At 40.1% G+C, this 121,896-nt stretch overlaps 2 protein-coding genes and 2 long non-coding RNA genes across 8 annotated transcripts; 1 reads left to right on the top strand and 3 right to left on the bottom strand.

The window, feature by feature from the left end:
• Nucleotides 1-212: 212 nt before the first annotated feature.
• urm1 (ubiquitin related modifier 1) lies at nt 213-14,062 on the bottom strand. The gene is made up of 5 exons (XM_034708887.1): nt 13,963-14,062; nt 10,736-10,806; nt 3,701-3,782; nt 1,716-1,764; nt 213-1,000 (listed from the first exon to the last, which is right to left on the bottom strand). Exons 1-5 carry the CDS (start codon nt 13,995-13,997, stop codon nt 932-934), a joined length of 306 nt encoding a protein of 101 aa, XP_034564778.1. The 5' UTR covers nt 13,998-14,062; the 3' UTR covers nt 213-931.
• Nucleotides 14,063-17,367: 3,305 nt separating this feature from the next.
• LOC117831630 lies at nt 17,368-18,466 on the bottom strand. The gene is made up of 3 exons (XR_004635040.1): nt 18,351-18,466; nt 18,155-18,255; nt 17,368-17,885 (listed from the first exon to the last, which is right to left on the bottom strand). It is a non-coding gene; the product is annotated as an uncharacterized LOC117831630 (long non-coding RNA).
• A 2,038-nt stretch (nt 18,467-20,504) lies between these two features.
• Nucleotides 20,505-90,212, bottom strand: sh2d3ca (SH2 domain containing 3Ca). Of its 5 annotated transcripts, none has more exons than XM_034709715.1 (17): nt 90,115-90,212; nt 89,279-89,540; nt 87,531-87,824; nt 86,909-87,422; nt 80,950-80,989; nt 38,032-38,160; nt 33,452-33,601; nt 31,582-31,859; nt 31,402-31,485; nt 30,569-30,696; nt 30,112-30,484; nt 26,139-26,268; nt 25,902-26,017; nt 25,346-25,517; nt 25,137-25,248; nt 24,833-25,039; nt 20,505-23,414 (listed from the first exon to the last, which is right to left on the bottom strand). In XM_034709715.1, the coding sequence occupies exons 1-17, from the start codon at nt 90,145-90,147 to the stop codon at nt 23,239-23,241; spliced, it is 3,198 nt and encodes a 1,065-aa protein (XP_034565606.1). In that variant the 5' UTR covers nt 90,148-90,212; the 3' UTR covers nt 20,505-23,238. The 5 variants fall into 5 exon arrangements, with proteins under 5 accessions (XP_034565606.1, XP_034565607.1, XP_034565608.1 ...); XM_034709716.1 differs by having other exon boundaries at nt 86,909-87,419; XM_034709717.1 differs by lacking the exon at nt 31,402-31,485.
• A 9,664-nt stretch (nt 90,213-99,876) lies between these two features.
• On the top strand, nt 99,877-101,868 carry LOC117830750. Its single transcript, XR_004634832.1, has 2 exons — nt 99,877-100,658; nt 100,955-101,868. It is a non-coding gene; the product is annotated as an uncharacterized LOC117830750 (long non-coding RNA).
• The last annotated feature ends 20,028 nt before the right edge of the window (nt 101,869-121,896 follow it).

The following is a 121,896-nucleotide window of genomic DNA, read 5'->3' as shown; positions in this document are numbered from 1 at the left end:
TAATAACTGAATAAACTGATAGAAATGGTGGACAAAAAGAATGAAAAACTATTTAAAAAAACACAATTTAGGAAAGATAACAGAAGCATCAAAATGATTCATTCAAAAAATGTTTTTGTATTTTTTTATATCACAAGGCACAAAAACAGCTGAGAAAGTCAATTTGTATTCCGAAGCAGTAAATACACACTATCATAGTTTGTAAACTGATGCACAGATTATTAGTTCTTTAATTAGTGGTTAACTTCAATGTACACGTGAAGCAGCCACAACTGTCTGCTGGATAATGAATTGATAATGAAAGACTTCATCCCAGTAGTAATCCTTAAAAATATGTCTCTAAAGGGGAAGGTGTTATATTTGAAAAATACAACACTTATGACGTATAATGTCCGTATTACTGCTTATAACCATGAAAGAGTGTGTTTTCAACAATTTGTTTGTATAAAAAGCTAACTATGAAGGGTGTCAACTTTTTATCAATTATTTTTATGATCTAAGGTAGGTCCTCAGATAAGGTTATATTCACCTCACCAGTCATGGTGGAATAGCAAATGCAGAAGATTAAGATTAAGATTAAGGTTTACACACCAAATGTGGGTATTAACACACACACACACACACCTGTGAGGTGACCAGTACAACCAGAGCTTTGCGTGTTTGCCTTTTAAACATGTCCACTATCATTTACATAAAAAATGTCAGTATATTCACAAAAGTCCACAGAATTCCTGTCTCTTCGTTTTCCCATTTTTCTTGGTAACCATCTCTGAATTTCCACTCATTCCTGTGGACCAACATCAATCACCGCAGATGTCACGGTGCAGGCAGTGTCCAATAGGGTGACTCATTGTTGAGATGTGGGGGGATAAAGAGGAAGAGGATGTGAAGAGAAAGGCTTTACAGAGATGTTTGTTTTCCTCAATTCATTTTATCCTCCATGAAGGGTAGAAATAAATACCACGTTGTCTTGGTCTTGTAGCTGGTAATCCAGCTCCCCCTGAGGTTAAGAAAACACACAAAGCATTCAATATTCAAACACCTCTACAAGTCAGAGGAGAAAAATACTCCTGTGTTCCCAACGTAGTCCAATCAATGACAAACTTTTCATTTCATTTACATCCCGTGTTACGTCCTGTAATTGAATCAATGGATTCAAATTGAAGCGTTCAGACTGTGTGTGCATGTAAATATGTGTTCAGATATATGAGGCCCCAAGGACAAACTTGTTCTGCAGCTGTGTTCACATTACATGAAACATGAAGTGACTCAAGAGAAAATGAACAATCTCAGTGGCTAACCTTCACACTCACATGGTCTTCCTCCTCCTGATGAACACAGGCATTTTTATATAGCTATCTAAATTTATGCATAAAGACATAGTGCAGCTATATGGATGATCCCCCATCATTTAGCTCTATAATGGTACACCCTGAGAACTGACAACATGGGTTAAAATAGCGTAAAATAAAAATAATGCATGTGTTGACAGGCTGCTGGAAACAACACACACACCACACACACACACACACACACACACACACACACACACACACACACCACACACACACACACACACACACACACACACACACACACACACACACACACACACACACACACACACACACACACACACACACACACACACACACACACCACACACACAGACACCACACACAATCTGACAGTGAACGTGGCTCCCAGTTGCTCACCATTAGCTCCCAGTCTGCATCATTGATAAGCACCAGAATCCCAGGTCTCCTGAGGGAAAGCACACGGCTATGGGTCAGACACATTTCCCAAAGGTACACTGGCACAAAGGCACAAAGACACAAAAAGACGTGTGTAAAAGATACAGGTAGAGGAGGAAAGCCTCATAGATATAGTGGAAAAAAACACAACAAAACACTTGAATGGGATACTGAAAATATTCATAAGATTAATACATAATCAAGTCAAAAATAGGCTTTAAAGCTGCATTAACAAATTAAAACTACACAAGTTAAAGCACTAAAACAATTAATAAAAACCCTAATTTGCAACAGAAGAAAATGAAAACTTTTGCTTGAGTTTTAAAATATCCTCTTTTAATATATCCTGTGCAATTGCAGCATATTTTGAGTACATCACTACATTCATTTGTGCTAATTATTACCAATTATCTGTTAATTCTTTTTGGGGAATTAATTTGCAGTCACAGGTTATTTTTCACAAACAAACCCTTATAAACAGTTAAATTAAAAAGATGAAGTTTGCTTATAACAATGACTGATAATTGAAAAATATCACCAGAAACATGTAGAGCTTACACAACTACAGCTGAAAACATGTTTGTTTTTTTACAGTTTCTTTTTCAATTATAAAAGGGTGTTTTCATTTTAATTTCAACACCCTTATATAATTAAATCCAGACAACCAGTGTTACTTTAAACCAACACTGCTGTGCATATGATATAAATCCATGCAGTTCATGTAAATGTCTGTGTGCGAGCGTGTGTGTCATTTGAGTTATGTTCATGTCATAATTAACAGGGTCATAATCAAGCACTATTAGGGTATTCTTATTGCTCACTGCTGCTTAGAATATACACTTTAATTTTCTCTTTCTAGAAATATGCATGAAGTGCTTTTATAACTATCACAATATCCAAAACACTTCTCAGCTAAAGAGGATTAAAAGTAAAGATAGCTCTCTGTTCTATAAACAGACATATGTGACCGAGGTAAGAGAGTATAAAGAGTGGTGTAAAGGGTCACTACAAAATAACGGTGGCCCAAAAATAACACAGAGGAAAAGCCTCCCTAAAATCCCCTTACCTTAGAAAGGGATTCTAGGGAAAGAGGGGGAGGGTTACAACAGCACCTATGGGTGCAGCCATGTTAACACATCTTGGTGTTTTTTTCCCTGAAAGCCCAGAGTGAACTGTAAAGGTATAATGTGAATAGCGTTACGGATACTGCTGTCCCCTCATGCTGCTCCTCACCACCTTGTGGATGCTCTCTGACGTCAGTGAGATGGGGCAGTATGAGAGGAACCTGTGATAACAAGTGTATTTGTGCACAAGCAGCATAAACACACAAAAAACGGAGATTGTAGACTAATCAAAGACATATCTCATTCTTTCATTTTTTTTCAGATATGGGGAAACACTTTGATGAGGGTTTGCTCCAAAAACAGTGTGTGCTCTGAACACACATCTAATCTACAAGGTTTATAGGTAGTCCAGCTTTTTCTCCATTCATTGGTTTAGGGTGGAGCTATAAATAGTCCTGCACAAAGGCAGCAGTAAAAGTCAGCCAGTCCTATAAGACTGCTGTGAGAGCTGGACACACACACGCAAGCACACAAATATACACGTGTGTGTGGAAAATACACAAGCACACTTGCACACAGGTAATCATCTTACTGAAACCCATAACCTGGAGGCATGGCAGGCTTTTTTTCTTCCAGCATTTCAGCAGTTTTAAGCTGCAGGAGAAATGCTCCAGAAGCTTCTCCACTACTTCACTTCTTTTGTCGCGTTTTGAATAAAGATAAATGTTCTATCAAGGCTTCTAAAAAAAAAGAAAATCTACCCTTTTCATTTTTACAGTAGAAATTTTGATCAAGTGTCGTGTGGCGTAAAACAAAATCCTGCAGGTTGTATAGCTGTAGACAGATCAAGTGTGTGTCAAGTGCACACACACACACACTCACACAGAGTCACCCTGGACAAGAGGCTCCGGCCGTTCCTTCAGGAGGTTCCGTTGGATCCAGACCAGCAGGTGCTTCACATCCCCTGATGAACAGACAGACAGACACACACAAACACACACACACACCCACACACAAAACCCATACAGGGGGCAGACAACAGAGGTCAGAGGTCAGGGTTGAGGGTCAAGGTGCACCCGTTCCAGCCCTCCGGTCGATGTGACGCGACTGAGGCACCAGGCGGGACAAGCTGCGTATATGATATATATATATAGGTGTGTGTGTGTGTGTGTGTGTGTGTTGTGCATGTATATTTATGAGTGATGTGTATGTTGGGGGGGAGGAGAGAACACTGGAATGGGGGGGAAGGGTTGTGTGAAGTCATGGCAAAAAGACGCATTGTTCACCTTGGATAGAAAGAAATAAACGTTTGTATAAACCAAAAACAGAAAATAGACCGTCTGCGGCTTAATGTCATTTTTTGAGGGGTTTAAATGACAGCAAAAAATTAGTGAGAATTTTTCCAAAAGCTCTATTTTTGAAAAATCATAAACACAGTTTTTGCAACATAATACTTTTACAAGGGTTTAATAAGCACATAAATAAATATCAACATTTTAGAGTTATAGACCTTCCTTGTTTAAACACGGCCTAATCTGAGCATATGCTTAAATTTTTCTACCAGTCCTGACCTCTGGAACCATCAAATTGACCTCGTCTCAACAATAGGTCGAGCGTCTCTCCGACGCGGCTGACAGAAGCCACAAAGGCGACGGCAAAGAGAGGTTTTTCGGATAATCCCCACTAAACAACCAATAATGAATATATTAGAGTTATGGGCAGCTGTTAGCGTTAAGATTCACGGTGTGAGAGCTAGAGGATCTGTGCATTTTGTCTGAGTGTGTGTCCTTACCAATGTATGGTGTATGTTGCCCATAAATAAAGGGGAAATAGAAAAATAACATGGACACAGGAGCAACCAAAGAGCACCGATCTTGTAATTTCTTGTGACCATTTCCTGGGTGTGTGCCGAAGTGTGCAGAGTGTGTACGATCACAGCTGTCCACTTAATGTACAGAAGCACGATGGCTCGCGAGAACACATGAGAGCATGAGTGCAATCACTGTAAGCGAGATCACCACAAACACAAACACACACGACACACGACCTTTAAATGAACAGTAACAGCCTCCTTGACCATTTGCACAGAAATGAAGGAAATAAAAAAGATGAAGAATTTGTAGTGTACGAAGAGGTAAGGAGAAGGAGAGAGAATATGTAGTCAAAGGACACAGACATGGAGAGCAGCAGCAGCAGATGGAGCTAGATACAGAGGGTGAGAGGACGACGGTTGAGTCTCCTGAGCCAGGTGTAAGGAGAGCTGAGAAGGGGCAGGTAGACGTGGTAACACACGGGGGCTGAAGAGTTCAGATGGATGAAAAGCAGAGCTCACATCACCCTAGAGCGGTCTCAAATCTCTGAGGTTTGACATGAAATACATGAGGAAACACGCAGCATAAATACAGAGGAGACTAAGCACGGTCTTGCTTTACTTGTCAGTCATTCATACTGTGTTATTCTAAGATTTCTGGGACATTAATGAGCATTAAATCCTTGAAAAATTCAATAGATCACCCAACTTTTAAAAGGATTTGAAACCAATCTATCAGAAAAGGTCTAATTTTCTCATCAGCTTTGGTTAAAGGTTAAATTTATCATCCGTAAAAAAAAAAATCACAAAAATACCCATTATTAATAACACATAATTTTTAGAAAACATATCCAAAAAGGTTTATAAATATAATTAAGACGCCTGTTCTTGCAGCATTTTGCATTCAAAAAATATTCTGCAGACACCTTGCTCACTGTGGCGATGATATGTGATGTGTGCCTAAAAGTGTGTGACAGTGTGTGTGTCCGCACATGCCTGTGTGTGAGTGGCGTTCAGGTTAATTGCAGCGCTGTCGGCCAGCTCAGTAGTATAATGATAGTGCTGCTTTTCTACGGTTCCAGGCCTCCATATAAAAAGAAAAACACCTCCCTCTGCAACACACAACACACACACACATGGAGGAGAGTACCAGGCAGTGAATATTGACCTCTGTGGGGCTAAAAACAGAACTAATCACTCCAGCAGTCATAACTCCTTCTTTGTGGTCACTCCTTTCTCTCTCTCTTCTTGACTATCGGTAATTTTTCTCCACCATTACCCCCTTATTCGCTCTTTCATCTGCTCGCCCATTTACTTTTCATTTGCTCTCTCTCCCGCTCCCTCTCACACGCACTCTTTAACTCTCTCATAAAACCTGCTCTCCTCCCCTCTCTCTTGTTCCTGTCTTTTTTCTCAACACACACAAGCAAACATGTTCAAAGTTACCAAAAAAAGGCAGTCGTAGCTCGATACGCAGGTCGATAATGATTCCAACTTTCGTCCGTTAGATTTTTATAACAGAAATAGTCATCAGGTGCTGTCCTTTTAATGGCTTTCTTGTAAAGGTTACACACGGGTCTTTAAACCAGACAGGCTTGTACAAATGTAGTGTATAAAAATATGGAGGACAATGTGAAGACATTAGGAGGCGGAGAGGTGAAAAGAAAGAAGGTGTTTGACGGCGCAACCATTCCAGGTAGAACGGGAAGAAAATGAAGGAGGAAAAGAGAGGGAAAATGCGTCACACGCCCCCAGAGCATCTTGGGATATCTGCGTAGCATGGGTGGGAAAGATGCATGGAGGGAGGGCGGGAAAAAGGCGCCATTTTGACGCCAATTCAAAACCTGCTTTTCTTTTGTGTGTGCAGTTTTTCCGCCCTTTCTTTTTCTGTCTTGTGCGATTATGACGGTCATGTGTGTGCATGTGTGGGTGTGTGTGGGGGGGGTGAGCGATCCATCTTTCTGTTGATACGTGGGCAGAAAGTGTGTGATCCTTAGGACCAGGGGGGTGAGAGATAGAGAGTTAGATGGAAAGGGGGAGAAAGAGAGAGAGAGGGGAGGTGGGGGTGGGGTCTTTCAGTCGAGGGTCATCAATCACCGACTGGGGTCAAAGAGAAATACGGAGGATTCAGAAGCAATTATATCTGCCTCCACTGCACCCCGTCTGTATTCACACACACTCATCAAAGGCACACTGATGTGTGAGGCGAAATTAGGTTGAGGGGGATCAGCGGACACACAACCAACCAGGCCGGTTTCATGATCACTGCGGGGAAAAACAACCAGGAAAAATGTCAAAATATCTGAAAGCCTGCAATGTTAGAAGTCTGAACCTTATCTTCTGTGTAGAAAGTTTGGCTACTTTCAGTGTTGTGAATGCAAATAACACAAACACATACAAGAACTCACAACAACACACCACAAACACACGAGCACACAGAGGTCTGCTGGAGCAGCAAGGTCATATCTGGCTGACATTCTCTGTTCTGGTCAACTTTTGTCTTTTTGTTGTCAGGGTAACACCAGCGCCGTGATGAACACCCTTTGTTTAGTCAAATACCAAAGACACATAAATATCTCGTTATTCATAACACACGTACACACACACACACGCACACAGAAAATCACACACTCATATATATGAAACCATGAGACATACCATCTACTCGACGGCTACTTGAAGCCTTAACTTTTCCTTTCCTCGTTTCCTGGGTCCTGACAGGGAAATAAAATCAGTGTTTTTTCCCCCTGACTCCTTCATGCTGAGTTAGTGACCCTTGTAGGAAGGAACCCGAATCCTTCAGCAAAACAAAATCTAATCAATGTGGATCCCGAGGTGTGCAGTGAAGTTTTTACGAACTGAAAAATGAGCAGCTGGAATGACCAAACTAAACACGACTTCAAGCTCCAACGTCTTACTGCTCTTCTGTGACACATGGAAAAAACAGTCTTCACGTTTCAGCCACTTTAATAACAAACATTCAAATATAAATGATCAACATAAATGGGAGTTGGCAACATTTACAAGCAAAGGAGGCACGGTTCAGAAACAGAGCCGACAGCTACATAGATGTTGGAGTGGAGGGTGAGAGAGCAGAGGAACAAGAGATGGAGAAAAGGGAGAGTGATGGAGGGATAATAGTTTTGAAGAGGAGTTTATGGCTGAGAAAGCAAAAGTGAAACTTGGATTTTTTTCTAAAAGGCATTAAAAAGTTATGGTTGAAGGGGTTATTAATAGGGTTTGCATTAACATTAATTTGTATCCTTGTAGCTTTGAGATAGTTTGCATTTAGAAAATCTAGAATTTTAACTGTGTTTTAACTAGAGGTTGGAGAATCAGGTCAGCTCACAATATGATACGGTGCTTTAGGGCATGAAATAATACGATACAATATGATACAATACAGTATGATACGATAGGGTATGATACAATACAAAAGCACACCATAGGTTGGTTACAATCATAGACTGTATACAATATGGACGTAGTATCCGTGACGTCACCCATCTGTTCCTAAGAGCTGTTTTGAAGCAAATCGACGGCAGCAGCCATATTGGTAATGCGGAACTCAACTAGGCAGAGTGTGACGTAGTGTGAGTCTCTTAGCCAATGGCTGTGTGTTCCCGACCGGGAGTCACGTCAGTCATGTCCTTATTTGGGCAAAACTCATAATCTTAATATCTTCTTAACCGTCATGTTAGAAAAAAAATCACCCCCCGTACAGTCTGTGCCATTAGAGAGATTAGCGTTGTAGGGCCAAGCTGTTTTTTGAACCAGGCTGTAAACATGTTTATTAATGCTGCAAAGATCGTCTTTTTCCCATTCATGTCTATGTGGTTTCCCGTGTTTCTGCAGCCAGCCTCAAGCGGATTTTCGATGTATTGCAGTTTATAACACTTCCGCATTGGCTTCATCGTTTGAGACCGGAGTTTGCCGCTTGGTTACAATACAAAATGTTGCACCCGATACGATATGATTCCCCCTCCGATCTGTCTAAAGTCATCCATGCTTTTATTTTTTCTGGTCTTGATTATTGTAATGCCCTTTTAACAGGTATCAGTCAGAGCTCCATCCACAGACTCAAACTAGTTCAAAATGCAGCCGCTCGGATGTTAACAGGCACATCAAAATATCAACACATCACTCCTGTCCTCGCTAGCTTACATTGGCTGCCATTTTTTTATTGTGTCAACTTTAAGATCTTATTGATTACTTTTAAAGTTTTAAATGGACAGGCCCCAGACTATTTAAGAGACATTTTAACCACCTATGTGCCTGAACGGCCCCTAAGGTCTTTGGATGCAGCTCTGCAGGTTGTGCCAAGATCCCACCTTAAAACAAAAGGTGACCGGACCTTTTCAATCAGAGCTCCAAGTTTGTGGAACTCCCTGTCACTGACAATTAGACAGTCCACAACCTTAACTGCTTTTAAATCCTCACTAAAAACATTATTACATAAGAAGGCATTTCTCCATCCCTAATCCTTGAACTTGCTCTGCATTCAGATGTCTTGTTTTGCTTCTGTCTTTTTTCTCCCTCCTGTTTGCACCGTTTTTTATGTTTTGTAATTCTCTGCTTTTTTGTTGTGAAGCACTTTGTAACCTTGTCAAGAAAAGTGCTATATAAATAAAGTTTATTATTAATATTATACGATACGATACGGTACGGTACAAAACAGTGCGATATAATACAGTATGGTACAGTACAACACGATGCGTTACGTATGGTACAGTACAGTAAAATATGGTAAGGTACAATACGATGCAATGCAATGCTTTACATTGGCCATGAAAAAGGTAATATCCCAGTATTTTGAAGGAATCACAAATCAATCAACTGTAAGATAATCATATAACGACACATCACAATAACTTAATGACTCAAGACTTCGAAATGCTCTAAAAAGCCACAGCATGAAATTGATGTCATCAGTGCTACCATGGGGAGTCATGAAGCAGCGACATGGTGGGTCAAACGGGAAAGACTATCTGTTAAGAGCACAGTATGATTTCGATACTTGGTGCCAGTGATCCAATAACTGTATCTTATGAGCCAGGACAAGTATATAATGTTATATCAACATTCTTTCCCATCTTTAATTTTTGCATTGTTGTGTTATATCCAGAAGGACCACCAGGGATCTTGGGCCCAATGAAAAATAACACACTTGCCTCCATAATGTCACTACTGCAAGTGTTCTAATACTTTTTAGGGCTCACAGAATCATCATAACTCGTCTCCCCTGGGCCTGTCAGCTCCTAAACACCGCACCCCCAGTTTTACCAGCAGCTTTAAATCAAATCTGTTGTTTTAAAAAAAAATACTTTCTTTAAGGTTTTTAAACATTTTTGTGTATTTGTATTTTAAGTGGGGAATAAAAAAAGGCTGTTTCATGGAGCAACACTTTTTTCTATAAAACTGCAGTACTACTATGACCTCTTCACTAAAGGGACCCATATCTGAAACACAAATAAGAGATCTTTTTGGCTCTTAAGATCTATGAAGATATTCACTGAAACATTTATTTTGTTTAAATATATGAGACCGCAAAATTTGAATCCTTGTGGTCTATCCTTCCCACTCCCATTGCTTACCATCCACAGATACAACATTCTTTATGTGCATAATATGTATACATTTCTAGAGTTAGAACAGATGGTGCATTCATGTGCTAGTGAATGAAGTGCTGATTAAACACATCACACGAACAGGCAGTCTCATCACAAAGTAAAACCTGAAAACAAATTAAATGCTAAGGTTGATTTGGTGAGAATGATTTTAACATTAAATGAAAAAGTTTTCCAAAAAACTGTTTTCATTTGCTAGCTCAGAAATTTTGGCTGTCCCAGCATCCTGCCATGACGGCATGCTGTCCTATACCAGTTATGTGATTTGTAATAGATTCACCAGGGTGATCCTTAAAGTGACTATTCAACAAAAACACTCTATATGATTATTTATTAACTAAGATTAAGATTACAACTGAGATTATTACTTTTTCGTCTTCTATAAAATAACAACGAGATGAAGCTCCTTGACATTGTTACCCCAGTCACACATCAAATCCACAGTGTAACAGGACTTTACTGTAGAATGACAATACTCACAGGGTTCTGATTGGATGGGTAGAGTCACATGATGTTTCTTCACACCATCAAACAGAAGCTCTGCTCCACCACTGGGAGAAAAAAGAGTCAGAAAGAAAGAATCAATCAAATGTGTGTAATTTTTATATCATTTAGATCCTTGATTTAACATCCTTGACTTCTGATGCCCTAACATTTGGAAGTCTGCTATAAGGACAGGAAGAGTTGAGAAGACAGGGAATTAAATATACCGATTGAGGTGTTACAAACAAAAAAAGGAAAGTGTTTTATAAATCTTGTTTGTCTCGGTCTGGAAATGAAGCAGGACACACTGGCAGGAGGTTTTGACTGACAGCAGTCCACAGTGCTCAGGTACATAAGTTGAGGACAGTTTATGAGAACCAAACTGCTTTGGCAGATAAGTGGAAACAGTTTTGATGATTCTGGGACAGGCCAAGGAATCAGACTGACAGTCATTACTCAAGTCCCTGAATGATGAATATCACACTGTCACAACATTTTTCATATTTTCCACCAAAACATAATTTAATAGCACTGAGGGCAAAATCCCTCTGAATAAATGTCATGCTGACAAGAGTATGTCCTGAAATATAAAATCATCTAAATTGTGACATGGTATACATATTTGTTAACTAGTGGAGGTTTACACTATTACAGTTATTCCTTTCTAGCTCTGCTTGTATTTAGTCATACGGTATATCAGGGGTTCCCAAACTTTTCAGCAACTTTTCATTTTTTCAGCATTTCTTTGCGCACCACAAGTTACAAATTATATATAAGTAATACAAAACCAACAAAGAGAAGAAAAAATAATAAAATACAAACATAATGATGATAGTAAAAGAATTATAATTAACATTACAAACATAATAATGATAATAAAGGAATAATCATAATTAACATTACAAACAAAAAGGAAGATATACATAAGAAAACAAGGTAAACAAACAAAAATAAATGATAATAAATATTTTTAAGTAACTTCCAAAAAAAAAAAACACTCTTGAAGACATCTCATGACCCCCCATTGGTGTCTCGTGACCCCCAAGGGGGTCCCAACCCACACTTTGGGAACCCCTGCGGTATATGAGCTGCCTTATGATAATAATGTATTCTTCATCACTGTTGCTCAGTATGGAAGCTGTACATGGACATTAATACACACATTATATTTACTCAATTTTCTCATAACAAGTACCAGACATTTACTCAAGAGGTTTCATGTTATTTAGCTTGAACAAAGCTTGTTTTCTTGTAAACACCAGGTACATTTCTCCTGAACTTGGAAAACAAATCAAAAGAAAACCTGGTCACTATGAGAGGTCAGATCATGACATGCCATGCTGCCTTTGTCGACACTGATGAGGATAGTTAAGCCTATTTCTGTGTTTGTTTTGGAACTCTGGGACACAATATATTATCATCTACAGTTCATGAGATCTAAAGAGTTTGAATCAATTTGTTTGACAACTATTTCTTCCCTCTAAAATTAGTAAACGGCTCATTTTGCAGGCCAGTAATTTCCTATTTTTCCTGAGGGTATTTCCTGAAAAGAACAACAGTTAATTATGTGTTATACAAGTAATTGTTTGGATAAATATGACTTGATGAATACAAAAGGACTAAAATACAGGTAATGTTTGATAGTGTCCTTGCCGTCACCCTATTTTAATAAGTGCACAGCAGGTCTGCAGATATGCAGAAAACGATAGACTGACTACTCCTATGAATTACAATAAGGAATGAATGACATTAAAAATGTTGGATATAAAGTGTGCAAAAACTGTATCTTAAGGCACATTTTTACTTCCTAATCTTGTATTACATATGCTGAATTGAAAATGTAATCTTTATATTGTTGAGGGGTTTTAACTTGAGACATGTTTGGTTGCTATCTAAAATCAGGTCAAGTCTTGAGGGAAACATGTCCTAAAGTAGGTCACTTTTACAGCAGCCAATTCCTAGTTAGGTCTCAGTGCTGTGATAGCAGTCAGTTTTGTTTCTCAGTCCAAGCTCTATGGTTTGAACGGCAAGGCTTTTGTGGCTTTTTTGGTTTGGTTATGTTAATAAAAATAATTCAGCAACAGCTCAGACATCTTAGCATGACAGGCTTTGCTCGTCTGGCTGAGCTGCAGGAGAGAACAGGAGCAGCAGACTGACTGGGAATGTGGTGCTCGCTGTGCATGTGATGGAGGAGTTTAAGGTAACAGCTCAGTTTGAAGTAGGGTTGCCAACTGTCCCCTATTAGCCGGGACATCCCGTATATTGGGATAAATTGGTTTGTTTCATACGGGACCTCAATTGTCCTGTATATTGACTATTAACTCTTGTAAATAGAGCAGACTGCACTCTACAGATCCTAGATCAGATAAAACAGCAGTGGCAGATCATATGCCAATCACACCACCTGTCCTCCAATCACAGAGGATTTTCTCTGATGGCCATTAAATGGTCAGACTCAAGAAACAGATGCAGCACAGAGCTGATTAAAAATGAACTTCAAATATCTGTAAACTGTGACTTGTCATGTAAGGACTTCTCCCTGTCTGTGCAACATACTGCTTGAGTCAGTCAAGAGCAGCAACAAGTATCCATGGAAAAAGTACATTTGGTGAGTCATACTCCTCTTTTGCATTTCATTTTTCTTCTGCCTGTTTTTTATGTAAAAAGCCAAATTGTGGTTCCTTTGAGGTTCATCCATATGAGGTTACATAATGATACTGTAAGGATTAAAGGGAATATACACACTTTCTGCATTTCCAGTTGAATCAAAATATGAATATACGCTGAATTCACACATCATGCTCACACCACCATGGCACCGTGCACCAAAGTTAGCAACCCTAGTTTGAAGTGTTTCACAGGCTGCACTCCTGCACAGTCAGCCCATTAGAGTGGAGTCAGATCCGTTTTGGCTGTCATATATGTGTTGCATGACGGAGGAAATAAGTATTTTCCACCCATAGCTCACACAACCCCCCACTCTCCCTATCCAGTCATACAGAGAACGCGACCACAATACGTGATGGTTCATATTTCACAAACAAACTCAGTCCTCACTGTGAGTGAGCTCTCCGGTGATTTTGAAGCCTTTTTCTGAATAACCGGAAGACAAAGTTAGAAAACTAACAACGTAAGCGGTCGAACAACATTACGTCCCCCCACAACTACTGACAGATCAAGCAATGAGGCTGAAAAAATTGATTTAATGCATTAAATTCGCCTACCCAAACTCCAAGTGAATGTTTATGGGCGCTGCCATGTTGTCGGCACATGCAGGAAGTAAAGGAGGGGTAAGGCGGAAGTGACGTATTTGGATACGTTTTGAAGATTTGACAAAATATGATACAATCCCCTTTTTAAAAAAAAAAAGCATTCATTGTCAAAAAAAATCAGTCTTTTATACGGAAGAGGATGAGGGCTACTGAATAAAATAAATTAAGGTCCAATATATATTTTTTAAATTATTATTCTGAGAAAAAAAGTCAGAATTTGGACTTTTTGCTCAGAATTCTGCCTTTGATGTAAGGAGTTCTGACTTTAATCCACTGAAAACAAACACAAAAAAACGTCCAATATATTTTTATTATTATTATTATTAATATTATGAGAAAAAAGTCAGAATTCTGACTTTAATCTCAGTATTTTGACTTTTTTCTCAGAACAATAATCATAAAAAATATATTGGACCTTAATCTTTGATAATTTATGATGTATTCTACCTCTTTTCTTTCTTTCTTTCTTTCTTTCTTTCTTTCTAAACTCACTCAGGATGCATTGAGGAATTATTAAGATCTGATCATACCAAGGCAACATTCTTAGGTTGTCTGATACTGATTTGTCCACAGTTAAAATGACAACCTCTGTTGTTTGAGAATAAATCAGAAGCTGAAATGCAAAATAACGGAATTTCCTCTAGTATAAACTATAGGAAGGCTCCAAAAGCCTATGACTCCCATTTAGGCTCCACATTAAAAACTACCCAATGAATATTTTGTTCTCTTAAGCTATTTTTTCTTTTAATAACAGCTGCATGGAGGGAGAATTTTTATATTTTATACCTTTTTTTATATGTATCAAACTTGGAATAATTCATAATAACAGGCATGGTAACAGGTGAATACTGTTGGCTGTCTACTGGACATTAGTACAGCCAGTTTAGTCACTGAGGTTGACCTCTTGGCTGTGTTTGTGTCATTTGTGCCTTTGCTTAAGATTCAGGGTTGTTATTAGCTTGTCCCAATATATTCTTTCTTTCTTTCTTTCTTTCTTTCTTTCTTTCTTTCTTTCTTTCTTTCTTTCTTTCTTTCTTTTTGTACATGTATTCCCCATGCAAGTAGTAAAACAATCATTTGCTAGCTTAAATGAATCAAGTTCAGTATTGTGATAATCAGTCTAGAATTAATATTAGTCCAAAATAAAAATCAAACAAAAATGTTCACAGTACTACAAAATATAGTCTCCTATAGAAGGTTAGGGTCATGCTATTTATAATAAAAGCCATGATAATGTGAAGTTTCAATTATATTTTAGCAATTTCTTTCCTCAACTTTTGTTGCTGGGGAGCTTTTAAACAACATCACTTTAAAGGTAATATTTTCTTCTGATGTTCAAATCTGAATTTTAAGTGATGGATGCATTATTTTATTTTTTCATTTCCAACTTTTGTACTTGAACATTTAATCATTGTGGACTTTTGTTCTTTGGGAGTTTTTTTCTTAACAAATATAAAGTATGGTTTTATTAACATTATTTAAAGGCAGGGCAGGAGACAATTAAACACAAAGAGTCAAATCAAAGTATTTTTAGCACTCTGATTTGAGTACTTAGAAAGGAAGAGCCAGTGGGGCATCTGTGGCTCAGAGGTATAGTTCATTGTCTCACAATCAGAGGGTTGATGTTTTGATCGCAGCTCTTACAGCCTATATGATTATTGGGCAAGACACTGAATCCCAAATTGTTCCCGATGGCAAAGCAAGCAGTGTGAATGCGTATGAATGAGTTCTGTTAATATTGACGGGCTCTTTATGTAGCAGCCTCTTCCATCAGTCTAAATGACTGTGGTGTGAAAATGCTTTGAATTGCGTGGTCAGACTAGAAAAAGTTCTTCACATGTACAGTCCATTTACCATTTGCAAAGAAACAAACAAAAGCGAGATTGTACAAATTCATTAAAAAACACAAAAGTAAAGAAATGAACAGCTGTTGTAGGGAAACCAAAAAGTTAAAGTAAGAGAAATAAATAATCAGGGGATAAAAGGAAAGTTTGAGGGCTTCTGAAAGTAGAAAGTGAGGAATGTCTTTCAAGGTTTTCTCTTGTAAGTTTGATGTAAGGGCACAGTTAGCAGTTAGATATTTTGTACAGTAGTACACAGACATTTATGAACAATCAACTCTATTATGTAGGTAGCTGGGAACTGAAGTGATGCATTCAATTCTGGTGATTTTGTGAGACACAGGATGCAACATGGTGAATGAGGAGTGCTTAAATTGTAGTTTAAGGACTGGAATGACCATTTTAATCTGGACTTGAGCTTGTTTTCTTACGTTTGGATTGATGGCAATGCTTTTATAAACATCTTAGGTATTATGGCGCCAGCGTTGTATAAGATACTCTTGTTTGGAAACTGCAAGGACTTATGGAGGTCACCCATTTATGAACTTGTGAGTCCTTTTTCTTTATTTCAGTAAGTCATTATAGTGGAGAGTCATTTGAAGCATCTCTCATGGCCTGTGCATGTGCAGATCTGCATGTATGTGCACTGTGCATGTCAATATGAGAGTGTGCATGGGCATTGCATGCGTGTGTGAATGCACATCTGTCTCTCTTGATCCCTCTCTCCCTCCTTATATACATCCTCAATCATACTGGTGACAGTTCCAGTCCCAGTACACAGGCTCTGGGAGGGTGCGCTGGGGGTAGGAGGGGGTTGGTCAAAGGTTTGAATTGCAAATCCGAGCCTTCTGTTGGCGTCCAAGCCTTAGCGGGCCCTTCCCTGCCTTCATTCATGTGTTAATGAGGAGTCAGTGCAGGGGCAGATAGACGGATCGACCAGGGGCCTGGCGGGGGCGAGGGAGAGGAGGAGTGAGGCGTGGGTGAGAAGGAGTGAGGCGGGAAAACGACAAAGTCCTCTGATGGCGGAGGCCGCAGTGGAGGCTTTGATGAAGACGTTTGCGTTTGGAGTATAGAGAATATCCTAAAACATTCCTGGGGCGAGCTCAGAGGGAGGTAAAGGGGGACAGAAGGTGGGGGTGTGGGTGGGATTGTTATGGCTGTACATTTCATGAGTGATCCAGGAATGATCACACCATCACTGGGTGTCACGTCATGTTTGCTAAGCTGGGTTGAGGTTCATGTAAAGCTGTGCTTGGTACGCCTTGCCTCTTTTGTTTGGACTTGTGCTTTCTTTATGTCTGTAAGCAGTAAACATGAAATCAGCATTTATATGGTTTAGTTTAGAGAACACAAATATTTGCAATACATGAATTTGACAAGATTTTCATCCATTTTGCAGACGTAAACAACATTTCATCATCAACTGAGACCCTTCCAGATACTTTAATATTTTATGCATGCATCTATAAGAACATCCTCTTAAAAGAAGAAACCAGCTCACGTAACCTTTTGGAAAAATTCTGTTTTTATGGCAATTTCCCCACCGTAGACTGGACTTACCACAAACCTGATAATACCTGATTCATGAGGTCAAACATTCTCTTTTCAGTAGAGGTAAAGGAAGACTTTTTCATGACAAATATGAAAACAAGCATGTTTTTTATAGTTTCTTGTTGGCTTTCTCCGACAATCATCCTACCCAAACATCAGCCCTCCTCACCATGACTTTTCCTTCCAGGAGATGGGTGTGATAACCAACATTTCTCGTAAAAAGTCCCAATAAAAAGCCAAATTACAATCCAAAGTGAGTTTGAATCTCCCCCTCCCCCCTGATATCTGCCCATAGATTGATGTCAAAAGTCAATGCTACGCTGCCAGGCACCAGCTATAAAGCAGCCGGGGTCACACATGATCAGATGACAATGACCAACACAATGGATTAGCTGTAAAAAGGACTGGGGGGAGAGATTAGGGGTGAATTGATGACGCTTGGCGGCCTGGTTGGCTGGCTGGCCGGCCTGGGAGATCCTGGGTCTGTTTCAATAAGGAACATAAAGAGGTGAAATTAACATGTACCATGATACCAAGCAGAGAGAATCCTCTTAGAGATTACACCCATAACATGTTACGCCTATGGAACTGTATGGGAAAGGGAGACAAAGAGTGGAGGGAATGATCATTTTCCATTGTCGCAGACTACAGGGCATCCTATTCTCTGCCATAATGTCATATTTTAATTTGTCCTTTTCTGTTCTGACTCATGTAACTCTTCTACTTTTAGTTTTTCACAGAAAATTTCTCACCTGAAATAAACTGGACCTCCTCCCTCATTTCATTTCACAGCTGCCAGGCCGCACTGCTGCGTCCTTCATGAGGGGGTAAGCAGCAAGTATTCCTGCAACATCTGTGTTGGGTGCACATAAACACATACACACATGTTGACTAAAGCACACATTGATACAAAAACACACATGTGCACACGTACAAAAACAAACTCACAATGCATGGATCTGCACACACTCACACACACACACACACACACTCTCCATCTGTCTTTGTCTCCCTCCCACTGCCATCACCATGGGCCTGTCTGTAAAAAAAACGTGTGATGCATCAACAACACGCATGCTCAGTGTACGTCCAACGATGCCTTTTCACTCAAAGTTAAAATACCTATCAGACTGACATGCACTTTCAACACTAATAGCGTGTATAAAGTAGCATAAGTGTCCAGAACAGAGCTTGAGCCAAGAAATGAGTGGACTAAAAAGGACATGTTGTCCTCCTGTGGAGTGAGCATTAACACTCAGGAAGTAGAGCAATGCCAGCCACCTAAACTGGACCAAGGACCAGGATGTTTATCTCTGCAGCTGAGCGCTTACTGTGAACTATATAACAGATAAGGTCGACTTGGGTTTGACAGTGAAATGATGCCACCTACTGGTGGTTAATATGCATTGCAAACAAGATGGACTGCAGAATGAACCACTTGCAACTACTACATTTGAGAAGTCGTTGTAAAGTATCTTCATCATTAGTCTCTAATCAGTGTTTCTTATGGGTTTAGATGTCTTAGGAGAAGTCTGGTTATCGATCAATATTATTTCTATTGCACCTTTTATACAACCAATTGCAATTAAAAGTGATTTGCAGTGTCTGATAACAAGTAAAAGCTAAATAATAACAAAACATGGGACATATGAATACACAATTGAATTAAGAAGAATAGATTAATGCACACCAATAGAAATGAAAAATATGTAATGAAACAATAAAAGGAAAATAGAAAAAAAAGTTTAAAAAATCAGAAATAACAATAAAACCTAGTTAAGATCATGAAAAAGTAAAAATAAGAGTTTGAGATAACTTCAAGCACTAAAGTAACGATAAATGTAGAAGTTAAATAATCAAAGTTATTTTTGATTTAGTCTTTTTTTCCCCTTTTATACTCGTGCTTACTTAAATTAGTAATTTTTGTATTAACTAATCTCAAATAGTTACAATAATAGGCTGGCACAACCATGTGTTGATAAGTTTGACACTTTTTAATTTTGCTTCTCATGATCAGGAGATTTATATAAAGACTGATCATTCTGTCATTTTTTATGACAGCTTTGGTAATGCAGTTTTTTCTCCAGTAGCACTTGTTTCATTTTTATGTGCCAAAAAGTACAATAAAGTAAGACTAAAAAAGTATAACACATGATAATGCAGCAGGATGATGACTAATGACCAGAACAACAATAACAGAAAAGACAAAGGACTGCAGATACAAACAAAACCAAAATAGAAATAAAAATTTAAAATACAAAAAACGACTACAAGAATTTGTATAGATTAAAGCTCCTGTGAGGGATATTCAGTCTGTGTTGATTTTAGCCTCCAATGATGAAAAAGTAGTATGCCTTATTTTTGACTTATCTTCTATTGCACATACAGTACATACTTAAGTAGTGTTTTCTGACAAAACCTCTTCCTCCTTTATATCTTAACCATAATGAGTGTCACTCGTCAATAATCTTATCTATGGTAAATGTAATTCTAGAATATTTTGTAAGTGTGCTCTAAATAATCTCGTCTTTCAGGCTGACACTTACCCCGAGGCAGCGGCAATGTGCATTAAAAGTCACCATGTAGAAATATGAATCTTGTCAGTTATGGTTGCATTTAGTTTTCTATGTCATAAAGATCACTTTATCACATTACTATCAACTTCAATATCTTTCATAACCAGCCAAAAAAACACACAGCTTTAGGTGAGCGAGTCATCAAGAGAAAATACTTTTGTATTTAAGAATTAAACAATAATGAAATTATAAAGTGTTTGCTACATATTAGGATGGAACTTTGGATTTTGGATTGAACTTATCCTCAGGTGGCACTCACAGATGGTTATGCAGTTTGTGTGACTGACTCTAATTGAAATAGTCTTTGTTAAGTTTTTTTTTTAAACTGAGGTCTATAATAAGTTGTTTTATTGTGGATTAGGACATTTCCATTGTGTTTAATGATTTAAAGGAAACTGACCAGTCATTTTCTAAACTGAATCTAATCATTTAATCAACCTTATTAGTAGATATGTTACATTTGCTCAGCGCCACACATTGCACCATTATATTTAGAGCTTTGTTATTCATGGAAAAACTCAAACTCTTTGACACAAGCAATCATTTTATTTGAAAAAAGTGAATTTTCTATGTACAGTACGTAAAAAAACATGAGATCAGTCCTAAAACATTTCTTATCTTTTTGCTTCTTAAGTTCATCTCATACAGCCCTGTTGTAAAAAACAGGAGAGTCCGTACATGGTCAGAGCATTCCTGTACAGCATTCAACAGCGAACAAATAAAAACATCACATTGTCTTCATCATCATCATCATTATCATCATCATCATCATCTTCAGCATCATCAGCAACATCATCACTTTTTCACCTTCAGTGTTACCAAATACAAAACCTAAACCTGTAGGTTTCAATTCTGATAACACAATATCAAACATTGGTCTCAAAACACACAATAAACATGATTATTTTCTCCTGTGTGTATTCCTTCCTGTTAAATTGTATTACAATTAATGATTCAGTGTTTTTTGCTGACTTGAGATCGCCCCCTGTTGGATCCCAATGGGAACTGGCACTCATTATCTGTACAGCTGACTGGATATGGTTTCAGTTACAAAGAGAGGCGTCCATTTAAGGATCTCTGGTATACTACTCTAAGGTATGTGATATTGTTAGAATTATTTCTGTTTGATTGTTATCTGAAATGACTTTCATTCATAGTTAGATTATGCCTTTTGGATTGGCTTCGGAAGACCATGGGATAGTCTTTCAAAATAGGGTGATGTAGGGGTACAACTTTGAAAAACTGTGACATTTTGAATGTTTTTGTTCCTTAGGGTTCTCAGCCATTGGCTGACATGATTGCATATCTATGAGAGTTGGCTCCAGCCTTCTCAGGCCCACATGCTGCAAACACAGCAAAGATTGAACACCGATCAGTTGACCAAAATGTAATCCCATAGCAATAGCTCTATTGCTGCAACACAAAATAAAAAAAGAAACAAACATACAACCAAAAGACATTCTCTGCAGCAGGAATGTGGTCAACATTTCCTTACATGGCTCAGTTTGGGAACTGCTTTTTCTCATTTACTGAAAGTAAGTTGAAAAATACAGATTTCTTTGTTTTCAGTGTCATTTAAGTCAACACAGACATGACTGTATTATCTGCATACATTGTTATATTTGAATAACAATAAACACTAAGTTGATATTAACTGTCTGACTGTATACAAAGATTGATGACATTACAGCTCTCCACAAGTGAAGCCAAAACATTTAGAGCTCCCCCTATTGACTGGCTGCAGCATAGGTCATGAAGCCTGCTTCCTCCCTGATAACAGATGGTACATGGGTCAAACTTTAAAATCAAATTTAACGTCAAGGATTTTTTTTCTGAAACAGTTTCTGTTATCATGGTTAGTTCCAATCATGCTGAACTAGAACCAAATTTGTATTTTCCAATAATTGTTTAGTAAGATATTTCTCCCATAGGAGTAACTGAACTTGACTCTGTAGGCTGTGCCAACCTGGGGCATCTTTGCCATTTAATTGGTAAGTTCTATGAGTGTATTGGTTAGCAGAAGGGGTGCTGACTTTGGCTTACACTGTGCACAATAGCAGAGCTCATCACAGGTGTATTTTGGCATCACTTTTTTACAATGGAAGGTGGAGACACGTCGTCCATTTTTATATATCATTAGGATATAACTCATCTGCATACAGCGATATTCTGAAATGAGGCTGAAGCAACATTTCACTTGGTAGGACATGTAGAACCACATGCATTAACCGCATACTTAGTAATGCAAATTTACAACCAAAGCTGTAGACATACCACAGCATGTTCATAATGTTTTTGTACTAAGTGAAACATTGCTTTAACTTAATTTAAAGAGTACACATCCCATTTAAAGTTATAGTGCCGTTTTAAGATAAATTTAGTGCACAAGACACACAATATCAAATATATTCATCAAACAGCAACACCAGAGGGTTTCTTTGTCCTCTTTATGTTTTTAATGACATACAAAGCCCTCATATTTAAGTTGCTGCATTAGTATGGCAAATGTTTCATTTCTGATACATTTATTAATGCATGCTTGATACATTTTTAATGGGATTCAATGGGGCTGCTTGATACATATTTAATGAGCTTTTATGAACATGGCTCCCACAGAATGAGCACTGACACATTCTCTGGAATTTGGTGAAGCAATGTCCGAGATGTTTAGAAATTCTTCCAATCATTGTGACCAAAAAATAAATAATCATGAAACATCAATTACGCACACTAATGAAGGAATGTAAACACATACACACATTCAGTCACACAGACAAAACATCTTTATATGAGCTATGCAGGTTATTGTTATCATTTCTGCTACAGTGTGTGACAGCAGTTGTTTGCAACAAGAGGGTGTCTGTTTTATTGGTGCAGAGCCAAGCTCTGCAGCTCTGTTTGGCCCTCGGGACACACCGTACACATGTTCCTGTTTGTTCCAAACAGAGGAAGCTGGTCGTCCATCTCTCCCATCCTTTTTTTTTTTCCACTTAGCTTGTCTCATTTAAATATTTAAGCGCTAAGTGAGGAAGTCCACATGGAGGAACAGAAGGAGGAGTCCACACTGAGTGCAACATGTGCTCTAAATGAGACCCTCTTCTTTGTTGTCCTATTGCTCACTGCAGACGCTCTGTTAGCTGCCTCTTTATTCTCTCTCGTCCTCCTCAGTTTGGACTCTTCCACATCATCCTTCCCGATGCAAAACAAGACCATACCACAATAAGTGGCAAGTGCAGAATACGGGGATGTCCTGGCAGGTGCTATAGCTCGCTTTGGCGCACAGGAGGCTCTAGCTTATGTGACAGGGCGGTGAGGACCTTATCAAACTTCTCGTAGCGCTCCGATTGGCTGCCCTCGGAGCCCCGGCTGCCCCACAGAAGACGCATCTGAAACTCAGTCTGGAAGATCTCATGTATTTCTGCTCGCTCCTGGAAACCTGGAGGAGATAGGAGAGAGGAGAGGACTTAAACTTTTTGTTGTAACAATGACTAATGAAAATAAATCGATCCATAACTGGGTAATAAAATATAACAAGACCACTGACAAACTCACTCCACTATAGCTGATTCATTCCATTTTTAATAAATGACTGGTTGGAGCATATCTGAACATTTTCTTAAGAGCTCAAAAATGTTATGTTTATTTTACTCAGTATCTAAGTAGCTACACCTTAGATTGGTTTATGAAGCATACTGTTACAGAAATGGAAGCAGAAAAAATAACCTTTGAAAGACACAAATAAGGATAAAAGAGGAAGTAAATGTAGCCGCAATTTAGAGAATATTTAAAGTGATGCAACTGAAGTGATTCGATTAATGCAGGATCACTGATGATATCACTTCTTTTTATCATTGTATAGCAGACCATGTGGCATGTGGCTCCATTAGTGATTAGATGAAGACCGAGAGAAGGGGTTCAAAGCTCTCGTAGGCGATCTTTAAGGCAGGATTCTTTTTCACTGTCCCCAAGGTAAAGAAAGCCATCAGTTCCTAAATATCATCAATCTGTTACTCATTGCATCAAGGCTGCAATTACATAAACCTGTACTTAGGTTTTCAATCCATTAAATTCAGCCCGGGAGATCCATTAAATAATCAAAACCTGCTAACCTTAACCTCTAGATTTACTGAGGATGGATTTTAAAATAAAATAAAGACCATGAGATGATATAATTTAACAGCTGTATCAAGTAAGCATTTTAACTTTGTCTCAGTGCTGCAGATGAAGGGAGCAGACTGAGCAGGTCAGTCTAATCGATGGTGAGATATAACAGAAAACAGAGACGTGAGCTGAAAGGTATCGACACTCAGTTCAATAAAGCAGTAATGGGCTCTGGGAACCATTGGGGAGGTATTAGAGATCAATACAGTTAACATAGTATGCACACACACACGCTCTTGCAAATGATCATTACATAACATTACAGCTCTGATGTCATGATAACACCTATTCTATCTGTATTAATGAGTATGATAGTAGTACAGGGGTTGTGTGTGAATGTATTTTTTTGTGATACACAAGGCTCGAAGGAGGTGAATTTTCTTTCTAAATTAGAGTTTTCAGTTATGCTAGAACTGTATTACCAACATTCTTCTGATTCATTGTTGACAAAACATGACAACATGACAACTTTTGATTTTAGAGGAAAAGCTAGAGGACCATTTCAGTGGGCTCATAAATGTCTGCTACTATCATGGAAATCATTCAGCAGCTGTTCAACTTTTTTGGTTAGTACAGAGGTAGTGGTCCAAAGCCCGACCAACCAACAGACCAACATGGCCAAACATAAAACAATGATTGTTAAAGACACAGCTAAGACTTGAGTTCATGTTTCTAAAGACTCCTCAAACTTACCCTGCAGTTTGGTCTCCGTGTTGTTTCTATAAATCGCCCCGTGATGTGCGATGGTCCGAGCGGCCTCTAGGTGGTACATTACAACGTCGACTCCCACCTCTGCACTCTCCCAGGGCTCCAGTGTTTCCCCGAGAGCCATGCCCCGCTCCAAGAGGGACAGGACGGGAATGATGTGAGGGAAGGAGGTGTTGGACAGGACACTAGACTCTGCAAAAGAAAGAAGGTTTGAGTTACGAAAACTTGCACATCTTTTTTTTTTAAAACATAAGCAAACACATTTCAACCACAAAAACTAGGATCCCACCTTTGCCATCGTTCATGTTCTTCATAAAAGGTTTGAGTTTTTTCTCGTATAGGATAGCGCCCTCTGTGTGTCTCTGACGTAATGTCACCCACGTCTGCTCCAGGCGGGATATCTAAGATAATGAACAAATCAAAAACAGATTTCATTAAAAAGCGAATCATTGAAACGTAACATTTTGTGCTAATGATGATTCCTTTCATCTGTCGTACCTGAGGCAGCTCCAGGGCTCTCATCACAGCAGCAAATCCAAACATGTTGCCCAGGCTGCTTTTCAACTCAGCTGCCAGCTGGATGGTTTTGTGGAGCAGAGCTGCCCTTTCCTCGGTGCTCCCTGTGCAGCCCAGCAGGTCCACAGCCATCATGATCGACATGGTGTAGAATCTGAGAGAAGACATAGCACTATTTAATTAAGTGTGTTTGATAAAAGCACATTTCTGTCACTGCCAGGGAAGAAGAGATAGTAACGTCAAAATTCTTGAGACTTAAATTAAATATATATATTATTTCAAGTACTTTTCTTCATGCATGATACGTTTGTCATGATTAAAGCTTTAATGCACAGCTTCATGCCTCTTATTCATCCAATTTAGGTTTAGTGGGATGATAAAGAAGGGTAGAAAAAGGATGAGATTAGTATAGAGGGGAGAACTAAAGAGAGAAGAGAACAGATGGAGATAAAGATAAGAGAGCACAGATAATCAATAGCTCATGAAGGATTCAGTGAGGGATGTATAAAGGCAGACAGGAGGAAATGCATGTTTGTACCTCTCCAGCAGGTCAAGTCTTAGCTGGTGTCCGTGTGGTAGTGTCAGCAACTCCAACCCTGAGGACACTCCCATCATCCTTTGCATCTCTGAGGTCACGCCTAATATTCTAGCCACCTGTTAAAGAATTGAGAACAACAATTAGACATACAGGTACATACGCCATGTGTGTCCCTACATGGAAGCCTGTGGGGTAAATATGTAGTGTGTGTGTGTGTGTGTGAGTGTTTGTATGTACCCTGCAGTCCACCACGGTGATGTGTCTAGCGGCTGTTCTTGCATCCACCTCCGCCAGCAGCTCTTTGACTCTCTTCAGCACGGACATCTCCAGAGGTTTGTTCTCAGCCGGCATTAGACGAGACTCGTACCTGCACAAGAGAGATTACAATGCATTAAAAAAGATTGAACCAGGACACCACAGAAGAACAGGCTGTGAGTATGAGAAAGGAGAAACCTCTTACACTAGTGTTCCTTTTTTAAAATACAGAACATCAACATTTAAAAAAAAAAAGGCTCCTCTTAGTGCGATAAAGGTAAAATATGATCAAGTTCAGTAAGCGGCTCAAAGTACTTTCTGATGAATTATGCATTTAGCAGTGCCTGTTCATAAAAACTTCTTTTAGATATTATTTCTGTAGCTCTGTGATAGACTGACGAGTTGCTTGTCAAGTGACAGCCCGTGGCCTGACTGTGATAAGTGGTAAAAAGATAATGAATGTAGGTAGATTTATATCAAATAACCAAAACAACCTAAGAGCTTATTTCAAGACATTAAACATTTTTACTCACATATTTTTCTTATAGCTGTTTTTATTCACTCCTATGACTTTAATGAGTGACTGAAAGGCGCTTTTCCTGTCCTTTCAAAATAAAAGCCTATTTTTAAATCAAAGCAGGAAATATATTCACATAGGCCAAGGCAGTGATGAAGGTTCAATCAAAGCATAACTAAAAACATTTGTATGAGTGGACATCTTATTTCCAAAGTTAGATGACACACACATGAAATGTATTTTCTGTGCATAAGATACTTTTCTTATAACTGCAATAAAGGTGTCTGTAATAGATCTCAGGTGTGTTGGAGCCAACAGTTAATGTTTATGCCTCCTTCATCATATCAAATGAGAAAGTATACAACTGATACATGAGGAAGCTGTAATTTTGTGTGCTCAAGACAGTAACAGTAACAAAATAAAATGACCCCCAGCAGGACTTCACTGCTCGGGACTCATTTGCCTATCAATAATTAACACTCTCACTGTAGTTATTCTTCTCTAAAAGCAAGGGAACTAGTTGCATAGGAATGGCAGAGAAGCATAACTGGTTATTGTCAATCATGACATCAATTTCCAGAGCTCCTATCTCCAACACTCTTATTTATTGTGCAGCATATGCAAAGGAGTGCCAAGCATTTGGAGGAGTTGGCCTTGATATGTATTTGTTATGGATACTTAGAAATCTAAGTTTCTCAGAAGTTACCAACCTAGCTTTTAGCATCCAATGACAACATATGTTAACCTTCAAATTGCTTTCACAATAAATGGAGCGCCGCCTGCAAGCTAGTTCAGGCAGACAACTCGAGCCGCGCTCATCATACTGACACGTCACCACCTCTCCATCAGCTGATCTCAACATCCTCATTTGGCGGTCTATTTAAACAGCAAGTCTCCCTGTCTGCCTCTGCTTGCAGCGCTCCTGCTGTTCTGCTCAGTTCTGTGTGAAGTTCGTCCCCACCTCCTCCCCGGCTTCCACCTGCGGGCTCCGAGGGGGTTAGTCCTATCTCATTGCTCCTAATGTCTGCATTTGAATAATCTACGAGGAGTAATGAAGTTCGGAGCCCACACGCCAAACACAATACTGTATGCTGCAATAAACTTATTAAGTAAACGTGAGTTGTCTGACTGAACTGGCAATGTGAATTAGTAATAAATTGGTCTAAAACATGAGATTATCAAACCCCTTCAGTGATATCATTGTATGTATCTATAACCATGTGACCTTCAACCCTAGCTCTATTATTACAAAGACTGTATCCTCATAAGCTTTTTCTCCTTAACCAGCCTTTCAGTGGCTCAAAGATGCATCTAACACCGGTACCCTTTACTCCCCTAACTGCCAATTTCCCCTGTAGTGTTAACACAGACTATAATCCCCCTGCACCAAAGAATTTCACAGGGGACGCTTAGATGTCCAAAGCTGCTTCCTGCTCCATCGCTTCTGCCAACTCAGCGTACCTGACCATTTCTCCTTTTACAAGCCTCATCTGCTGTGTCCTTCTATGGCACAGTAAACCCAATAAAATACAGTAAGTGCTGTGTCTGAAACCTCAGCACAGAGTCTGCCCCTCAGGCTGACTCCCACAGGATTACAAACTGTTTCCAAAAGTCTATTTTTCAGTCTCTGCTCATGGCCTGGTTGAGGCTGCGTCACTCCTATACTTTTGTCCTTTCTGGCAAATTGTCAGCAGGTGCACTTCTCATTAAACTCATCTGGAGAGATTATACAGTGTAGTTAGGTAAAAATTAAACACAAGCTAAACAAAGAACTCTCTGTCTGTATTTATGACTCTAGAGCAGCCCTATTCAATTAGCGGACCACTGGCCCCATGCGGCCCGAAAGCAACTGCCGAGTGATTGTGACTTGGGTCCGGCAAGAAAAACACATTTTACTAACACTAACAAGTGCTGCTCTCTTATTGTGTTTATGCCCTTTTGGATGTGGCAATACCTTAATAAACATCCAGTGTGTTTGTTATCTTATCTATTTGTTTTTCTTTGAAATGGTTAACTTTGCTCACTGTCTGCTAAAAATGTCCGGCACAGCCCAAGTCCTTAGTCTGAAAATCCGTCCCGACCAAATATTTCATTGAATAGCCCTGCTCTAGAGTCTCTGTTACAACCATAGATTGTATACAAGAGCTGGACTTTGCCTTTTGGTTTCAAAGTGAAGCTACCAGAGAATTGCCTAAAACCTGTGATTATTCTAACTGCCAGCAGGGGGAGGACTGCACTGGTTGAAAAAAGAAATTACGATAGTATGAACATATCTCCTCCTCCTTCTATTGTACAAAAGTGAAGCCAAAATACCCTCTGACAATGGCAAAGTCTGTGCAGTAGGGATCAGTTCTCAGAGCTATGGTATTGACATCTCGCCCCCTACCGCTACACATGAGAGAAAAATTAAAGGTACAGTGTGTAGAAATGGGGATATTTAGAAACATCTAGTGGTCTAGACTGCTCCCTTGATCACCCCTCCTGTCAATGAAGCATCGGTGGCCTTCGAGGACGAGAAGCTCCTGTGAAGCGTGATAAGTATGAGCCTCCATTTGTTCAGTTTTGACCTTCAAAAAAGTCTAAATTATTTTGCGTGTAACAACTCTTTTGATTCGTCTTCCAACCACCCACGGCAATTCACTTAACTTGTACACAACATATGTTGCTAGTTTGTCCGTAACATGATGAAAGTAAGTATAATGACAACCATATTTGAGCAAATATTCTTTGATATGTATGCTGACATTATAGTTTGACCAATGTCCCATGTGTTAACATGAAGGAGGCCGGCTTAAGGACCTATACTGCAGCCAGTCAGTGAGAGCCACATATGTTTTGGAATTACTTTCAGAGAGCTGTCATGCTGTCCATCTTTTTATAAAGTCTATGGCTGTAAAGATTTTAAATGTGCTATGCGTCTGGAATTCACTTGACCGAACTGTAGCTTTAGCTGATAAGTCAATGATACCTTGTCACATTAGATTTTTTCTGTGTGATCCAGATTCTTCTCATGTTCCATCCTTTTTTCACTCAAAGAAAAAATAACAAGGATGTGTAGTGAACTAGCGCATTGTTGGTGCAAAAGTTAGCTCTTGTTTAATGTTTCTTTGGTTTGTGACTTAATGATATGCATATTTAGTCTTTGTAGCACAAGATGAAAGCTGGCATTTCCAGCAGCATCCGTTTTGCATATAAAAGTGGTAGAACTGTGAAGCCATGAAAGGAAGTCCTGTAATTTAGCACATAATGTACTCCTAAATTACTCTTGAACTCCTTTCTTGTCCTCTAAAGTAAATTTCCTAAAGTATGAAGCAGCTAGCTCTTTGAGTTGTAAGTTCTGGTCTTATAGAAGTAAAAGTCAAGTTGAAAACAGACACACTCATGTGTAAGGTTGGAGGCCAAACATGGTGTATGAGTGTGTTTCTTTGTGCTCTGTACCTGGATGGTTTGAATGAGGACGTTGTCTCCACCTGTGGAGCGCTGAACATCCCCTCTCCTTCCTCCTTCCCTCCATTCTGCCTCCCTTCTTCCACTCGCAATCGCTCCACGTAGCCCTTGGTTGGGGGTTTGGGGGGCCCGGCGGGGCACGGTCTGAGGTCACAGTAGCTCCCTGCTGTTTCTGAGGAATGTGATTGGTAGCTGGGATGGTGGGCGGGCGAGGAGTGTGCGGAGTGCAAAGCGTGTGCAGGATGCTCTGGAGGGTTGTCACAGGTGGAGGGGCTGAGCTGAGGGTCGCTGGATCGGCGCATCACGGGGGAGGGCGGGATGACCGCCAGGATCCGCCCTCCTGAGTGCGCTCTCTGCCTGGTGACTAAAGAAAAAACAGAGATGACTTTTAAAAATCTGTGGGTCTGTGAATTTCTTGTTCATGAGTACGTTCAACTTTTGCACTTACTAGCTGTGTATGCAGGAGACAGCGGGGTTTCTCCGACGGGTGACAAGGGGCAGCGGTACTCCTGAATCTGGTCCATGCTCATTGCACAGTTCCGCATTGCGTCTTTATGATGGTGGATTGTTGACGGGCTGCAAAAGCAACATTTGTGAAGATGTTAAAAACCTTTGTGTTCAGTTCAGGGTTCAAAATCATCCGTCAGGTGAAAGGAGGAGTGTTGTTACAGATGCTTCTTTAAGGTGAGAAAGGAGAGGAGAGTAGGTGTAACCTTGAAGACATTTTTTCACATCTCTATAAACACTTATTATTGTGTTATTCAAGAGTTGGCTCAGTATTTAGGTCTATAAAGAAGGAGCAGGGCATGTAGCACAATTTGGCCACTTAGGAGAAGATGAACTCTATTGATGTTTAAGGTACATAATCTTTATTTTTAGCACAATAACATTGGGAAAAGTTTTCAGAAAGTGTTCCCCAAATATCACTCTTTCCCCCTTTCTTTGCTTTCTGAAAACCCACTGTCTCATTGGCACTGGTTTTATCCCCTGCTTTGACAGCTTGCTGAACTTCTCCCCATACTCCCTGTGAGGATAACATTTATTTGCACTATACACAACACATTTGTCTGCTCCTTCTTTGTGGATTCAAGTTTCAAACAGTCTTGTTTTGTTTGAATCTTGAGCAACCGGTGCAGAAAGTGGCCAAGTGAATGAGTCAACTTTACTCGCAGGACTCAATGCTTTGGGGAAGGTGCTGAAGGTGAGTGTGGAGTGAGGGGGCTGCAGGAACGTGGGAGGTAAGTAGACTAGTTTAGTGCTCAAACACGACACACAAACAACCTGCAGATGGGCACAGGTTCCGGCTCTGGTTCTGGCTCTGGTGGGGCCACTGGCGTCTGAACTGGGCTGGGACTGTCTGAGTCACTGATCATGACCGAACACAGAGTGAGTATGAAACAATGACATATATGATGAGAAAAAACTAATCAGTGTTCAACAGTTTTCCATCTACTGGCTCACCTGTGAGATATCATCTTCTCCGTCGTCAGCCCGTCAGTCATGGTGACACTCCTTCTCTTGATGTACGCTCCTCTCTGACTGGACGGCGAGTAAGCGGAGCCCTGCTTACTGTGAGCTAGTGCGAAGGTGGCCTCAAGGTAGCGCAGAGGAAGAGTTCTGCTGACGGGACAGTAGATGTGGACACAGCTGGACTGAGAGACCGGTTTGCGCTGGCCCACGTAGAACCGCACAAGCTCCTGAACTGAATCGAAACTGTCAGCCTCCAGCACGTACTGCACCTGAAGATAACAAACACAGACAGATCTTTATTATTAGTTATTATTAGTTTGTATTGTATTTCAGCTGTGAGGATGCATCATGAACAAATGATGTTTATAGTATGTGGCCTCTTGACTAAAAAAAAACGAATGAAGCAAATGCGTAAACTGAAGAAAGCTTCTTCCTTCTGATGGTCAGAAGGGGGAGAAACTTACTTGTTCTACAAAGTTTAAAACTTATCTGTAATTCAAAGTAATCCTATAGGTGATTTGTGTGTTTAAAAAGCGGAACAGAAATTCAGGAGTAGGTTGATAGTGGAGGTCTGAAGGAAGATAGAGGGAGTAAAGAGGTAGACCTATATCTGACTAGCCTGCATCTGGAATTATTACCATCAATGGGGGGCATCAAAAATACAGGTCCTTCAAACTGAGGGCATATCTGGACTCGCTGAAGACCAGTGTAAAGTTTGATGGGAATAAAATCCACCATTTAAGTCAAGTATTTATATGAAATTGAGGCTTTGGGAAACCCTGCATTGACTATAAAGGCCAGTAAAGACTGTGGTAAAAACTTAAAACCATCTTCTCACAGGTTAACAGGTGTGACTGATTCAATCACTGATTGGGGTGACCATTCAGGTGTTCTTTCTGTTAAGAGAAATGGACCCTTAATTGGAAAGGCAATCATTAACAATATTGGTTACACCTGTGCTCGTATTGCTCCTGCCAATCACAGGACTGATGGTGCCTTCACATGAGGCAATAATAATAATGTTCACAAGGAGAGTAGATGTGAACCTTTTTGGGGGTGTTCAAGATTTATGATGTGATAACGATTATTTTTACCAACAGTGAAGGCCATGAGAGTTCATGTACCAGTGAACTGTGTGTAGTAGAGTTCTTTACAACTAGAATATAGAGGGTTTCACTTCATTATTCTATAATATGCCTCAGGAAAATATTGATATCCTGATGTCCTTTATGCATTTGTATTTCCTTCATTATGTTACCAGTTCGCTAGCTTGCACAATTTTAAAATTTGAAAAGTAGGGTTCATTTGGTGTCAGTGTGGCAGTTGCATTGCAAAGGCCTTCCTAGGGACATGACTTCCCATGTTGTAACAAGCTAACAAGTTAAGAACTGTTATTTATGCCCACAGAATATACATTGTGTTCGAAACATAGTGAATAAATATAAAAAAACATAGAAGCACATTTAAAGTTCCTGTGAGGAAAGTAGTGTTTTTTTTTAACCAAAAATGTTATGCAGCTTTCTTTTATTGGTCAAATATATCATTCATCAAGAATCTTGCTGGGAAATTGTAAAAAAAATGAAGGCTGTTTGGCAGCGTTCTGTTAATCACTTCCTCTGACATCTATACTTCAGCAGATTCAGACATTAAATATAACTAAATAGAAATGATCACTTTTCTTGCCAAGTGTCTCGTTTGCTTTTGAAGGTTAATTTTAATCTATTTAATGGCCAACTGAAAATTCCTCACAGTAGCTTTAAGAATGCAACTGATGCAAAAAGGACACTTATAATTTAATAAAGTAGTTGTTAAGAAGAGATGAGTGCTGAAACAGAGAGCCAGTAAATGCTTTAGTACATACCTTTGTGTCATTGGATTTAACTAGGACTTTACTGATCTTGAAGTGAAGCACCTCATTATCCCATCGACATGTCAGTATGTAGTCGCCCACACTGGTCAGAGAGTCACGCACCAGGAAATCTCCGTTACGAACAACCAGAGTCTCTGACACCTAGAGAGAGAGAGAGAGAGAGAAAAAAAATAAGTACATGGTTTAAATGAGTAAAATGAGACAAAAGACAGAAGAGCTTGAAGCAAAGTTGGCTCACTGAAGCACAGCAGGAGTGTGAATATTTAGTTTCTGACACTTTGACTGTTAAATAATTGAATTTACACAATCATGATAATTCATAAGCATGCCTGAGGACAGTTTCTGAACAAACACAACTATCTCTCTGACTGCCAAACCGTCTCTGCTGAGCCCTGTTTGAATTGGCAATGATGGATAAAATGCTGGCCACAATGGCCGGGATGATTTTGTGAGGACACATTTTATTGAGTGCGGCACTGTCGCAATAATGAAAGTTGTTTTGAATGTATTGACAAAACATGCAATCAAGAAAAGCAATCTCCCCCATTCCAAGTCAATGAAAACGCTTCAGGCTGTACATCTTGCTGATATCAAACACTGCAGATGTGTGTCTGGTTTCTGCAAGGAGTAAAGATCACAATATTGATCGTGTAACAAAGTAGTAAAGGAGATGAATATTTCAAACTTAGCAGGGTTACATTTAAAAGAACCTGCAGAGGAATAGCTGATGATTGCAGAAGGTGTGAAGCTTTAAATTCACTCTGCACAGGAAACGAGGCATGATTTATGCAATGCAGCACTGTGTGCAATGTTTCCAGAGGGTCACACACCAGCAGGGGGCAGCATGCACACAGGTCATCAGCTCAGGTAAGCGCAGAGTCCTCTTTACTCTCTTTCCCCCCTAAACTTAAGTCTGAGGTGGTGCCTTTTATATTTCCCTTGCAATCCCTAGCTGCTTTTGAATAAACATCCCGTCTTACCCTGAATCTCAAAATATTAAACACAAAACTCAAACATTTCAAATACTGGAAGTCTTAACTTTCAATTATTTTATTCATATAACCTCTTTTTGACTCAAGGAATAATTGTGGGTAAGCTCAAATTTTCAATGATGTGGATGGACATTTAAAGCAGAATAAATACACATAAAATGTACACACGAAAAAGGAAAAATGATAACAGTGGGTAACAGAAATCTGTTTTGTAATCATTGTTTAAAATTTGGTAAACTTTTGTTGAGTTTTAAATTGTGCTGTAAAAAGCTCCAAATGTGTGCAGTACAAAATGTAAAAGATGTTCTCACCCACTTCACAGAAGTCAAGTGGGAAAGTGATAAACTGCACGCTGCCAAAAGACCTTGTTATGCAGGTTCTCAAAAAGTAACTCATTTATCTATTTAAAGAAGGGAGGATGAGATTTTTGTTAGAAAATAAACTCTTCTTCAAATGTACAGGACAAGATAAGCAGAGAGATGCTGCTTTGTCTTAAAGGAGCGCTTAAATGAGACAAACTGGAAGTTTCTCACAGAGGCTTTAAAAATGCTCAGGAGAATCTACATAATATTTGAGTTTTATGTATTTATGTATTATGTATTTTATGTATTTCTTCCACTTTACTCCACTACATTTCCTAACTAAACTGTCCACTTTTATTTCTACTAAGTATTTCGGCTTGTAATTTGACTGTAAACAGGGATTTAAAAAAGTGGGAACTGAGAGGGCAGTTATGCAACATCATGGATGCCAAGTGGCATAACACTTTAAATATGAAGAAGAAGATGCAAGAGGCAAGATGCAGATGTCAGACACGAATGAGTAATGATTTCGTGGGCAGAATATCACTCAAAGTTGATATTGGATGCATGATTGAGGTAGAGACAGCAAAGAAGACCAGCACCAGAAGGGGCCCTTAACTTGTGAAGAAAATAATTCTCCTCCATTTTAAAGCTCCTGTTGTAAGAAACGTTTTGGTTTGAGTTCATTTTGGCAAATCAGTCTTTACTGATTATATTCTTTAAGTGTATAAGTAGCATTTCTTCACAAAATATCTAATTTTGCTTTCTTATAACACTCAAACATATCATCATCAACCTTTCCCAATGGTACATGCATAAACAGGCTTTATCAGCATCATGCAGTTAATCACTTGGTCTGACAATTATCCCAACAGCGGTTTAAACATTAAAATAACAGTAAAGAAATGATCATTCTCCTTTTTAACAGTCTTGGTTGCTTTTTTAGGCTAAAAAGCCCTAAATATTAATTACAGTCTGTTTCACAACAAGCTAAAAAAAAAACGCTTATAGGAGCTTTAAGGTTCTTTACATTTAAAAAACAAAGTTTATAATCTGGTTTAAAGTGTATAATACCAGAAAATTCAACTTTCTCTTCATCCAAAACCACTTCTTGACTGACTAAGATTAAGATTTAATAACCATTTATAAAGTAGTGTTCCATGATAGTGAGTTTCCTGTAAGGGCCTTATGAAAATAAATAAAGACATGAAAAATTAAATCTATGCCTGTCAGGTCTTTAAAGAGAGGAAGAGCAGAACTAAAGGAAGAAAACATGCAGGAAGGAAGGATTTAAAAGAGCTACAGTGCGTGCAAAGCACACAGGGAGTGTGTAACATTAAGTACTGTTTTGGTAACCAGGGGGCTCGGGGTTTCCCCAACTTTACTCAAGGGGCACATCCATGAATAAATGAATATTTTATGTAAATTAAAAGAGGGAAGTCTCACAGATGGCTGATTTGAATCTGCGTTTAGGTGGATGAGTGAGGACAGAGGTTGATCAAGAGACAGAGGCTGAATAAGTAACCTCCACATGTGCATACAGTGTGTGAGTGTGTGTTTGTGTGTGTGTGTTTGTGTGTGTGTGGAGCATGTCTCTGTGTATCTGAGGCCCAGTCACCAGCTGTGAAACTCAATTGCGTTCGTCATCGACACACACAGCTGTCTGTTTGGCAGAGGTTCCCCTCCTTCTGAGCGCTAGAGCAATTTCTCCCGAGCTGTGACAGATGATGGGATTCATTAATCAGTGTCATTCTGTGTGCAAACGTGTTTAAACTGTGCTTTCAAAGCCAAGCACTTCGGCCAAATACACTCTCAACTAATAAGACTATTTACCATTGGGTGACAAGCACATCAACCCACGCAAAAAACACTATAATGGTTGTATTTTTATCTCATTTTACTCTGGCTTTTAAGTCCATCATGAAGGAAGGAAATTGAAATACAAACCATTGAAGCAATTCATCCTTTTCAGAATTTATTTATTCATAGAGGTTTTTACTGTCAAAGGGGCTGAGAGACTGTGGTATGAAGTGTAACCTGAGGCTTATTATTCATATGCAATTGGGTTTCTTAATAGCTAAAGGTCACTGGAATTACAAGCTCTTTCCAAAAAAGTTAAATATTTTAGCAGTAACACTGTAGACTTATCTGAATTCACTAAAATGCAGCATTAAAGCTCCTGTGAGGAGATTTCATGTGGTTATGAAACAGACTGAAACTGATAAGCGTGTCTCTCATTGAACTAAAAAAAAAAAGCAAACAAGATCATATTTGAAAAGATTATTTATTTCGCTCTAGTCATTTTGAATGTCAGAAACTGCTGCAGGGTGGTAGGTGTCAGGAATAGTGATTAAATTAAAGCTGCCAAAAATGCCTTTTCTTTCCATTACCCACGGCAAATATTCGTGGTAAGAGATTATATAGACTGGAGGGCCGGTTTGTGTTAGTGGTAAAGTTGTGCACCCAATGTACAGAGGCTATACTCCTTCAGCTGGAAAGGGATCGCAGGTTGGAATCGTATCCGGGCCCCTTTCCTGCATGTCACTCTCACACTCTCTCTCTCCCGGCTTCCTACTCGATCCACTGCCCTGTCCTCTTCAAATAAAGGTATAAAAGCCCCAAAATATATCACAGAAAAAAATAGGAAATTTAATTGGCTGTTCATAAAAGGTAAAATTCTCACATCGATTTGTATATCTATCCAGCCATCTATCAATTTATTTGACCATTGATCTATCCATCTTTCCAGCCGTCCATCTTTCTATCTACGATTACATGTATCCAGCTATCCATCTGTCTATCAATCCATCTATACCATAATTTAATCCATCCAACCCTCTGTCCATCCATCAACCCTTTCATCTGTCTAACTATCAATTAACCTATCAACCTATCAAATCCACCCATCCATCCATCTACATTGCATCTTTTCATCCATCCATGCTCACATGTATACAACTTTCAATCATCCATCTATATATCATCTATCCATCCATGTTTCAATCAATAAACCTATCTGCATTCATCCATCTATCAATCTATCTATCTATCATCCATCTTTCTATATGTCTGTTAGGGGGAAAGTATACCGTGTGAGTCTGTTGCACCTGCTTTGGAGGAAGGCCTTTCTTGGGCCATATAAACACTAGTTTATGGCCTAAAGACTGAGTGCATCTGTCCTCAAACATCCATCCAGTGTCATAATAACTCTATATACTGTACTGTACACTCATAAAGTTCTCTGCTTTTTCCATCATGTGTTTGTGAGTGTGTTTACCTCTCTGGGGATGTGTCCATGGTACCAGCCATGGCTCCTGATGTCAGCAGCGCTCAGTTTCAGCTCCTCCTCCAGCTCCTTACGAAGCTTCTCAGGGGGAGACTCCAGCAGGTACTTCTCCTTGGAGAACTGTGAGAGGAAATCACAAGAGGAAAGCAAAAGTCAGTGAGAGAACCAGGGACTTGTACGCTGAAATGCACCACAGATCTGATGCAAAATCTTTGTTTATTTTGTAAAACCCCTCAGAGATTTGGGTCTGATTTTCGCATGGGATTTGGGTGTATGAAAATATTCATAACCACACAATTGACCTAAGTTAAATGAAAAAGGAGATCAGAATCATGTGGGAGTATAATAATGTGATTTCAGGTTTTGTAGCCACAGCAGAAGGCCTTTTTTCCAAATACACACACAGAGATGTACGAAAACACACACCTGCGTTACAGAAGGCAACACTGCAGGGAAGCAACACTATGTTCTGCCTTCCACGCATGCACCCACACACACACTCAGGCACCCAAACACACTCAGGCACCCTACACACACACACACACACACACACACACACACACACACACACACACACACACACACACACACACACACACAAGAAACAATCCAATTGACCCTGACCTGATTGCAAAGAGGCAGAAATCATCTCGAGTAATCTCTTATTGTTCTCATGTTCTGCAGAGGCCGAGCTTTGGCTTGTGAGTGTGGTCACTCAGGAAGGCTGACTGCTAAATACACATTCGCATACACACACACTCTCTCTGCACACACATAAATGGATCATGTTGCAGATTTGAAAGCTTTGTGTTTCTGTTTAGGGAAAAGCTGGGACATAGAACATGAAAACAAAGCTGTTTGCGTCAAGGGACACTTATAAAGAAAATGTAGTTCTTTAAAAGGAAATATTGACGCCAGGGTCGGATAAATCCACAATCAAGCATCTTCAAGTTTGTCTCTCCTTCCTCATAATGTGCATGGTTCAAGAAGAACGTAACATTTTCTGAAGGTATCTTTTGTTCAATTATCTGCACCACTCAGGAGCTTTGTGTGTAAGAAACAAAGACCCTTGCTCTGGGACCTTGAACGCACCATAACAACCACTGATTGTGGAAAGATTGAGATCAGAGAAATGAGCTTGGAAGAGGACATAAACTAATAAACACATGCACACACAACCTCTCGCACAACACGAGAAATACACACAGGAATAAACATAAAAAAAGGAAATCATCTCGACTCCGTCAATATGAGGAGAAATGAGACTGGAGACCAAAATAAACAGTAAACAAGCCTGTCGCTAAGGCTAGCTTGTCGCTTCTCCTAATATTTTCCTTCAATCTCCTCCCTTTCTCTCTCTCTCACTCCTTTTCTTCTTTCCTTTTCCCTCTTGCCCACATTTCTTCCTCACGATCAGACAGTTGCAGTAACTTGTTAAACTTGAGCAAAAGACGCAGAGAGCGGCTGTGAGTGTGAGCCAAGGATGGGAAACGGTGACGATCTTCTCTGTGTGTAGGGTGTTATTCCACCTTTCCAAACAAGTGTGTGTGTGTGTGTGTGTGTGTGTGTGTGTGTGTGTGTGTGTGTGTGTGTGTGTGTGTGTGTGTGTGTGTGTGTGTGTGTGTGTCTGTGTCTGTGTGTGTGTGTGAGATACGAGGAGACTACAAGAGCCAAACAATCGATCTTATCGTCTCCAGGTCGCTGCAGGATGAAATTATTAACTTCCTCCTCTCCTCTGCTCCTCCTCTCCAATCCTCTGGGGGAAAAGATGGAGGAATATCGCCAAGGAGGCTCACTCTCCCAGATTAGATTTGAGGTGTTTGTGTATGTGTGTGTGTGTGTGTGTTAAGAGGCCAATAAAAGAGCAGAGGGGTCAAGTGTGCAGTTATTGCTTTTCCTCGTCTCTGTGGAAACCCAGGAGAGGCCTGCCACTGAACTGATGCTCTGCGATGAACTTTGTGTGCATACGTGTGTATCTGTGGTTGTGCGTGTGTGTGTGTGTGTGGACATATATATGAGGGGTTATGGGGCAAATTGAAATGTCAGTGGGGCTCTATTTATGACACGGTTCATGGAATAGGCTGACATCAGATGGGATGCGTTGAGAGTGGAAGGGAAAAAATGAACAGACAATAATGGAGCGCTGCAGAAAGAGGGATTGGATTCTGACATATGAGGAGGAATATGACGTCTGCGTCAGACACACACTCTGGAAGCCCTCAATCTAAATCCAGCATGTGGTTATAATGCAGAGAAACTACTCTTTGGGGCCGTTTGCACATATTGTCGGCCTGTTTGAAATTGTGACTCAGAGACTGTGTGTTGTAATGGCAGATACATTCTGTCACATAAATACACAAATAAAGTAAGGGACAGACAGAGTTGTACTCTAGGGGGCAAAACAAAAAGTCTATCCATAAGAAATGTGTTGCTGGTGAGGGCAAAAACACAGAGGGAACGGTACAATGGGAAGCATGCTGAAAAAGTAAGGTTACATCAATGATATAATAACAGGGACTACGTGAGTGCCACTCTTATACCCCCACTAGGCTGAGTCCTTGGTAGCCATAGCATCATATCATTACATTTCATGCCTCTTTCTATTTGATCCATTTACTAAATTAACAATAAAATCCAGACCTCTGCAGACAGATTTGACATTTTTTATGTAGAAACTGGAAATCAAGATTAGTATTGGTATGGGCTTTTCAAGCAAGAACACTATTGGATAGTCAAAGCTAGCTATCTGCTGATTATTCAATAGTTCCTTGACACTCCTGCAGAATAAGGAAAGAGTGCCATTTAATTACTGTGCAAAGATGTTGTAGATATACTAGTGAGATATGACATACATACTGATATTATATAGATTTTATACTTTTACTTATAAAGGTTTTGTTTATGTTTTTGTAGAATTTCTTCCCAGAACTCCTTTGCACTAATCTCACATAGCAGCACCCGCTTTACCAATAACTGGCACTTAAGCTTTGTTATGTTATTTGAAATGTTACAGAAGTGTCTTTGTTTTTTTAAAGTTATATTTCTGGGGCATTGTCGCCTTCATTGATAGGACAGCTGAAGAGAGACAAACATGGGGAGCAGAGAGTGGGGGATGACATTCAGCAAATGGTCATGGCTGGGAGTTGAACCAGCGACCTCTGCTATGAGGACTTTAGACTCAGTATATGGGGCGTGTTTAAACCACTAGGACACCGGCTTCTATGCGGTTGTACCACATTACAACCATGGGGATAGTAAAATATAACAAAATAATACATTTTAAAGAGGAGATAATAGTCACATGAACTATTTGTTTTCTAATTATTAAACAATATATATATTTGAATGTAATGGCTCATCCTTAATTAGCAGTAATGTGAAAATAACTGCAAGCACTAGAAGTAATCAGTTATGCTCACACTACCACTCTATTTTTTAATTCTACTACTTTAAATATATTCAACTTCAACCACCTTATTGTGCTCATATTTTTTCAGAAATTACTCAACTACTACTTCTACTGCAAGCATGGACACAAAGTGGTATCAACACACAGCAATTACTAAACTGTATGTTATATTGATATCATCATTACCAAAATGTAGGAATTATACTTATTTGAACATTTTTTACTAAAAGTATTGCTAATACAACAGTTGGTGCATATTTTATGATATTATTAAATAAGTATGTATAGCACATCCACTTCCAAAGTTTCTATCAATGTTTTACAGCAGTCAGGTTCTTTGAATACCTCTCTACCTCTGCAAGCATAAATATTTCAAAAGCAACCGCAACCTCTACTTTTCATTTCCATCAAAAGTAGAAGCAGAGAATATGCTTTAATACAAACAGGGACATTAGCGGACTCCCTCATTTATCCATGTTGTCTTTCTCCTTAGGGTTAAGTAGCAGCACACAAGCACATGATCAGAATCCCCATCAACGATGTGCAGACCGACAATACAAACATGAGAGCTCTCATCAACACAGCGGCCATTCAGAGCAGCAGATTGTCATATCAAAACACAAGAGCCCAGCAGAACGACGGACCACGAGGAAGACAGGTAGCAGAAACAGTCAACCCACACACATCCAGACAACACATCAGACATTCAGGAAGGCAGACGGACAGACATAGACAGGCAAGGAACTCATTACTGGAGACTGAGGGGCAGACATGCAGGAAGACAGGTAGCCCATTAGTAGATGAGAGAGTTTGGACAATTTAGCAGCTGATGCAGGACTTTGCTTCCCCAGAGGGAGGGAGAGTGATTGGTGTGTGCTTTTGCAGGATGTAAGCATGTGTGCTATCATCCATGTAGGCGTGTTCTCATATGTGTGCTCTACATGGGGAGCACTATTAATGGATGGAGCTGTACTATAGTTTTGGGGGTTATAGCTAGTACACCATGGTGCCAAAGATAAGAGTGCATTAGATACAAAGATAGGCTTCGTTGTGCGATGATCACAGCACTTTATAGTTGAACAGATAGAGGAAGGAGGAGGGTACAGGATAGTCTGGTTCAGGGTGTAGGGGGTGTGTGCATGTGTGACTATGAGATATATATAACAGCACGGTGTGATTCATCATCTAATTTACACCAGCATGCACTTTCGCTTTGATTTCTCAAAGCCAATTAGACTGCTGCATCCAGTGACATCATCACAACCCACCCTGAGTGAAAAGTGACCCCGCTATCGCTCACCATCAGTGGGGGAAAAAAAGCGACAGCCGAAAAGGGAAATAAATGAAAGGGATGATAATTGGGGGAGATTTTAAATGTATGCACATATTTATACATAAATTATGCACACACACACCCTTTTTTTGAACATTGTGTGTGTGCGGTTTTGTTATGTTGTCTTTTACACTGAATTTGTTATGTATATTTAGACTTCTTTTTCAGTTTGCATACTTGAATTTGTGTGCAAGTGTGCAGTTTTAATTGGGAAAACACGATTAAACTGGGAGCAACCACTTTCCCGTCCTCATCATCGAATGTGTTTGATGTTAAGTCAGAAATATTCAGCCACAGGTATTTACAATGCACGACACAGCGGGGTGCTGCGTTAACTTGGGCACAAATCAGCATGTTGTTGTTTGTGGATGGACTAGTTTGTTTGCTAATTCTTGTGGAAGGAGCACAAAAGTCAAGTACCTTGAGCGGTTTGAAAAAAAGAGATGCAACTTAAAAAATAAAAAAAACAACTCAGAGGAGAGCAACGGCATGAATGAGAAATGAAACGGAAGATAATTGCTGACAAGTTGAAAAAACCTGCGGGGAAGAAAATTAAGTCTGTGGCATTTACCGGCACGGATGGAAAGTTGGGGGGAGAAAAAGAAGAAAAGAGAGGAATGCGTTCTAAAGAGACTGCAGCACTTAGATCTCAGCTCATGTCAGGATGCATCTCCTTTCTTTTTCAGCTCATGGGCTAGCCTCTAACCCTGTTGTCATAGAAACGCCCTGAGTGGTGGTAGCGGCAGAGTGGGGGAGTCCCACCTCTTGGTCATGTGTGCACACACAAACACATGCACACAAACACACACATAAGGGTCAGAGGTCATTCCTTGACAAACCGTCCTATCCCTTGATCTCGTTTCTCTTTCACCTCTTCTCTCTCCGCCTCCCCTCAACCCCATGTCCCCTCTCTTTTGGGGATAGACGCTAGGATTACTGCATGAAGACCCTCGTAGCTGTCTATCTTCCATTACACACACTCCTGCACACACACACAGGCAAATCATAAGGGTTGATGTGTATGTATGTGTCCGATATCACTGCTCTCCAGACTGTTATAATCCCCCCGTGCCCTCCAGCCTGTTTCCACTGTTACACTCACACTGCTTCACACGGGTATAATGCTTTACCACACATGTAAAATGATATGAGCATTAGAGGGAGTGTTAGTAACATTAGACCTTATTGTTTAGACTTAAAGAGGAGAATAGCACTGAATCAAAGTCAATGAAACTGCTTTAGAGATGCAATACAGAAATAAGTGGTGGGTCAAGGTCTTGTATTTTCTATGTTGCACAACAAATGATGCTTCAAGCATAGAGTAAAAGTTACAGAGAAAGAGAGTTGATACTGTGGATTGGTATGTGCATTTAAATGATATTGCTTTTAGTTACAATGGCTTAATAAAGATACTAAGTTAAAGACATGTTATAGTATGATAAAGTATAATTCTCCAGTTTGCTAAAAAGTTGCAGGAGTGGGTAGGAGTAGTGAGACCCCGGTTAGACCTCATTTTAAAAGCATGCTAGCTCATCTTCATGTGCTGTAAGAAGTTGATCATTACATGAAAAGAAAATGTAAGACCGCACAACTAAAATAAAAATGCTGCAAAACGTGATTATCAGCTTGCTGTTTATGTTTACTCTCCCACCTCTGTCTCACTTTTATTTTGAAAATCACACTCAAGGAGTTCCTCAGTATGAATAAATTCGTCCTTTCTGAATTTCACAGAGTTGTCCCTCGGATTCTTAAATGAGAGCGTTGCCCTTCAAAAGACTTTAACAAATTCTGTTCAGTCAAGCTGGACAAGCTTCTGATAACAAGAAGGACACAGCTCAATGCCACTCTAATAAAAACAGACAAAAATGTCCTTTAGCACAGTCGAGTCCTCTAGACAACTTTTTTCTCTCTTTTAAGAGAACAACTTCAAAAACAACTTAGTCAAATCCACATACATCCAGGTATGGTACATGGGTACATGATAGAGTATTAACAGCATCAATGCTAACAGGTTAGTTTTTCAGGGCTTGTGGAAGTGCAGGTTTCCCAGCCAGTCATGATGTGATGTTGTAGTTTACAGTGGTTACACAAGTCTCTATCATATAGTCTTACAGATGCAATCACGTGTTCTGGCAGAAAAACATCTTTTTTACAAGATAAGGTACTGAAGAGTCAAACTTGGAGCTTCAAACTCTGAAATGACCTATCCAAAAATCCTTCATTAGGTAGGGCTGTTGGATTTCAGAGCGAAACCCACTGTTTCTCATAATATCATGTGTAATTCAAGATACAAAATCCTCTTCTGCTTAAAAAAATGAACTGGCTTTGACTGTAAAAGTATTTTTACACATACACAGCACTCCCAAAATGTCTTGACATTTTGCAGGTGGGCTGCATGTGTGGGTGCAAATGTTGACTTTATCCACCCAAGTAAAATGTCCTTGTGAAGTTGGAATGAGACAATGTGTGAGCTGGATGATGACATCATTCATTTTCAGCAGAGTTCTCTGTTTTATTCTTCTATTGCTCAAATCAATTGCTAGTGGTACATTGTTTTACTGTAGTGTTTTCATTGTGGAAATGCTAATAGACACGCTGTAGTGGTGTTCATCAAGAAACAGCCACCATTGCAGACCTGAGTGTCCTGAATTGGCAGGAGCTGGCATGTGAAAGTGGCTTAAGTGTGAATGGTGTAATCACACACCCTGAGATACTTTGCAGGATTTAATTCCCTTTGTTTTGTGTAGAAGTAAGCGCAAGCCCTGTCCCAAATGGGATATAAGAGGCATTATAAAAAGAAAAAGTGTAATGTCTCATAATATCAGACTGTATCAAAGAACTATCTTTGGACATAGAGAGTGACGACTGGTGGAGCGACAGAAAGAAACTATGAGACTCATAACAGTGACCTTCTACTGTCATTATTAATGAGTGTATCTACCAACACATACACTAAGAAACACACAGAGGGCATTCACCCCTTGAGGCAGCTGGATGTGATATATATATTTATTACTGCAGAAATATATCCACACACAGAGCTGTGCTGTGAGCTGTCAGTCAGTGTGGAGTCAGAGAAGAGACCTCCTGGATTGAGTGACAGCTGGTGGACAGGATATGACATACAGATACACTCCCACAGAGACTGTAGGAAGCTCAGTGCCGCTCTGCCCAGCATGGGTTCTCTCTTCTTATCTAAACTGCACTCTTTTCTGCTGTGCATTTTTGCCTTTTCAGTTAGCTTTGTCTTTCATTTTTTACTTTCATTGAGTTATCAGTTCTTTCCTTTGAACTTCAGTCTGAGTACTGAATCAATTTCAAGAGCAGAAATGAAAAGATGGAAAAGGCTGCAATGAATACATTTCTAAAAACCGTACAGTACAAAGATGTGTCATGTCTCTCCTTTCTAATGGAAGATAAAACGTAACTGAATGCACCTGAAATGCCAGTTAATATTGGTTTTTTTTGCACTGTAGCACTGGACATGCAACAGCTGAGGCTATTTCTCAGCATGTTCTGGGGTTGTTACCCTCTTAAGGACCCAGTTCCACATTTATCAAAACTCAAAAAATCAATAACGCTTCAGCTTATCATACTGCTATCAGGTCTCGGGGGACCCATGTTGTGATGTTATATCTAGAGTCGATCCATATCACAGATTCATGAACATGCATCAATAGTCTCACACAGTTTTTGAATAAGGTTTAATTCCCTGCTAAAAGGAATTAAACTGCACATAGATGAATTCTGGGGGTCAGTTGCTTGCGAGGATGGTCAAACATGAGAAGAGGTCTAAAGTTTGGCTAAATGCAATACCTTTGACTGTCTTCAGGTTGAAAATATGTACACAACTGCTGCTGCCTGAAAGTCATCCTCCTCTTCTCAAAGCAGCCGTGGTATATCACCCAAACTTTGCAGAAAGTCGCAAAAATCCAAAGTAGTAATCCAATGTTAAAATCTGTAGGACAGAGCTAGTAAGCTAACTAAACAAGGTGACATGGGGTTAAATTAGGATGTGTTCAAGGTCGGGCCGGAAAAATGGGGCAAAGGTAAATAAAACCACATCATCATGTGTTTAAATGTCACATCAAGAAGCGAGGAACTTAAACAATACAGTTGTTTGAATTACAATCTGTTGAACTTCCTAACATGAACTCTGATGAGCTGAAGATACATCATCAAAACTGATTTCAAGATTTTTCAAGGCAAATAAAAAAAAATTAAAAAAGGAAGCATATTTGTCCCCTTCCATGTTGATAAGAGTATTTAACATTTAAAAAGTATCCCTTCAACGTACATTTAGAAGAGATAAAAAATGTACGATTAGTTTGCCATTCATCACAAGTTAATTATGGACAATCATGCGATTAATTGCGATTACAGAAATTAATCGTTTGACAGCCCCAATATATAAATCAACATAAGATCTTATATTCTTTAAGAAGTGTAGTTGAACATTTTGTTTTGTGTGTAATTATTCATAAAACATGTCTGACCATGCTTTATTTAATGAACGCAGTTTCAAAGTCATGACCCCCTGCAGTCTTTCTAGCTATCATGAATTATATGAGTTATATTTTCTCTCTTCCTTTCGTTGTCTGACTGTCAGTTAATATTTCAACGTTCCTTCTTTTGTGAATCACTTCCTTTTCTGTTTTCTGTCTCAGCCTCAAAGACTAGCTGCAGCGTCCTCTTCTTTATTCCTCTCTCTGTTTGATCAACTTGGTGAGCAGCATCTATCAGCACTTTGATGACTAAGCCATTACAGCGAGTGAAACACAAACATCCATACGCCGATGATGAAATGACTTATAAGGCTGAATGCATGTCTGTTTTGTATATTATCAGTGTATCCACAGTGTTTGTCACTGCTGTGAATTGAATCATATCTTTTCTGCCTCATTTATCTCAGTTTTTGACGAAAGCTAGACTGTTTGCATTTGACAGCGCTGTCGGCGTTGATGAGGGGGAAACTGAAAAAAAGTAACCTCGACATCACAGAAATGCAAAACACAAACAGAGAAAATTTAAGACTTTTTCCCCACTAACAAGAACAAGCAGAGAAACCCCAACACATACACATACACACATACACACACACACACACACACACACACACACACACACACACACACACACACACACACACACACACAAACACAGGAACAGAGAAGATTTTAATGATGTTTGACTGTGAAGTTCGCCTTCTAACTGCATGTCTCTCCCTCGCCTCCTGACCCACGGTTTCTTCGCTAAGTAAGCCTATAGGCAAAACACCAAACACACACACACACACACACACACACACACACACACACACACACACACACACACACACACACACACACACACACACACACACACACACACACACAGAACTGAGGGGAGAAAAACATCTATTTCCCTATAGCGTCTGAACAGACACAATCCCTGACTGCACGCCCACTAATAACACACAAATCAAACAAAACCCAGAAAACTAGCATGACTTCAAACACTACAGAATCACACTAACACTCACATGATGAACAGTGTCAGACACAGGTGTTCACACATGTAAAAATAGGCATGACGTAGCCACACTTTGCTTAATGCACTGATGAAGTGTTGAGTGTTTAAAGTAACTGACTACAGTGCTGATGTCACCCACACTCTGATACAGTGACTGATTAAAGGTTACATGTTCCTGTGGATGAACTTAGATATATTTAATGAACATAATTCAATTTATATTAGTTTAATCTGCTGATAACACAGCTACGTAGCCACATGTGTTGTTCCACTGCCATTATATAATGCAAACACATGCATTGGTCTTCGTATAGACTTGCCAAATTACTTGATGGCAGAATGTTAATGACTAAGTCTAAACATAGTGTGACAGCTTAAAGGCCTTGAAAACTCTATCATGTGCTTATTATGAGGGATTAAATTCTACATGAGCAATCCGTTTCCCCATAATGTTGTCCAAAAAGGGATTTCTGGATTTTATCAGTGCTTTCAGTTGTGATGTGTTGTAAAAGTGAGATCACATTATTCTGGACATCAGTCATAAGAAGCAGAGGGATGTTGGTGTATCCTTGAAGTATCTTGAGTTAGTTTGAATAGACTATCAATAAATGGCTCCTTCAATGTTAAGTCCAACATACTTTTAAATGAGATATTTTAATCTCAGTACAAATTTGCACCTACTGTGAAAATGTGTATTTGATGACTTTAAAAAAAGTGCTCTCAGACTGCACTTTTTCTGGCTCGCTGGTATGAAAAATTGAGTGTATGGAAAAGGGGAAAAAGCAATTAGGGCATTCAAAAGTGTATGGAAACAAATTGTGGAAACACTGTTTTAGATTCTGCTTCATACTTTTGTTTGATATGAATGTTCCAAAGCAAGTAATTTCCAATTCAGATGTCCTAGAGATTCGAATTTCAACTAACAGACTAGTCTAGAAGTAAATGGGAAAATAAATACTCAGAAAAATGTCCTAAGTGAGCTCAATTTATTTAACAGAGCCAAACATGGGATCACAGAGTTTGTGGGTAAAGTGCGGCTAAAGTTAGCAGAGCTAGCACCACCAGGCTTCTGTGCTTGCAGGATAATGTTCACGTGTCTGTGCTTGTTACGCATTGCTCTGGTCCAGTGGTCATAAGCCAGTTTAACCTGACACAGCCCACACACAACTTAATCTCCATTTTCTAGATCAAAATACGGAGAACCTACATAGTGCCACAAAGCGCCGTCTTTCTATTGTGCTACTTTAGATGCAGGTAGTAGAGTGTCACAGCAATATGGCAGTTGCCTTTAACCAAAGCTACAGACCTGGCTGGTGATGGGTGGCTGCATTATAGCTAACGACACAACATATGACCAGTATTTCAGGCCTGAAACAGAAAAACATTAATAATTTGCTTAACCGACTCATATTTTTGGTGCTGACTAGCAAGGGTGATGACGTTTAATCCCTCAGTTTACTAAATGTGCACACACATGCCTAGTGTTTCATTTTCAAGACAGAAGAGGCAGCTCTCTGTCATTATAGGTCAACTATTGACAAACTAAGGCAAGCAGACCTTTTTTCAGTTTTGAGAACATAGAGTCACACTTAATAGTGTAGTTTATGTCAAATTCTCCAAAGTTGGACAAAAATGTTTTAATTAGACGTGGAAATGACTGCACATCAGATATTGTTCGGGGTCACGGGGTCTGGAGCCAATCCCAGCTGACTTTGGGCGGAAGGCAGGGTACATCCTGGACAGGTCGCCAACCGATCACAGGGAAAGCATGGAGAGACAGACAACCATTCACAAACACACTCACACCTACAGGCAATTTAGATTGACCAATAAACCTGATGAGTATGTTTTTGGACTGTGGGAGGAAGCCAGAGTACCCGAAGAGAACCCATGCATGCACGCAGAAATGTGTTGATGATGAAATTGATAATCTCATACAGTGCCAAAAGCAAATCAGAAACATAAAAGATTAGGAACAAGACAACTTTCTTTTTCTTATTTGATTTAAATCTGGACATCTCTGCATGTAGCAGAGATGCCATGAAAGTATGGTTACACAGTGCTTGTCTGCAGATCTGTTTTGTGTCAGCTCCTATAATAGTAAGGCTCTGCAGCTGCAGTAAGGAACAGATGGAAAGATGTCATTGTTACGGATCTTTTAAAAAAAATAACTCACAACACTGCCATACATAAAATGACACACACTGACTGCACACCACTCCCTTCCTGTCGACTCAGCAATGCCACACCTATAGATGCAGTTGCCATGGAAACTCCATACTCTGCATGCCCCAGCTGGTGTTTCCCTGAGGAAAATGTATGTGTGAGTGTGTGTGTGATAGAGAGAGGTTAATGTGCCCCATGTGTGTCTTGCTCTGTCATGTGCAGTGGTGTGAACTGAGGAGGAAAACATGGCTGGTTTGGAGCAGTTATCATGGTATCACTTTGTGTGTATGAGTGTGTGTGTGTGATGTTTTTTTGGGGCTCTATATTTCAGCTGGTTGGTCCATAACACTGGATTAATCAGAACGGAGCATTTATTTTAAGACATCAAATTACAGACAGACAAAACAATGAATGCACAAAAATGCGATTTTATTGCCAAGAGCTGACTGCCAAAACTGGAACTCACTGCACATTAATTAAACTCTGATAGTCAAACCAGCACAATAGCAGAAAACAGAGTCATGGAGCAGCACCAGAGTAAACAATTAGCTCATCAGCCGGCTCAATCTAACAGCCGTTTCTGTTGTTTTCTTACAATGACTCATGCTTTAAATTTACACACATTACAGAGTGTGGTGACCTGAGCTTCTGCCAACATGGCTGAGAGGATGTCGGACAAAAACAACATTTAGTAGTCATATTTCCAGATCTTAGTTTTGTTCAATGTAGCACCTCTTACACATAGATGAATTATGGATCTAGTGACGGTTCCATGTGTGATCTATTATTTAATCTCTGTCAGAAATGCTGGTAGGTAAATCTTGCTGATGCAACATGTTGTGCTGTGTACCGTGATTTCTGTGGTGAATAACAGGAGGCAGAGTGTCTGACATGAGAAACTTACAAATGATCACCAGGATATTACAGAATGAAAGGTTTCCAAGACAGACATGGTAAGAATCAGCCTGACTAAGCAAACGACGGCTGATGTGATGCAGGAGTGTGCCTCAGGGGGCTGTGACATCACCTGTGTGGTTTCAGGTTCAAGAGAGCACACACTTTAACACACACAATGAGGTAAGGTTCCAGTTTAAACCAAGCGGTAATGTTCAGTGTTGGAAAAAGAAGCCAAAAACTACAGTTCAGTGAGTGTCCGCCAAGGCTGACTACAAAAGCAAGGAAACCCCATTGGAGTCCAAATTAACATACATACCAGGATTAAACATGTTTAAGACCAGGTGTGAAAAACAGTCTCCACATGATGTCTTTAAAACAGGATATTTATTCACTTCTGTCATATTTTGGTCAATATATGATATATTTTATTTGTCACGTAACAGCATGTTGAAGCAGCCAAACACTGAATCAGAGAGCATCATTCAACCCCTGAAACAGCCCCTTGCTAAGTGCCCACCAGCAGTGGGAACAGTAAAGACATTAAATGAAGAGTACACAGTGTTTCTGGTGCAGTATCTGCATCCAGCAGGGGTATTTTTATTGTGTTTCTGTCAGGCTTCTCACACTGTAAGCAGATTTTCTCTGACATTTCACTTGTAATGTGGCCAAACGTATATACCTACACACTCCATTATAAACCAGCCATCCTGTGCAGTCGACATTAATAATGCACACTTAGCAATGATACAGAATAAATCCCTGACACTGTGTTATATATTATAGATCATACAGGAAGCTGTGTGTATGTGGATGACTGCCCTGAAAGATGTTTATTGGCCCTGACTGGAAAAGCTGTACTGACCCGGTCCATCTCTCTGGACCGGTTTAAGCTCAGAGCAATCAAACAAGAACTGGAGCTTCACTGTTGAGTTGCTTCCTTTCCGCCTGCTTTCCCCCTGCCTCTCATTCTTCACTTCTTCCTCTCTGCTGTGCAATTTATAGACAGCTCCCATGTACACACACTTCTGACTCATCATATAGCTTACTGTTACTTCACTGCTTCACTTTCAAATGCTTTCTGGCTCCACACAGTCTTTGGGAAACCCTGATTTTCCCCTTTAACTTAAGGAGGGAGGTTAGTTGTCTCATTCCCCTTTCCATCCAGCATCCAGATCGATCCGTCCATCTCGCATCCCACTTTTCCCCTCTCAATACGGACACTTTTATCCTGCCAACCTACTCCATTACCTTTTGTCTTACTCCTATTCTTCTCCTTTTTATCTCCCCACTAAATTTCCCTTTATTCCCTTACTTCTACATCAGCCATCTCAGTCACTCTCTCTGTCTCTCTCTACTCTCAGTTCATCTCTCTCTCCCTGCTCTCACCTGCTATCCTCTCAACCACACATCATATCATTCCCCTCTCTGCGCTCACTCCCTCTCTGATCCACTCCGCCTGTCTGCAGAGAGTATGGGTGTGTGGTTGTTTGTGTGCATGTGTTAGTGTGTGTTGATATAAAACAACAGTGAGAGCATTACTGAGTTCCATCAGCGAGAGAGCGAGAGGAGAGAGAGAGAGGTGCATTAGGAGGCAGAGGGAAGAGCAGGAAATAAGATATGGAGCTTGTAATCGAGCATGTAAGGAATTTAATCTGCCTTTGTTTTTGTGATCATGATTAATTTCATCTGCATTCCAGATTTTGTGATTTTAACAACACAATCACAACAACTATTAACCCTTTAAGACATACATAGACAAAAGCTAGTATGAAGGCAAGTGTCAGGATCAATATTCCAATGTTTTAGTCTGTTTTTCTACATTAGCTCCAGGTCACCGTTTCCAATTTTTGAGTCCTAATTGAAGCACGAAGCAACACGCCGCTTTCACCCCGATGTTTATACGTTTCTATTTTCATTCCTGTTGCCCTAGTATATGGAGGGGGAGCAGTTAATTTATGAAGATCACACAAGGAATAGCTGTAAACCTCATTTCACCACAGAAACCTAAATAAAGTGGCTGCTGCTGGAGGGAGATTTCCAGGGCACTGGGAGTGTTCAGTGCGAGAATATTTATTGATCGGAGAGCTTGTTAACTTGTTTAACAAAGCAGAAACAGAGATGCATTAATAATATCAAGATCCATGATTGAAGTGTTGTGACATGACTTGTGTAAATACTGCAGGCTGTTTTTCTGTTTATAAAGTGCAAACGTCGAAGATAGGAAACACTCCTCCATCTCACACTGGTCTCCTGAGCACAGCTGATAGCAGTGTGGTTTGGTATATGATGTAATAGAAGCGTATCTTTCATGGATGCAGTGTAGACAGAGAGTGTATGTTGGTGCACCGAGAGTTTACCTGCTACCTTCAGATCAAATGGTGCCAATATGTTGGGAAAAACACTTGTACTGTGTGATACATGTAGAGCTGTGCTAATATGCACCCAAGCATTTTCATTTTTTGCACTTAATATCATTATATAGTATTATAAAAATGAAACAACAGCGGTCGACCAACATCTTTTTTTCAAGGGTTGATGCTGATAATTAGAAAGCAGCTCGGCCACTTATATATAATCATGTTATTGTTGTTTTTGCATTTGTGAAAATACAACGATTCAATAATAATTATCTCATCCATTACAATATGCACATTACAATATGATATACACGGCTATCTTAGCGATTAGCATGCTTTAGATAGATTTTTAATCAATGCATGAAATAGAAAAATACATTTTGTTATGCTGTAGATTTCAGAACATGCCAAAGTATAAAACTGCGTTATTCTTTTAACAGTTTTAGGTTTGATATGCTGTGATTGAGGATGGGAGAAGCGTATTAGCATTAGGGGGATTTTAACATTGCTCAACAGCAGCCACACGGTCGAGGCTGCCTGCAGTGTCTGCAGACATTATTTGTTTATTTTTTTTAATCAGCCTCGTGAGTGCAGGTATCAGCTGATGTGGATTATTTCAAAATATTGTTAATCGGCCCAAGTATTCGATAATCAGTGAACTCTACCAAACAATCAGATGCAGCACATTTTCTCATCCCGTGCAGGCCTAACAAAAACATGTGTAATTTAAAAAAAAACTTCAACAGAACCCCACAACATTCTCACCTACTAATGTTAAAGAAAGCATCAATAAAACAACAAATATTTTCACATCAGTTTGTCACAAAACCACTTATATAAAACACTATCTTCACTTAATTGTGTGATATAACAATATTTTTACTAACTTGTTTCAATAAACCCTATATATCTTACTGTTATGTTGAAAAACACATTTTTCACTCTGTTTTGTTGAAAATTAAAAATATATATTTTTAAAGTAATGTCAAGATGCCATATTTTTGCCTTTGATTCTAGGACAGAATATACTTCTCAGCCATTATTTAATTTCTTGTCTCTTTTATTCTGTGTCAAACCTCAAATCCCACAAAGTTGAGGTTAAAGCCTCGTTTTTTTTTTTACCCTTCTTTGATTTTTGCAGCAATTCCCCCTATGGCAAGTAATACCCTCCATTTCTCTTTAATTGAAACAGAAACCATTAGTGTCTATGACAACCAGGACCAGCTGGGACTGGTGAATTGCGCTCAGGGCAGTTTACTCACTCGTCTGGAAACACAAATCTAACCTTTTATTTTGGCAGCTCAGAGGAGAGAGGAGACCGGATCATGAATGTCAGAAAACTGGAAAAGGATTATTATAAACCAGACCTCATCATTTTCCACACACAATAACAAACACCTTTGGTCACCCAGCTTGGTCTTAACACAACCACCCACTCGAACACACAATTAGCCCTGAGGCCTGTGCCACTCGCTGTCATCCTCCTCTATCCTGGACTGAACCATTAATGGCTAATTTGCTGCCTTTCTGGGGTAAAAGGTCGTCACACTGATGGATGAAAGGTCTCAGGACTCATCTGTACCAACCATCTCTTAACCCACCCACACACACACACAAAAGAAACACACATTTGTCATATGATTGTCCAGGTGCAGACATGCGTGCATGAATTTAAACACATACTGCATCCAATCATGTGCACAAAAACACACACATACACACACATACATACAGACAAACCTTACTTGCCATTTAACCGCCAGCCAGTGCCATTACCATCCATACTAGAACCATCTATCTTTACAGTGACAGGTGTGATAGGAAAACCACAAACCCACAATGCATTTCACCAATGCAGTTAAACAGGAGAGGGACAGAAGAGAGAGGGAGGAAGCAGCAGCTGAAGGACAGACAGTGGAGAGGCCACATGAGAGGAGGGGGGTTGGTGGAGTGGAAGAAGAGGACCTTGGGTTGGTTGTAGAAAGCTGTATTTGTCATTGACTTGTGATTTAAATAGTGATAAAATAACAAAAAGTCCTCTTTGTGAGTGTAGACCTGTAACAGATATTGAGCAGATAGTTTTTGTTTTTTACAATATGAAAATGCAGATTATGTTTATTATCCATCCAATAAAAAACCTGGCTTCATGTATCCCTTTAGTGCTATTTATTTGTAGCGTTTTCACTTTCAAAACCTTGGACATCTATTCAATTCAAACTTATTAAAGTCTATATATAATATGCTTCAATTACTGCTCCTGTTAATTAGTTTTAATAAAGGATCTAAGCTACAGCCTTGTTACTATGGATACACACACATATGGTGACACAGCATCTAATTAATTAATCAATGACTGACAGCAGAGGATTAATCAGATTTACTTTTTGAAACACAGCCAAGATATGGTACATGGACTTTTCCCTATGTTTCTTTTTTTGTAACCATTAACATACACAAACTCATGTGTGTTAGTGTTGAAAGGCTAAACTTTCATCCTTTGAAAGGCTGCAATGGGATCAAAACATTAGTAGAATACTTGGATATGAAATACGGTGTCCCAGATTTTTGTATCCATCTGTTCCCTTGACTGTATTAAAAGATAAACGACACGTCCTCCTCCCAAAGTGCAAAAGTTAAGCCAAAATACCCCCTACGATGGGAGCTGACATAATGCGCATTTGGAGCCAGAGTCTGGCTAATATAGGGAATGGCTGTCTGAGCTGCAATGTTGATGTCCTGCCCCTTATACCAACAACAACACACATTCAACTCAGTGATAAAACTGGACACTAGTTCACTAGACACTAAAGGGAGTTTAGTGACTCCTATGTTATTGTTTGTTAGAAATAAATGTGTTTAGTCAACTTAATGATTTAATGTTGTCACCTTGTTAGTTGGCAGCGGCAAGCAGTTCAATTGATTAAGATTTCTATCATTGTAGGCCTGAAATGTAGATCAAATGTTGTGTCTAAGCTGAAGTGAAACCCCAAAGCCCCGGGGTTTAGCTCTGGTTGATGGCGACTGCCACAATGCTATTCTGCTCTACTACCCAAATGTAAACAAGCATACGTGACAGATGGTATGTTGTTGCACTGTGCAGTTTAACAATATTTTGACCTAGAAAATGGGGTTAAATTAAGTTGTTTGTAACCGCCCAAGCAGAGCAATGCAAAACCAGCACAGGCATGTGGACATTAACCTGCAAGGACAGAATGCTGGTAGTGCTAGCTCTGCTAATGTTGGACGGAATTTTAATTTCTGTTCTAAACTGCTAGAAATGTAGTCCCTTGAAGCATCCCAAGTGTTTGTTACATTTCCTGTACACTGCAAATCCTGTGCACACAGCACTACAGGAGCAACAGCTGTATAATGAATAATCATGATGGGAACTAGTATGATAACAAAAACCATGTTTGACAATTTCTTGGACATGTATTTTGTTTTTTAAGGTTGACCCATCTCCCATATGTTAACATGGAGGAGACGGGCCTTTTGACCTTTACTGCAACCAGTCATTAGGGAAGCTCCAAGTGTTTTTGCCTCACCTTAGGATAGTTGTCATGCCGTCCATCTTTGTATACAGTCTATAGTGTTTTAAATCCATCAATGTCCTTTTTGCATACCTGATTTTGTATAAGTACAAGTAAATTCTGTAATGCATTTCACCATAAATAAACACATGGATACAAACAGTGCCATGACTAAGAATCCATGATGCTAACACTCACTTTGGATAAAAGGTCAGAGTATTGAAACGTATCATAAACAACTTTATCTAGAACTCGGTCACTGTGACATCCTACTCCCGGCTGAGTCAGTACACATCGCACATAAATTTTGCAGAGTCACAGGATAAACAATGACCTATTGACTGGCCTTGGAACTTGACGCACAAACAAACCACGTGCACAGGAAGAGGTGATGATGATGCAGCTGAGGATGCAGCAGAACAGGCAGAAATAGAAATAGAGGGATGAAAAATGTATATACAGACTCAAAGGAAAAGAGGAGGAGAGAAAATATGTGGTAGGATAAAGAGAGGAAAAGTTACAGAGGAGGAATGATGGTAGAAATAAAGAAGGGAATGGAGGATGAGAGGAAAAAAACGAGTCGTAACCGTTTATAGCGGGATGCAAATGAGGAACAGTTTGATCCCAAAGGTAGACCGCGGGTGCATATCAATCAGTTTTATATCCCCATTACAAGGACCTCCACACACACACAAACACACACAACCTTCCCTACATCGTCAGAATGAAGCACGCCCTACAGCTGTGATGCCATTGGCCAACGATGATGTCATCTCTTCCTGGAGGTTGAGCGGAGAGCTGAGGCAGACAGTGGGAGAGCGCGGCTGAGGTATCACTTCCATTCATACACAGGCAGCAACTGAGTGTGTGTGTGTGTGTGTGTGTGTGTGTGTGTGTGTGTGTGTGTGTGTGTGTGTGTGTGTGTGTGTGTGTGTGTGTGTGTGTGTGTGTGTGTGTGTGTGTGTGTGTGACCACTCCCAACAGAGGCATACAGGCAGAGCCATTAGGGCCTTGTCCATCACTCAGAGACAGACAGTACCTGCTGGGATGCTCCCTAATGGACCCTCTCTGTCACACACATTTACACACACACATTTTCACACACTCACACAAACACACACATACATCTATATGAATTCCACTTAAATGCACACTATCAAATATGCAAGTAATCAAGCGTGCACACACTCTTCCTGCATACACACATCTGATGGGGGTTGGGAGGGTTGATATGGGTGTTGTCTCCTTGTTGTTACCAGGCTGTTGTCATGGTGACGCAGATTGAGCTTTTACTGCTAGCTGGGACATTGGAATAAACTAAACGCACACAGACTCCTTCTCTCTCCCTCTCTCACACACACCTCTTTTTATCTATGCACGCACACCTTGCGAGAGCAGCCTTGCCCTTGCTACTGCTTTCAAGCAACACGAGACACGAGGAACAGAAAAGGACTCGGCTCTCTCTGTGTGGAAGTGTGTGTGTGTGTGTGTGTGTGTGTGTGTGAAGGTGTGAGCGTAAACACTCCCTCGAGAGACACCGGAGTCGTTCCTCAAAGAGATGCTCATGGGAAATTAGCCTCTGATAGCCTGTTACAAAGTGCTGTGCATTCACTCTCCCTCTTCTTCTCTCTCTCTCTCTCTCTCTCTTCCTTTTCCTTCCTACATGCTCTACCCTCCCCTCCCCCTTTCACCACCCACACCTCCCACTGCTCACCCCTGACACCCCCTTTTTTTAGAGTATGATGTCACTCGCAGGTTGGTAATTGCCTGGATAGCTTTTGGGATTTCATCCAAGGCTCCACGTGTGAAAACAAGATGCAAACCAGCTCTGAGTCTCCTTTAAGTACACTGTGTTTCCGAGTTTCAATGAAAAATTGAACTTGCTCACTCGAGAAGGATACAAATCCGGATACTGAACATCATTTCTCCACCCATGATAATACAATTTAAGATGTCCTCGTACAGAAAATGATTGCCTCACTGGAAGATGTTCTCTGCCTTGTCCATAACTCGTCTATATCTGGACTCTTCTAACATACAGAAACATATTAACAGACATCTGCTGCAGAGTCTTTATATCTGGCTCTCTGCTTTATCTAATCCCTATAAAAATCCAGTGATTATGTGTACGCATGAGCTATACATGTTCCAGCACAAGATCTCACTGTCCACACTGCATACATTTCATCTTATTAGCAGGGATGTAATCTCATTTGAATTGAATTAGATCCAACAAAGCCATCAAATTTCAGTCCGTTAAACCTATTTAATCTCTTATCAGTATCTGTATCTGATTCTTATTAACGCCTCCTATCTGCTTCATTAATACTCAAAAATGCCACCAGCACCTTTGGAAAAACGGTGCTCTATCTGTCTTCTCCATCTCTTTAAGAGGACACTTGCTGCACTGTCAGCCAGTCAACCGAAAGGAAACTAGACTATAAGACATCTGTAAATTGTTTCAGCTGTTAAATGTTGATAAATGTAAATTCATTCAACAGTGTCTGATAGCTTACCGACTAAAGAAGTCACTGACCTGAAAGAAAAAGGGATTGTTTTACTAAACTGCAAGAAAAAACATTACAGCCTGAATCTAAAGCATCTTGAGTGTATGTGTGGGCATGCATGTGAGTGAATAAGTATGTATGCATGAGTCAAAGAGGGCGCGTGTGCAAGTGTGCGTTCATTGCCATTCTCAGCTGCTCTCTGCAAATCACCTAGAGACACTCTAACAGCCCCGGGTTTTTTCTTTTAAAATGATGCATTAAAAAACTCCACAGAGGTCCAGGGCCTTCTGTAAGTCAAACACACTCTTCCCAGTGGGAGTTATTAGAAATTAGAACAGAGAGGAACACCAGCGTAGAAAGCCGGAAAACAAGTAACCTTATAGAATATATGTTCTCCCCATGAAACGGACTCTCAGCTGAATATTTAGCTTATATAAATAAATAGATTGTTTTACCATAAGACTGCGGAGTACCGCAGGGTGATATTCTGAAACACTTAACACAATATCAAGAAGAATTGTCATGATTTTGATGCTGAAATTGATGTTTAAAGCACTTCTAAGCACTCAAAATTGAAACAAAAATGTCAAACGCTATTGGTGTTTGCATCAGTTTGAGCAATAGGAATTGGTAATGCTTTTATTTGAAGAACATTCATGCGAATTGGTTGAGAAGACGCCACATTCCAAGTTTACATCCATCATTTTAAAACAAGAAGGCCTGACTTTTTGCATCAAACAATGGGTGTTAAAACCATGAGAGCCCACCTCCCCATGCCGGAATGGTCTTTTGTTTCACTTGGGAGGTTTGAGCCTTAAAGGCTGCAGCGCTTGTGTGATCCAATAACCTCCACGTCCTCCGGGGTCAGGTTAGGTCAAAGATGAAGAGGGCAAACAATTGGCAGCCGCCTGCACCAAATCCCCTCAGTATGCCACACTCCCTCTCAGCTGTGACGCTCCCAGCATATGTGAGCGCGGTGTGTGTACGTGTGGATCCACAGGCGTGTGATTTCTTCAGTGGGAGGCGAATGGAGAGACTTCAGAGGAATGATGCGCACACACTTTCTCTTCATCCCTCCCTGTCAGTTCTGAAGGTTTGGTTGTAAAACTAGCAGATTCTTGACTTCATTCATCTCGAAACTCAAAAGAGTTTGAGAATTAGAGTTTGTGAATGAACGTGGTACAAAGAGGAGGCAGAGTGAGAACAGAGGGAACAAGATAAGAAAAAAACAGCAGAAGAGGAGAGGATTTTTTCCTGGTCTGTTCACCATATTTATACATCAGCTGTCATACTCAGTGAAGGTAAACTCAAATGCTGTTATGTCATAGTGTTGTTAGTATATATCTGATAACTCAGAATTCTGTGAGTTGCTTAAGTGAAGAGATTCCTCTCTCTCTCTTTCATCAGACTAACATGTGAATGATGATAAGTTCATTTTGAGCTATGTGATAGGTAATCAAGTATGTTGATATCAAAATTATGGTCTGTTAACGTTTTCCGATTATATTGTATCATGTTTTCAAAAAGTTGATGTTAGCACTCAGCCACTTCCAAGCTAGCAGTATCAGAAGTGGCTAAAGTTAGCTGTTGTCCAGTGTTGGCTAATAGATAAATCATAGCCATGATGATAGGCCTAAAGTCATTGGTAACTGTTGTGTTAGCTAGGGACAGGCTGAATGCTAACTGTAGCTGTTGTCTAATGCTAGATAATGGGTAGGCAAATGTATTAACAAAGTTAGGCTTATCCCATTATACAGCATTACACTTCCATAAGTTAGCATTAATTTAGCCACTTTTTAGCTGCCAGCAATGTTAGCTAGCGATTTTTTAAATTCTAACATTAGCCTTTGGCTGTTTTTGAAACCGCCTGCTATACTAGCAGTACATACTGATTTGGCAAAAAAATCAGAATGTAGTATGTGAACAAGAGCAAAATCTGCAGTATGCCAAAACTACATGGATGTCGTACTGAATAGGGACAATTTCTCAGTATGCAGTGGACCAGTCTCCCTCGTGTACTGTTTCCCACATTGCACAGCGTAATGCTTCTTCTTTTTTCTCGGTACACACAGCTGGCACTCAATTTTTAGGTGATGTGAAAATATTTAAATTCCGTATACCACTTCTTAGATTTTTTAAATCATAGGTTCATGCTAAAGAAGCTGTTTCGATATCAGCTTGGCCGTTGTTTACTTCAGCTTTCCGAAACCGGAAATCCAGCAACACCTGGATATTTCAAATAGTTTTTTTTAAATTTCCTAAATTCCTATAAACTGTATACGACTAAAAACCTGAAACACAGCAGTATGTCTCAACAGAATTAAAGCCTCCTACCTTGAATGTCATATGAAAATTGATGACGTGTAACCATAGGTGAGTAAATTGGATTCCATCCATAAGCAGTGTTAATGCTAATGGGCAATGCCATACAAACTATGTTCAATGTAATACACCTACTGTAATTATGCCATTCCCAATATGTGATCATCTTGAAATTATTAGTCTTCATTAATACTGCCTACACTTTTCAGTATCCATACCTCTGTTTAAGTCAAGGAAAAATCAGCTTTGCTCCATCAGCATCGCAGTGCAGCAATGTTCGCTATTTCATGGCATGCTTTACCGATCTATAGCAATCCACAGATTCAAACAAACCTGCCATTTCAATAATAAAGCTCTGATTCAGCAAGCAGAACAAAGGAAAATAAAGTGGAACACAGACTATGACTGTAGGATCAGAGATCAGTACTAAACATTCATGAGTTTCTTTAGAGGCAAAGGCGCTAAAAGATAAAATATGTAAATATTCACCAAAGCAATTACTTTAAGCCCCACTCCTTAAATGCTGAGAGACGGGAAGATAATTATAACACTGAGTTAAAGGGCATTTTCTTCTCTAACCTGCAGGCAGGTATTGTGTAGAATAATCTCCCTCTTCCTCCTCCTGCTTCTGTTTAAAGTGTCTACACCATATGTCCTTATGTTATTCTATCTTAAAGCTTTCTACTGGCATGTCAAGAAAGACAGCTGATGATTACATGAAGCACTGAGCTGGAAACCTCTGTGATCCTGGCCTGCAGCTCAGAGTCACGAAATGAGACCATTTCGTTTTTGCATTTCACTTGTTTGACTGGTGAGCACATTATGCGCTTGGATTGGCGAAGCATAGAAGGCCCAGAGACACATTTCTACAAGACAGTGTGATCACATTCATTTAAATGATAATGCTCATAGCTCTTTTACTAACCTTTTTTGCTCTTTGTACAAACAACTGATCTCATTCAGCACTGAACAATAAACTTAAAAAAGCAGTTAACTGTATCTGGTACAAGGTTCAATGAACCGTACACCAGTGTATCTCTGAGTCCACATTTGTTATATTTTGAGGAATCAAGGTACTCCCTCTGCCTTTCAGAGAAAGCAGTTTTAGTTACTGAGGGGTCACTTAACTCTCAGTCTTCACTCTGACCTCCTTGACTATGACGAAGATTAGAGGAGAGCCTGAGCACAATGCATCAGGTGGACAAAGCACTGCTGAGGAATGAGTGTGTGGTGGACTGTCCTTCTGCTGTTAAAGCTAATTTATTATTCTATGATATGACTCTATGAAAAATGGTTCAGTAAAGACAGGGTAAGAAGACAGAAGATGCAGTGTGTGTAACATGCAGTTTGATAGTTTTGTTTCCAGAAATGTTGTTATGAGGACAGCTAAATGAGTAGATCGACAATGCAACTTTTACTTTAGGTACAATAACAGTGCATCAGACTGTACTATACCATAATGCATCCTATTGCAACATGTCATATTGGATCATATCCTATTGTATGCCATAATGTATGGTGTATTTGTTTTGTTTTGCTTTCTCTGTATAGCTAAAAAAAATGTCATGATATGTGCTGCAGGCTTTGAGTAATATAGGATGTTAGCTGGATGGAGGGATGGATAGATGAAAGGTTGGATGAATGAAAGCATGGATGGATGGATGGATGGATGGATGGATGGATGGATGGATGGATGGATGGATGGATGGATGGATGGATGATTAAAGATTTGACGATGGAGGGATGGATGATGATCAAAGGTTGGACAATGGAGGGGTGGATGATGATCAAAGGTTGGATGATAGAGGGATGGATCAAAGGATTGGGTGGATGGATGGATGGATGGATGGATGGATGGATGGATGGATGGATGGATGGATGGATGGATGGATGGATGGATGGATGGATGGATGGATGGATGGATGGATGGATGGATGGATGGATGGATGGATGGATGGATATTGATAAAAGTTTGGACGATGGAGGGATGGATGATGATCAAAGGTTGGACGACGGAGGGATGGATCAAAGGTTGGATGATGGAGTGATAGATCCAAGGATTGGATTAATGGATGGATCAAGGGTTGGATGATGGAGTGATGGATCAAAGGACTGGATGGATTGATGGATGGATCAAGGGTTGGATGGATGGATAGATAGATGGATGGATCAAAGATTGGAAGGACAGACGGAAGGATGGATAGATACATAGATGAAAACATATATATATTGATTGACTGATGGGTACATGGGTATATAGAAATATGGATTGATGTATGGACAGATATGAATTAATGGATGATGGATGGATTGATGGATGAATGATGGATTGATGGATGAATGATGGATTGACAGACATACAAATAGACAGATAGATTTATTCAAGTATGTCTCAAAGAGTTTCTTAAATCTTGTGTCAAAGAACTTCAAAAGGTTGCGAGTGTTAATAAATGTGTGGACAGTAATTCATGTTAAGAACTATTGATTGATTACTCAGGCTTTAACTAATTCCTCTCTCCAGCCGTTGTCCTGAAAACGGTTTAACATTCCCAATTAAAGAAAGAAAGTAAAGCGTAAGATGTGATGGTTTGATGCTTGGTTTAATCCAGACATTGCAGACCAAAGAAAAGCTTTGACCAGAGAAATGTGAATGAAGAACAAAAGCCCAGGATGGTCTGGGGCACCACACACACACACACACACACACACACACGCACGCACACACACACACACACACACACACACACACACACACACACACACACACACACACACACACACACACACACACACACACACACACACACACACACACACACACACACACACACACGAAATGCAAACACACAGAGACTTTTTCCTCATTACTGCCAAAAACATCACAGCGCTCTAATGAGGATATGGACTCAACAACAAGGCAATTTATACATACAGACACACACACACACACACACACACTAACACACACACACATGCATGTACAGCTGCCCTTCACACTATGCGCCGGAGGGTGTGACAGGCAGGCACGCCAAAAGAGGATTTGTGGTGAAAAGCTTTGGGGAGCAGGGTGAGAGGGAGCGAGAGATAGGAGGAGTGGAGTGGAGGGGATTACATGGTGAATATTTCAATGCTAAAACATACCAATTGGCTTGTGCTGCCTTTTCTGGCTGGGACAGACACACACACACACACACACACACACACACACACACACACACACACACACACACACACACACACACACACACACACACCCATCAGCGCATTAAGAGGGCCATATCTTCTACAGCTAGCTTAACAGGGACTAGATTGAGAGTGGGGATGGGTAAAGCTAATACAAAACCACTGTCCGACCCCCTCCTGGGGATCTGACTTACAGGCTGATCGCTGGTTAACCTGCTGTGACTGAGGGAGTGACCGAAACCCACTAAAGCTCTCCTTCATCTTGTATGAGGATTTATAACATTGTAAATCTCTAAAAGCTGACATGTAATGAAACTTTTTTTACACTGAAGCACATACTCTTAGGAGAGTATATTTTATATATGAGGTACTATAGAAATGAAGCCTTGCCAGTGGTGCCAGTCCAATTCCTCGTTATTAAAAACGAGACTCAGTCTTGGGAATAGGGATTAAGCGTAGACGAGACATCAGTCGGGACATCAATGCAATAAAGCTGGTCAGTTTAATATGTATGACCTGCTTGTAGAAGAGAAAAACCCTTCCTGCTGCATGAAGTATTATGTAGGGTTTATCATGACATGAGCTGTGTATACATTTATGTGAATAGCATTTTTTTTCTAAACCACAAGTTTAAACTCATGTGTGTTCATCTTTGTGACTAAAAGAATACAATTATACACTAATAGACAGTTTAAATATTAATATAACAGTGTAGTTTTTGACGCGTCACCCATTATCTTTACCCACTTTGATCGACTCAGAGGACTGCATTATCAGCAGCTCTTTTGCATTCCTCTCTTCTCAGTCTATAATCAGTACATCCTTTGCGTCATCAGGGTCCCCTGGCAACTTAAACTAAGGTGACACTTTTGCCACAAGGACCCAGAACCAAGGTGAGAACCACAATGTATATACTACACTATATACTATCTACTCTTATTTTTCACAGTTGGTATACGTGTCCATATGTGATCACATCTAAGTCATCCCAATTATGTAGCCCTTGTTTTTCCAGTAGCACCATGATGTACAGAAACTTGGTAAACAGTGTAACTGGGATTGGGTGGCAGAGAGGTGCCATGTTGCCGGGTTGGGGGTCGACAGCAATGTTCCAGATACAGCCGGGCTGCAGGAACGCTAAAGGACAGAGGGGCCGGCTGCTGGCTGGCATGACGGCTGCCACATGCTGGTCGGGTCAGCAGGGAATGAGGCTACGGAGCCGAGAGGCCGAAAAGTGAGAGAGAGAGAGAGGGAGAGAGGGAGAGAGGTGGAATGGGGGAGGAGAAACTAGAAGTAGAGAATGTTGCTAGCAGTTAAAAAGGATTAACTTCAAAAACAATCAAACTGTATAAGACAGGGGATATATCTGTGTATTCATGTCCATGCATCTGTCTCTGCATTGTGCATGTTCATGTGTGAGTGTGTGTGTGTGTGTGTGTGTGTGTGTGTGTGTGAGTGAGGGGGGGGGGGGGGGGGGGGGGTATTTTTCTGGCGGCTTTTGGGGGGTTTTAACGCTGCAGGAGTCCAGTGGACAGTTACATTGTCCCAGTTACAGAGATGTGCTGGAAGCACTGGGTATAATGCGGACACAATGGTTAAGCTGCATGACTCTCAGTGTCTATGTGTGTGTATGTGTGTGTGTGTGTGCGTGTGTATGCGTGTGTGTGTGTGTGCGCATGTGTGTCCATAGTTAGCATACTGCAGTCTAGACCAGGGGATCAAATGTAATCTCGCTGCACTGATACAGCTGATGAGCAGGGGTCACACAGCCCTGTCGCTCTGTCTGCATCGTCTCTGCATGTCACCTACAGCGTTGATCAGTCATTCAGAAATCAACTGCAAACATGTTAGCTTATAGTATTAAACCCTTACTGGCAGCAATAGCTGTTTCCTATCTTAAACAATAAGGTACAAATTTCAAGTCAAACTATGACGTAAAGATAAGGACGTATAATGGTTTCAGTGTGTTCTGTAATTGAAGCAGATTTTCATGCTGCGTTCACTGACCAATCAACACTCATGAAGCAACGGCCTGCATGAATCTGGAGTCATTAGTGGTGTACAGGCAGCAAAGAGATACTGTGAGTAATTACTCTAAAAACAGCAACCAGAAAAAATGATCACACATTTTTTGTGGCTGCACACAGATGTTTATCTTTGGGTTTATCATTAAACATCTGGGATACATGGTAACTGTATCTTATCTTGTCATGGGTGGATGATAACTCATTAAATCAATGGCTCTATGGTAAAAATGTTGATAAGAAGATCAAGATCAACAACACAGGTTCCTCTTGGTGTTAACAGTTTGACTTACCAACTATGAGGTAAGTAATCCTCATGGTGTCAGATAAAATAAGGACTAAATGATCCGTTGCAGTTATTTGAGATTAAATGGAGAATGGTTTCAGGTTAGAGGCACAAAAAAAGGATGGACAAGACATTGAATTTTCACAACAAGTAATGATTAAAGCATCACTACTCTGTGGGTGCTATGTGACAAGCAGTATTGTGCCTGACAGGTCGTGTTTAATTAAAATGGATTGGTCAGGATCAATATGAGTCTATGGGCAAAAACTCACAGTTTGTTCACAAACACAAGTTGCAGCGGATGAAGTAATTCTTTTTTTTGAACAAAGGAAGAGCTCCCACTTAACTCTAACCATTCAGTGACTGCTAATTAATTTACCCCCTCCTCCCCCCTGTTATCACACACACACAAACACACAGTCCTACCACAAGCACCACTACGCAGGAGCCCCATGACAGAATTAATTAAAATAACTTCATTAGTGTGAGCTTTGAAACACTTCACTCTAAACAAAAGCAGACGCCTCCAAAAAACCTAGACAGATGAGAGCCAAAAATAATCACTCTCTCTCTCTCTCTCTCTCTTTCTGGGTGTTTTTCTAGGACTGACATATGTTTTTAGAAAAACAAAATAAGCAAAGTGATCCAGTATGAAGACACTCAAATTGTCTGACGTAAGTGTCCTGCTGCTATGCATGACCAATTTGCGACATGCCAACACAGAATGTAAGGATTACTGCCCTGAAACGCAGTCAAACCGCGCACACAAACATGACTTCGCGGCTTTCCAGTTTAGAGTCAAACTATAATTACAACAACAGCCGGCTACCAACAACGTGGCAGAGAGAGGAGAGGGGAAGAAAAACTTGGAGATATTCTTCGACAGCACAGTCCAGTACAGTAGCACAACCCCAGGCGGTAACATCTTTTGGTTCCTCAAAGTCAACCATGTCCCATTATCTCGTCTTTTAACTGGTGCACTCTGTGTTCTTATTTTATTTTGAAGGAGTCTCATGTTTAGATATATCTTACAACCTTTGAGCTTTCCAAACCACAGGAGAATAACACAACATTCCCACAATCCCTCTAAAACAAACTTGATTTTGTCAGTCCCTGGAAAGTTGACAATCTCAAAGCACAAGCTTTCTGCCAACGGGAATCAACTACCAAGCATAACACACATAGAAGCACACACACACACGCACACACACACACACACACACACTTAGAAGCACACACACACACACACACACACACAAAATACACTGTGGGTGTCATTTTGTCCCAGGAATAAGGTCGGATATTAGGTTTCATGCATGAAGCTGGATTTAGACCATAGTTAAACTGATACAGTACGCTTCCTTGTACTGTACCCTGCACACACTTTCTCCCATCTTATGCAAAACACACACATTTCCCCCCACACTGTTTCCCTCTATCTCCCTCCATGCCATGATTTTACACAGTCCATCTGACACCCAAGTACTGTACAGCACCTATGATATCATCAGTCTGCCAGCTAGAGCAGGCAGCCTGACATTACCGGCTGCCGGCACAGGAGAGGAGCCAAACCTCCCACGAATACACACAAGCCTTTAAACCTCCAAACACACATAAACACACAGACACCCATGCAAAGAGAAAAATGTACAGAAACTTGGACAGTATAAGGGAGATTAAAACATATGTTTGGCTCTGACATATCCTGCACTGGAGGCACTTTGCTGCACACCACGAAGCACAACACATTCAAACACACACACATACACAAATATAAGCATGGATGCAAACTCACCTGCACCTGCATGAAAGACCCCCGGTAGAAGCAGCATGCTGCAGCCGACAGGGCACTCCACAGACTACACCTCTCCGTCATGGTGGGCACACACCTTCCTCTTCTACCTTTCCTCAAACCTTTCCCTTTTCTCCTCTTTTCTTTTCTTCTTCTGCACCTCTTTCTCTTCTTCTCTTTCCTTGTCTCCTCTCCTCTTCTACCCACTCCAGGGTGTCCAGCTAAACCTGTCCCACCCCTGCCAGTCCTCCTCTCTTTCCTCTCCTCCTTGCCTCCTTGCCTGGCTAACAGCCCCTGAACATAGTGCCACCACTCCAAAAAAAACAAGCTACAAGCTAAACAGCTAACACCCAAAGCTACAGCTTGCAAACAGCTGCTGGTAACCACATCAGCTATTAGCTACGAGCTAGCCACTAACAGCTGGAACTGATAACAGCGAGTGATATCACAGCTCCTGACATCTCCTCCACCGTCACTGCTGCTGCTGCTGCTTCTTCTGCCCCGCACCGGCTTCTGCTCTCGCTCTCACTGCACTTGCTGCACTTCACGCGGCTGCTAGGGATTACCTCATTGCTTGCTGATGAAAGGAGTGTGGGTGGGGGGAGGGCGGACCAGAGGGAGAGAGAGCGAGGGATAGGGAGAGACAGAGAGGGTGGGAGGATGGATGAAGGGAGGGGGGGAAGCAGAAGAGAGAGGTGCTGTCGAAATTGCAGGCAGAAAACCCCACCCACCCCCGCACCGACGACCCCCAGCTTCAGTGCTGAGACAATGCTGACACGGGGTGGAGGGACGATGGAGAGGAGGAAAACATTGGTGAAAGTGAGAAAAGATGGGAGGAGAGGGGAGAGGAAAGATAATTAAAAGATGAGATAATGAATGAAGAAGAAGCAGGAAGAAGGAGAGGGAAAAAAGAGGAGGAGGAGAGAAGCCCCCCAAAGGAATCCAACCTTTCTTTTGCCATGAAAGGAGCCCAACAGGGGTGCCCCCCAACCCCCAAATCTCCAGCATACACACAAACACTTACAGAAAAATGTACACACACACAAATGCTAATTTATACCTTTTATTTCACTTAGATGTCAACACACACACACACACACACACACACACACACACACACACACACACACACACACACACACACACACACACACACACACACACACACACACACACACACACACACACACACACACCATCTTATACATTACTGGAGATAGCAGGAGTTACAGAGATTTCGGTTCCTGTGGTGAAGTAATGTTACCCCCCTGCTTGTGTATGTGTGTTTGTGTGTGTGTGTGTGTGTGTGTGTGTGTGTGTGTGTGTGTGTGTGCGTGTGTGTGTGTGTGTGTGCAGCAGAATATAATGATGTGTCTCCTAAAAAGCCCAAGCAGACTGCAGCTAGACAGCTCATTATAAGCTGAAACACACAGGCAGGTGTTTCAAGGATAACACAGTGTGATTTTCACCGGCCCATTTCACACACTCAAATACACACACACACACACACACACAGACTCACATACACACCAATAAAATCACACATACCAGCAGGGAGAAGTCAGAAGGGGCGGGGCTCTGTCTCCAGAGGCGTGAGTGAGTGACATCATTGAGGACGCTTCGCCATGGCAACACTGCGAGAGCCTTGACAGCATCCTAAATTCTGACACTGCATTTAGTCGGGTGTGCACCACTGCAGCGAAGCATAATGAAGGCCAGAGACACAGAAGAAACGTAGGGAGAGTAGACAACATGTTTCTGATTTTTCTCTTACTCTAGATCTCTGAAACCATTCTGATAATCTGCCTCTTTAACTCATGCCAGTGGGTCACAGGCACAAAGTATAGATGGATAGATAAGGAGTCACAAGACACAGGATGGATTCATTAACCGCTGCGACTCCTCTTAATGTAATCTCAAACCATCCAGCGCTGGATTAGACAGATTACACAGTGGGGACACAAATAATCTCATAAGAGGGGCCCTGTGCTTTCCTTTCCCCCCAATCCTCTGTAATACCTTACCAAAACAATCCCAATGTACAGCGTGTTACATCTGGCTGCAGAGTCACACACACATACACACATGGACTCCAAAGCACATGGTTTGGGGGAAACATCTGTGACATAGATGGATGCTGAGTGGAAATCAGAGATGGTCGACTGTAGTGGGGAAATCAACAATAACACTGGCGGTATGAGGGTCATGATTCTCATTCAAACAGAGCGTAATGCAAATGTACTATACTTCAGGAAGCATTAGATAAAAACGTACTTTGTTTTGGAGTCGTATATATTTTACCATACACCTCAAATCCTCTAAAACAAGACCTACTTAAATATTTCTGAGAGGAGTAAGTGCTTCCTGAAAAAGGCTTTTTGAATGTTAGGGCTTGTGTTTCCACATGTCGCTCTGCATCCTCTGATGAATAAAGTGAAGTCAAACAGATATCAAAGGCTGCTATGCGGAGCTGTGACATTAAAAGCAAGGCAACAGATTCAACTGAGTCACACAATGTTCTCTGAAAACACTTGATACAGATATAAATATATTCAGCACTATGATATAACACTCATGGGTAGATATTCTAGTTCACTGGTAACATGCTCTTTGTACTTGAATCCAGCAAGAAGCAAGAGCCATGTCTTGAATTTAACTATTGACTGAGTGTATTGAAGAGCTACTATTACAGTCAACAGGATTGTCCATTCATAATGTTCATTTACCTGAATCACATATAATACTAGCCATGTGATAGGTTGCCGACCTGTCCAGAGTGTACCCTGCCTTCCGCCCGAAGCCAGCTGGGATAGGCTCCAGCCCCCCGTGACCCCTGATTGGATAAGCAGTCAAGATAATGGATGGATGGATGGATGGATGGATGGATGGATGGATGGATGGATGGATGGATGGATGGATGGATGGATGGATGGATGGATGGATGGATGGATGGATGGATGGATGGATGGATGGATGGATGGATGGACATATAATACTATACAAATATAGTTAATATAACCACCCATAAAGACTATCAATCAAGTCTTCTGTGTCAAGTTCCTGTCTAGTCATATTGTCAGTCATGAGGACAAGGAAGTCTGATATATCAATGTAACAAAGTAAAGAACATGCCCTGATATGTTTAAACAATAGACTATATGTTAAAATGTACACCATAAGTGCTCACTGACTGTGAAGCCAATAGATTTAGAGCTCCCCCTGCTGACTGGCTGCAGTATAGGTCATATACCCCGCCTCCGCCATATAAACAGATGGAACATAGGCCAAACTATAAAAATAAAATACACATCAAATACAATTTGCTCAAACATGATTTCTGTTTTTATAATTAGTTATAATCATGTTGATTTATCTCCAAGTCCAGTTAAGTTGTAATCGCTTATTTGATTTTGAAGAGATGATTGATTAACTGCGACAGCCAAGTCGCTTCTGAGCATGCCCTGTCTGCACCAGCACAATATGTCTGTGCCCTTCGAGTTGAACTTTTGGCTTCTTATCTCACAAAGGGCGGAAATGAAGGTACAATATCCATTCTAAACCCAGTCATTGCTTTAAGCTGTTATTGGTAGATATTTCAGGACAGAGATAAATGTGACAAATTACTTTAAAAAGTAGGATGTGTCATCAATCACAACCTTTACTGCCATACATCGCTGAAGATGTTTAAATGTAACAGACTGATCTCTCCTCAGACGTAGACTGACTGACAGATGGTTGTAACTTAGTCACAGTTTGTGCCTTGAGGGAGAACTGAAGAAAGTCTCATTCTTACTTTAATGTTAGATGTTATAATGTTATATTTAATTTCCCTGAATCTTCTGTCTTTCTCTATTTCCTTCTTTTTCTCACCCCTACTGTGTTTCAGCTAATTTTTAATCCTTCATTAGAGGATATAGGATTGTTTTGGGGGCACTTTTTGCCCTTATTTGAAAGGGCAGCTGAAGAGAGGCAGGAAATGCGTTGCAGCGAGGACTTCAGCCTCTGTTCTTGGGCGTGCTCTCAATTCACTAGGCTAACCCCTACCCTACTGTCGTGGTTTAATGTCATACATGTCATAATAGTAATGTATCATTTCCTGATAACAGATACCACATATTGGGTAGTATTAAAAGGTGACACCATTGCAGACACTGATAGAGTTGTCCTGATAGCAGTACAGGTATCAGTACACCAATATTGGGGTCATCGGTACCAATATTGTTACTGCTATCAGGACAACTCTATTACTAAATGTATGAACCTGAGCTTGTTCCCCATTTTCTTCATCAATATAACAATACAGACGTGGGTAACCCAATACCAACACCTAGTAGGTAGTTGGTATTAATATTGGTATACTGTACCGATACTGGTATACACATGTGCTCATTCCCCCCTTTTCTCCACATTTTCTTCCTCTTCCTCTGTTATCTAATCTTTGAACTTTTTCTTTTCATCTCTTTCTCTGCTCCTTCCAATCCAACCTTTCTCAAACCCTCCTTATCACCATGCTCCTCCCCTCATCTCTCCTCCTTATCCCTACCTCTCATCACTAGCCTCACCACCTCCCTCCAGCCTCCTCCCTCTCTCTGATCCCTGTCTTTCCCTCTCTTCTCCCCTCTGTCCTTTGCTTCTCCTCTGAAGCAAACCACCTTCCCTTCCCTGCACACACTTCTATCTCCACATCTCCTCCCCTGCTTGGAGGCGGTCTTCAGTTAAATATTAATTAGTGAGCCCCTTCCCGCAGGCTGATAGGGAGCACAATGGAGAATCCCTGCATGTGCCTGCAAGCAACCCACTAATGAAAGGAGAGAGTGTGTGTGTGTGTGTGTGTGTGTGTGTGTGTGTGTGTGTGTGTGTGTGTGTGTGTGTGTGAGAGAGAGAGACACACAGATGGAAGGAGAGGGAAGACAGTGAGAGTGTGAATAAAATGTGTGTGTGTGTGTGTGTGTGTGTGTGTGTGTGTGTGTGTGTGTGTGTGTGTGTGTGTGTGTGTGTGTGTGTGTGTGTGTGTGTGTGTGTGTGTGTGTGTGTGTGTGTGTGTGTGTGTGAGATGAAAAGAGCTGCACCAAGGGCAGATGAAGATTAAAAGTACACACATATCTTTATGTGTGTCTCTGTGTGCACAAGTGTGTGTCTAAAAAACAAAGACCAGGCTCCGTTGTGGGTTGGGGGCTCCTGCTAATGATCAATGTGTGTGTGTGTGATTGTCATCGGTGTGTTTTCACGGAGCAGACCTCTTTCACCGACCGGTTAATCCGTATCGAACCAGAAGATATGTGTTTCAAAGCCTGTTGAAACATCAGCAGTGAGAGAAAGAGGCCTGCTGGAAAAACGCTGTCACTCTGTCCCTGCAGACGTGTTAAAAATATTCATTTAGGTGTGAAATGGTGCAATTAAAAATCAGCTCTCCTGCTTTAATCGCATTAGAATGACTTAACCTTGCACAAATGTGTTGCTGTAGAAACCAGGCACATCTTCAGTGAGAATAAAGCAGTCTTAGAGAAATCAATGTGTCATTATTCTCTACATTGTGTACTTCTTTGTGGCACGGGCATGCTGACCTTGAAAAGCGGGGACAAAATACCAGAAACACCTGAGGATACAAAAGCTATTCAGTTCAAACTGAAGCTTTCCTCTCAGACTCTCAGTGATGGTGATTGAGAGGTGAAACTATCCAACAAAGTGTCACTCAGTCAGTGTTTCTGCTCCTCTTTGCAAGCACAGTTTTCCTGTATTCTGCACATGCCATTAAGATTTTTGTGACTGTGTCCCTTATCATCTTATTAATGTGAATCTCTGTTCGGTCTTGTGACTGAAGCACAAGGAGTTCAGGTAGCTGACACAGCGCTGTAAATCATCTTTACGAATGCAGCTGTACAATGAGTCACCAAAAGTTGAGACCTAATTAGCAAAGTGTTTGCTTGTCGTCAGTATATTTAGCAAGGGAAGTGGCATGGCTCCAAAGATGGCAATTAATGTTGGTTTGCCAGTCCTCTTCTTTGGTCCAGACTGAGGACTGACATTAAAAAAATGGCCGTCTTCTGAGTATTTTCTGGCACCAACATCCTGTTAAAGTTTTCACATACTCAGTTAAATATCTTTAAATTTACCACAGTAGATTAAAGTTTCTTGATCCCCAGAGGATGAAGCTTTCAGAGGCCAACACATTGAATGTGTGTCTGCCCAAGTCAGAGGCAGACATGTTGTGCGGGTGATGTTTTTTGAAGCAAAGGCAGGCGCAGAAGCAACACGGCCCGTGCAACTCCCACTGCTTCTGTTAAACGAGGAAAGCACTTGCCTCACACATTATATATAAACCTTGATCTGCGATCTACAGCCAGATAGATTCTAGTATTGGTTAAAGCACACACAAGTTAAATGACTCTGTTGGAGATGGGGCTTTCATGTCTCTGCTACACCTTTCCATCAGTGTAACAAGTTTCAAGGTGTAGTGAGAGACAATGTCAAGTTGCTGAGCCTGTAATGCAGGCTGGACTAAACAGCATCATGTAAGTGGTTGAAGCTGAGGTTGTTAGATTGCACGTGGCGCCACTTTTTCACAACCCCAAAACACAGTGTAAAGTTACACTCCCCTACACCAATATGATGATGCTGTCTGGTTTGATAGAGAAAGTTGAAGGCAGGGTGTTACACTGTTGTTGGGGAATGATAAAAAAAAACTGTAGTGCTAGTATTATTGCTATTAGCTTAAGTTGGTGGTGTACTAACTACAAACATTAAAGTACATTCATAAAAAAAACTCTCACTCTGTTCATAAAATAATATTTGAATTGCATTGTATGGCATTTTCATTATTTTGTCTGCCTCCTGGTAGTCAAATGTAAGTCAAAACCATAGACTGTATAAAATATGGACGTAGTATCCATAACGTCACTCATCTGTTTCTGAAGCACTGTTTTGAGGCCTATCAGCGGCAGCCATATTACTGCTGTCGAGTGATTGTGACGTAAAGAGGCGGGCTTTGAGCCTCCTAACCAACAGCTACAGTGTTCCCGCCTGTCAATCAAGTCAGCTGTGCCTCTCATTGGAAGACTCGCAATCTCAATATCTTAGAAATTGCTGTGTAAGAGAAAAATTCAGCCCCTCACAGTGTGTGCCGATCGAGAAATGATCTATCCAGACTACACTGGTCTTTTGTACCAGGCTGTAAACATGTTTATTTCTGCAGTAAAGATCAGCTTTTTTGAATTGGTGTGTATGTGGTGTCCGGTACTTCCGGAGCCAGCCTTAAGCGGCTCCTCGATGAACTGCAGTTTTTAACACTTCCACATTGGACTCATATTTTTAGACCAGAGGTTGCCGCTTGGTCAAAACTTCTAGACAACTAAATGACATAACAAAGATAAGGCTGTATCTGGATAATTTTTTGATTCAGGCCCTTGATAAAGTCTCTATACTATATAAAGCCTTATTTCAACAAGATTCGTATAACCTAGGGTCCTCTGATAATCTGTAATAAATATGGAGGACGTTTGTGTTTTTATGCCCATGTCTGTAATTTGTTGAGAACAAATTCCAGGGCAAATCACCCACATATACGTTACAGCATACAGAGATCCTCTGTTAATGTATCTCAGTAAATCTCAGTTATATGGACTGGTAATCTTTTTTAGAAGACCTCTGTGGCTTTCACTGCCCCTTTTCTGGTCATGGAGAATGATGGAGGTTGTGTTGGACAATGTAAACAAAGGTTTTGACAGTACTTTGGGTGCAAATTTAGCTGGATCATTTTCCTACACACTTGAGAGGCTTGTTCGCAGAAAGAGGTAACTAAAGTCTATCATCCAGATCTCAAAGAGTGATAAGATGGATGACCAGCTTTTCAGCATGAGGTAAGAAACATTCTCTATCTTTCAAATGGGTTCCTTGCCCTTATAGCGCTAATAGTATGTGAACAAACCAATGTAGCCATATTGCCTTTTTGTATAAAGTTAAAAAAAAAAGGGCAGCACTTTAATTATTGTTATATGGCAACCACCAAATCACCCTTGCAGACACTTTCAAATCAATATCTCTGACAACTAAAAAAATAGGGGGAAAGCTGATTGGTTTGGGCTCAATACAAACAGCTTTATTGCGTGGTAGCTCATAAACTTTATATGACAAAGTTTTAAACTTCATTCAGTATGTCCTAAAGTTTTTAATGAATGTTTTTTACGAAGTTTACCACATGCAGACATTGTCTACTTTTTATGAATTTCAGGCAGGCGGTACACTGTAGAGAGTGATGCTACCCTCAGAGACAAGGTGGATATCGTGCAGCTTTTCAATCAGAGATGTCAATAAATTACAGACTTTGCCTTTGCCACACTAAACAAAGACATCAGGGGTAATTCACAAATTACCAGAGATTCCCAGGCAATACTAATTCCATGTGAGTAGTGCTCCATATGTAAATATTCTTTTAGATAAACCGGGGTCTGATATATCTTTGTGTTGTGCTCTGAGTCTTTGTCACTGTGTCTGCACAATAAAGGCAAGAACAGTAAGTGAAGACTGTGTTACTGAGGGCCAACCCTGACAGTTTACACCCCCTCTCATTTACAAAGGCGCCACATTAATTCAATACACTGTAATAGTCACACACACACACTCACACACTCACATGCACCCACAGGGCACTGCCTTAATTTAATCAGGCGGCACACAGACACATACAGATTTTGGAAATTCAAACCATTCCCGTAATCAAACATGCAGTAACACACAGACACACAGCTGAGCCCCTTCCCACACACACACAGACAGACACACACACACACACACACACACACACACACACACACATATTTTTTATAGAGCAGAAGTGTGCCAGACGTATGTTAATAAGCCTCATATGAACCAAATTGTTTCACCCCCTTCTCCTGTCAAAGTATCACCAAACCAGTAAATAGGACAGGAGACAAAGCAGGGCTGAGCTGGAGGCTAAAAGAACCGCACACAATCATAGGACAAACACAACAAACATACACGTCTCTACATATTCTGCCATCACAGCACTGTCAGACCTACTTTAGCAAAGCCCGAACTCTTCTAAAGTTGATTTTCTACATTTTTCACTCACAAAAACAACAACAACAAATATTGCCTGACCAGCCGTGCGTCCACATTAAAAATGAATGATGATGGTTATTTTATGATAAAACTAAAAAGATTGATAACTTGCTCTGACTGCTTCAGGGCTTTTCCTATAACTTGCTTATTTTCTTCAGCATATAGATAATGTTTCCTCACTTTGTCTCTTTTTCCTGTTTTTCTTTTTTGTCTTTTTGGACTGATTCTGTGTATGTGTGTGGGTGTGTGTGTATGTGAGTAAACACGGTGCACGTGTGTGAGTGTGTACATGTGACACGGCAGGGGCAGAGTCCCTGGCCTCATGGTCTCTCCCATTATAACAGGGAACACCGAGGCCAACTCCTGATTTAAACATCAGCTGTCATAAATGTTTCAGAGACATGGAAGGAGATGGAGGGACCGCCAGCAGCTTTCAGGGAGTGGTGGAGGGAGGGGCTGTTTTGGTGGGTGAGAGCGAAAAGGAAGAACATAACAAAGATTGGAGTGAAATAAGTCACTGATTACAGATGTTAATCAGAAAACAGAGGCCTACTCCTGCTCCTATGAGGTCGCTAATGATAAATGCATGAAATATAGGGAAGTTATGTGTTAGAAGCACTCTGCCAAAGATGTCAAACTTAATTAAAACTGAACAGTAAAATGGAGTCAGGCGACACTGCATTTTAGCCTGAGAGCTGCCATGAAGTACAAGTTTCAGGGCAAGTCCATATGAGTCCTTGTCCCATCTCCTGTCACCTCTTATATGTTCATGAGTAATGCAAAAATGCCCTCAAAGGCTTCTCTTCTCTGGATATTAATCACATCAAATGATGTTATTTATGTATGTGAACATGATGATTAAAGATGAAAATAGCAACTGCAGAACGAAATTGGAACACACTGCTCCCAAATTGATTGACAGGCCATAAAACAAAACAGGGTTTGCACACAGTGTGGGATCATTCCACCAGAAATAAAGACCACATATCTAATGTTAAGAATAAATCTAGGGGGTGCTGGTGGCCTAGTGGTCTAAGCGCCCCACATACAGAGGCTATAGTCCTCATCGCAGAGGTCGCCAGTGCGACTCACAACCGCTACCATGTGCTGCATGTCTTCCTCCCTCTCTGCTCCCCACATTTCCTGTCTCTCTTCAGCTGTCCTAAAGGCAAAAAGCCCAAAAATATAACTTAAAAAAAAAAAAGAATAAATCTAAAAACAATTACCCGGCTGTGTTAAAGACTTGATTCTGTTTGGTCAAAACACCACAACCACTGGAATTAATTCTGAGTGACACCAAGGACAACCAGATCACACATGTCATATCAAGTCAATCGGCAAAAAGGAGCTCTGGCACACCATTTCTCCACTTTGGCACACATAATGAGCAGGACAATGCACAGTGAGCAGTTGGTTAAGTGAAATAGAAAGAGACAAGACCCTAACGCCAAGCTCAGTACACATTATAACTTATTTAAGAAATATTAATAGGTTTAAAAGAACTGGGGCAGTACTTTTTTTTGACATCCACATATCTGGCCTTCTTGTGCTGGAAGTTTTGATTACATCAGTAAGATGTATAATAAGCCTTTATTCTCAATTATGAAAAACGGTTGTATGAAGATGTCGATCTTCCACCAGTAAAATAAACTCTTTGACTGTATCAGTTACTGCAGCTGAAATTCATAAGGTAACACTTGTATAACTACTACAAATATATAAGACCTCAGAGCAGAGTAAAGATAGATGTATAGTATTAATATGCTATAATTCTGCCTCCACTCAGCATTCTAACCCTAACATGGCAGGCTAGGATTTAACTATAGTCAATTTGTTGTGGTCGGATATGTTTGTTTTACAAAAGCAGCCCAGGTCAGGGTCATAGGAGAAGGCTTTTACCACCTTGTCTCTGATGTATAATCAATAGAAAGCAGATCCCAAGAGCTCAGCAGTTCACGCCACACTTTTCTTCCCCCTGTCTTTATTTCCTTGCCCCCACTTCCCCCTTTTGCTCTTAGTTTGAAGTCTACTCTCTGTATAAATTAGTGAACATGGTTCACAGGACACATAAATCCTATCATGCATCCCCAAGGTTGGGGAACAGCTCATCAAACATTTCCAGCTCTCTGATCTTTAACTCATGAGTGGAGCTCCACCTGCTGGTTGCATCACACACTGCAGGCTGCAGCTGTACAGTGCTGACTGTAGCACTGCTGCACTCCAACTGTAATTAGCTTAATGGCAGACTGCATAAGGCTTAATGCAGAGGGAGTTTGCTGAATTGAGCATAGCTGTTTAAAACTGAGGGGTTAGGTTAAATAACCTCATTCAAATATCTGAAATAGGGGTGGAAATTGAAACAAAATGCGAATGTATGGTGAAAATAAAAGCTCATATCTCTCTAGAGTAAGGAAGTAGGAGGTTAAAAGTTGTGACTAATTGATTACTGTGTATCATCCACATATTCAAGGCAACTAACACATATAGGAGAAGACTTCGTCACAGCAGACTTACCTGGACGTATTCAGCCTGGCTTTCTGCTTGTTCCTTGTGGCTGCAGGAACAGAAGAAGGAGAAAAGAAGAGATGAAAGAGGAGGTTGTTAAATGATGTAATAACAGAAAAATAGGCTTTAAACCTCAATTGAAAGGCTTGTTTGCGTTTGATGCGTTAACAGGTGCACTGCATGTTACAGAAAGGAAAAAACACGCCTGTATTCCCATGCCTCATTTTTGCACCGGCCTCTTCTGTGAGTAAAATGTTGTTGCAGCGATCCAGCTTCATGGAAAACAGGCAGATAGCAAACCCCACTGAGCGTCTCAGGTTGCTGAATATGAAACTGGCCTCTTAAATCTCTCGGGCGCCATAACTCACACTTTCACACTCCTGATGGATCCAGATCCTGTGTCAGAAACTCCCGCTGTGCTGCAGTCTTGGGAGCCATATAGAGCTGTGCAGCTTTGTGATACAGAGCAGGCATGAGTTAAAGCGGGCTATTACACCCCCAGACAAGTTAAAAGATCAATCAGCGCAGATCCCAATTGCATGATGGGTCTCACAGGGCCCAGAGCAAAGCCTTGTTACACATGACCACAGAGAGGCTGGATCAAAGGGTGCCAACATGGCAGTCAGTGGGCTCGGGAATGTTAATAGGTCCCACAAGAGGAGCTTTACAATCCCCTCCAGAGCTGCTAGTTTGAAAAAAATGCTGTACAAATGTGAAATATTTGCCTCCATAATTTGAAGTGATAACATCAGCATTTACCCAGAACAGAATGTGATTGAGCTGTACGTGCAAAAACATACCAATCATACTCGAGGCTTTGAAAAGAAAGGGAACGCTAGATGCAGACTGGAAAGAGGCCTTCATGCACAGCACAGAGCTGAAGTCTGTGTCAAGCATTTGAAATTCCCTGTTTATGATCTGAAAGGGTAGAAAATGGACTGTTATTGACTTTTTTTTAACCTATTTGGCTGCTCCACATCATCTATTTCATTCCAACCTTATATTATGTTTTAATAATTATTGAGAATTCCATTATTTGCAGTAATGTAAGAGTATATGGTATTGCACACTCACTCAGTGACTAAACATTTTTCACATGACAAACTGACTTTTAATGCAAAGACTGATGCCATTTGCAAAAAGGCCAATCAGAGACTCTTTTTCTTGAGGAAGCTGAGGAGTTTTAATGTTGACAGATCCCTTTTAAAAATATTGTATTCATCTTTTATTGAGTCTATTTTAACTTTTACAATGACCTCTTGGTTTGGTAACCTCAGCATTTTTAACAAAAACAGGTTGGGTTATATTGTCAAAGTCTGCCGAAAGATCGTTGGCACTAATCTTAAAGGCCATCCTTGAAGACCCTCACCACCCACTTTATTCAGAGTTTAGACTTTTGCCAACAGGGAGGAGGTTCACTTATACTAGGAGGGCAAGATCAAACTGATATCTTAGATCATTTGTGGCCTCAGCTGTTGGGTTTTTAAACAAGCTGTAGGACCTTACCTTGGTCTCATGTACAGAAAGGATGATGTCATCCACAGGAGTTAAGTTATATGGATATGTACTTGAATTGATTTGTGTTTGTTGTTGTTGTGTGTATTGCTTGAATGTATAGGATGGGTGTAGGACTGCTGTTGCGAACCAAATTGCCCCTTGGGGACAATAAAGATTTTCTAATCTAATTTAATTTTAGTCACTATACACTTACTGTGCCCTTTTAATAATGTATATGTATATATATTTTTGCATGCCATAGAATGATATTCAAATGGATACCACAAGTGTTCACGGACCTTGAAGCCAAACTATATGGAGCACCCCTGCTGATTGGCTGCAGTATAGGCATAAACCCGCCTCCCTCATGTTAACAAGTGGAGCATGGGTCAAACATTAAAATTAAAATACATGTCAAATACATTTTTCTCAAACATGTTTTTACAATAATTTATTCAATAAGTTATGTTATGTTGAAAAGGTGATCGACTGACAGCTCTGTCAGCAAATTTAGGCTCCTTTCTCCTCTAAGCAGAGTAGAAGAGGGACAGTGAGAGAAACTAGCACTAACACAAGAGTCACTGAACTTTCCATACCCATGCGTGTCTGCTTCAGACCAACACAAAAATCTGCTCTGCTGTGGACTGTACAGATCTAAGAGATCTTTGACATTTTATTGGTGAGCAAAATGGGTGTTTGCTTGTGACATTAGTTAAATGCATGTTTGGGTATCAATCCTGCAGCTCCACCAGCCAGATTGCTTCTGTGCATGCCTTGACTCTAGCAGTTCAATATGTTAGGGCCCATGGAGGTTGGCTTTTTGCCTCGCTTCTCACACTGGGAGGAGAATGAGGTGCAGTGTTCATATCAATATACAGTCAATACTGCAGACTCATTTTCTAAAATATTCAGTAAAGGTTTGTAAATCTTCACTTGGGTAGAGGGGGGTTGGGGCCCTAGTGCCACTGGTTTAAAATAAATGTACATTTGTTGAGCACAAACTCAAGGTGGATTTGCAGGCTCAGAAGAATAAACCAATACAACATGAAACAAGAGATCTGTGGGTATAAGATTGGTGGGTTTGGAATCTAGTTGCTCATTAGAAATTGCTTACAGGTTTCCTGCTGGTTCTATGATTCAATTCTAAATTATATCTCCAACAACAAGAAACTGGTTGGTGGTAGGGGAACTTTACATTTTTTGCATCTGACCAGCAATATTTATTTATTTGTCATCTCAATTTTTAAAATATTTCTTTCTTTTCAAACATTAAACATTATATGTCCTTGATATTATTCTTGATTTACTTGATAAACATGCCTTTACAACTCTACTTTTTACAGACCGAGGCTTTCAAATGTTGTACAATGCAAGCTTTCTTAGAGAAACAATGGTGGGCTGTTCCATACTGACTATAAAATGTAATAGATGTGAATTGTCATTTTACAGAGAACTGCAGGTCATTTCCAAGTTAACTTACTTAAAGCTAAGGTTGGTAGCAAGCAGCAACCTCTGGTCTAAAAATATGAGTCCATACAGAAGTGCTAAAAACTGCAGTTCATCGAGGATCCGCTTGATACATCTGCAGATACATCGTCTGTCCATCAATCTATTTATGAGCTGTTAATTGTTAAAGCTCCAGTTAAACATGAGTAAACATCCCTCTATCTGTCGTTTGAAATGAGAGCCAAACAAGCATGACATGTTCTGCTCCTTGAGGGACGATGAGGCTGAAGAACAAAACCCATAGCTTTACTTACTAGGCTGACTGACTAAAACACCATGACAGCTTTTCTTGTCAGGTTCAAGACTTACCAGCCATCCAAAGGCACCATCAAAACTGTCTGAGAATAAACTGAAATTGGTTTTCAAGCACAGAAGTGAAGAGCTGCACTTTGGACAGAACGAGAAGAGGAGGGAAATGGACGTTGAGTGTGAGGGCTGCAGGACCTGTGATTCAGAGCTGAACAGACGGGCAGAGAGCAGAGACAGCTCTTTGATGTGAGCATACTGGACCTGCTCTACACCATACTCTTATTTCCCACGGTCCCTGAGCTGAACTAATGGGCTGATGCTGCACGCTCGCACATGCCTGCACACACGCATGCACGTACATATACGCGGTGCAAATCCCACTGTAACACGATACACGCACTCTGCTATCATGCATATGGGATATTGGGAGGCTGAGACCATGGCATGTCATGGGAAGGCAGCGAGAAATAGCAATCTGCTTGGCTGAGAGGAGAAGGGGGAGGAGGAGGAGGAGGGGGAGAGAGGACATATTTTCCTCAAATTAAACAAATTAAAGTTATGAAACGCACACAAATATCATACAACAGGCTTATTATTTCTGAATAGATCAATGCATTTAACATCACACCAACTCCACTGCAGTTCTCCAGAACCTTCAGCTCAATGAAAGTAATCGATGTTACCAGCTGTCTCTAAAAGCTTAGGAATTTTGTTATCATCTCACCTCACACCCATCGTCTTAGACAAGTCCTGTCCACGGTTAGGTTGGCACAAAGTGTGAAACGTGAACTGTCCAACTTCCATGGTGACACTATAAGTAGTGAAACTATCTGCAACCTGTGGTTTACTCACTGACAGGGGCGTGTCTACAAAGGGGGCGACGGGGTGCATCCCCCTTGAACTCTGATTGGCCACCTCGGGTGCCACACTAAAACCCTGAATGGTGAATTGCTTTCTGTCTTGTGAGAAGCAAAAGTGAGGTTAAAATAAACTAGTTGGCTGCAAGTAGTTTTCTTTACATTTACAGGCAGCGCATTTTCTTTGAAAATACTTCTATTACTTACATCTATTTTACAAGAAAGGTGTGTAGGAGGGGAGCTGGTTTTGCGCAGTTGTTAAATTAAATAATATAGAATATGGACGTAGTATCCGTGACGTCACCCATCTGTTTCTGAAGCGCTGTTTTGAGGCCAAACGTCAGCGGGAGACATATTGCTGCTGTCAATCGATTCTGTCGTAAAGAGGCGGGCTTTGAGCCTCCTAGCTAACAGCTACAGTGTTCCCGCCTGTCAATCAAGTCTGCTGTGCCTCTCATTGGAAGACTCGTAATATCAATATCTTCGAAATTGCCGCGTTAGAAAAAAATTTGACCCGTACAGTGTGTGCCGATCGAGAAATGAGCTATCCAGACTACACTCATCTTTTGTTTCAGGTTGTAAACATGTTTATTTCTGCTGTAAAGATCATCTTTTTTGAATTGGTGTGTATGTGGTTTCTGGTTCTTCCGGAGCCAGTCTCAATCGGATCCTCAATGAATTGCAGTTTTTAGCACTTCCGCATTGGACTCATATTTTTAGACCAGAAGGTTGCCTCTTGGCCTCATCATATGTTGTTTCCCACTCGATACAGCATACAAGTTAAATAAAGCAAAATTATATCTAATAAACACACCTTCAAACCAACTGTCTCTCAATATAAAATGGTCCCTGTGGTTAATGCTTTGCAAATATCAATTAGCATTTCACTGTTGTTGGTGCTTCAGGTTTTTAGCTTTTTTGTACAATGTATGATAAGGGGTCACCTGCTGTTATGTGACATTTATGGAGCCATGTGGTAATACATTGGGTAGGAGATATAATGTTTGGCTCTTTCTTGCACTTTTCTTATTATCTATCAGTTTTGTAAGATAAAAAAGATCATCTTCCCTCATTTTCAATCCCCAGATCTTTTTAACAATCAGGATAAAAACGTCCAGTTGCGATGACACACGCAGGCTTTTTGTTCTATAACAGAACACATCGGAAGTCACACTTATCATTCATGCAAGATATCATAGGAACTAGGAATAAAGTCAGAGCGGCTGTCATTCTGTGTTTTTGTTTGACCCCTGTGGACACGCGCAGTTCCCCTTCCCTCTGAATGAAAGAAAGATCAACCTTTTTGGATTAGAAATGTCTTCATAAAAACGTCTGTGAACAGGGAGTAGACCCAATGACAGGCAGTAAGAATAACTAATCCCCTCTTAAGCAGCCCTACTGATGTGTTGGCTTATGAAGGCATGGGACTTATATTTGGACTTTTTCTGACCGGTGAAAAAAACTTTCTTACAGTAGGTGTAAGTTAAGTAGAGACTAATTCACCTTTGATTCTGACGCAGGGACCCTGCTCCATACAGGGCCCAAAGGTCAGTTAGATAAGGGTGAGACAGATTTTGAGCTTTTATATCCGTCTATTTATATTTGTCTTTAGCGGTCTGTGCTCTTATAGTATCACAACATAATGAACATTGTTCAAAGTAGAGGTTTAGACTATTGCTTAGTTTCATTGAAACTTTACTTAGCTCGATCATAACATATTGATCACACTGGAAAATTAATTACGCTCTCCCTTCTTCTCCAGTCAATAACTTTACTTCTCAAATGACTTTATTGTACAGAAAGGAAAAAAAGGAAGTTAACATCTAAGACCTTTAAAAACTTTAAAAAGGAAAAATCACCTGTTCATGTTCTCAGAGTTCTGGTTTCCTTTGTCTGCACCTTCGATCAGCTCTGTGCTCTTTGTCTCCTCCTCTGGATCAGGCACCGGTCTGGACGCTGACCCAACATCACCATCTCTCTGGCTTTGATCATTCGCCTGGTTAAGAGATGATGAAAACCCTCCATGGTTCAGGTCAGGAGCTTCTTTCATGCTGCCTTGCCTATCACAGGTCTCTGGTTGCACTGCAGCATTTGAGCCTCCAGAGGGAGACAAATCTTTCCTCTTAGCTTCAGGCCCAGAGATGATATTTTGGGTGTTGGTGATGTTAGTTTCACCTGCAGCTTCAGTCTGAGGATGGGGATCAGGACAAAAAGCGTGGTTGCGGTCTGAGTTAGCTTTAACTGCAGAATCATCTTGAGCCTTTTTGGATGATGGTCCAGTTATTTGAAGTTGCCCAGACCCTGTTGGTCGCTGGCTTTGACTTCTGTTGATGCTCTTGTTTTTGCTCTTCTTACTGCTGCTGCTGGGACCTTCTAGAAAAAATATGAAAGAGGTAAAAGGTTTTGTGGAAATTTGGCGCAATTGTTGTTCTATATTAAGTCAAATGATTCAAGCATTAATCAAAACTTCTGCTGCTGTACCTTTACTACTCTTGTCTTTCCTCTTCATCAGTAGCCTTGGCAGTGTCCCCATGTGTGTGTAGCTCTCACTGGAGCGGATGTAGCTGGAGGTGCGAGGACGCATTGCATCCATGTCATCCACTGTCGTCTCAACAACTGGAGCCAGGACCCTTGTGGAGACAGAGCCACAGGTGGTGCCATCTTCAGGTAGAGACTCAGCTCCTGCCCTGGACTTTGAGGGAGAGGACTTCGAGTCCGATTTCTCAGTGGAGCGGCGAAAAGTGAGGTTGGTGAGGCTACCAAACCACTTGAAACCTTGAAAGGGGAACAGGTTAGAAAAAAGAAGAAATGGTCATTATGGGGCAACCAACCAATCTGTATGAATAACATTTTTTCTGACAGGTTAAAAAACATTTGGTGATTTTGTAAAAGACGAGATTGAACTTCTGAGGATATAAAAGTAGGTGGGTTACAGTTAATAAATCTTGTTCTTGATATAAAAAGATCAGAATGATTTAAACTGTTTAGTCCTTGTTCTCCTATATCTTTATTGCATTTTAGTGTCTTCAAACTTGTTGTTTTGGTTTTCCAACATGCAGATTCTGCTCTCATTTACATATGTATTATTAAAAAACACCCTAGGGTACTAGCTGCGGAATATGCTGCATAATTTGTAGAATGAAAGCTTGTTTTCAAGTGTTGGTTTCTAATTCATCATGTATGTTGTATGTATGTTTATTCACCAGATGTAGTGTTTTGTCTTTCTCTGCTGCCCCCTAGTGGCAAGCAAATCAACAAATGCAGCTTTAATTTCAAGGTCATTCTTCCTTTCCCACCTTTTGCAGTGCTTTTTTTGAAGAGCTAGTGTGTTAGTTGCTTTACTAAGAGCCCGCCTCAACTCCATGTTGCAGTGGAGATGCATCATACTCAAGCGGCAACCTCTGGTCTCAAAATATGAAGCCAATGCGGAAGTGCTAAAAACTGCAATTCATCGAGCATCCCCTTGAGGCTGGCTGCAGAAACACCGGAAACCACATACACACCAGTTCAAAAAAGACGATATTTGCAGAAGAAATGAACATCTTTACAGTCTGGTTCAAAAAACGGCTTGGATCCTAGTTAATTTCTCTATCGGCACACACTGTATGGAGGGGGGGTGAATTTTTTTCTAACAAGACGGTTCAGGGGATATTAAGATTACAAGTTTTGCCCAAATAAGGACATGACTGACTTGACTGACAGGCATGAACACTGAAGCTGTTGGCTAGGAGGCTCAAACCCTCTTTACCTCATACTAAGTTTGGTTGAGTTCAGCATTACCAATATGGCTCCCGCTGACGATTGGTTTCAAAACAGGGATAATACATCCATTTATTTCAGTCTATGGTGTGGACTCTTGTTACTGGGGAATGGAATCCTCTAGTTTGTGGTGTGCACTAAACTATTTAATATTTTATTATTTATAAATTACTTTTATGGAGTTAATTTGTTTTTTCATGTAAACTACAACTGTGTACTACTTCTATTTTTTTTCAACAAAACTACATTTTTTTATAATCAAAATCATATCATGTGTGTCATCATGAAATAAAAAATAAAAAACTTGATCAAGTCATTATCAATGCAAGTTGAATTTTGCACTTCCCCATAAATGAAATATAGCATAATCAACCGTCAACACTGGTTTCATCTAGATGCCCATACACTGGCTGAGTAAATGTGACCTAAACAAAGTGTTGATGCTATGCATACACACATCCAGTACTCACTCAGTTTTCGTAGGCTCATGTTGTGGCTGTAGTCTGGGTACAGAATCAACTTCAGGTGACTGGCAGATGGCTCATCTGAGAGAAGACGCAGAAAGTAGAGCCTAATAGGGAGGATCACTTGCTTCTGAAAGAGAGAAACCTCCAACCACACTTCCTCTCTGTGGACCTGATGCTTCACACAGTTAGTGTGAAAGAGAGACCCAACCGAGAGCTTAGAGGCGCAGTCAGGAGCAGGGCAGAGCGTGACACTTCCTGTGTGAAGCTGAGACGGCCGATGGTAAGGGGAAATGAAAATATGAGACGTGATGATGGGAGTTTAAAGAGTGAGATAACAAACACGAATATATCAAACACATGAACGTGCCCTCTAGCAGGAAGTGCTGATGGGATAGATAGAGTGATGATGGTTAAGTATGCCAGCTGTAATCAGAAGTGCTGATTGATGACTTTTGTCCCATTGACATAAAAAAGCTGGCCATAAAATCACCTTTGATATCATTTATTACAAACTTCAACAAGGCCTCCTTTAATCTCATCAATGCAGCTTATAAAGATGGTTAATTTTTGATTAAGGCAGTGATTCTTAATCTCTTATAATGCTGCTGCACACTTTCGTATTACAGAGGTCTAAATTTTAAGAAGAAAATAAAGGCCTGTCTTGTTCAATTAAATGTGATAACATAGCAACGTAAAAGTAGGGATGTTTATCTCAGTTAAACAAAGACCATCCTGCAAAACACCCAGAATAAGAATGTGCTGTAATGCCTGCAATATGAAATATGTAAAAAAAAATTATCCCTAGAGGGTAAATAAATAATAACAAATGTTTAGTTGACCTCAGGTTCTAGATTGGTGTAAAAGCTGATCATTCGATTAATATGATAGTGTTTCAAGTTCAGTTAAAGTTCACACTGACACTGAGGGGAGGAAACACAGAGACTAAATACACACTAGGTAACAAGCAACAGGTATGGACACAGGTGAAACTAATGAGGGTAATTAAGGTGGAGGGAAACACACAAGGGCAGGAAGTAAAACCAAATCAGACACACAGGGAGCAAGAAGTACAAAATAAAATAGGAAAAACTAAAGACTTTAGAAATATGGATGAAATACACAGACAAGGAATACAAGAACATGGTGTCATGAGTTGAAGTTTAGTTTAGTTTTTTCCTTGTGTTTCTTGCCCTGATTCCTCCCTGTGTTTATTCTGTATTAGTTATCCTTTGTCTCCCTTGTGTGTTTTAGTGATCCATGTCTCTTTTTGTATTTTCTTGTGTTTCTTAGTCTTGTTTTGTGTTTCCTGATTTAATTTTGTAGTTCTTGGTCCCTATGTTTCCAGTTTAGTTTTACTTCCTGCCCTTGTGTGTTTCCCTCCGTTTCTGATTACCCTCATTAGTTTCATCTGTGTCCATGTGTTCCACACCTGTGTCAATTACTCTCTGTATTTAGTTCCTCTGTGTCGCCTGTCCTGTGTTTGATCAGTTTTCGTCTCTCCTGTGTTCCCCAAACGTTTCCTTTTGTATTTAGTTTTTGGGCATTGAAGTAAGTTGTGTTTGTTTAAACACAATGTCCAAACTGACAATGGCACAACATGAACATTTTGTTTGTGTTTCTGAAAGGTTACCTGGCTCACAAATGGAGGCAGCAGGAAAATAGTGACATGTTTTGCCTTACCAGTGGTCATGGTCCTTAAATGTAGCTGTTACACAATCTACAAATGAGTGTATGTTTTGCCTATCTACAGTTTTTAGCATGAAGTTTATATTTTTCTGGGTTTTCAACCACAAAGGTTTCACTTCCTGTTGACTTTTAAGTGTGTAGCTTCTTTAGTGACAGGAAGTCATCTTTTGTCTCTGTGTTAAAACTCTAGCAGTATTTGTATATCATGATGAAGCTTTGAGCTTTGAAGGAATAGAACTGACTAAATTAAATTACTATAATGAAACTACTAAGTAATCTGATGTACATTAACATCATGCTAAAACCTGAGTTAACAAGCTCTTCAAACACTGAACAACCTGCAAAAGGCTCTTCAGTTTACACAGGCATCCCAAAACAAAAGCTTGTCGTCATACAAGTAGCATATCTTCACAGGATCAGATGTGAAGTGTCCATTTCCAGTTATACAATACAACTTTAAATCCTTCCTTTTCCCCCTTGATTTGCGATGACTTGATTTTTCTTAGTTTGTATTATCTTTGTAGTTTAATCTGACTTCCTGTTTTATTTTGGAGATTTACCTTGTGTTTTATTTCTTGGTCTCTCCCTTTCTGTATTATGAGTTATCCTTACAACTTCCTTGTGTTATTTAATCATGATACATGTCTTATGTTGTATTTGTTTTGCGTGTCTATTGTCCCTTATGTTTCTTAGTCAAGTTTGTTGTGTTTCCTGTTTTATTTTCTAGATCTTGCTACCTGTATCTGGTTCAGTTTTACTTGCTGCCCCTGTGTGTTTCCCTGCGTGTTTGATTACCCTCATTAGTTTCACCTGAGTCCAGTGTCCAGTGTCCACACCTGTTGCTCATTACCTAGTGTGTATTTAGTCCCTGTTCTTCCTCCCTTGTGTTGTCAGGTCACACAGGCTGTTTTTGAAACTGTCTCCTACAGTAGTGGTGTGTACTGATTTGGCAAAAATTCAGTATGTAGTATACAGAACATACTTTTTACTACATTCATAGGTAGTATGTAGCAGGCGGTTTTAAAACAGCCTTAGTCCTTCTTGAATTCAAGTCATCTTTTGTCTTCTCTGTGCTTACCTGCCTCCAGATTCCTTCTGTGCTCCCTGTTGTTTCTTTGTGTTCTCTGATAAACCTTTTATGGTTTTTGCTTTCTTGGAATTTTGTAAGTCACTTTTCTTTTTTCCTTTTGTGCCTTGTTCTTTTTTTTTTTTTTTTTTTTTTATAAAATCTTTTTATTTTATTTCTTTCAGAAAAATGACAAATGTGTCAAATAGTGTACCTTTTGTGCCTTGTTCTTTAGTTTAATAAATCTTCTTTGTTACCCTTTGTGACATACTAGTCCTCTGGATGGCACCAAAGGTCTGTGAAGAAAAAATAGCAGAACTAGAGCCACTCTACCCTCCATCCACCACATGAATGCAGTCTTAGTCTGTGCTATACTACCCTCTAGTGGTATTTTAGTATGCTAACCTTATTTTTCCTCACTCTTTGAAAAAATAAAGATAAATGTGATGATCATAATATAGAAAAGAAACCAAAATATACCAGAATTTTTCTTGACACCATCAAAACCTAAAATACATATTTCAGAAACAATTGCATATCCAAATGGCATTGTATGATGATTTCACCCAATAGCCAAAGTCACTTTCCTTCTTTTCCTCCTTTTTTCCCCGTCAGTGTAATTATGTTATTCTCACTCAAAAAACCCTTCCCATTCATCTTTGACATTCATTTTTTTGAACCTCATAATGCTCTCTCACTCATTAGGCCTATTGTACCTTTATCTTTGACACTTACGACAAACGAAAGCAAACAAGGCCATCAGCCATTCCCCTTTTTAGGGGGGTGGGGGGGTTAAGTTATATTTATTTCTCAAAAATGATTTATTTATTTATGTATTAGTTTATTTCAACAGGGACAGTGTATAGCCATTTAGTTGTACCAGAGTTAGCTATGAGCTAATTTACATCTGTAGTCCCTGGGCAGGAGACAGAGGAGATGCCTCTGTTAAAAAAACAGCTACACAATAATATATATATATATATATAAACATATATACACAAATATATATATATATATATATATATATATATATATATATTATTGTGTATATATGTTTTAGGCTACATCCTGTGATCTTAAACTTTTCTTGAATCTCATAATGCTCTCTAATTCATTAGGACCTTTGTACTTTTCTATCTAACACTGACACAACATTTTAAGATCATTATGGTGTCTTACTTTCTAATCTATGAAATTTCTGTTTCTATATAATAATTTACGTTCTATCTCAAGGACTTTCTGACTCATTGTTAATACTGTATTCTCATTGTTGTCCACATATGAACACTTATTATCTGTTTTGTTGTTGATTTTGAATTTATATCTCATAATTAAAGTTAAATTTCCCTCGTTTTCGAATTGTATTTTATTATTTAGACTTTAATGACATGTTTTTATTATTTTTCTTTTTATAACGACCAATTTAATGACAATATGCCAGGGACAATATGCCAGGGACTATATGCCAGGGACAATATGCCAGGGACGCACTTTACACATACGTGTACATACGTAGTGTCTGGATCTGAATCGAACGCGTCCATTCCATCGGGGTATAAAAGCGTTGAGCGCGTTCATTCGGCCCTTTTCACCAAGGACACTTGAGAGAGAGGTAAGTTGCACACAGCTGGAGCTTAAGCTAGGCTAATGAGCTAGCTTAGCGGGGCTCATTAAATTGCATCTCGACTAACAATTATTGTCAGAATATATCTCATATTGTGTATAAAATGATAGTTTTATAGCATTTCTTCTCAAGAATTACAGGTTTGACCTTGAAAAATTAGAAGTTTGACCTTGAAAAAGTTTCGAGCAGTGATTAAACGGATCATAGTTGATCCATGAAGCTGAATTGAACTTCATGTTGTGAAACTCGATGTAAATTTAGAGTGAAAAGACAGTTTGTGTTGTTCTCGTTGATCATTTCAGTTGTGGACATTTTCTCAGGTCACTGCATTGATTAGTCTATCCATTTATAATTAGAAGTTTGTACAAAAACAAAAGGTACAGGCTTACTGCTGCTAAATCCTACACATTTGCATTGAAAGAAAGAAAACTTTTGTGTTTTAATTTCTAAATACAAGGAGGATTTGTCATATCTCTCTTTTTACTGCATTGATATGTAACTCAAATGTAATATTAGACTTTAAAAAGCAGAACTTGTGTAGTATAAACTTGGTAGTTTGAAGAAGAATGATATTTGCTACCACAGTGCTAGACATGAGGACAGCAGATGTGTGCTGCATACAGTTATGCTCCACAGAGACACTTCCATATCCTCAGTGTTTACTCTGAACCATAGACTGTTTCAGCAGTCATTTGTATTAATGTAGTGGATTACAGTAATGGGAAAGTGAGAATGCTGCTTCTGTTTTCTGAAATTGTGTTTCTATGCTAAATCCTCCAAACACTTTAGTGTTGTTGTGCTAACTACTGTGGGTCTCTAAATGGTTTAAGGAAAGGCTACTTATTAAGTCTTCATCGTTTCTATTATTACAAACATGTGTTGGCCTGTTTTCAGGAACTGTTACTGTGCTACTACAGTGAAAAGACTTTTTTCTGTTGTATAGAGATTTAAAGTATCATGCTTTATACTGGTGTCAAAGTGGTGTGTAAGGTTTTGGTATTATCATCAACCTAACTACTATTTTAATTCATTACAGTTTGTACATATTTCTGAAGCCACAACTTGAAATACACGGTCCTTAAAGTTTGAACTTCCTTATAATGATTCATTGCATTTTATTGAATTCTTTTAGAAACTGTAAATAAATATGAAGAGAAAAATAACATTAAGGGGAGCAGTATGAAAATGAAAAGTAATAGTTGAGTTAATTGAGCAATAAAATCAAACATTATTATGAATTTATGTTTCAGAACACTGAAGCGAGAGAAAACCACTGGACGGAGAGAGGAGAGTGAAGGAGAGAGAGAGGAGGACATAGAGAGGAGAGTGAAGGAGAGAGAGAGGACAGAGAGAGAGGAGTGACGGAGAGAGAGGACAGAGGGAGGACAGAGAGAGGAGAGTGACGGAGAGAGAGAGGACAGAGAGAGAGGAGAGTGACGGAGAGAGAGGACAGAGGGAGGACGGTGACCGAGAGAGAGAGGACAGAAAGAGGTGAGTGACGAAGAGAGAGAAGGACAGAGAGAGAGGAGAGTGACGGAGAGAGAGGACAGAGGGAGGACGGTGACCGAGAGGGAGAGGACAGAGTGAGAGGAGAGTGACTGAGAGAGAGAAGGACAGAGAGAGAGGAGAGTGACGGAGAGAGAGAGGAGAGTGACGGAGAGAGAGAGGACAGTGAGGAGAGTGACGGAGAGAGGACAGTGACAGGAAAGAGGACAGAGAGAGGAGAGTGACGGAGAGAGGACAGTGACAGGAGAGAGGAGAGAGAGAGGACAGAGAGGGGAGAGTGACAGAGAGGGGAGAGTGACAGAGAGAGGAGAGTGAAGGAGAGAGGAGAGTGACGGAGAGAGAGAGGACAGTGAGGAGTGTGACGGAGAGAGAGAGAAGGACAGAGAGGAGAGTGACTGAGAGAGAGAGAAGGACGGAGAGAGGAGAGAGGACAGTGACAGGAGAGAGGACAGAAAGAGGAGAGAGGACAGAGAGGACAGTGACAGGAGAGAGGAGAGAGATAGGACAGAGAGGAGAGTGACAGAGAGAGGAGAGTGACAGAGAGAGGACAGAGAGGAGAGTGACAGAGAGAGGAGAGAGACGGAGAGAGGACAGAGAGGGGAGAGTGACGGAGAGAGAGAGGACAGAGAGAGGAGAGTGACGGAGAGAGAGAGGACAGTGAGGAGAGTGACGGAGAGAGGACAGTGACAGGAAAGAGGACAGAGAGAGGAGAGTGACGGAGAGAGGACAGTGACAGGAGAGAGGAGAGAGATAGGACAGAGAGGAGAGTGACAGAAAGAGAGAGAAGGACAGAGAGAGGAGAGTGACGGAGAGAGAGAGAGGACAGAGAGAGAGGAGAGTGACGGAGAGAGAGAGAGGACAGAGAGAGGAGAGTGACGGAGAGAGAGAGAAGGACAGAGAGAGGAGAGTGACAGAAAGAGAGAGAAGGACAGAGAGAGAGAGAAGGACGGAGAGAGGAGAGGTGACGGAGAGAGAGAGGGACAGAGAGAGGAGAGTGACGGAGAGAGGAGAGAGGAGAGAGGACAGCGAGGAGAGTGACGGAGAGAGGACAGAGAGAGGAGAGTGAAGGAGAGAGAGAGGGGAGAGTGACGGAGAGAGGACAGAGAGAGAAGGATAGAGAGGAGAGTGACGGAGAGAGAGAAGGACAGAGAGAGGAGAGTGACAGAAAGAGAGACAAGGACAGAGAGAGGAGAGTGACGGAGAGAGAGAGGACAGAGAGGGGAGAGTGACGGAGAGAGGAGAGTGAAGGAGAGAGAGAGGGGAGAGTGACGGAGAGAGTGACGGAGAGAGAGAGAAGGACAGAGAGAGGAGAGTGACGGAGAGAGAGAGAAGGACAGAGAGAGGAGAGTGACGGAGAGAGAGAGAAGGACAGAGAGAGGAGAGTGACGGAGAGAGAGAGAAGGACAGAGAGAGGAGAGTGACGGAGAGAGAGAGAAGGACAGAGAGAGGAGAGTGACGGAGAGAGGAGAGTGAAGGAGAGAGAGGTCAGAGAGGAGAGTGACGGAGAGAGAGAAGGACGGAGAGAGAGGAGAGTGACGGAGAGAGAGAGAAGGACTGAGAGAGGAGAGTGACGGAGAGAGGAGAGTGACTGAGAGAGAGAGAGAGAGAGAGAGAAGGATAGAAAGAGGTAAGAGAGAGAAGGACAGAAAGAGGACCAAGAGGACAGAAAGGAACCAGAGAGACAAGGACTGAAAGACGAGAGAGAGTCAAGGACTGAAAGAGGAGAGAGAGTGAAGAGGACAAGTAGGAGGAACGATAGAGAGAGAGAAGGACAGAAAGAGGAAAGAGAGAGAGAAGGACGCGGAGGAGGCTTGAAGAAAGAGATACTCAAAGTATGGAGAGAGAGAGGCAGGAAAAGGAAGACAGAGAGAGACAGGTAAGTATGGAGAGACCAGAGCAGCAGGAGAGAGGAGGGAAACAGGTGAGTATGGCGAGGGTCAGAAGGAGACACAGAAGACTGATGCAGGAGCTGTTGAAAAGACTGAGACCGAAGGAAGAGGAAGAGAGACTGAGACAGAAGGAAGAGGAAGAGGAAGAGAGACTGAGACAGAAGGAAGAGGAAGAGAGACTGAGACAGAAGGAAGAGGAAGAGAGACTGAGACAGAAGGAAGAGAGACTGAGACAGAAGGAAGAGAGACTGAGACAGAAGGAAGAGAGACTGAGACAGAAGGAAGAGAGACTGAGACGGAAGGAAGAGAGACTGAGACAGAAGGAAGAGGAAGAGAGGCTGAGACAGAAGGAAGAAGAAGAGAGACTGAGACAGAAGGAAGAGGAAGAGAGGCTGAGACAGAAGGAAGAGGAAGAGAGACTGAGACAGGAGGAAGAGGAAGAGAGACTGAGACAGGAGGAAGAGGAAGAGAGACTGAGACAGGAGGAAGAGAGACTGAGACAGGAGGAAGAGGAAGAGAGACTGAGACAGGAAGATGAGGAGAGACTGAGACACGATGAGGAAGAGGAGAGACTGAGACACGATGAGGAAGAGGAGAGACTGAGACACGATGAGGAAGAGGAGAAACTGAGACACGACAGGGAGGAGTTGGAAAGACAGGAAAGGATGGAGAAGAGTAAGAGGGAGAGAAGACAGAGACAGGAGGAAGAGAAGAGACTGAGACAGGAAGATGAGGAGAGACTGAGACAGGAGGAGGTGGACAGGCTAAAGCAGGAGGAGGAAGAGGAGAAACTGAGACAGGACAGGGAGGAATTGGAAAGACAGGAGAGGATGGAGAAGAAGAGGAGGATGAAGGAGAGAAGACAGAGACGGGAGGAAGAGGAGAAACTGAGACAGGACAGGGAGGATTTGGAAAGACGGGAGAGGATGGAGAAGAAGAGGAGGATGAAGGAGAGAAGACAGAGACGGGAGGAAGAGGACAGACTGAGACAGGACAAGGAGGAAGCCGAAAGACAGGAAGGGGTGGAGAAGAAGAGGAGGAAGAGGGGGAGGAGACAGAGACAGGAGGAAGAGAAGAGACTGAGACAGGAACAGGTGGACAGGCTAAGACAGGAGGAGGAAGAGGAGAAACTGCGACAGGACAGGGAGGAAGCTGAAAGACTGGACAGGATAGAGAAGAAGAGGAAGGAGAGGAGACAGAGACAGGAGGAAGAGAAGAGACTGAGACAGGAAGACGAGGCGAGACAGAGACAGGAGGAGGTGGACAGGCTAAAGCAGGAGGAGGAAGAGAGACAGAGACAGGAGGAGGTGGACAGGCTAAAGCAGGAGGAGGAAGAGAGACTGAGACAGGAAGATGAGGAGAGACTGAGAAAGAAGAAGAAGAAGGTGGAGGGACTGGTACAGGAGGAAGAAGACAGATGGAGACAGGAAGATGAGGAATTGGATAGACTGCTACATGAGGCGGAAAGACTATGTCAGGAGGAGGTGGACGAGAAACCGAGACTGGACGAGGAAAAGAAGAGACTGAGACAGGACGAGGAAAAGAAGAGACTGAGACAGGACGAGGAAAAGAAGAGACTGAGACAGGACGAGGAAGAGGAGAAACTGAGACAGGACGAGGAAAAGGAAAGACTGAGACAGGACGAGGAAAAGAAGAGACTGAGACAGGACGAGGAAAAGAAGAGACTGAGACAGGACGAGGAAAAGAAGAGACTGAGACAGGACGAGGAAGAGGAGAAACTGAGACAGGACGAGGAAAAGGAAAGACTGAGACAGGACGAGGAAAAGAAGAGACTGAGACAGGAGGAGGAAGAGGAGAGACTGAGACAGGACAGGGAAGAAGACGAAAGGTTGGAGAAGAAGAGGAGGATGAGGCAGAGAAGACAGAGACAGGAGGAAGAGGAGAGACAGAGACAGGAGGAGGAAGAGGAGAGACTGAGACAGAGACAGGAAAGGGAGGAATTGGAAAGACAGGAGAGGATAGAGAAGAAGAGGAGGATGAAGGAGAGAAGAAAGAGACAGGAGAAGGAAGAGGAGAGACTGAGACAGGAAGATGAGGAGAGACTGAGACAGGACGAGGAAGAGGAGAGACTGAGGCAGGAAGATGAGGAGAGACTGAGACAGGAAAGGGAGGAATTGGAAAGACAGGAGAGGATAGAGAAAAAGAGGAGGATGAAGGAGAGAAGACAGAGACAGGAGGAAGAGGGGAGACTGAGACAGGACAGGGAGGATTTGGAAAGACAGGAGGAGGTGGACCGGCTAAGGCAGGAGGAGGAAGAGGAGAAACTGAGACAGGACAGGGAGGAAGCCGAAAGACTGGACAGGATAGAGAAGAAGAGGAAGGAGAGGAGACAGAGACAGGAGGAAGAGAAGAGACTGAGACAGGAGGAGGTGGACAGGCTAAAGCAGCAGGAGGAGGAAGAGAGACTGAGAAAGGAAGATGAGGAGAGACTGAGAAAGAAGAAGAAGGAGTTGGAGAGACTGGCACAGGAGGAAGAAGACAGATGGAGACAGGAAGATACTGAATTGGAAAGACTGCTACATGAGGCGGAAACACTATGTCAGGAGGAGGTGGACAAGAAACCGAGACAGGATGAAGAAAAGAAGAGAATGAGGGAGAGAAGACAGAGAGAGGAGGAAGAGAAGAGACTGAGACACAAGGAGGAGGAGAGACTGAGACAGGAGGAGGAGGAGAGACTGAGACAGGAGGAGGAGGAGGAGAAGAGACTGAGACAGGAGGAGGAAGAGGAGAGACTGAGACAGGACAGGGAGGAAGCCGAAAGGTTGGAGAAGAAGAGGAGGATGAGGGAGAGAAGACAGAGAGAGGAGGAAGAGGAGAGACTGAGACAGGACAGGGAAGAAGCCGAAAGACAGGAAAGGATAGAGAAGAAGAGGAGGAGGGAGAGAGGAGAGAGGAGGGAGCAGGAGAGACTGGACCAAGAAGGAAAGGATGACATGGCTGGAAGACAGGTGAACACTGAAGGAGAGAAGGAAGAGAAACAGAGAAGTGATCCACCCCTTAAAAATAAAGGTTTCCTTTCAAACCTGAAAGTGCGCATCATGGAACACCAGAGGGACCAGATCCTCAAAGCCATCTCCAAGACCACCAAGAAGGAGGCCAATGTGTTTCTTTCAGATGATACTCCTGAACTGAAGGAGATCAGAACCTTGAGGCAACAAGGAACGAGGAATAAGCTGCTAATGAAACTGCAAGCTTTGGAGGAAAGGATCAAACAAAAGAAGGAAAAGGGACTTAAGAAGGAAACTGGAGAGGAAGGAGACAGGAAAGAGAAAAAGGGAAGGTTTTCCGAAATAGCTCAACTGTTTTCTAGGTAAAGGGATTTGAATGGTTTGAAAACGACTTATATAACATAACTTATAATGAAAAATCTGAGGAGGCTTGAAGAAAGAGAGAGACTGAAAGTATGGAGAGACCAATACAGGAGCAGGGAGAGAGAGAGAGAGACAGGCAGGTAAGTATGGAGGAGATGAGGTTTGAAGACGACTTGTATAACACAACTTAGAATGAAAAGTCTGAGGAGGCTTGAAGAAAGAGAGACTGAAAGTATGGAGAGACTGAGACAGGAGCTGGGATAGAGAGAGAGAGAAACAGGTAAGTATGGAGGAGATGAGGTTTGAAGACGACTTGTATAACACAACTTTGAATGAAAAATCTGAGGAGGCTTGAAGAAAGAGAGACTGAAAGTATGGAGAGACTGAGAGGAGCTGGGAGAGAGAGAGAGAGAGAGAGAGAAACAGGTAAGTATGGAGGAGATGAGGTTTGAAGACGACTTGTATAACAACTTATAATGAAAAATCTGAGGAGGCTTGAAGAAAGAGAGACTGAAAGTATGGAGAGACTGAGACAGGAGCTGGGAGAGAGAGAGAGAGAGAGAGAGAGAGAAACAGGTAAGTATGGAGGAGATGAGGTTTGAAGACGACTTGTATAACACAACTTTGAATGAAAAATCTGAGGAGGCTTGAAGAAAGAGAGACTGAAAGTATGGAGAGACTGAGACAGGAGCTGGGAGAGAGAGAGAGAGAGAGAGAAACAGGTAAGTATGGAGGAGATGAGGTTTGAAGACGACTTGTATAACACAACTTATAATGAAAAATCTGAGGAGGCTTGAAGAAAGAGAGACTGAAAGTATGGAGAGACCAATACAGGAGCAGGGAGAGAGAGACAGGCAGGTAAGTATGGAGAAGATGAGCAGAGGGAGGAAGAGAAGATTGAGTAAAGAGCATGAGGAGAGACTGCAACAGGACGAGGAAGAGGAGAGGAGACTAAGACTGAAGGAGAGACCCCTTCAAAATAAAGGTTTAAAGACGACTTGTATAACAACTTAAAATGAAAAATCTGAGGAGGTTTGAAGAAAGAGAGACTGATGGTATGGAGAGACTGAGACAGGAGCTGGGAGAGAGAGAGAAACACGGAAGTATGTGGAATATGAGCATAAGGAGAGACTGAGACAGGAAAGGAGAGGAGACTAAGACTGAAGGAGAAGGAGAAATCCCTTCAAAATAATGGTTTGAGGAAGACTTGTATAAAACATCTTATAATGACAAATCTAAGGAGGCTTGAAGAAAGAGACTGATAGTATGGAGAGACTGAGACAGGAGCGGGAGAGACAGAGACTGGTAAGTGGAGAAGATGAGGTTTGAAGACGACTTGTATTGCACAACTTAAATGTAAAATCTGAGGAGGCTAAGACTGAAGGAGGAGAGACCCCTTCAAAATAACATTTTGAAGATGACTTGTATAACACAACTTCTAATGAAAAACCAGGAGATACGTTTCATTAAAAGGTGTTAAGTACTGTAAATGTGTGTGCTAGTAATATTTTGATCACAGTCAATTGTGTTTATGCCAATTATATATATTTCAGTTATTCATTTTTGTGTTAATAGAACAGTGCTTTACAGTGTATACACAGAAGAAAACTAAAGCAGAAGGGAACAAAGACAATAGAAGATGAAAAACCAGAGTGGTAAAAAGAAAATAAAACAATATTTCAATAGAGTGAAACTAAGTGTTAATGATAAAAGGCAGAAATAATAATATTCATAGCAATAGTTCCACTACTTCTAATAATAATACTTAAAATACTAAAAACAAAAGTAATCAGACTGATAAGACAACCTGTAATATAATAATTATTATCTAGAATAAAGTTATTTGTCCTCCGATGAGGGGGGGTGGTGGTGGGTTAAAATCAACATAAAGAGATTTAATACATTTGAAAAAAAATATTAAATGTTATCAAATAGATAAAAGATAAAAATGTAATCTATTGTTATGATCTGTTGCAGTTAAAAATAGAATACAATGGTTTAGCTAGATAATGTTATTCGATGTAACGTTACATTGTTAGTTACACTAGAAAATTTGTATTTTTATTATATTCCACATTCGTACAGCTGTGATGAGTTTATGTATTCCATATTTTTAATTAGATAACTGAGAGAATATTTACTAAAATAAGAACATTAGTGAAAATATTTTAATGTAGAATGAAGTTTATTAGTCCTCCGATGAGGGGGGGTGGTGGTGGGTTAAAATAAAAATAAAGAGATTTTATAAATTTGAAAAAAATTATTAAATGTCATCAAATTGATAAAAAATGAAATTGTAATCTATTGTTATGATCTGTTGCGGTTAAAACTAATACAATGACTTAACTAGATAATATTATTTGAGCTAATGTTACATTGTTAGTTACACTAAGAAATGATTATTCTCATAATTATATTCCACATTCGTACAGCTGTGATGAGTTTATGTATTCCATATTTTTAATTAGATAACTGATAAAATATTTACTAAAATAAGAACATTAGTGAAAATATTTTAATGTAGAAAAAAGTTTTAGTCCTCCGATGAGGGGGGGTGGTGGTGGGTTAAAATAGAAATAAGAAGAGATTTAATACATTTGAATACAATGTGAAAAAAATATTAAATGTCATCAAATAGATAAAAGATAAAATGTAATCTATTGTTATGATCTGTTGCAGTTAAAAATAGAAAACAATGGTTTAGCTAGATAATGTTATTTGATGTAACGTTACATTGTTAGTTACACTAGAAAATTTGTATTCTCATTATTATATTCCACATTATTACAGCTGTGATGAGTTTATGTATTCTACATTTTAAATTAGATCAACTTTTACTTTCATAATAGAAATAATACCGTACACACCAAAGCTAATGTGATAAAATGTCATCCTATTGAGTTTGTAGGTCTAGCTAGCAAACAGAAATATCAAAATAAGAATTGATTATTCAACCAGGTTTTATGTTCTCCTATTCATCTTTGTTCCCTTCTTTTGCTTTAGTTTTCTTCTGTGTATACACTGTAAAGCACTTTGGATCATCTATTCGGGGTGTTAAGAGTTAGAGAAATAGAGGAAGTGTGTGGTTTAACACAGTCAAATATAATAGTGTAGTAATGTAACATAATGGTAGAGGTCCACACCCAATATGAAAATTAGAAAGATATAAAGTCAAAGGTTAAAAAAACAACACTACAGCTTCTGACGTTGCTCAGATCCGTCTGTCAATCTCACGATCCATGTCAGCCTCACTCCTTCCTCACCCCAGAAGCCCTGCAGGGATAAGGAGCTGATCCACTGTTACACGCCTGGAACAGAGTCTGCATCGTTCTTCCTGTATCTACACTGGAGCACAAAATCAAAAAACAAAAACAAAAGTAATTCTGTTTCCACCTCTGGCTGAGATATCCCGTTCACAAGAATGAAACAGTTGTGACGTCACATGGTGACCTTGACCTTTAACCCTCAAAACTGAAGTATCTTTGAGTCCAACTGAACAGTTCTGCCAATAAAAGAGATATTTCCTAAAGGCATTAGCTCACATAAAAACAACAAACAAATGTATTGACAAACAACCTTAAGATGTCAAACTTCTGACTGAAGATGTCCCTGATAAAGTGGCACAAGAGCAACTTGAGCACGGACACTCTGTAAAGCATCATGCAGGAAACATTGCCTTGTTAACCGTCCATTTGAGTTAAGTATTCATTTTAGTGCAAATGAAGGAATATGTAAACTGGGGGATAAAGCTGTGCGGTAAGGCATCAAAGCATGGCAACTTGTCTCCCATTGGCTGTCACCTGCCTCAAAGGCTCCTGATTGGATGGAAAACAAAGGGATGGACGAGCAGTTTATGCAATATGTAACTGCTTAAGGAAAACACCAAACTATCACCGCCGTAGACATCCTCCTGCTGTGGACCAGATTCCCGCTGATATGGATGGCTGGACTCCAGCAGCAACAGCTACTACTATAACAACTATTAATCTCAACGTTTGTTGGGATTTGGGTTCAATACAAATATTGATTGATTGATTGATTGATTGATTGACTCTGAACAGCTGTCATCCTTCATGGAAACACTAAAGGAGCATCTGCATGCACTCTATAAGGTTCCTTCCTCAGGTAATCAAACAGCTCAAACACAGGTACTGTATCCATGTGAATGTAAGAGATAAAATAAGATGTATAACTTTGATAACTTGTTATTATGCCCTGGACATCTTATGTGTTCTCGTACTTTGGAGTTCCTTTATTTATACCTATGTACTGTATGTACATATGTATGCATGTGTATATGTGTATAAAAAAAGGGTTTGGGTTATATTTATTATTATTATTGTTTACCTTCTGTGAAGCACTTTGTAACTGTTTAGAAAAGTGCTATATAAATAAAGTTGTTTATTAATATGATGATGATTGTTATTATTATTATATACTTGTATTGATCTTTGTTTCAACAGCTTACAACAAGTATTCATATTTGAGTCCCTGTAAACTGACATTCCTTTTCACTTTCTCATTGTTCTTTGGTTTTATCTGATGAAATATAGCTACCTAGCTAACACTGTGGTGGTCATATGCTGTCCACTGGCCTTGTTAATGTGTGTTATAATGCAAATGAATTTTTAGTGCAGTTTAAGCCCAGTTCTTGGTAAGTTACTGTATGTTCCTGTTGGAGTATTGCTGCTTTTGCCACTAGATTTTCAACCACCAAGAATCAAAGGAAGAAAAATGAAGAGGTGAGAAATAAACACCTGAAAGCCAAAATGCGAGTATATTTTTCCTCCTATTGAATTAATTTTTATTTTGCATGGTATGCTGTCAACAAGACAGCATATGTATTGTGCCTGAGCATGTCCTCCTTTTGTGATCCAGACCCTGAACATCAAGCAGAACCGGGATCCAGCTCCAGAGGTGCAGGTCCTGAAGATCCTGCTGTAGGAGAAGAAGAGGATGTTACACTGAGTTTGAGGTAATCAGACAATAGAAGAGCTGGATCTGATCTGGAAAGAGACATGATTGAATTCTGAAGTGGAACGGCCCTTTTTTATACCCTGAAACACAGAAAAACATTGACCAACCTTGTTTTATAATACCCATGTTCAGTGCAGGCACAGTGTAGATGACAAAACTAGGTATGATCTCTTATGAATCATGCATTCAGTCGTTTTAACCACTAGAGGGCAGCATGTAGTCTTTAGTCAGTTTAGATTGCTTTGTCATACATTGAATCAATAGCTGTAATGTTCATGAATATTTAAATCTGCACTTATATTGTGATGGATCTATTTTCCTCTCATGATCTAAGATCTAAACTGACTGACTCTGTGTGTTAGAACACGTTAGTGCTCCTGTATGAGCTCTGTCTTCTACTGGGCCACAGTCTCTTCATTGACCAGCTGTCTATTAATTAAAGTGACAAGAACAGAAGTAAGTCTGTTTTGATCTAATCCTAGGGTACGCCTCTGCAGAAGAAGAGATCTGAGGACAGACTTTGCTAACACTGGTTCTAGTGAGTCCATCCTGGCCCCGCAGAGACCTTTCACCGACGTGCATCACGACTATCCCGACTCTGTCCAGTCTGCTACCTTTCACCAGGCAAGGTGCTGCATGTTTATACAGTGTTAAAGCACATTTCTACCACTGATAGCATTTGAGGTCCACCTTGTTTTTTCAACAGGAGTTTTAAAACTTGCTTAGTTGAGTATCTGGTTTGATTCTAAAGATAGTTTCAAGTAAGGAAGCGCAGTTTAACTGACCTCATCTTCTGTAATGTTATGTTCTCAACTTTGAGTCTGAATCAAAACTGGGCTACAAAGACACAGAGCTGTGTGAAGATGTCTCATCACCATATCTGTTTGCTGTTTAGTCTGAATGGTCTCTGATAGAATAGAATGATAGATTAACATGATGTGGAGAAAAAATAACTGAGTCATAATAAAGGGCAAAATAACCACTCCAACACAGTCCCAGGCACTGCTCTCTGCCACTAGGTAAATTGTGTACAATGTTAGTCTACTAAATCACAGCAGGTTTGCATCATCCTTATCAAGCATCAACTTTTATACAAACTTTGAAAAACATCCATTTACATGGTTTTATATTTATCAGCAGGTTGGGTCAGACCAAGATTTAGATTGTCTCTTCTACACTGCAGCCTCCCTCTTCAGACTTCACACTTATACATTTATTGAAGAGAAACTTTGAATTGAGGCAGTGACAGCTCTTTAGACTATATTGTTGAAAATGGATTTGGTGTTTAGATCACCCTTAATGCCACCAAGGTGTTTATTTTAGTTGCTCATTGCAGGAGACTTGCTTTCTACATCATTTCAGAGACACTTAACACAGTATTGTCTGTGTGTTTTTAGATCAAAGTTTAAAACTGTGTGATTTGTGCAGCTGTTCCCATCATTTGTACTCCTTATTTTTCCTATTGTTGTTTTTTGCCTTCTATTTGATCTCACAGTAATATCTCTCTCTCCTTCCTCAACAGCACAAACACGTCACTGCATGCCTGGCACACCAATGAGCTGACCTTTCCTGTCTTTAGCCCACACTGGTCTTGGAAGAGGCACATCCTATAATAAATACATTACACATTAATTACATGATGCATTAGTTACCTGCCTGCTTACTGTCTAAAAGACTTCACATTGGATTGAGCATGAAATTAACAAGCACACCACCAGCAGCAGCATGAGCACAAACAACCCTCTGCAGTGGCATGTATTGTAACCCAAAGACAAGCCCAGAAAGAAAAACATCACCCTTCTTTCTTCAAATAAACTCCTTTCAACATTTCCAACTCCATGATTCTGTCCTGCCTCTCCTTGACAAGTTACTGGATGGCATTATTGAAGAGGTTATACTTTAAGTATTGGAGTACAACAAGCTGTTTCCAAAAAAGTGACTCTAAAGATTCCTGAACTGGGTATGAAACAGACTGAAATGAATGCTGATGTCTTTAGAATAGAATATAATGCTCTTTATTAATCCCTGAAGGAAAATTCAGGTGTCTGACAGATACAATTATAAAAATCACATAAAACAAGTAATTCAGGTGTCTGTCAGCTGGTCTCCCATTGGCTAGAGAGTTATGAAGCCTAATGGCTGCAGGGATGAATGATTTTCTGTATCTCTCAGTCCTGCAGCGCAGAGACAGAGAGATACCGAAATAATATTTATTCATATAACCTACAGAGGAAAACCAGGCAGCCAGTGTAGAGGTTGACTTTTTCTATACTGTTATATCTAATAGCTGAAACCAACAGGGGGTGCAAGCAGTAGTGATTAGTAGCAGGTTGCCAAAATAGACTTTTCCACATTTTCCAGAGCAAATGTTTCTAATGAGTCATATTTGAGTTTTGAAATAAGGCAGAGTGAGATTAAAAAGAAAACTAAATACAGTATATCTAATCTTCTTACACATTGTAACACTAGACTGAGGTTACGGTTCACTCAGTACAATGACACAGCTTCCAAATAGAGTTCTTATTATACTTTTTTACACACACATTCATTTGTTAAACAGAAATACACTTCTTGTATCAGAAGCTGCATTCCACCAACAGAGGAGAGCAATCAGTGAGCACAGTTTACACCTGTGCAAATTAACTCTGCCACAGTTCCTACAAACCCCTCCCACACATATCTCCCCTGCAGATGAGCCTACACCACGCCCCACCACCACACACATACAGGACAAAATCAGAAAAAAGGTAAGAGGCCTCATCCAGTGGGGGGCACCAGGTGCACATTGCAGCTTCTCTTTCCTTAATGCTTGAAAGTAAACCATGCTTAACAGCATTCATTTTGGCATTTGGCCAGGTAATGTCACTTTATTAATGGCAATACAATATGAAGTTACTCACTACTTAAGTAGTTTTTTTATGAGGTACTTATTCACTCTTACTTATAGTGCTTATTTCTATCAATACTTTAACTTGTACTTGAGTTATCATCATTGTAAGGTGATAATACTTTTACTTGAGTACTGTTTCAAGTCTACCCACCACTGATGCAGATACATGCATGTTTAATCTGCAAAATTGCTGACAAATTGCCCTTGCACGTTTCCAATTAGGAGTCATTAAGAATATTGATGTTTTGTAATGACTCATGTAGAGGACTTAGAATAGTTGCTTAATTGGCGGCCTAATGGTTTGCTTAATTACTTCACATGTACATGCATCATGAAATCGTTTCTGTGCAATGTTTTTTCTGATGCCATTTTTAAAATTAATGGATGTATGAGTCTCTCATGTTAACATTACCTCACCATCAGGGCAGGCTCCTCTTGGGGACTAAGGTCAACTGTGCGGCTCATAGACTGAACATGACAGCTGATCACGACTGAAATGAAGAGATGTCAAATAAAATGAGTAATATTATACTGTTGTAAAGACACACACATAAACACACACACAAGTGCACAAACTCATGCCCTACAGCAGTGGGTTGGATTCTGTGTTTTTTCCCACTGAGGTAATTTGTTGGAGTGAATGACTGCAGGTGTGTGCCACTTTAATTTCACCACGATGAAAAACAAGCCTTCAATTATTCAGCTCGTTCCCTCCTCACACGATGACAAATAACAGACACTGTGACCCCAGGCTACACTAACACACACACCACCCTGTGAGAGAGAGACACACACACACTGAAACTTTATGTAGACTTCAAAATAAATATGTGAGGTTCCTCCCTCTGTTTCCTTTGTTGAGCTTTCTTTATTAAGTGTCTAAATTATGAAATAATAAGATGATTCTGATTACCATTATGTCACATATCTCAAAAGCAACCAAAATGACTGTAAAACAGCAGATATAACAGAACTGTCTCTCTACCCACTGCAGTGAACGTGTTTGATCGTCTGAAACACTAAATCAAAGCTGAGGTCTGTTTCCTTTGTGAAGCCACGTCCCGCCAGCGGTCGTTGTATATTGTCCAATAAAAGAGAAATGCTGCAAAAAGAAACATGATTGTATAAAATAAACGAGAGCCAGAGGGGAAAAGGTCAAAACCGACAGGCCTTCATATTGTTCTGTCATCAGGTTTTGTATTGATGATGTGGCCTCTATATGTCAAACATGAGGGAGAGTGCTGAATTATTGAAGACTTGTTTGTCATCAAGGTGAAAATTAAAGCAGCACGCACACACACACACACACACACACACGCGCGCACACACATGCACGCACACACGCGCACACACACACACACACTGTGCTGTTCTTGTGGGGACTGTGATGTGTCACTCCAAGGACCTGTTTCCCCATTGTTTCCAAAAATAAAACATAATGACGTGACATTTGGTGTGAAATACTACAGTCGTGTAGTGTGCCATGCTTTGTGTGCTGATAACATTCATTACCTTTTTTTTTTTAGAGAGAACTAAAACAATATATCCATGAAGGGCTCCGCAGTGATAGATGTACTTGTTCAAAAATCAAGGTGACTCGTGAGTTTGCTCAATAAAAAGCAGCAACCAAATATTGGCATGAAAAAGAAATCCTTCAACCCTGACGAATGGATAGACATACTCAAGAATAAGTGATGGAAACACTGACATTTTCCTCCACAACAGAGAGAGAATTCCAAAAACAAGGGAGATAAATGGATAACCTTTACTGCAAACAGTGGGGAAATACTCAAACCTGGACTCTGATAGATTTGTGGATAACATGGACAATAAAAAGTAGATTTGAAAATATTTACCCATCCCTCTCTTTTTTCCCTATACACATTTCATTTTTGAATTTTTTTCTCACCATCTGTTTTGAAAGAGACTGTGTATTAAAATGGACACCATTAGTGTTCACTGACTGTGTAGCCAAAAGATTAAAAGCTCCCCCTGCTGACTGGCTGCGGTATGGGCTATAAACCCTGCCTCTTCTGTTCTAACAGATTGAAGAGGGTCAAACTATAAAATTCAAATACATATCAAATAAAAAAAATTCTAACATGTTTTTTGTCATAGTTAGTTCTTATTATACTGACTTATGCCCAATGTTCATTTGTCTGAGAAGTATTAATTAGTTAACTGATTTAAAAAGAGGGGATGTGATGTCATGATTGACAGCTCTGTTGCAAGCTGTCGTAGCAGCGAAATACAGTATGTCATTACCCAGGGAGGTAGTCTTTTTGTTTCATGTCTCCCAATAGGTGGAAATGAAGACATGTTGTCCTTTCTAAATACAGGTAATGATAAAATATTTTGGAATAGTTATTTATTTATAGGTACACATGTACAACCTGCTGAAGTCCACTGCAACAGTTTTCTTTACAAAGGTCTGTATGTTCTGTTTTTGATGACCATTTTGGAAACTTGTACATTTTGTTATGTGTTTATGACTGCGGATATAGAATAAGTAAGTAAGTAGGTAAAGTTTATGTGTAGAGCACCTTTCAAGAGCAGAGGTCGAAAAAGTGCTTCACAACAAAATATAAAAAGGCAAAACAGAGATGACATTAAATACAAATACATAACATGAAATCAGACAGGCTGATTAACTAAACTTAGTCTTAACAGATGTGTCTTCAGCTATTTTAAAAAAATGTCCACAGTATCCACAGTTCTCAAATCCAGAGGGAGACTCTTCCAAAGTTCAGTACCAACAAATTGAAAAGCACAGTTTCCTTTAGTTTTGAGCCCACAAGGCACAACCAGTAAACCCTGATCAGAGGACCTCAGAGTCCTGCTGGAGTTATACGGCTTCAGCAGCTCTCTGATATAAGCTGGAGCCTGACCACTGAGCGCTCTGTGCACAATAACAAGAGTTTTAAACTGGATTTTAGAATAGATTGGATAAGGCTGAGCAGAACTGAAGAGTGAATAGAGAGGTGATTCATTAATATAATGCAGTCAGGTATAGTGATATCAAAAACTGAGACTAAGATGCCAATACATTTCCAAGTTATACCTCTGAACCAGTGTAATCAAAACTGGAAATTGGGTTCAAAAAGGGTAGAATTCATGGGAATAGAGCTGTGTCACGAGGTTCTTTTCTCCACACTTGCTTCTTTGTGTAAAACACAGGCATAATCAAAAAAATAAGATAAAGGTGGATTTTATTTTTTCTCAAAGGGCAGTGCAAGTATTTACAAAATATTCAAAAAGAAAATGCAAATACTATTTACAAAAATGTACAAACAATATTCCAACATGGCACGAGTTCACAATCACTTGAAAATCACCGTAAGAAAAAAAAAGTAGTATTGAGAAAACATGGCTGAGCAAGTTATCTTCTTTGCAACCAGAAAAGACTTGGAGAGGGTCCAAACAGCCCTCTTTTAAACCCTGTGCCCCCTCCCACTGGGCGTCGATAGTTACATGAGTTTAACCAAAACTATTTTGTTTTAACATTTAAGGCGTAACATTTTTATACCATAGCACCTTTAACAATGATATTACTGATTTTTTTTATGGCATTTAAATAAATAATAAAAACCCTCAGCTTTAAAATGCTAAAGAGGTGGGCTTTTTAGGTTTAGTTGTATTCTGATTAGATATAAAACATGAAAATAATCCCTCTATGTATGCTCAGAAATAGTTCTGCTCCAAGGTTTGTGTGACAGTCTCACTAGTGAAACATTCTTTCCAAATTCTTCCAACAACCCTGGACCATGTTGTTCTCTCGCCAGTATTTGTTATAGCTGTCATAGCTGTCATGTAGGTGCTCTTAAACTGCATGAAACTATCTTACACTGGTTAGATGTTTCATAGCTGCTGAATCAGATAACTTTTTCAAAAATTCAATAGCCTTAGTGCAAGATTGCATCCAGTAGACATGCAGTAGCTTTCAAAAGTTGTCATCATATATTTCAGACTGCAGGAGGCGCCAAAGACAGTTGAATTGAACAGAGAAATGACCTCGACTGGAGAAATGTGACCCTCCCACACAACTCATCATCATTTTAATGGAAACATTAGATTTATTTGATTGCTTGGATTCAGCATTTGATTAATACAAGTTACATAAAAATAAACACTGTCATGTAATTTGAGTAAACGATTAGAGACCACAAAAAAGACGGCAGCTTAACCATACATGAAAACATTCAGCTACCCATAATCTGCTGCCGGTCTGCCTCTGCTCTTTTTCATGTTATCTCCTTTGTAGTTAAAGAGGTCGGTGTAGTTAAAAGGAATACGTGTGTGTGTGTGTGTGTGTGTGTGTGTGTGTGTGTGTGTGTGTGTGTGTGTGTGTGTGTGTGTGTGTGTGTGTGTGTGTGTTCGTTCAACCCTTTAATGAGTCCAGTAGTCCAGCCAGCTGAAGGTGATTCATCTGCAGCAGTTTCAGCTCTGATAGTAACACTGTTCTGTTCTGCTCTGTTTTGGAGGTGTGAATCAAACATCAGTGACTCCTCAATGAAAACCTGCCAACATCCTGCTGTATTGTCAGGAATACATTTGTATAGGTAGTGCATGGGTAATCACACATTCATGAATTATTTTTGTTAACTCTGATATGAGTAGTATTTTTTACATCATTAAAAAAAACATCAGGTTTTTAACATTTGAATAATATTCTATTAATTATCTATCCACTGGGATGTTGACATTTGTTTACTTCAAACCACTGTATCACATTCAAAATGCTTTGATTGTCTGAGCTTGAAAAAGACAAATACACTGTTTATAATTGCCTTCTGTGTAAACTCAATAACAGCAGTAGGAGTTGCTGCAGGTCACACAGGGTCACACACGCGTTGACTCTACTGAGAGGGCATCTTACATTTCTGTTGGCCCATGGGGAGTGCACTAAGGCAGTCAGGGATTAAGTACTTGATAATACTTCAGAGAGTTGTTGAAGGATGGAGAAGTTCTTCTATTTCATTTACTATGATCGGGTGTATAATTGGCGTTCCAATGATTCAATCCATCGGCCTTCAGCTCATACACTTGTCTCTAAATTTATACAGGCTCTGCTTCCCTGCACATACAGAAGACTATGATAGAGTCATCAGAGACCAAGTAGATGTAAGTATAAGGTAATAATCAGAGAGAAGTAAACTATGAGATTTTCTTATTGCAACATTGCTTTTTTTCTTGTAATAATCTTCTCCACAATGTCAAGAGCAGCTGGTGCCTTTTTAATACTGTATCTAGTGCTGTAACTAACACTTATTTATTATATCAATACAAACGTTTATATTTTTGTTACTAAAAATAAGGGGTTTTGTACATTCCTGTGTAAATTCTGTATGTACTATCTTTTTTAACACTAGAGGGCTCTATATAACTGAAAGTGTAATGTGAGGCAAATTCGAGTGAGTGCTTCATTTCAATATAATCCACTCAGACCAAATCTTGTTATAATTGAGTGTCATTGAAGAAACAAGGATGTATGACTGCAACAGAAGAAGGAACTGCATAACCTGCTCCTGATGGCCAACACTGATAAGATTACTGACATTGTTTTACTTGTTTGATTTTCAAAATGTCTATGCACACCTGAGGGCTCTTAAAGAGAGCCACTTGTATCAGTTATTTTCTGCAATAAAGTTGCACTTCAGGAATGATGAACAATAAAATATTCCTTTTATCAGTCAATAATTTACCAGACCGATAAATATTGTGCATCCCTGCTAAATTCAAATAATGATGAACACTGACAACACTGTGGTAGTACAGCCTGTCAACTGTATCTGAAGTTTGTTGATAATTCATAACACTGGGTTTTAGACAGCCTTTAAAAGTTGTAAGGGTATAACCAGGTTTTAACCATTAGATACTTAAATATTGCACTCTGACTTTCCTTGAGTAAATCTCAGGAGAGCTGAAAGAGTATGATGATAATTTACTGACAGACACTATTGGGCTTCAAAGGGATCCTGATGATTACTGAGATTGATCTCCCAAAGATGAACTTTTAAAACAGATGGTTTTCTGGCTGAGTAGAGCCGGAGGCAGGTCCTGTCCTTGCTCTCATCCAGTGAGGAAAGATTATTGAATAAAATTCAAGGGGGAAATAATAATCTGGATCAAATTCTGGGCACGAAGTCGCAGTGGCATGTTTTGTGCTTTATTGTTATTTAAATCCTCCTCTTCATCAGCTCGGGTCAAGGAGAGAAAGTTATATTGTTTTTGACTTTCAAGTCTTACATGAGCATTGATCAGCACCATGGACAGCAGCTCAGAAAGAGGAGTATGCAGGAAAGCCTGAAAATGGACTGAATAGAACGGTTAAATTTACAAGTGGCATTAAAAGTTATCATCCCATCCCTGATGTAAGGTATTTCCTGTTTTAAAGAGCCACATCAATGTTCAAACAAATGGGCTTTTAGTACGGAGACAAAGGGCTGAAAGGTGGAATTGCTGGAATATTTCTAATGCCTTTATGTGTGTGTGTCAGTAACAACAAAGGGTGCAGAATGACATCATGGCTGAGGATTTCCAGCACGTCTTGTTTGCGAAATGATTGAACCTTCAACACTTTGAACTGCAGAGTGAGAAGAGACCCATATAAAATGTGTTTTTAACTGGATCAAAACTAAAGATATGTGCTTGTTTTAACCTTTTTATAAAGATGTACCATTGTTATAACTGCCAGCATTCAAAGGCATGAATTGTTTACTACAGTGTTTTATTTTAGACCTGACAATCAGTGTGTGTAACATTTGAAAGCGGGCTCTAATTCTGTGTTCTGACATCTACCTTTCACCATTAAAACATCAAGTCAGTCACACTAATTATTATGTCTAAAAATTGGGACACTGATAACAAGGAGTGTGACATTTCCTGCCCTGTTAACAAATCTTCAGTATTCTTATATATGTCAGCATCATTTTTTTTTTGTTAATGCCTGCCTAAATAAATTCTTCAAATCTGGTTAAGATGCATTAAAAGAAGACAATACATGTTATATTTATGCTACATTTAACACTATGGAATTATTTAGATGCATAAACTGAAAATTAACCTATTACTAGATTTTGAGTCTGTGTTAACGATGTAAAGCATTAAGTTCCTTCATTTGAGTATTAAATGAACGCAATTAAATGTAATTTGTGATCTAGACATTTAGATTGATCATTCAAATAAACGCAGCACTGTTACGTTCAAGGATAGCCCATTTAGAGATCGAAAAATATGCAGGAGTGCATGCACAAAAGGTGCACAACAAACAAAAACACCCACAGCTCAATTAAAGGTGCAGTTTATAGGATTTAGAAGAGTTTAGCAGAACAGACCTGGTATAAATGTAACATGATATTTGCATGTATTTTTTAATTCATGTATAATCTCAGAATGAGCTTTTTGTATCTACATGAGGAACGCCCCCCTTCCACATAGTCGGCCATCTTGCACGAACTATAAGTCATGCATGTATTTTTTTATTTAGCTGAATAAGTGCCAGTTGTAGAAGGAGACAAAGCGAAGAAGGCAGTGGTTTTTGTGCTAGAAAGATTTTTTATTGATAGATGTTTTTGATAATAAACACTTGATAGATGGAGGATCATACTCATTATGCACCACAGGAGCTTCTTTTCCTTGACGGCCAACATTGCTTCACTAAGAGAAGGGGTGAGCAATGTGGCTACTATTCCCAATTCCATGCACTGTACCTTTAACTTTGAGTCTTTTTGAGAACTGAGGAAGGTTAACGGAAAAATATGATGAGTCAGCTATCATTGTACTCTGGCAACTTGGGCGTTCCATCCCAGGTCTGACTGTCCACATGATGAAGTGTCCTTGGCTAAGAAATGTGAATGTGATAAGTTAAAACTGATCTGCACTTTATATAACAATCTCTGCTATCAGTGTATGAATGTGGTGTCAATGAGACGTGTAATGAATAGCACTCTCAGAGTCAGAAGACTAGAGCAGTGCTAAATAGATACAATCCATTTACCTTCAACTCAGGCTTCCCCCGAGAAACTAACTCTAAAGATTTGAGTTTCATCCTGAGGTCTGTGGGGATTTGCACACTCAAAATATTGCTCTTCTGCCGCACCTGTATGCTTAGCTTATAGATGGTTCCTCAAACCAGAAGTACTTTGATGATATTTAACTTCCCTTTGTACAAAGTGCAAATTACTTACAACTGAGCCATGTGAGAGAATTTCTTTAATTGGAATGTGCCATTAAAAAAAACAGGGATGTTGTTATTTTCTGTCATCACAGCAGCAAGAAGACACTGGTAGCTTGACTAAGGTGTGCTGAAAGAGACAAAAAGCATAATAGCATTGTGCAACAACACTGACAGCCTTACAATAAAGATTTCATTAATACATAAAGGGACTACCTCTCATTTCCAAGCAGTGTGTGTCTGATCCACATTCATAGACCAATGTGCTGTGTTTTATAGTGAACAGAGTCTGAAAGAGGTATTTTTAAAAGTGACTTTTCTCCTCCTCTCTCATGCTTTAAAGAGATTTTCAGACAAAGTGAAAACATTATCAAATATGTATTTCATTAAAGGAATATTCTACATATGATTTAAATCTTTGTCTGGAAGGTGAACTTTTTAAACAATATTCCTCTTAAATCATGATGTCGGGGACACTATAAAGTAAAATGAATTTCATTTTCCACTTCATTTAGCTTCACAGATTCTTTCAACTTCAGGCGCACCTCTATATCTCCCCTGAGTGTGTACTATAAATGTATTTCCAGGAGTTTCTTGGGCCTCAAACACTCCTGACACTCTAGTATAATAGAAAAACTTGAGAAAATAAAGGAATATAGAAATACAGACAATGTGAGTCTTCATTTAGCTTGCTATACAAGTACCATAAAGTCAAATGTATTCCAGCCTCACTACAGGAACATGATACTCTCCCCAGCTGTGCTCATGCCCTGATTTGACATTCCAGCTGAACAAGAGCACTTACCCAGGCCAAAAGAAGATTTAATTTTAAAAACATTCTCAAGAAGAAACCTCTGTTTAAATATTTATAACTTCTTATCTACTGCTTCTGATAGCTCCATTACCACTTTACAAGGAAAAATTATAACACATTGCATTGAAAGCGACCCCAACAGTCCCAGATGGCCTTGATTAAGTGCAAGTGAAATTAATTTTGATTACAAACATTTAGTTACAATGGTGAGAATGCTCATTGTGGGTATAAACTGAGAGCCCTTTCCTCCCCCTTCCTTCCCCCTTCCTTCCTTTCACTCATACAAAGGCACTTACACACACACAGACACACACACACACACACACACACACACACACACACACACACACACGCACACACACACACACACACACACACACGCACACATATTATTGTGACAGCTTCTTACTTATTCTCTCAGCATCCACTCACCCGACACAGACCTTGACCCAGTCAACATGTGACTGTCATAGTGAACCGTGAACTGGAGAGGGAATGAAGAGAGGCTGTAAAGAAAAGGAGGCAGTGTGACAACAGAGAGGAAGTGCGTGTATGTATGTGTGCGTTTTTGTCTGTGTGTGTGTATGTGCGTGTGACTCAAAAACAAAAAGAGAGGGAGGACTGAGAGAGAGAGAGGGAAATGGAAAAGAAAAAGAGGATGACAGCAGATGGTGTCAGGCGTCATTGTGAGTGTTTACACCCCGCCAAATTAAAACACAGCTTGAATATGATCCTAAATTTATCTCACCTCACTGTTTTATTGTCCTCATGCATCTTTATTCCAAAGAAGTGAATTTTCTGGCATTTTTCTATCCATCTCTATATGTTATTTATCAACCGTATCATCAATTCATTTTGTTTCATTGCCGTTCAGTCAAGCGTTGTCTGTCATTAAAACCCAATTTCTAGTTATACTGTTATGACTCTGCTCTCTCTCCATTTCATTCTAATGGGATATGTGCAGAAAATTAAAATCAGAGTTTAAAAGAAGGTACACGCTCAAACAATCCACATTTTTACATATTAGATATTCTATTTGCCGAAGAACACAAGCAATAGTTGAAAAATGTAGCCAATGCAGAAGTGCAAAAAGTGTCCCTTGGTGTCCACTTAAGGCTGTGCTCGTGCTTAAGATAGTTGAAAAACACTGTGTGATAAGATAAGACAATGCACAATTAGAATTTGTGTGTGTCGATACTGATAAGGGATACAAACCTGTTACTCATGAGATAACAGGTACATTTTTTACATTTACAATGTGTATTTTATACACATCTGAAGGAAAGAAAAACCAAGATTGCATGAGAATAGATGCATTTATATTAATATTCTATATTAACCAACTCTGAATGAATTCACTTTAGTTCACACACAAAAAACACAAAATAGTTCTAGCTTCTTCTTCTTTTTTTAACACTCCTTCATGTGCAATAATGTCTTTTTTAGTTTAAGTCTTCACAAAATCACAAACTCAGCATACTTGCTGGACCAACACTAGAAGTCCATAAAACTTGTGTCACCGACAATTTCGATCAGAATCACCAACCACACAATAAGATGGTGAAATCCTTGGTTTTCACCACCATTATCGCAGAATGTTCAGTAAATTCAGGGTATTAGTGAACTTGGGGTTTTCTTTGGCAAACTCTCTACAGTTCTCAAATCAGCATAGACACTCGCTCATTTTTTTGTGCTATTGCTGGCTGCAGCTACTACTGCTTCTGATTGCGTTCTTCTTTTTTTTAAGTTATATTTTTGGGGCTTTTACACCTTTATCAGAATCAGAATCAGAATCAGCTTTATTCGCCAAGTATGCTTGAACACACAAGGAATTTGACTTTGGTAAACTGTGCTCTCTTTGTACAAGGCATAAGAATAGGAATAAGAATAAGAACTACAATAAAAAATAAAATGAAAATATAATAACAATAACCTTAGCTATAAATACAAAGAAACACAAATAGCTTGACTAATATGTACAGGCTAAAATAATATGATAAAGTGCAGTGGTGAGTTGCAGAGGTAGTTTTACATTATAAAATAGAAGTTAAATAATACAAAAAATAGAAATATGGAATTCTGCTTGAGAATTGTTGCATTGTATATCTACATGTATATTTACAGAGAGTATTTATCTGACAGGTATGACACTGTTATGGTTTAGTGTTCATCAGAGTGACAGCCTGGGGGAAGAAACTGTTCTTATGGCGGGTTGTTTTGGCGCACAGTGATCTGTAGCGCCTGCCGGAGGGGAGGAGTTTGAAGAATTTGTGTCCAGGGTGTGAGGGGTCAGCGGTAATGCTCCCTGCCCGTTTCCTGGCCCGGGACCGGTACAAGTCCTGGATGGGGGGCAGGTCGACACCGATGATTTTCTCTGCAGTCCTTATAGTCCGCTGAGAGAGCAGAGGACTATGGATAGAGTTGGAAACTGGGAGAGAGAGAGTGGGGGACTGACATACAGGAGGGCGACCACAGGCTGGAATTGAACCAGCCCACTATATGGGCGCACAATTTAACCGCGAGTCCAAATCTGTGCCCTGCTTGTTACTTTGAAACATTTTCATTCCAATGACGACTTTTCAGGTGACTTTAATGATTTGTTTTGACTTTTTCCATCCTAATTGGAATAATAATAATTACAATTGGGCCAAAGAAATGTCAAGATACAATCGTGTTATTCTCCTCTGAAACATTTATAAACATGCACATGAGTGAAACCGTGTTTAGCCACTCGTCAGCTTTTTGCTGCCATGCTTGTTTCTTCTCTATATGTAATAGTAGATCATATACTGCCACCTATCATGTCAGAATGTGTAGACCAAGTGGCAACCTCCGGTCTCAAAGTATGAAGCCCATGCGGAAATGTTATAAACTGCAATTCATTGAGAATCTGCTTGAGCCTGGCTGCAGAAACACCGGAAACCACATACACACCAATTCAAAAAAGACGATCTTTGCAGCATTAATAAACATGTTTACAGCCTGGTTCAAAATATGGCTTGGCTCTACGTAGCTAATTTCTCTATCAGCCCACACTGTACAGGGGGTGAATTTGTTCTAACGCGACAGTTCAGAAGATATTAAGATTACGAGTTTTTGCCCAAATAAGGACATGACTGACGTGACTCCCGGGGGCAAACACATAGCTGTTGGCTAGGAGGTACACACTACGTCACACTCTGCGTGGTTGCGTTCCGCATTTCCAATATGGCTGCCGCAGTTGATTGGCTTCAAAACAGCGTTCAGGAACAGATGGGTGACGTCACGGATACTACGTCCATTATTTATACAATCTATGGTGTAGACTTGTATGCAAGCAACTTAAATCAGTTGTTTTTAATCAAGATTAACTTTATAACCAGAATGATAATGTCATGTAGGCCATGTCATAACCACATACATACATACATACATACATACATACATACATACATACATACATACATACATACATACATACATACATACATACATACATACATACATACATACATACATACATTTTGTACAAAGTACAAAACAAATGTTTGTCTTCTGCCAATTCACTGCAGCAATGCACGACTTAACTGGTCTTATTAAGCTATAAAGTTGTTATTCCCTATTCGATTAATTCCTTTCTTTATTTTCTTATACATTAAATCAGTTTGTTTTCTTTTTTTCTCCCTCCTTCTAATTATGTTTGACACTTGAACCTGCCAGAGCATCCCTTGAGGGGATGAATTACTGCTAAGTGTTTTGAATTCAGACTTAGAATGTAAATGTGTTCGTTTTTGCATTAATATTCTTTGAAGTAGATATTGGATAATGTGAGCAGGTAACACTTATACTAATGAACTGAGCACATTTGATGTCCTGTTACTGTTAAAGCCAACATATAGCAAGAATGCCTTTAAATTAAGCCCTTTTAAAGATTTTCTGATCCAGATCATCAAATCGCTCATTTATTACATCCACGTCATCATAAATCTAATGTCTGTGTATATAATTTTACTGAAGCTTCAACATGCTATTGTTATTTTGACAATGCACTCACTCAGTTACGCTAATCTGTGCATGTTGTTCTGTTTTAAACTCTCTCTTCCTTTTGTGTTTCTATTTATCTCCTTTTTATTTCCTCCACAAATACCCATCAGCTCCTGCCTGCTGGAATGAAACCAGGACGCCCGCTGTGTCCTTTGATCTCTGCTCTCTCTTTCATGGTTCACATGCAGACACACACAAAAATATGCACGCTCAAAATCACATTGTTCAACCTTGAGTGTCCTCCACAGCTGCCTGAGAGGGTGAGATGAAAAGAGAGAGATCGAGGGAGGTGGGGGAGGTGCAAAGTCATCAATTATTTATGGGTGAAATCTAATAAGAGGCAGAGGTTTGGACGTGCGGGGAGCATGTTGACGGATAAGCAGAGTTCCAGTTTGCAGCAGCGTCACAGTATCATCATTACCATGTGAAAAACAAGCTGAAATATGAAAAAATTGATGTAATTTTCTGTATTTGACTTAATTTGGTTTAATGCATGTGCAACTTCAGTAAAAGATCATCGATCAACACTACGGCTCGTTCTGTCCTCCTTATTAAGCTAATATTTCCAAATCAAGCTGTCTGATGTTGTCATCTGTGGGGTATTATTATTGGAAGCAATTGCGAGCGGTAGAAATTATGCA

Source organism: Notolabrus celidotus, chromosome 19, assembly GCF_009762535.1.
Source record: "Notolabrus celidotus isolate fNotCel1 chromosome 19, fNotCel1.pri, whole genome shotgun sequence".
In the NCBI taxonomy this organism is placed as follows: Eukaryota; Metazoa; Chordata; class Actinopteri; order Labriformes; family Labridae; genus Notolabrus; species Notolabrus celidotus.
This window is presented reverse-complemented; position numbering and strand designations above follow the sequence as displayed.

Bases quoted from the DNA above. Each gene is read 5' to 3' on its own strand.
- urm1 (XM_034708887.1), bottom strand. From the start codon at position 13,997: ATGGCAGCGCCCATAAACATTCACTTGGAGTTTGG. The intron at 10,807-13,962 runs GTAGGCGAATTT...TTTTTCTCCCAG, and splicing joins AACATTCACTTGGAGTTTGG to TGGTGGAGCAGAGCTTCTGT. The intron at 3,783-10,735 runs GTGAGTATTGTC...TCTGTTCATCAG, and splicing joins ACCCATCCAATCAGAACCCT to GGGATGTGAAGCACCTGCTG.
- sh2d3ca (XM_034709715.1), bottom strand. From the start codon at position 90,147: ATGATCAGCTTTTACACCAATCTAGAACCTGAG. The intron at 31,486-31,581 runs GTGAGCCAGTAG...GGTCATGATCAG, and splicing joins GAGAAGATGATATCTCACAG to TGACTCAGACAGTCCCAGCC. The intron at 26,018-26,138 runs GTACATACAAAC...ATTCTTTAACAG, and splicing joins TCACCGTGGTGGACTGCAGG to GTGGCTAGAATATTAGGCGT.